This window comes from Rattus rattus, chromosome 18, assembly GCF_011064425.1.
Source record: "Rattus rattus isolate New Zealand chromosome 18, Rrattus_CSIRO_v1, whole genome shotgun sequence".
Lineage (NCBI taxonomy): Eukaryota > Metazoa > Chordata > Mammalia > Rodentia > Muridae > Rattus > Rattus rattus.
Genome location: NC_046171.1, coordinates 10,374,064 through 10,518,242, shown reverse-complemented (window position 1 = coordinate 10,518,242; position 144,179 = coordinate 10,374,064). Strand labels below are relative to the sequence as shown.

The 144,179-nt window shown below is 39.2% G+C and overlaps 9 protein-coding genes and 3 pseudogenes across 10 annotated transcripts; 5 read left to right on the top strand and 7 right to left on the bottom strand.

Annotated features, from left to right (window-relative positions):
• Nucleotides 1–15,882: 15,882 nt before the first annotated feature.
• Nucleotides 15,883–16,836, bottom strand: LOC116886885 (olfactory receptor 5V1-like). Its single transcript, XM_032888343.1, has one exon. The coding sequence runs from the start codon at nt 16,834–16,836 to the stop codon at nt 15,883–15,885; it is 954 nt and encodes a 317-aa protein (XP_032744234.1).
• A 14,534-nt stretch (nt 16,837–31,370) lies between these two features.
• LOC116886998 (class I histocompatibility antigen, Gogo-B*0201 alpha chain-like) lies at nt 31,371–33,827 on the top strand. 2 transcript variants are annotated; one of them, XM_032888480.1, is made up of 5 exons: nt 31,371–31,445; nt 31,629–31,898; nt 32,120–32,395; nt 33,135–33,410; nt 33,532–33,827. In XM_032888480.1, exons 1-5 carry the CDS (start codon nt 31,373–31,375, stop codon nt 33,669–33,671), a joined length of 1,035 nt encoding a protein of 344 aa, XP_032744371.1. In that variant the 5' UTR covers nt 31,371–31,372; the 3' UTR covers nt 33,672–33,827. The 2 variants fall into 2 exon arrangements, with proteins under 2 accessions (XP_032744371.1, XP_032744372.1); XM_032888481.1 differs by having other exon boundaries at nt 33,135–33,414; nt 33,536–33,827.
• A 1,022-nt stretch (nt 33,828–34,849) lies between these two features.
• Nucleotides 34,850–36,411, top strand: LOC116886997 (annotated as a pseudogene).
• Nucleotides 36,412–45,173: 8,762 nt separating this feature from the next.
• Nucleotides 45,174–46,139, bottom strand: LOC116887400 (olfactory receptor 12D3-like). Its single transcript, XM_032888993.1, has one exon. The coding sequence runs from the start codon at nt 46,137–46,139 to the stop codon at nt 45,174–45,176; it is 966 nt and encodes a 321-aa protein (XP_032744884.1).
• Nucleotides 46,140–50,180: 4,041 nt separating this feature from the next.
• On the top strand, nt 50,181–66,556 carry LOC116887629 (annotated as a pseudogene).
• Nucleotides 66,557–68,025: 1,469 nt separating this feature from the next.
• Nucleotides 68,026–68,955, bottom strand: LOC116887348 (olfactory receptor 1361-like). Its single transcript, XM_032888941.1, has one exon. It carries the CDS (start codon nt 68,953–68,955, stop codon nt 68,026–68,028), a length of 930 nt encoding a protein of 309 aa, XP_032744832.1.
• A 14,543-nt stretch (nt 68,956–83,498) lies between these two features.
• Nucleotides 83,499–84,428, bottom strand: LOC116887390 (olfactory receptor 1361-like). The gene has a single exon (XM_032888984.1). It carries the CDS (start codon nt 84,426–84,428, stop codon nt 83,499–83,501), a length of 930 nt encoding a protein of 309 aa, XP_032744875.1.
• Nucleotides 84,429–96,441: 12,013 nt separating this feature from the next.
• On the bottom strand, nt 96,442–97,371 carry LOC116887325 (olfactory receptor 1361-like). The gene has a single exon (XM_032888918.1). The coding sequence runs from the start codon at nt 97,369–97,371 to the stop codon at nt 96,442–96,444; it is 930 nt and encodes a 309-aa protein (XP_032744809.1).
• Nucleotides 97,372–108,618: 11,247 nt separating this feature from the next.
• On the top strand, nt 108,619–109,186 carry LOC116887628 (annotated as a pseudogene).
• Nucleotides 109,187–110,616: 1,430 nt separating this feature from the next.
• LOC116887326 (olfactory receptor 1361-like) lies at nt 110,617–111,549 on the bottom strand. Its single transcript, XM_032888919.1, has one exon. The coding sequence runs from the start codon at nt 111,547–111,549 to the stop codon at nt 110,617–110,619; it is 933 nt and encodes a 310-aa protein (XP_032744810.1).
• A 9,208-nt stretch (nt 111,550–120,757) lies between these two features.
• LOC116887627 (olfactory receptor 11A1-like) lies at nt 120,758–126,393 on the top strand. The gene is given in 3 exon segments (XM_032889229.1): nt 120,758–121,101; nt 125,771–126,221; nt 126,223–126,393. Coding segments are annotated over 3 exon segments (966 nt in total).
• A 1,357-nt stretch (nt 126,394–127,750) lies between these two features.
• LOC116887328 (olfactory receptor 1361-like) lies at nt 127,751–128,680 on the bottom strand. The gene has a single exon (XM_032888921.1). The coding sequence runs from the start codon at nt 128,678–128,680 to the stop codon at nt 127,751–127,753; it is 930 nt and encodes a 309-aa protein (XP_032744812.1).
• Nucleotides 128,681–144,179: the final 15,499 nt, after the last annotated feature.

The following is a 144,179-nucleotide window of genomic DNA, read 5'->3' as shown; positions in this document are numbered from 1 at the left end:
GTCCTCAGGCAGTTCAATGTCCAATTTTCTGAGGAACCTCCAGACTGATTTCCAGAATGGTTGTACCAGTCTGCAATACCACCAACAGTGGAGGAGTGTTCCTCTTTCTCCACATCCTCGCCAGCATTTGCTGTCACCTGAGTTTTTGATCTTAGCCATTCTCACTGATGTGAGGTGAAATCTCAGGGTTGTTTTAAATGTTATCCCTTTTCCTGGCTTTCCCCTCCAGAAACCCCCTATCCTATCTCCCCTCCCCTTGCTTCTATAAGGGGGCACCGTCACCCACCCACCCACGCACTCCATCCCATCTCCCTGTCCTGACATTCTCCTATACTGGGGCATCAAGCCCTGACAGAACCAAGGGCCTCTCCTCCCATTGATGCCTGACAAAGCCATCTTCTGCTACATATGTGGCTGGAGCCATAGTTCCATCCCAGTATACTTTTTGGATAATGGTTTAGTCTGTGGAAGCTCTAGGGGGTCTGGTTGGTTGGTATTGTGATCTTATGGTGTTGCAAACCCCTTCAGCTCCTTCAGTCCTTTAACTTCTCCACTGGGGACCCCATTCTCAGTTCAACAATTGGTTGTGAACATCTGCCTCTGTATTTGTCAGGCTTTGGCAGAGCCTCTCAGGAGAGAGCTATATCAGGCTCCTGACAGCATGAACTTCTTGGCATCCACAAGATTGTCTGGGTTTGATATCTGTATATGGGATGAATTCCCAGGTGGGGCAGTCTCTAAATGTCCTTTCTTTCAGTCTTTGTTCCATACTTTGTCTCCATATTTCCTCCTTTGAGTACTTTGGTCTTCCTTCTTCTTTAGCTTCATGTGGTCTGTGAATTGTATCTTGGGTATTCCAAGCTTTTGGGCTAATATCCACATGTCAGTGAGTGCATACCATGGGTGTATTTTTGTGACTGGGTTACCTCACTCAAGATGATATTTTCTAGTTCCATCCGTTTGCATAAGAATTTCATGAAGTCATTGTTTTTAATAGCTGAGTAGTACTCCATTGTGTAGTTGTACACATTTTCTGTATCCATACCTCTGTTGAAGGACATCTGGGCTCTCTGCAGCTTCTGGCTATTATAAATATTTCTCCAAAAGAACATTGTTACTAGTTTCTAGATGCAGAGAAAGTAGGGGACAGAGTAATGGGGATGAATTTGGCTTTTTCAAATGCAACTACAGAAGAATTTCTATAGTGGAGTAACTGAAATCTGAGTTTACAACTAAATGTTTCTGTGGAGGAGAAAATCATTATCACTGTCTTTTTTTCAACTTCTATATCCTGGACTAGAATATCACACTTTTGTAGGTTATTCAGAGAAATGATTCATTTTTGGGGGGCAAGATTAATCTAATAAGGTGCAACAATTTCACAATTCTGTTGCATATGTTTATGTGTGTTTTTAAATATATACAACATAATAGGTACATCTAAAAGTATAAATAAGTTTACAGCATGAATCTATATTTTTAAAGTAGTACGGAAAGTAATTATGGATGATTAAATAACAAATATTAGAAGTAAAGCTGCTCACAGACAATAAAACTATAACAACAGTAAACTGTAGGAAAGAAAACATGTCTCATTGTAGGATTGAGACATAATTTTAGTTCTTCAGTGTGATCTTGAATTATTATTGTACTTGAATTATTATTTTTATTATTTGAATTAGAACTTAAAACATGACTGTTAATACTGATTACAAACTTGATAGACTTTGCCTAAGGAGATAAGACTCTGGCACACATGTGTGAAATTATTTTGATTAATGGATATGGGAAGACCCACCCCAAAAGTGGGCAGTACCATTCCCTGGGCTTGGGTCCTGAATCCTCAGAAATGAGGAAGTGCTTACAATGTGCCCAGATGCTCCAAAGGCCCACCACCACGATTTCATGAGCAAGATAAAGTTTAGCCTGCAACTGTGGCCAAACATACTTTTCTGTGATGATTAATCCTGGTTGATAACTTAAAGTATATCTAGAATTAAGTTGAGTTACTCTGTTTTCAAGTTTATCTAACCTGCGTCTCCTGTTGTGATCTTTTACTGACACTGAAACCCAGCCTCCTTGCCCTTCCAACATGAACTGAAGATATTTGAATCTCCAAGAGTCCCCAGTGCCATACTGAGACTACTAAAATGTCCATCCCACAGCCTCCTGAACTGAGCATCTTCCAGGCTCAGCCTTTCTAGCGTGAAGAGAGCCATTGTTAGCCTACTCTCATCACACCATGTAAGCCAATCCAATAACCTTTTTCAGTTGATATTCTTCTAAAACCCCTGACTAACATACCTTCCTTAAGTAGCTCTTTTCGGGGTATCTTATTACAGCAATAGGAAATAAAATTATGATATAATTATTATAACAATTCTTTAGTATATCTAAGTAACATGCTAAGTACAATAAATAAGAAATAAATAAGTGCATGTACACATTTGCATATATATTGTTCATTTGTTACAGTGATACATACACACACACATACACACACACACACACACACACACACACACACATCTATATACATGTATTGGAACCAATAAGGTTCCAATTTGCATTCATTCTGAGATAGTGACCTCTATGAAAAAGTAAGCGCCTTTGTGGTTTCTGTAATTTTCTTCCTTTTTCAACAGAAATGACTCTTGTGTACAGTAGACTGGAGATTTGTGCACATTCCCCAATTTCCTTTTCTCTAAGGAGAACTTGAACTTTCCCAGAGTTAATCTCCTATTGTTATTAAGTGGCTCACCCCCAAAGGCCTCTGCTGGGAGTAATTGCTGGAACTATAAAGCAAGATTGAGACAGAGGCATCAGGGCTACTTAATAAGGAAGCTGCACCTGGGGATAACTCTGGGATGATTAGCATGTGACCTGTTGAATCACCTTCCTCTGCAGAGGACAGTTTTCAACCTTAGCAATTATGCACTTGCTGGCCTTATTAAAACATTTGTAACACTATAATAGCATGATTGTCTAAGCGCTTCCTAATGAGACCCCAAGGGACCCACTGGTAGAATAAAACTTTTTCAACAAGAGCAAATTTCCAGGAGACCATTTCTAATTGCAGGGAAAGTAAAAACTGAAGGCTCTGATCATCTGTGGTTTGCTCTGTGTATAGTGAGTGCATTATTTTCCCAGTACAGAACACAAACTCTCAGTGAAGATTATCAGTGTCTTAGAAAGACTGTATTGGTGACCTCCACTTTAAACTAGAACAAAGGATTCAAATTCCAAATCGTTTAGTTCTTTGTTTTGTGCTTAAATAGGTTAAATAATATTAATATAATAAAATAATATAATAAAATATTTCTAATAGATTTACTCAGTCTCTTAATTTTTTAATATTTCATTAAGCAATGATCAGTCAGATGGTGGTGATGTATGTCCTTAATCCCAGCATTCAGATGGCAGAGGCAGGCAGATATCTGAGTTTTAAGATCAACCTGGTCTACAGAGAGTTCCAGGACAACCAGGGCTACACAGAGAAACCCTGCTTCAAAACCAAAGCAAAACAACAAGCCAATAATCTGTTTACAACTTTCAATATAAAGTAGTATAAATGCCAGATTAGAGATTTTCAATAAAATATCTATGCATTTGTCATACGTACAGTCTTTATTGCTTTGATATGTTCCAGCTATCCCTATTTTCTTCGAGAAATTTTATCATGAAGCTACTGTACATTGATGAATGCCTTTTCTACATCTCATGTTAATTATGTGAAATGTTTTGCCAGTAAGTCTATTCATACTGTATATTAGGTATTTCATTTGCACACGGACACTTGTTGATTTTAAAGGCCAACTTGCCACAACTTTGAATCATCTCAGTAGGGATCCTCAATTGTGAAATTGTCTTGATTGTCTTAATTGGTATGGGAAGGTCCACTCCAAATGTGAGTGACACCTTATGGTGACAATCTAGACATAAATGGAGGCACAGAAGAAGGAATATGGTTTGCCCTCTGTGATGGTTTCCATATGCTTGGCCCAGGGAGTGGCACTACTAGAAGGTGTGACCTTGTTGGAGGAAGTGTGTCATTGTGGGGGTGAGCTTGGAGACCCTCCTCCTAGGTGCCTGAGTCTGCTCAGTCTGTTCCTGGCTTCCTTCCGGTGAAGATGTAGAACTCAGCTCCTCCTGCACCATGCCTGCCGGGATGCCACCAAGCTGCCATGCTCCCGCCTTGATGATAATGGACTAAACCTCTGAACCTGTAAACTAGCCCCAGTTAAATGTTGTCCTTTATAAAACTTACATTGGTCATGGTGTCTGTTCACAGCAATAAGACCCTAACTAAGACACCCTCTGTCCACTTGGCTTTCCATTTCACTGCTGCTGATTTCTTTGCTGATGTTAGGACAAGTTTTCCAGACTTCCAACACGGACAGAGGGCTAGTGGATCTCTAGGACCCTCCAAATTTCAACTCCAGGATTGTTGGGATACCCATCCTTAAGAACTTGCCCACTCAGTGTGAGACAGCCATTATTTGACTACTCCAACTACTGAGGCATCTAGGCTTATAGACTGAGCAACTACTGAATGCTGAGACATTTAGGCATGAGACTGATATTATTGAATAATTTAGCCATATTGTACTGAATTAGTGTGTGTGTGTGTGTTTGCTTCTTGTTTTGATCTTTTATCTTACTGTTTTTTTGTTTGTTTGTTTGTTTGCTTGCTTGCTTGCTTTGATGTTGTTTCTGTGGGCTTTTATTTTAAAAGAGAAAACATAAAATTGGGTCAGTGAGAGGTGGAAAGATTCTGTGAGGAGTTGAGAGAAGTGAAAAACATGATCAAAATATATTGCATGGAAAAATCAATCTAAAAAGGAGGAAAAGGTAAGCATTAAATGTTGAATGTCTTTGTCATTCATTTTACCTGATATGGTGTGGTAAACTACATAAATTAGTACGTTCTTATTTGATAAAATAAAATATCTACAATTTCTTCTATATGTTAAGGTATCTTTATTTTTAAGAAGGAAATAAAGAGTGAAAGTATTACTTACAAAGAAAAAAATAAAAACAAAATATGGCAAGTAGGCTGTCTATGACTGCATTGCAGGCTTTTGGATGCCTTTGGATCCCTTTCCCCTAACTGGTCTGCCTTGAATAGCCTCAGTAGAAGGTGGCCTAGTCTCACTACAACTTGATATGCCAAGTCTGGCTGTTATCCATGGGAGGCCTCCCTTCTTCTGAGAAGGGGAAGGTAAATGGGAAGTACTAGAAAGAGAGAAAACAAGAGAAGCTACAATCCAGATGTAAAATAAACAAATAATTTTAAAAATATGACAAGGAGTGCTGTACATATTTTTAAAAATATTTTTAGTGTGTGTGTGTGTGTGTGTGTGTGTGTGTGTGTGTGTGTGTGTGAGTTCACATACATACCACATTGTGTGAATGAAGGCCAGAGAACAAATTGCAGGTTGCCATGTGGGACCCTTGGATCAAACTCAGGTCATCAGGCTTTACACCAAATGCCATTCCCTGCTGGGTCATCTCACAGATCTCTTATTTCTTTTACACATAGGAAACATAGTCCTATTGCTAAAATTCCTTGCCAGGGGAGATGTAAGCAATGTCTCCACCTTCCTCTAATATCCCAAGGGTTAGTTAGCAAACAGGTCTTCTAAAGTTCACTATGGGAATTAGCTCATTGAGCTTACAGAGCATAGGTAAAAACTAACTTACAGGAGTTTGGATGTTCCTTCTCCAATAGGCTGCATCTGAAAAGCATTACCCAACAGGAATGAGGTACCCTCTGATAGCTATTCCTGGTTGTCAACTTGACTACAGCTGGAATGAACTACAATCCAGAAATGGAGGGCAAACCTGTGATCCAGATCATGAGGCTGGAAGATACAGGCTTCTGACACAGATCTTGACATGGAGATCTTGAACAATAGTGGTCAGGACTTGCCATTGTAGGATAAGCTAATAACTAGCAGGTTATTTTCCTAAGATGACCACCTTAGACACCTTAGAATAAAATCTATGAAACTCTGGTGGGTGGGGCCCATGAGATAATTATGTTAGGAAAGATTACTGGTATTAATATGCTATTCAAGGTATTATTAAACATAATGACAGTTGCTAGATATTAGCCCACACTTTTCAGCAGATCTATAAAGATATTCTCTCTTGTAGTGATGCTATATAGACAAATAGATGATTTCATAATTCTTAATGTTCCAATAAGAATTCCTAAAATTATATCAGTATTATTTATTAAGTTCTTTTATAGTAGGATTGCTATTAGGTCCATTCTTATGGTCAAAACTGCAATGAGAACTCTGCCAATCTTTAGTGTAAAGAAGTTAATTGCTTCTGATAGTAGCAGACATTCTACTACTCAGAGCAGATTCCAAGAGGTTTTAAAACCAAAGGTCATAAAAGGGGACTGACATTTATTATAGGTCTTAGGACAAAAGACAAAATATTGACTGGGTTTATCTCTACAAAACTAATGACTTGAACACATCCCATGGCTCAATGCTCCCAAATCCCATGGGGGAGAGAGCTTAACACCCAGAAATGTGGACAATCCTGAGACCGCAGGACAGATTGCCACTTCTGCCCATGTTTGCCCACATCCCTGGCCCAAGAGGAAACTGCATAGTGCCTCTGGACACAGAAATATAGGAGCCGTCAGTGGCAAGAAGCCACAGTCCAGGTCTGCTCTCAGAACTGAACTGAACCAGTCAAAAACTCCCTGCACCCTATTCCCATGGGGGAGAGAGCTGAACCCTCAGAAGTGTGGACAATTCTGAGAAATCAGAGGAGACTACTCTCTGCCCACATCCTGACCCAAGAGGAAATCACCTAGAGCCATCTGTGCCCTCTGGGCACAGGGACCTAGGAGCACTCAGAGACAGGACCCTTCTGGTTCCTGCCTGCTCCTAGAGCTGAAGGCCAGCCACCAGGAATGCCTACACACCTGAGAGCAGTTTTTTGCTCCAAGTGACCTGCATGGTGGACTCAGGACACAGAAAGGCAGAAGTCCTCTGGTACTGGGCACTTCTCATTTCTGGCTGTGAACAAAATGGAACTGACCCCATCCCATAGCTCCCTGCTCCAAAATCCTGTAGGGGAGAGAGTGGAACACCCAGAAATGTGGACAATCCTGAGACCGCAGGACAGACTGCCACTTCTGCCTACCTTTGCCCACATCCCTGATCCAACAGGAAACTGCATAGTGCCTCTGGACACAGGAATATAGGAGCAGTCAGCGGCAGGAACCCACAGTCCAAGTCTGCACCAGGAACTGAACTAAGCTGGTCAAAAAGCGCCCTGCACCCAAATCCCGAAGGGGAGAGTGCTGAACACTCAGAAGTGTGGACAATCCTGAGACATCAGAGGAGACTACTCTCTGCCCACATTCCCAACCCAAGAGGAAATCACCTAGTGCCATATGTGCCCCCTGGGCACAGGTACTATCTTAGGGTTTCTATTCCTGCACAAACAGCATGACCAAGCAGCAAGTTGGGGAGGAAAGGGTTTATTCAACTTACTTCCATGTTGCTCTTCATCACCAAAGGAAGTCAGGACTGGAACTCAAGCAGGTCAGGAAGCAGGAGTTGATGCAGAGGTCATGGAGGGATGTTTCTTACTGACTTGTTTCCCCTGACTTGCTCTGCTTGCTTTCTTATAGAACCCAAGACCACCAACCCAGGGGCAGCAGCACCCACAATGGGCTGTGTCCTCCCACCTTGACCACTAGGTTGAGAAAATGCCTTACAGCTGGGTCTCATGAAGGCATTTCTACAACTGAGACTCCTTTTCTGTGTCAAGTTGACCCACAAAACTAGCCAGTACAAATGACCCCTTGTCAACTTGACACACAAATATCACTATTAAGCCTCAACCCTTACTTTCTTATTCATCCCCAATATCTAAATAAATTTGAGAGTCCCACAATCTTTACATATTAAAAGTTCAATCCATTTTAAATATCCAATATCTTTTAAAATTCAAAGTCTTTTATAAAATTCAGTCTGTTAATGTGGACTCCAATAAAATACTTATTTCAAGAGGGAAAAATATCAGGGCACAATCACAATCAAAAGCAAAATCAAACTAACTCTCCAATGTCTGGGATCCACTCGTTATCTTCTAGGCTCCTCCAATGTCTTAGGTGACTTCTCCAGCTCTGCCCTTTGTAGCACACACTTGTCTCCTAGGCTCCAGATGCCTGTGCTCCACTGCTGCTGCTGTTCTTGGTGGTCATCTCATGGTACTGGCATCTCCAAAATGCTGCTATACTCCATTGCAGTTAGGCTTCACCAATAGCCTCTCATAGGCTCTCTTCATGGTGCCAGGCCTCAATTCCTTTGCATGACCCCTTCAGCCCTGGGCCATCAATTGCAACTGAGAGTGCATCTTTACCACTGGCCTTCCATGGCCTCTCACAGTGCCCAGACTCAGCTGCTCTTCATGACCACTTCATGCCTTCAAAACCAGTACCACCTGGGTGACTCTTAGACATTACCAAGTCCAGCCACAGCATGAGGTACAACCTTGGCTATCTCTGGAACACAGCCTCTTTGTGCTCTCAAACACTACCCAGAAGATTTCACCTCAATGATGCTGGTCTCTTCTTAATCACCACTAATTTCATAGCTCCAGCTGACCAGCATCAATAGACCCAGCAATCCAAACTTTGCTTTAATAGTTCTGGTATCTTGTTAATCACAGCTGATTCTTCAGTCCCAGCTAACCAAAACCACAGAATCTTCATAATCAAAACAACATGGCCCTGACAAGAGTCTTTAATCTTCCCTCTCAAATTTCACAAGCCAGGCCTCCATCTTTTGCACTGTTCTCAACATTATTATTAGCTCCTTCGGAGGCTCTTAACATCCCAACAGCTCTTCTAGCTCACAGTTCCAAAGTCCTTCCACAGTCCTCACCAAAACATGGTCGAGTTGTCACAGAAATACTCCACTATGCTGGTACCAATTTGTCTTAGTCAGGGTTTCTATTCCTGCACAAACATCATGACCAAGAAGCAAGTTGGGGAAGGAAAGGGTTTATTTAGCTCACTTCCAAATTGCTGTTCATCACTAAAGGAAGTCAGGTCTGGAACTCAAGCAGGTCAGGAAGCAGGAGCTGATGCAGAGGCCATGGAGAGATGTTTCCTACTGGCTTGCTTCCCCTAGCTTGCTCTGCTTGCCTTGTTTTCTTATAGAACCCAAGACCACCAGCTCAGGGATGGCACAACCCACAATGGGCTAGGTCCTCCCACCTTGACCACTAGTTGATAAAATGCCTTACAGCTGGGTCTCATGAAGGCATTGCCACAACTGAGTCTCCTTTTCTCTGATAACTCCAGCTTGTGTCAAGTTGACACACAAAACTAGCCAGTACAGGGACCTAGGAGCAGTCAGGGGCAGGACTCTTCCAGTTTCTGCCTGTGCCTAGAGCAGAAAGCCAGCCGCCAAGAGCAACTACACACCTGAAAACAGAACACTCTGTTCCCAGAACTGGATGAAAGAAAACAGGAAAACAGGTCTACAGGAGTGCTGACACACAGGCCTATAGGAGGGTCAAGCCATTATCAGAGACAGCAAGACAAGCTAACACCAGAGACAAGGAAGGAATAAAGAAAGTAATTAAAGACATTTTAGAATTTAATGAAAAGGAAAGTACAACATGCCCAAACTTATGGGACACAATGAAAGCAGTGCTAAGAGGAAAACGTATATCTCTGAGTGCCTGGAAAAAGAAACATGAGAGAGCATACATCAGCAGCTTAGCAGCACACCTAAAAGCTCTAGAACAAAAAGAGGCAAATACTCCCAAGAGGAGTAGAAGACAGAAAATAATCAAACTCAGGACTGAACTCAGCAAGTAGAAACAAAAACTACACAAAGAATCAACAAAACCAGGAGCTGGTTCTTTGATAAAATCAACAAGATTGATAACTCCTTAGCCAGACTAATCAGAGGGCACAGAGAGTGTGTCCAAATTAACAAACCAGAAATGAAAAGGGAGACATAACAACAGAATCAGAGGAAATTCCAAAAATCATCAGATCCTACTACAAAAGCCTGTATTCAACAAAACTTGAAAATCTGGAGGAAATGGACAATTTTCTAGACAAATACCAGATACCAAAGGTAAATCAGGAACAGATAAACCATCTAAACAACCCCATAACTCCTAAAGAAATAGAAGCAGTTATTAAAAGTCTCCCAACCAAAAACAGCTCAGGACAAGATGAGTTTAGTGCAGAATTCTATTACACCTTCAAGGAAGACCTCATAATAATACTCTCCAACTATTTCACAAAATAGAAACAAATTCCTTCTATGAAGCCGCAATTACTCTTATACCTAAACCACATAAAGACTGAACAAAGGAAGAGAATTTGAGACCAATTTCCCTTGTGAATATTGACGCAAAAATATTCAATAAAATTCTTGCAAACTGAATACAAGAACACATCAGAACAATCATCCATTATGATCAAGTATGCTTCATCCCAGGAATGCAGGGATGGTTCAATATATAGAAATCCATCAACGTAATCCACTATATAAACAAACTCAAAGAAAAAACCACATGATCACTTCACTAAGTGCTGAGAAAGCATTTGACAAAATTTAACAGTCCTTCACGATAAAAGTCCTGGAAAGGTCAGGAATTCAAGACCCATACCTAAACATAGTAAAAGCAATATATAGCAAACCAGTAGCAAACATCAAACTAAATAGACAGAAACTTGAAGCAATCCCACTAAAATCATGGACTAGACAAGGCTGTCCACTTTCTCCTTACTTATTCAATATAGTACTAGAAATCCTAGCCAGAGCAATTAGTCAATGAAAGGAACTCAAATGATGCAAATTGGAAAGGAAGAATTCAAAGTATCACTATTTGCAGATGATATGATAGTATATTTAAGTGACCCCAAAAGTCCCACCAGAGAACTACTAAAGCTGATAACTTCAGCAAAGTGGCTGGGAATACTCAAACAAATCAGTAGTCTTCCTCTACTCAAAGGATAAACAGGCTGAGAAAGAAATTAGAGAATGACACCATTCAGAATATTCCCAAATAATATAAAATACCTTGGTGTGACTTTAGCCAAGCAAGTAAAAGTTCTGTATGACAAGAAATTCAAGTTTCTGAAGAAAGAAATTGAAGATCTCAGAAGATGGAAAGACCTCCCATGCTCGTGGATTGGTATGATTAATATAGTAAAGATGTCTATTTTGCCAAAAGCAATCTACAGATTCAATGCAATCCTCAACAAAATTTCAACTCAATTCTTCATAGAGATAAAAAGAGAAATTTGCAAACTCATTTGGAATAACAGAAAACCTGTAATATGGAAAACTATACTCAACAATGAAAGAGTTTCTGGGGGAATAACCATCCATGACCCCAAGTAGTATTACAGAGCAATAGTGATAAAAACTGTATAGTATTGGTACAAAGACAGACAGGTAGATCAGTGGAATAGAATTGAAGATTCAGAAATGGACCTATCCACCTATGGTCACTTGATATTTGACAAAGGAGCTAAAAACCACCCAATGGGGAAAAGATAGCATTTTTAACAAATGCTGCTGGTCCAACTGGACCAGCATGTAGAAGAATGTAAATTGAACCATTCTTATCACCCTATACAAGCTTAAGTCCAAGTGGATCAAGTACCTCCACTAAAACCACATACACTCAAACTAATAGAAGAAAAAGTGGGAAAGAGCCTTGAACACATGGGCACTGGAGAAAATTTTCTGAACAAAACACCAATGGCTTATGCTCTAAGATCAAGAATCAACAAATGGGACCTCACAATACTGCAAAGCTTCTGTAAGGCAAAGGACACTGTCATTAGGACAAAACAGCAACCAACAGATTGGGAAAAGATCTTTTCCAATCCTACATCTGATAAAGGGCTAATATCCAAAATATACAAAGAACTCAAGAAGCTAGACTCCAGAGAGCCAAATAACCCTATTTTAAATGGGATACAGCGCTAAACAACGAATTCTCAGCTGAGGAATATCAAAGGGCTGAGAAGCACCTAAAGAAATATTCAACATTCTTAGTCATCAGGGAAGTGCAAATCAAAACAGCCTTGAGATTCCACCTCACACCAGTCAGAATGGCTAAGATCAAATATTCAGGTGACAGCAGATGCTGGTGAGGATATGGAGAAAGAGGAACTCTCCTCCATTGTTGGTGGGATTGCAAACTGGCACAGCCACTCTGGAAATCAGTCTGGAGGTTCCTCAGAAATTTGGAAATTCTACTAACTGAGGACCAAACTATACTTCTCCTGGGCATATACCCAAAAGATGCTCCAACATACAACAAAGAAACATGCTCCACTATGCTCATACCTACTTTATTATAACAGGCAGAAGCTGGAAAGAATGCAGATGCCCTGCAACAGAGGAATGGATACAGAAAAGTGGTACATCTATACAATGGAGTACAACTCAGCTATCAAAAACAATGACTTCATGAAATTTATAGGCAAATGGATGGAACTAGAAATATCATCCTGAGTGAGGTATCCCAATCACAGAGAAACACACATGGTATGCAATCATTGATAAGTGGATATTAGCCCAAAACCTCAAATTACCCAAGATGCAATCCATGGACCACATGAAGCTCAAGAATAAGGATGACCAAAGTGAGGATGTTTCACTCCTTCTTAACAGGGGGAACGAAAATATCCATAGGAGGGGATATGGAGGTAAGGTTTACAACAGAGACTGAAGAAACAGCCATTCAGTGTTGAGTGTGTGATATATATATATATACCCTCGTGGTGTGGCCCATATATATATATATACAGCCACCAAAACTGTATAAGATTGATAAAGTTAAGAAGTTCATCCTCACAGGAACCTGATATAGATCTCTTGCTTACTATTTGAGAAAACTGGTCTTTTCTTCATAACAAGGCAGGCTTAGTCTGATTAGAGAAACAAAGCTTTCTTCCTACAAACTTGAGTTTAATTCATTTAGCATTAAAAAGGTAGAAGCTTTTTCTTTCTCTATTCAAAAAGGATTGGAGCTAATTTTTCATCCAGAATGAGTGAGTTCTTTTTGCACTGGTGCTTGGTCTTTGGCTCCAAATGCATAGGTAAGTATGAATGTGTGTGTTTAAGTATGTAATTGTGAGAATGTACACAAATCAGACACAACTGATTGAAATGTAAATGTATAAACATACAGGAATTAATCTATATGAATTTATGTAAGTTTATGCATATTTGCTTATGTAAAAGTTTTTCCTTCTACACATGTTATTCTCTTCTCCTTGTTCAATAGAAGTATATTGCTCCAAACTTCCCACTAGCCTGACAAGCAAGAGGCATCTGGACAAAAGCAAAAAGGTTCTAGCAATTAATCCTTTACTTAATCTCCTGCTGTTTTAGGATGAAGTGCTAAGTGCCAGAGATAGCAGTTTCTGGCCTCAGAGGAACACAAAAGGCAGACCAGCTACAGCAGCAAGGTAACTTAGACTTAGACAACTAAACATTTTGTTATTATGTAGCATCCGTAAATACCTTGTAAGACAAAGTCTTACTCCCATGTCTTGTAAGACAACGTCTTACCTTCCACTGACACTCTTCTCCCTCCATTGCCTCACAAAGACTCCGCTGGGGCTGCCCCTCAAGCAATAGTGGACATGAAAAACTTAGGCCCAGGAGATTGAGGCAAGCAGATCTTTAAGTTTAATGTCAGCTTGGGACAAATCACATTCCAGATCCAGGTGTTGTGGTACACATCTATAATCTAGGCTACACCTTCTTCTGGAGGTCTACATAAGGGCCTTGAAAACAATGAAGATTCACTCTTCCTTGCCTGCTTTCACTTACTTGCCAGCACATCTGTTGGATCTTATCTCTTCTAGATTCCAGCTTATCCAGCATACCAGGTGAAACAGCTAGCCTTGTGGACTGAGCAACTACTAGGTTTTTGGACTTACCATTCACAGCTATCCATTGTTGGGCTAGTTTGACTACAGGCTGCAAGTCATTACAATAAATTCCCTTAATAATAATCCATAAATTCTGTGATTATAGAGAGGCTAATACATATCCATAGCCCAATGGATGGAGACCCTTTCCCTAGTCTTTTCTGGCCTATGTGCTCTAATTCCTCCCTGAGTCCATGTGGCAGGGAGCACCTGGGTATTCGGGTAGGATCTTGTGGCCCTTGCATTCCTCTATAAGAAGGTGTAAATAGTAAACAATCCCAGATGTGGAGATATTTTGCAAGAGGATGCAGCTGAATGACACAGGATGGCAGTTTCTTGGCTCAGAGGGCAATCTTTCATGGCAAGTAATAAACCATGAAGCCTATCAAGCAAATACAGCATGAGAGAGCAACCATCTTTAGATGAGCAATCCAAAATGGAGAAGACAAATGAAAAGGACAAAAACTAAAATAAGTAACTCCATTAGAGACTAACTGCTGGGACCCTCCCAGCCTGGAGAGAATAGTGGTAGGGTGCACAGAGTAGGACTCTGGCTGGCTTTAAAATCTCAGGGTCTTAGGATTTTCTAGGTCTCTAATTGTACTGAAATGCTGATAACTTCTAAAAGGTCCTAAAATTTTCTTGCTCTTTCTGAGGGTAAAAGGCTGCTGTGGCTTAGGTGATTTACACCTGTAGCCTAACAACAGAAGATTAAGTAATGTGGTCTTTGTTCTGTCACAGCAGAAACTGCTAAGCTCTAACTTTTCAGCCTGCTTAGTCAGCAGTCTCATGAAGAAAAAGGGACACTTAGAAAAGTTATTACATCGTTGATTACTACGTCATAAAAAGTTTCCTATGACAGCTATCTAATGGGAAAAGCAGAAATATTCTAAATGGGGAGAGGGAAATTTCTTTTAAGTGGTGAAAGGGAAAAAATTAGTATCTAAGTAGGGAAAGGGAAACATTCTCTTCTTTTTTATCTCTTCGTTCTCAGTACTTATACATCTTTCAGAATACATTATCACATCTTACAAAGTTCATCACCAGTTCACATACAAAAATCAAATCATAAATTGAAATAGAAGTTTACAATAGAGAATGTTTGCAGGCATATCCATTAAGAGTAATTATCTGGCTAAACAACCATCATCTGTTACAGCTTCACAGGTTCACAGAAGGTTTAAAACCACAACTAAGTTATTAGTTAAGTGTTGTATAGATAAACCCAGTCAATATTTTACCTTCTGTCCTAGCACTTATAATGATTCATTAGTTCCGTTTTTATGACCTTTGGTTAAGTGTTTTACAACCACTTGGAATGTGCTCTGAGTAGGAGAAAATCTGGTTACTATCTATGAGCAATTAACTGGTGACACTTGGGAGACTGGTAGAGTTCTCATTGTAGTTTTGATTATCTAAAAGGAGCTAATAGCAGTCCAACTATACAAGAGCTTAATAATCATAGATATCATTTTAGAAAGTCTTATAGGATTATAGAAGTCATCTATTTGTCTATATAGCATCACTACAAGAAGTGAATCTTCATGGACCGCCAGAGATTTGCTCCAAAGAGGTGTCCTGTTACTTAGTGATTGTTATATATGTTTAATAAGAATGGGAAAAGCATATTAAGAGCAGGAATTTTTCCTACAATTAATTCCCTTGTGGCCTTGCCATATAAGGGTGAACCTGTCACAGATTATATGATAATCTGAAGCAGGCCATCTCAGGAAGATCACCTGCTAGTTATTAGCTTGTCCCATTATGGCTCCTGACAACTAACAAAAGATCAGATATTTACACCTAAGGTTCAGTATGCCAACTCTTCATTCTGTATCCAAATATCGCAAGCAGATTTTAAGTCAAATATTACTAGCAATAACTGAGTGGGGAAAAGATTTTTTGATTACAGGTAAGCGAGGTTACATATCAGAAGAGAAAACTGACAGCTGCCAATTTTTCCCTATGGCCTTCACAGCCTGTTTGATGTCCTTATTCCTCAGTGTATAAATTACAGGATTCAGCATGGGTGTGACAACACTATACATTACTGGGATTAATCTGTCTTTCTCAAGTGAGTAAGAAGATATGGGCCTCACATATGTGAAGATGGCACTGCCATAATAGAGAATAACAATGACCAGGTGGGAGGCACAGGTGGAAAAGGCTTTGTGCCTCCCCTGAGAGGAGCGGATTTTCAGGATGGTGGAGATGATGTAAAGGTAGGAAAGGATGATGCACAGGAAAGGAGTCCAACCTATGAGGATCCCAATGGACAGCAAAGCCAGTTCATTAAGGGCAGTATCACCACAAGACAAGATCAGCAAAGGAGGTATGTCACAGAAGAAATAATTGATCTGATTGTTACCACAGAAGGGCAGGTGGAAGGTCATTACTGTGTGCAGCACGGAGTTGAGAAACGCACCTGTCCAGCATGAAGCTGCTAACCAGCTGCACAGGGCCTTGTTCATAATAAATGAGTACCTTAAGGGCTTGCAGATGGCAATGTACCTGTCATATGCCATTGCTGCCAGGAGGAGGCACTCTGAGCCAACGAAGAAAATGAAAGCAAAGAGCTGGGTCACACAACCTCCATAGGAGATGGTTTTCTTCTCTGACAGAAGATGCACCATCATCTGGGGGACATTAGTGGTAGTGTAACAGATGTCAATAAAGGCGAGATTTCGTAGAAAATAATACATGGGTGTATGTAGGTGGGTATCAGCCATGGTCACCACAATGATAAAAACATTGCCTCCTAAAGTACATATGTAGGTCAGAAAGAAGATGGTGAAAAGTAAAAACTGCAATTCATTCAGGTGGGAGAACCCCAAGATGATGAATTCAGATGGAGCTGTTTGATTCTTTCCTTCCATGATGTCATCTGGTTTCTCTTTGTGGATTTGACAAACAGGTGCATTGATAACAGTCTGAAAAACAAGAAAATAAGTTCTAGTATCAATAATGTCACCACCAACTATGTTGGCTACTAAACCACAATAGAAGCACTTCTTTACAAACACACCCCATACCTGCCACTGAAGATATATGTGCATAAAAAGTGCAGGCTGACTGGAACCGGATGTAGATCTCTCCTGAGAGACACACCCAGAATACAGCAAATACATAGGCGAATGCCAGCAGCAATCCACTGAACTGAGATCGGGACCCCCGTTGAAGGAATCATAGAAAGGTCTGGAAGAGCTTGAAGGGGCTCAAGACCTCATATGAACAACAATGCCAACCAACCAGAGCTTCCAGGGACTAAGCCACGACCCAAAGACTATACATGGACTGACCCTGGGCTCCAACCTCATAGGTAGCAATGAATAGCCTAGTAAGAGCACCAGTGGAAGGGGAAGCCCTTGGTCCTGTCAAGACTGAAGCCCCAGTGAACGTGATTGTTGGGGGGAGGGCAATAATGGTGGGAGGATTGGGAGGGGAACTCCACATAAAAGGGTAGGGGAAAAGTTAGGGGATGTTGGCCCAGAAACTGGGAAGGGAATAATAATCGAAAATGTAAATAAGAAATACTCAAGTTAATAAAGATTAAAAAACTTTCCTCCAATAAAAAAAAGATATATGTGCATGCTCCCAATGTTTCTCTCAGGAATCAAGTCCCTGTGGAATACACAATACTACCATGTTTAACCGAGAAAAATCAAATGAGGACTCTTATCTTCTAAGGCTGCTCTTTTGATAATGGCTAGGTCAAGCTCTTTTCTTGGTGACATGTAGACATGTTGCACTGTAGACAGAATAGTTGATTGTGGCTGATAGAATGCCAGGGCTTCAGATCCTTCTGTACAGCCATCTCTGCTCCTCTTCTCCATCATCGGAGACAAACATTAAATACACATCTTTCTTTTCTTGTTAAAATTAATGTGTTTTCAGAAAGACTCAAGGTCACATACCACATAGATATTTGTGCATCCATATTGGTTTCTGTACTTGCTACAAAATCATCAAATGTAACCAACCTAGATATCTATCAATAGATGATTGGAATTTTTTAAAAATGTAGTGCATATCTTCAGTGAAATTTTATGATAAGGAATCAGTTAATGGTATTCCATGTACATTCATTAGTCCTGATTTAGACATAAATCAAGAATGCTGGTCTGACAGTAGATAGAATAAATAGCTTCAGTCATTTAAAGTTTTATAAAGTAATTACGGGGCTAGAGAGATGGCTCAGCAAATATAGGACCTTGCAGAAAAGGCTGACGACTTGAGTTCAGTCCCTAGAACCCTCCAGGTAGGAGTTAACTCTTTCAAGGTGTCCTCTGACCCCCACATGTGCATGCCACAAGCATACATATTAATAAACAAATAATTGAATAAAAAGTAAAACATATAGGTTATTTTTATCCCATTGTTATCCATATTTCTGATTGTACTGAACATCATGGTTTGCTGTAAGAAGTTACTTAAAAATTTAGCAAACTTTTCCTGTTTCCCATTCTAATTAATGATAGCATTGTTTCGTTTACTTGGGGCCTAGTACATTTCAATAGTGAGCATGCTAAATTAGACTCCATGAGTTTCGGATCTTGTCACTTGTACTTTTGTAGACTTTTCAAGGATTGATGCCTGTTCTAGTTAGGTTTTTGTTGCTGTGATAAACACCATAACAAAACAACTTAATGAGGAAAGAGCTTATTTTATAGTTCGTCACTGAGGGCAATCCAGAACACTAGGCATGAATCTGGAGATAAGAAATGAAGTAGAAGCCATGAAGAATTATTAGTTACTGGCTTCCTCCCCAGGATTTGTTCACCTTGCTTTCTTCCCAGAGTTGGCACCACCTACACTGAGGTGGGCCTTACCACAACAGTCAGTGAGCAAACAAAATATTCTATGGACTTTCCCACAATTTGGTGGTAATATTTTCCAAATTAAGGTTTCCTCTTTACCTCTTCCCAAATGATTCTAACTTGTGTCAAGCTGGCTATTTTGGTCAGTTTTTAAGCAAGACGATACCAATCAGAGATATACAAGAGTGATTCAAGATTCCCTTGGATTTTTCTGACAATTTTGAAGAGTTTTTGACATTATATCTCTGCTACTGTTACTTTTTGTTTTTGTTTGTTTTGTTTTGTTTTTGAGACAAGGTCTCACCATGAAGCCCTGGCTGGCCTCACTACTCACTCTGGAGATCAGGCTGGTTTGCATTCACAGAGATTTGCTTATCTATGGCTCCCAAGCTCTGGAATTAAAGGCATGTACCACACCTGGCTTCAGCTATGCATTATACAAATCCAGTGGGATGCACAGCATGATCTCTCCTGTATTCTATAGTGAGTCACAGTCTCAGCAAGATCAATCTGTCAGAAGTTGTCACAGGATAAAAAGATAACTTCCCTCTCCCAAGATAATGTACATACAATTGATGGCTGAAGTTGTAATTTGTTTTACCTAGTAAGAGCAGAATGCTATTTAAAAAACATTTTTCTTGTTTCTAAGGCAATTAAAGAGCATACAATTGGATACTTTATCCATACCATCACAAACATTTATAGTTTGTTCCTGTAACCATTAATGTGCTCTGCGCACCCTCACAGAATCAATAATTAAACCTAATTATTACCAAAGATTTAATCTTCTACTTGAACACTTATTTTTAAAAATTTAAATGATAGTGTGTTTTTTCATTTCTTAATATAGTTGAACATTATTTCAAAATTTTATGTTTGTGCTACTAAAAGATACTATTCCAAAGCCTTGGCTAAGTCAATTAGTTAAAATATTTTAATTGCAAGGAGAATTATTACGTAGCAATTTAATTACCAAATTACACCTTATTTGTGTGTGATATTTATTACACAAATTCTTTAAAAAGTTGAGATAAATAAAATGAATTCATTTTTAATGTCATTTTAAATTAAAATATTGTATGTTTACTCAAACTATGTATTTTATTGATTTCCCTGACATATACAGTTTTCTACATTTTAATCACAAGTTTGAAAAGCCATTTGTCTGTATTTTTAATTGCTTCCTTCACTTGTAGTAGACTAATGTGAAGATTTTCAGTGGTGGGAAAGGCAAATTGGATAAAGATTTGCATTTTCATAATATGTTTCTTTACCAGAATAAATGAATTGTGTAGTACAGCATTCACATGTTCATTCCACAACCTAAGAATCTCCAAGCTCTACTCCCTGATCCACATCTTATCCAACTTCTCATCTCTGCTTCTGCTTTCCAAGTTACTTTATTTTTAATTTTTACTTCTGCAGAAGTATTAAGCCAACTCTGTAAGTTCATGTTTTCTGTTCATTTTATTTAGCAAGCAAACTTTCATAACTCTCAGCCTGCCACATATGGGCTAGTTTACTGAAGCTAAAAACACAGAATTTGACCACGCACCAGAATGATTCATTGAAGGTTATCTTGCATAAAATAATTTATAATATCTAATAATCCTAATTATTGCCCTAAAGGAAAAAAAGTAAGGAAGATGGCCTGGTTTGGAGACTAGTTAACAAAAACTTCCCAGAAAAGAAAATTTATTTGAGCCTCATGAATGAGCATCAGTTGAGTAGATCAAGCAAGCTAGATGTAAAAAATATCTTCATGTGAAAAATAGGACACACAAAAAGGCTCCAGGTGTAGGGGAATCATGAGACGTTACTGTAGGCAAAGATGTTGTACTTAAGGGAGCAAGGGAAAGAGACTTCTTTGGGAGAGATGAAATCAAGATATCAGAGCAATAAGAAAAAGTTCAAGTGCATGAGATATCTGTTCTGACAAAGAAAAGTGTTCCCAAAATAAAAACCTTGCCTATTTGTCAAAATAAGACAAGCATGCAGACAGTGAAACCAATGGGAAAGAAGGAGATGAAATGAGCCCATTGGATTTGCTCTTTGGTCATCCAGGAAAGGTCTTGGAACTTCACACTAGAGAGCTGGATTGGAAAGACATGGAGGAGCTGGGTGACATCAGGGAATGCTATCTTTAAAATTCAAAATGAGCAAGGAATAAAAGTTTAGGATAATAACTGACATAAATTATATACCTTTTAAATGAGCCATGTGATAAGTCTTATGGCATCTCATTCTGACAAATGCATAGTACATATATATATATATTAGATATGCCATGTTAGAAAACTTACAGGGTTAAATGATTTTCTTAAAATGATACTGATTAAAAAATAGCAATATTGAGAGGCACATTTCAGTTCATCTGAAGGCACAATGACTGTCCTGTGCTCCTAGTTTAACAAATGGTCTGTGGAGTTTCTCACTGAAACAAGGACAGCAGGAAACAGTCTACAGCTAGGGTGGATCATGGTTCAGTTGTGGCCATATGCGACTGGACGCATCTTTGAGATAACCAGGTAAATATTAAGAGAATTAGTACTTGAACTTTAGAAGAAACGTATCTCTAGGGAGATTAAATTATGATATATCAATATGCATGTAAATGGAAGCAGATGAAGAAAGAAAGGGAGAAACATGGGATGGACATTTTTAAGGACTCGATTAATTTGCCACACTGGTTAACTAAACAGAAAGACTGACAGGGAAAAAATAACAAACTAAAGAAACCTAGGGAAGCTCTAAATCACGGTTGAAGTATAAAGCATGGTGAAAAAAAATTGAAATACAAGAAGAGCCCTAGTTATCCACTCAGATGCTTCTCATAGAGAACTTTCCCTGCTGTCCCTTCATGGACAGGTCCTATGGTATCAGTTATCACAGCTCTTCCTCCCTCTTCAGTGTCTGTTTCACACTCAGAGAGCAAACTGAGGCCATGAGGCACCTAGGTTTTGACACCTAAGCTCACACTCAAGTCTCCTGTGCCCCTTTATCTTCTCTTTTCTTCTTCTTTGTTCTAGTCCATCAGCAAGCTCCCACATAGTAACGCAGATAGAATAACTGAAACCATGAATGTTTCGAATGTTTCTCCACTAGGGTTACTTGCCTTGATAGTTTTCCCAGAACAGACTTCATAAGTCTAGACACACAACCTGTATGTGTCTTCTTAACCTTATTTCTCTCTGTCAATCTTTATTTGTTCAAATCTCAATTTAAATGCCACCTTTAGCTTCACTTATAAAAAGATGTTTCTGGAAACTCTGGGGGCCTTTTTTCCCCCAATATTAGCTATGAAACTTAAGTCATTCTGTTTGCTTTTCTGACTTTCATCACCTATTCTGGTGATAAATCTTTTCAGAATAGATACCCTGTCTTACGTACTTTTTAGTAAAGTAATGAACATATGTGTTAAAACATTCAGCAACAACCCAAACCTTTTGGAACAACAGACAGTAGTAAAATTACCAAGAAAAGAAAGAAAGGAAGAAAGGAAAGAAAGGAAGGAAGGAAGGAAGGAAGGAAGGAAGGAAGGAAGGAAGAAAGGAAGAAAGAAAGGAAAGAAAGAAAAAAAGATTCTCTTTTATATAGTCAGAAGGTTGAAAAACTTGGGGGGCAAGTTCCTAAAAAGGATGTCACTATTCTCATAGAAACCAAAGGATTAAAAAAATTACTATTATAATGAATTACTAATGTCACACAGTTAACAAATCCACACTAAAACCAGAAATACAATAATTCCGTTTCCAAATCTGGAACAAATTTTGTTATTTCCTAAATGAAGTAGGCTAACTCCACACCAAACTGTCGAAGCACAATAAATCACCAATAAACAAATGCTCACTCAGAGGTAGAGGGAAAGTGACCTTTTATCTCTTCTTGCAAAACTAGACAATTTAACACAAGAAAGGAAACAGACTTTTTATTTTTGTTTTCAGGAATATTGCATGGTAAGAACTCAAGAATCGTTTTTAGCACCTACAGGGAAAGTTTTTCAAAACATTTAAGAGAAAGAATTCCTGTCTGTTGGGGACTTTCATGTCTAAGAAAACTCATGTCCCTCTTTAAAGAAGGTACTCAAGAGAACAGCCCTAGAAATGCAGAATTTTTATATAGCCCAGATCATCTGAACTATATCTTCAGCAGAACACTGGGAAAAAGTGTATTGGCCATTACCTGCCACTGAAAGCACATGAAAAACTGTAAAACTGTCACACAAGGGTCCAATAATAAATAAGAGATAGATATAACAATATCAGCAATTCTTGTGAGAAACACAAAGTATCATCCTCACTGTTCTCTGCAATCCAGCAAGTAGTTCCTTTATTGAATAAAGAATCAGCAGGTTAACAAAGACCCATTACATAGAAATTAACCAAAATTAAAGACCCTCCCCCCAGTTTGCACAGTCACCCCAATCCTGCCCCTCACATCCTAGACAGAAAGTTTGAATTCTGCACCTTGGCATCCCTCTGGTCCTTATGCCTTCCTTTCCCAGCACCAAAAGATGGAGATGGAAAAGTCTATCTCTAAGAGTAATGGAGTTATAACTGTGCAAATATTAACTACTTACTCAGCTGTGAACAAAAATACTCAAGAGAGATCACCATACAGACTCTAAGAGCTGCTTTTAAGAGGTACGGGATAGTATCCCTGGAGAGTCTAAGAGTGCCAAGAGCAACCTCAGACTCTGCTGGCAAGTTCATGAGACAATACCCTCCAGACATAACAAGTTCCACATCTTAGTTTGGTTTGGTTTTTCCTATTTCATCCACAAGATAAGACCACGGCTTTATGCGGAACTGAGCTGCCCAGAATCCATCTTCCCCAGGGTGACTTCAAGGTCTCCTGACTTTTCTTTCTGAAACTGGTTTTGTGACTGTGCCCCAGTGTCTGTCTCTTCTCAGTACAGTGTGAGAAAGTGAGAAAACCAGGCCAGCACTGAGTGCTGAACCACCTCCCCACACTTCCCCTTTTTCCTTCCCCAGCTGCTTTTCTGATGAAAACTTAACATTCTCTGAGCTGCAAATTCCTTCTTGAAAATAAAGCTGTGGATTTGTCTACATTTAAATTGTGATTAGGATATTCATTTACAAAGAAGAAAATATACAAAAGTTTACCATAGTGCCTAGAGCTTTTATGTCTCCATTTCCAGTGATGAACTCAGTATTCCAATTTTATCCCCCTGAAATAGGTAGATAAAATATCTCCTATTTTATCCAACCTTGCTTTGGACATTTGATCCCACTGGGGATGTAAATTGGGGGACCCTGTAGCATGTGAAAATTCATCTAGCCCATGAGCTGCAAAGCTCAGTGATACCAAGCAGTAGTTCCTGGTCTGCAAAATGAGAGAAATTTCTAAAGAAAATGCAGCCCTGACACTAACATGCTCATGACCATCTGGTCTCAAACAGCATTCACTGCACAGTGAGAATGAAGGAAGCACAGTAGAGGCCACAGGTGACCCTTTCCTATTTAAGCTCATGAGGAGATACCAATGCCAAAGACCTGGAAAGATGTGTCTATTTTCTCAGTTTTTCTTTACTAACATTTTATTTTCTTTTGGTGTCTCTATTGGGCCGAGGTTTTGTTCATTTTTTATTAATGTTTTAGCATAGCAAGGGAATGATTTATTCATTCTTATATTTTGAGACTTATGTATCGTATTTGTTCTACTTTATCATCCCTCCTACACGCCCATCCCTCATACCCAAAGCCACGAGCTGCTGACCAACTTCCTCTCCAGCTTGTATACTTAGGTCGTGTTACCAACTCTCCCTCCTTTCCCCATCCTTTAAGAAAATGTTCTCTCTCATCGTCTCCTTTCTAGTTTCATGTCTATGCAGTATGTGTGTGTGTGTGTGTGTGTGTGTGTGTGTGTGTGTGTGTGTGTGTGTGTGAGAGAGAGAGAGAGAGACAGAGAGGAGAGAGAGAGAGAGACAGAGAGATCAGAGACAGAGAGACAAAGACAGAAAAAGAGACAGAGAGAGAGGCAATATTATGCATAGGGAGACAAAACAAAATTTGTGTCTGATATCACTTAGCATGAATATTCCTGGTTCTAACCCCGTTTCTACATTGCTGCAATTTTATTTCAAGTAAAATTATCTACTGTATGTATGTATCACACTAACACTGCTTGTTCATCTGTTGGTGGAATCTAAGCTGGTTCTATTTCATAGCTATTTTAAAAAGTGTAGCAAAAGACAAACTAACAAATTGTCTAAGTATCCGGCATGATACCTAAAATTCTTCTATCATATGCCTAAGAGATGTATGCTTGGGTCATGAAGTAGTTCTAGTTTCAGTTTTTGAGAATGTTCCATGACAACGTCCGTAGTGTCTGTGCTAGTTTACAATAGCACCACAGCATTGGTGGTCATGTTTTATGATAGCCATTCTGACTGGGGCAAAATGGAATCACGAAACAATTTCTAACCGGTCATTCCCCAGCACACAGATGTGAAACACTGTTTCAACTATCATTGCCCATTTTTTTTGACTAAAGAAAAAAGCTTTAATAAAACTGTAAGACTGAGGGTATTTTAAAATCGTTTGGTGACAAGTAGAGAATCTTTTGTCATGTGGACGCATTTACTTGACAAAGATGATTACCGATGGCTACCTGTCCATATTTTTTATTTTAGTTTAAATTATTTTATTTTATTACATCCCAGTTGTTTCCCCCTTTCTGCCCCCCCCATATTTCCTCATCCCATTCCTCCTCCCCATGCCTAGGAGTGGGTGCCCCCCACCAGACCTACCCTCCCCTTGGACTTCAAGTCTTCTCTCACTGAGGCCAGACCGGGAAGACCTCATCTGCACATGTGTCAGGGGCCTCTGACTTGCTGTGTGTGCTCCTGGTTGATGGCTCAGTCTCTGGGAGCTTCCTGGAATCTGGGTTGGTAGAGACTGCTGGTCTTCCTGTGAGGTTGCTCTCCCTTTCAGTTTCTTCAACCATAGGGGTCCCTGAAGTCAGGCCAATGCTTGGGTGTAAGAATTTTATGTCTTCTTTTAAGAACTTCCTCTTTGGGTCCCTAACTTGATTCTTGATTGCACAATTAGAAGGTTAGTGTTTAACATTGGAGTTCCTTATATATGCTATATACCATTCTTTGTGTGATAACGAGGCTTTAGGCTTGGAGCTCATTAACTCTTCCTGAGTCAGAGAGAAAGAAAATGGATAAAGGGAAAGCCATGCATGCACGCAACTACACCCCCCCCCTCCGAAGCATACACACACACCACACACTCAGTCAGGCCTGACCATTGGTTTAATCAATTTCACAAGTGCACAGGCAACTTATATACATACACATATATTATGTATGTATATACATACATATATCAGACATATATGCATATAAACACGTATGAAAATGAACATTTGGTGGACAGAGCAGCACTCCAACAGTCACATTTTTTAGCTTCTTAGACAAAAAGATTTTTATAAAATTATGTCACAGATAAAATTACACAAAAGGGAGTTACAGGAGAATGTCCACAGTAAGCTTAAAGCAGTGTTCCATTCTATAAGCTCATTATAAGTTCAAAGACTAGCTGAGTACTCCATTGAGTAGATGTACCACATTTTCTGTGTCCATTCCTCTGTTGAAGGGCATCTGGGATCTTTCCAGTTTCCGGCTATTATAAATAAGGCTGCTATGAACATAGTGGTGCATGTGTCTTTGTTGTATGTTGGAGCATCTTTTGGGATATGCCCAGGAGAAGTATAGCTGGGTCCTCAGGTAGTGGAATATCCAATTTCTGAGGAACCTCCAGATTGATTTCTAGAGTGGTTGTACCAGTTTGCAATCCCACAAAGGAGGAGAGTTCCTCTTTCTCCACATACTTGACAGCATCTGTACTCACCTGAGTTTTTTATTTTAGCCATTCTGACTGGTGTGAGGTGAAATCTCAGGGTTGTTTTGATTTGCATTTCCCTGATGACTAAGGATGTTGAACATTTCTTTAGGTACATCTCAGCCATCCAATATTCCCCAATTGAGAATTCTTTGTTTAGCTCTATACCCCATTTTTAATAGGCTTATTTGTGTCTCTGGAGACTAACATCTTGAGTTCTTTGTATATTTTGAATATTAGCCCTCTATCAAATGTAGGATTGGTAAAGATCTTTTCTCAATCTGCTGGTGGCCGTTTTGCTCTAATGAGAGTGTCCTTTGCCTTACAGAAGTTTTGCAGTTTGATGAGATCCCATTTGTTGATTCTTGACTTAGAGCATAAGCCATTGGTGTTTTGTTTAGGAAATCTTCTCCAGTGCCCATGTGATCGAGACTCTTCCTCACTTTTTCTTCTATTAATGTGGGTGTATCTGGTTTGATGTGGAGGTCATTGATCCACTTGGATGGAGCTGTGCATTGGGAGATAAGAATGCATCAATTTGAATTCTTCTACATGCTGATCTCCAGTTGAACTAGCACCATTTGTTGAAAAAGCTATCTTTTTCCCATTGGATATTTTAGCTCCTTTGTCAAAGATCAAGTGACCATAGGTGTGTCAGTTCATTTCTGGTCTTCAATTCTATTCCACTGATCTACCTGCCTGTCTCCGTACAAATACCATACAGTTTTTATCACTATTGCTCCATTATACTGCTTCAGTTCAGGGATGGTGATTCCCCCAGAAGTTATTTTATTGTTGAGTATAGTTTTCTCTATCCTGGGTTTTTTGCTATTCCAAATGAATTTGCAAATTGCTCTTTCTATCTCTATGAAGAATTGGGTTGGGATTTTGTTGGGGATTGCATTGAATCTGTAGATTGCTGTTGGCAAAATGGCCATTTTTACTATATTAATTCTGCCAATCCATGAGCATGGGAGGTTTTTCCCTCTTCTGAGATCTTCTTCAATTTCTTTCTTCAGAGACTTGAAGCTCTTGTCATACAAAACTTTCACTTGCTTGGTTAGAGTCACACTGAGATAGTTTATATTATTTGGGACCATTGTGAAAGGTGTCAGTTCCCTAATTTCTTTTTTTGAGTAGCCTTCATGAAATTCATAGGCAAATGGATTGAACTAGAAAATATCATCCTGAGTGAGGTAACCCAATCAGAGAAAAACACACATGGTATGTATTCACTGATAAGTGGATATTAGCCCAAAAGCTCAAATTACCTAAGATACAATCCACAGACCACATGAAGCTCCAGAAGAAGGATGACTAAAGTGTGGGTGCTTCACTTCTTCTTAAAAGGGGGAACAAAAATATTCATAGAAGGGGATATGGAGACAAAATTTGGAGCAGAAATTGAAGGGATGGCCATTCAGAGCCTGACCTACCTGGGGATCCAGCCCATATATATACAGCCACCAAAACTGTATAAAGTTGATGAAACTAAGTGCATGCTGACAGGAACTGGATATAGATTTTTCCTGAGAGACACAGCCAGAGCATGTCAAATACAGAGGCAAATGCTAGCACCAAACCACTGAACTGAGAACAGGACCCCTGTTTGAAGAATAAGAGAAAGGATTGAAAGAACTGAAGGGGCTTGCAATCCCATAAGAACAACAATGCCAACCAACCAGAGCTCCCAGGGACTAAACTACTACCCAAAAACTATACATGGACTGACTGACCAATGGCTCCAACTGCATATGTAGCAGAGGCTGGCCTTGTCAGGCACCAATGGAAGGAGAAGCCCTTGGTCCTGCCAGAGTTGAACCCCCAGTATAAGAGAATGTTGTGGGGGTGGTAAGGAGGTGTGGATGCAGAGGGGAACACCATTATAGAACCACAGTGGGAGAGGTTAGAGGGCTTATGAACAGGAAACCAGGAAAGGCAATTACACTTGAAATGTAAATGAAAAAATATCTAACAAAAATGTCAAAACAAACAAACAAACAAACAAACCCAAAACAACGAACAAAGAGTAAATGTTAAAAATAAAATTTTACTGGGACCTCCTCATTCTTTGGAAATATTCACTTATTTGGGAAAAGAGTTCTGAAAAATGTACAGAAAATAAAAATGGATAAAGCTCAAGAAGAAGAATGACCAAGATGCGGATGCTCCCACTCCTTCTTAAAAGGGGAAAAAATATCCATAGGAGGGGATATGGAAGCAGAGTTTAGAGCAGCGACTCAAGGAACAGCCATTCAGAGCTTGCCCCACATGTGGCCCTTATATATACAGTCATCAAAACTAGATAAGATTGATGAAGCTAAACATTGCATGCTGAAAGGGACCGGATACAGATCTCTCCTGAGAGACACATCCAGAGCATGTCCAATACAGAGGTCAATGCTAGCTGCAAACCACCGAACTGAGAACAGGACCCCCTTGGGGGGAATTAGAGGAAAGATTGAAAGAATTGAAGGAGCTTGCAACCCCATAAAAAGAACAATTCCAACCAACCAGAGCTTCCAGGGACTAAACCACTGCCGAAAGACTATACATGAACTGACCCAGGGCTCCAACTGCATATGTAGCAGAGAATAGCCTTGCTGAGGCACCAGTGGAAGGGGTAGTCCTTGGTCCTGCCAAGGTTGGACTCCCAGTGCAGGGGAATATGGGTCAGGCAGTAAGGGGATGTGTGGTGGTAATACCCATATGGGAGAGGAGGAGGAGAGGGGATGGGGACTTATGAACAGGAAACTGGGAAGGGGAATAACATTTGAAAAGTAAATATATCTAATAAAAAATTTAAAAATGAATAAAATATCAAAAATTGGAAAAAAATAAGTTCAAAGAAACAGTTTCACATAACCTTGCTCTATCACAGTGCACACCTGTGACCTCATCCTTGGACCTGACATATGAGGAATGTTTTTCCCTTGATCACAAATCTGTTCCAAGCATTTTTTCTTCTTAGTAAAGTTTATGGAAGCTCAGAAAGGGCTTTGGAGAGATTCCCCTCGCTTTCCTGCCAGGGTGTATTGTCTGATGCAGGTGACAGGTTATTACTCTGTTGAATTCCTTCAGCAATGCTATAACTTCATAAGATACCTTCCACCTTCCCTCATGAATCGCCCACTCTCCACCTCCACACACAAATAGGAACATTTTATTAAGTGTATGGGCATGGAAATTTCCCCAGTAGTGGTGAGTTGCGACTAAATATTTTCTAGGACTGTGAGAGAACAGAAAACAGTGTAATCAAGGTAGCCTCTCCTGGTTCACAAGGGAGAGTCACTGAACTTACTTGTCTGATGCTGCCACCATCACTCTTTAAATACAGCTAAGAGTTCTTTTTCTCAAGGATATAACAGCCTTTACCGTATGGCACCATCCTTAGCTTCTCTTGCATCACTGCCTACCCCCCCTCCTACCACATGTGTCTGTGAATTTGTGTCCACATTAGTTAGGACACAGTGATTCTTAGGGGCTGCTCACTTGCTTATTGACTGAAGAGGGGAGCCATTTATAGTTTCAAGACTTAAAAACTGCATGAGCTTCTGCTTTTGATGGCCAAGCAGTTGCCTTTATAGTCTTCTTTGAGGAGGATTCCCACCCAACTTGCTGTGTACTCTCTAGGAGGTGCACAGGGTCCCTTACCCTTGTCTGTTTGCTGCCCATATCTTAAACTATATTTTTGCAGAGTCCCAGATATTGTACCTATGGCACTTAGAGACATTTCCCTTTTCTATTTGATCCAAATCCCTTCCAAGGTGAACCCTTCTCCTCTGGTGCTTTTGCTTAGCAACTACTGTCATGGTATATTGTTTTCTATTACAGATCTAAGGGTCAGTGTGCATGGATTTCACATTCTCTCTGTCTGCTTTTCACTGCCTCCCTTGTATGCATTTCCACACAGTTCATTCATGCGTCACCTTCTGTTTCAGACTCTAAATGTCTGTGAGCCACCATCTTTCCTGGATGGATCCACATGGTTGTACTTAAGATTCTCCATTGCAATGATCCCTGAAGAAGCTAAGAGTGGTATGCTTTCCTTGTCACAACAAGGATGGACATCCACATTATTGAAAACAATTCCCCATGCATACTATTTTCACTGATTTGTCTCATATACTTCAACCTGTAAGATAACAGGTTAAAGGCAGAAATATATATAAAAATCCATCAGTGAAAGACAAGCAAAATTGGAACATGTAATAGAAAAAATCCACTCTTCTAAGTGTATTTTTAAAAATAATTATTTTTCCTAAAACAGTATTCCTGTAATAGGTTACTAAATTCTCTTAAGTGAATTATTTTGTAAGGGTCTATTTCTAATAAAAAAAAATCTAATAAATCCTGATAGAGACAAACCATCATTAGGAATTTACCCTAATTCTTAAAGTCATATGAAGACTAAAACCTTAGCAAGACTTGGGGGGAAATGTAAGAATGAGCTCTGGGTACAGATCAGGGGTCTGGCCAAAGGCCCAGGTACACAAGAGGAAGCTTCTGGAGTCTCCTTAGGGGGATTCCAGCAAGGGAATTCCTCACAACCCTGGAGTTTCCCTTCTTTTGTAAGCCAAATGAAGATCTTCTGCATGGACACTGGTGACTACACTCCAATTCTCATTCCCATTGGGTATCAGGTTCCTAGAGAAGTGCTGTTGAGGTTCCTCATTATATAATCACCAAGGACCCATGTGACCGACTCTCTTCAACTCCAGAGAATGGAGACTTCAGCAATCCTCACTCTCCACCTGCTGCTGAGTGCTTCTTTGGCCCTGACCCAGTCCTTTAAAGGTGAGTGCAAGTCTTGAGGAAAGGTCCTTTACAAGAAGAGCATCCGGGAAGTCCACCCAGCCAGACATTTTCAGTTGGGCTACCCACATCCCCCCACTCCACCTCCTGCTTTCCTTCTATCACCTGCCCTGGATCCCCATGGGAGGATGTTCAAGCCAGACATCAGCCTTCTGCTTTCTCGAGGCTCCCACTCCTTGCGGTACTTTGACATCGCAGTGTCAAGGCCTGGCCTAGAGGAGACCCACTACATGACTGTTGGCTACGTGGATGACACAGAGTTTGTGCATTTCAACAATGAAGCAGTGAATCCGAGGTTTGAGCCCCGGGTGCCCTGGATGGAACAGATGGGACAGAAGTACTGGGATGACCAGACACGCATTGCCAAAGTCGCGGAACAGCAGATTAGAGTGTACTTTCAGAAACTGCGAGGCTACTACAACCAGAGCCAGAACAGTGAGTGTCTCTGAGCCCAGGTTCTGTCCCACAAGTCTCTCCCATATTCCCACATCACCAGGGTCAGCCTAAGTCTATGAGGACCACAGAGAGTATTGATCCAGAAGGGCTGAGGGAACTAGGAGCAGTTTATGGTTCTCAGCTGAGGTGCAAATCTGGTTGGGTGGGTAGGGAGGATGAAAGGGCCAAGCAGGTGGAGCTAACTTGTGGGACAAAACCAGGTTCTCACACCATCCAAAGGATGACTGGCTGCTACATTGGACCAGACGGACACCTACTTCATGCATACCGTCAGTTTGGATATGATGGACAAGATTACCTCACTTTGAATGAAGATCTGAGCACCTGGACTGCGGCAGATTCGGCAGCTGAGATCACCCATAGAGAGTGGAAGGCAACTAATGAGGCTGAGTTCTGGAGGGTCTACTTGGAGGGCCCTTGCATGGTGTGGCTCTTTAAATACCTGACAGTGGGAAATGAGACTCTACTGCGCGCAGGTACAAGGGGTAAAAAAGTAACTCCTCCTGATGAACTGGAGCTCATCAGGAATTTCAGATGGTCTCATCAGAAGGGAGAAAAAATGATACCATCTGGAATTCTCTGTATGTCTGTCCTTTGTCTCTGTGTCTCTGTCTACCACTCACACTCTCTGTGTCTATCCTCTCTCTCTCTCTCTCTCTCTCTCTCTCTCTCTCTCTCTCTCTCACACACACACACACACACACACACACACACACACACACACACACACACACACACACACACCAGCAGAGGGAAGAATGATCCTGGGATTTTTGGTCCAATATCGGAGGATGACTCTCCCGAGGGCTCACTCTTCTCTCAAATCTCAGTTCAGAATTTATCTCAAAATAGGAGAAAAGATCCCTAAAGTTGCCATTCCCTTCACAGCTGCAGCCCATGGCCTCTCTCAGGTTATTTTCTCTGGCCACACTCAATGGTATGGCACAGTTGCAGTGATGTAGAGTTTCTCGGCCTCACTCAGGACAAGATTTTTATTTTTCCTGGTAACCCAGCATCTCCTACCCTAGGCCAGTTCGCCTTGATTCTACAACTTTTCAAGCAATCTATTATTGCAGATGCCTGAGTACAGTTGCTGTGTAGGTCTGGGCATATCCCTACCTTATTCCCCTGACTATTCCCAAAATGATTACAAGAATAACACCGAGTCCCAAGAAAAAATGTAAATGTGCAAAATTTCCAACTCTTCTTCCTCAGATCCCCCCAAAGTATATGTGACCCATCACCCCAGACCTGAAGGTGACATCACCCTGAGGTGCTGGGCCCTGGGCTTCTACCCTTCTGACATCACCCTGATCTGGCAAAGAGATGGAGAGGACCTGACCCAGGACATGGACGTAATTGAGACCAGACCTGCAGGGGATGGAACCTTCCAGAAGTGGGCAGCTGTGGTGGTGCCTTCGGGGAAGGAGCAGAATTACACATGCTATGTAGAACATGAGGGGCTGTCTGAACCCCTCACCCTGAGATGGAGTAAGTAGGAAGTGGGCACATATTCTGTGGTTAGAGAAAGCAGAAGCCCTTCTGGAGACCTTGAGCAGGGTCAAGGCTGAGATCTGGGGTCAGGGTCCTACATATTTTTGTTTCTTTCCAGGTAGACCTCCTCAGTCTTTCATTCCCACAATAGTAGTTGCTGTTGGCCTGGTTCTCCTGGGAGCTTCTGTGGCTACACTTGTCATTTGGAAGAAGAGCTCAGGTGGTGAAAGGGGTAGCCTGAGTTTTCTTTCCAACTGAGGAACTCCAATCCCCAGGTAAGTTTTCTCTGCCTCCTTGTTGGGAAGGGATATGGCCTGTTATTCCCAAAGGCACAATTCAGAATGTCATAACCGCAAATATTTCAATCTTAAAAGATCAAAATACAAATTTTTAAATGTATCCAAAACCATAAGCTAAATTTAAAGGTATATTTACATACACACACACACACACACACACACACATACACACACTAAACAAAGATAGGAAGGAAGGAGGGAGGGAGGGAGGGAGGGAGGGAGGGAGGGAAGGAAAGAAGGAAGGAAGAAAAGAACGGAAAGCATGATAGAAAAGGGGCCTCTGTATGAACCCAGATACACTAACAAAAATCACACTGATGTAGCACTGTGAGGAGTAAACCATATTCACAAAGGCCTAGGTGGACAAACAAAATGTGTATATGTATATCCCCATGGTTGTCAGTTATGTGTGGGGAGCACTGCACTTGCAGTTGTCTGAAACACTGGGGCAGACAATATAAGTTTTCTGGGAATGTTAATAAATATCAACAGTGGAGTGCCATCAATATCCAGTCATCAAAAACCCAAGATCTTGATAAATGTTATCTACACACATGGAAACACACAAAAAGGACATCCCCAGTTACTAAGGACGTTTCAGTCTTTTCATATTGTACCATGCTCACAAAGTCCACACTGTAACACATCTTCACAGACTCAATTTTGCCAAATATGTAAACCTAATTAGAGCCCTCAGAAAAACCTTCCCACAGTTTGAACCTCCGTTGTTAGAAATGGTCTAAGAATGAAATAAACAATACTTCTTATATAATGCTGAGGATTGTTTTGTTTATTCTTGTTTTCTTTTTATTATTTATTTGCTTTACAGGCCAGTTGCATCCCCCTAGTTCCTCTTCTCCCAGTCTGACCCTTGCAAATCTCTCTCCCATTAACCCCTCCCCTTCTCCCCAGAGAAAGGGAAACTGTCCTTGGGTAAACCCCACCCTGGGACATCCAGTCACAATAGCTGTGGGCAGTAGGGGGACCGAATGAGAACCAAGGATTACTCAGCTAAAAGGCTCTGCCAGGAGCTGAAAGTCTCCACAGAGTCCAGGCCTAGTGGGAGGGACAGGAAGAAGAAATCAGGGCTGCATCCCAGAGGTTCCGGTACCACCAGCGCAGCTGCCCACCCATGGAATGGAGCTGCTGCATTAACTGCAAGCTCCCGCTGCTGCCCTGCTCTGGAGCTGCCTCGTCGAACTGACAGCTGCTCAGGAAGCCATCCTTCTGCATCTGCAAATGGTGTATCTTTACTTTCCAAGGACTGCTGCATATATTTTAACAACCGGACGCGGCTTCCAAGTTCCCTAAAAAATGCAACTTCTCTTAGCTTGATGAATCTGATTGGCTCACCACTGTGCCATCGTTCTGATATTACTCTTGATAGCATAAAGAACAAGTCAGTGGTAATACACTGGGGACCCTGCCATTTACTTGAAAAAGCCAAAATTGCACAAGAAGGTGGTGCTGCAGCGTTGCTGGTTGCCAACAACAGTGTCCTAATTCCTTCCTCAAGGAACAAATATGCATTACACAATGTAACTATACTAATGGCAGTTATAACCCAGAAAGACTTTAAAGACATGAAAGAGGCTCTTGGAGATGATATTACAGTGACAATGTATTCTCTATCCTGACCTAACTTTGAATATACCCTGGTGGTCATTTTTGTAATTGCTGTGTTCACTGTGGCATTAGGAGGCTATTGGAGTGGACTTATTGAATTGGAAAACATGAAGGGAGTGGAAGATGCTAAAGATAGAGAGACAAAGAGAAAGAAGGAAGATTACTTAACATTCAGTCTTCTCATGGTTGTCATGTTCATGGTCATGTGCTGTGTAATGATTGTCTTACTGTATTTCTTCTATGGGTGGCTCGTTTTATGTTACGATAACAGTTTTCTGCATAACATCAGCAGTGAGCCTGTACAACTGTCTTGCTGCATTGATTCATAGGGTGCCATGTGGACAGTGCACAGTGTTGTGTTGTGGCAAATGCATTGAAGGGAGCCTGATTTTCCTTTCTGGACTGTGCATCTCAGTTGCTGTTGTGTGGGCTGTGCTTCGAAATGAGGATAGGTGGGCTTGGATTTTACAGGATGTCTTCGGAACTGCTTTCTGTCTCTACTTAATTAAAACAATGAAGTTACCCAATTTCATGTCATGTGCAATAACGCTAGGCCTTCTCCTCATCTATGATGTGTTCTTTGTCTTCATAACACCCTTCATCACAAAGAAGGGAGAGAACATCATGGTGGAACTTGCTGCTGGGCCTTCCGAGAATGCTGAGAAGTTGCCAGTAGTCATCAGGGTGCCAAAACTGATGGGTTATTCACTCATGGGTGTTTGCTCAGTGCCTGTTTCAGTATTGGGTTTCAGAGATATCATTGTACCAGGTCTGTTGATTGCATATTGTAAAAGATTTGATGTTCAATCTGGTTCTTCTCTATACTGTATTTCATCCACAATTGCCTATGCTGCTGGCATGGTAATTACCTTTGTTCTCCTAATGCTGAGGAAGACAGACAGCCTGCTCTCCTCTATTTAGACACTTATTGCTGTCTCAGTAATTGCTTGGAATCATAAGAAAATGAAAAAGTTCTGGAAAGGAAGCAGCTATCAGGTGATGGACTACTCTGGCTAATCAACAATGAAAAAAAAACCCCAGTGGCTCATGATGTGCAGATTGTACAACAGTAATTACATGGAATTACAATGGTGTGTTTTTGATTTTTTTACAAATAGATTTTGTCCTTTTCCCCTTTTTTCTTTTGCCTTTTTGCTCTTGGAGACAGAGTCAGGACTGGAGTTCAGTCCTTTGCTTCTGCCTCCCAAAAGATTGGGACTGTAGCTGGGTAACACCATGCCCAGTGAGATTTAAATCAAACTTGGGATTGAAAACTGGATTTACAGTGATGTTTGCAAACCTGAATGTTTTTATGAGCTGGTAAAATCCCATCCTACATAGTGAAAATGCAGTTTCTTTTAATTATGATAAAGTTGTGCCCTCACAATCAGATAAAAGCATAGGGTTTATATAGTATCCAAAGTGTATTATTGCATTATATTTTCTAAAAAAGAAAAAAAGCTACCTTGATCTTCCTTTGTACTTGTCTTACTGAAGTATTTCTCCAAATTCTAAGGATAGGTCACATATAATTATCATAACAAGTTCCTGTTTTTGTTAAAGATTTATGCAACTCTTAACCAGAAATAAATACTTAAGGCTACAAAAAGGTAATTCGGCACTGAAAAAAATTAAGATCCTGGCAATAGGGGACAGCACTGTTCCATATGTCCATAGTCTTTGTCTTAATTAATGTTTTTTTTATATTTGTATATTTACATTTCAAATGTTATTCCCTTTCCTGGTTTCCCTTCCATAAGCACCTTACCCCATTCCCCTGCCCATTTCTTCTATGAGGGTGTTTCCCCGTCCCCAACCACCCTCCCTTTCCACCCTTACAATCCCCTATACCGAGAAGACCAGCCTTGGTAGGACCAAGAGCTTCTCCTTCCATTGGTGCCCAACAAGGACATACTCTGCTACATATGCACTTGGAGCCATGGGTCTGTCTTGTGTACTCTTAGATGCTGAGAAAGCATTTGACAAAATTAAACACCCTTTCAGGTTTAAAGTCTTAGAAAGATCAGGAATTCAAGGCCCATATCTAAACATAGTAAAAGCAATATACAGCAAACCAGTAGAGAACATCAAACTAAATGGACAGAAACTTGAAGCAATCCCACTAAAATCAGGGAGTAAACAAGGCTGCCCACTCACTCTCTACTTATTCAATATATAGTACCCAAAGTTCTAGCCAGAGCAATCAGACAACAAATGGAAGTCAATGGGAAAGGAAGAAGTCAAAATATCACTATTTGCAGATGATAGAATAGTGCACTTCAGTGACCCCAAAAGTTCCACCTGAGAACTACTAAGCCTAATAAACAACTTCAGCAAAGTGGCTGGGTATAAAATTAACACAAACAAATCAGTAGCCTTCTTCTACTCAAAGGATAAACAGGCTGAGAAAGAAAATAGAGAAATGCCACCCATCACAATAGTCACAAATAATACAAAATATATTAGTGTGACTCTAACCAAGAAAGTGAAAGTTCTATATGACAAGAACTTCAAGTCTCTGAAGAAAGAATTTGAAGAAGATCTCAGAAGAAGGAAAGATCTCCCATGCTTATGGATTGGCAGGAGTAATATAGTAAAAATGGCCATTTTTCCAAAAGCAATCTACAGATTCAATGCAATCCCCATCAAAATTCCAACACAATTCTTCATAGAGTTAGAAAGAGCAATTTGCAAATTCATCTGGAATAACAACAACAAAAGCAACAAAAACCAGGATAGGGAAAACTATACTCAACAATAAAAGAACTTTTAGGGAAATCACCATCCCTGACTTCAAGCTGTATTTCATAGCAATAGTGATAAAAAACAACAACAACAGCAACAACAACAACTGTATGGCATTGGTATAGAGACAGGCAGGTAGATCAATGGAATACAGTTGAAGACCCAGAAATGAACCCACATACCTATGGTGACTTGATTTTTCACAAAGGAGCTAAAGCCATCCAGTAGAAAAAAAGATAGCATTTTCACAAATGGTGCTGTTTCAACTGACAGTTGCATGTAGAAGAATGCAAATTGATGCATTTTTATATCCAAATACACAACTCAAGTACAAGTGGATCAAGGACCTCCACATGAAAACCTCCACATGAAACCAGATACACTAAATCTAATAAAAGAAAAAGTGGGGAATATCCTCAAACACATTAGCACTGGGGTAAATTTCCTGAACAAAACACCAATGGCTTATGCTCTAATAACAAGAATTGACAAATGGGACCTCATAAAACTGCAAAGCTTCTGTAAGGTAAAAAAAAAAAAACCACTGTCATTAGGACAAAATGTTAATCAACAGATTAGAAAAAGATCTTTACCAATCCTACATCTGATAGAGGTGTAATATCAATTCATAGAAAGAGCTCAAGAAGTTAAACTTCAGAGAGTCAAATAACCCTATTAAAAATGGGTACAGACCTAATTATAGAATTCTCAACTGAGGAATATCAAACAGCTGAGAAGTACCTAAAGAAATGTTCAATATCCTTAGTCATTAGGGAAATAGAAATGAAAACAACCCTGAGATTCCACTTCACATCAGTTAGAATGGCTAAGATCAAAAATTCAGGTAACAAAAGTTTCTGATTCTTACCACTCTTCCATTGTCAGTGGGATTGCAAGCTGGAACAGCCACTCTGGAAGTCAGTCTGGAGTTCTAAGAAAACTGGATATAGTACTACTTGAGGACCCAGCTACACCACTAATGGGCATATACTCAAATGATGCTCTAACATATAACAAGGACACATGCTCCACTTATTTATAATAGCCAGAAGCTGGAAAGAACTCACATGCCCTTCACCAGAGGAATGGATACAGAAAATGTGGTACATCTATACAATGGAGTACTACTCAGGTATCAAAAACAATGACTTCATGAAATTCATAGGCAATTGGATGGAACTAGATAATGTCATCCTGAGTGAGGTAATCCAATCACAAAAAATGCACACATGGTATGCATTCAGCGTTAAGTGGATATTAGCCCAAAAGCTCGAATTACCCAGACCATATGGCTCAAGAAGAAGGACAACCAAAGTGCAAATGGTTCAGTCCTTCTTAAAAGGGGGAATGAAAATATTCGTAGGAGGAGATATGGATGCAAAGTTTGGAGCAGAGATGGAGGGAATGCCCATTCAGAACCTGCCCCACCTGGGGATCCAGCCCATAAAAATTCATCCACCAAACCTAGACAATATTGATGAAGTCAAGAAGTGCATGCTAGCAGCAGCCTGATATAACTGTTTCCTGAGAGGCTCAATCAGAGCATGACAAATAAAGAGGTGAATGCTAGCAGCAAACCATTGAACTGAGAATGTGAGGGGGTACCCATTAGATGAGTTAGAGAAAGGTTTGAAGGAGCTGAAGGGGCTTGCAACCCCATGAGAACAACAATACCAACCAACTAGAACTCCCAGGGAAAAAGGCACCATCCGAAGAGTATACATGGGACAGACTCATTGCTCTAGCTGCATATGTAACAGAGGATGTCCTTGTTGGACACCAATGGGAGGAGAAGTCCTTGGTCCTGCCAAGGCTGGACCTCACCAGTGTAGGGGAATGTCAGGGTGGAAAGAGATGGTGGTTGGGGAGGGGGAACCCCCTCAGAGAAGAAGGGGGAGGGGCATGTTATAGGGGCCTCATGGACAGGGAACTGGGAAAGGAAATAACATTTGAAATGTAAATTTAAAAAATGCAATAGAAATGGTAAAACAAAACACAACAAAAGACCATGACCAGAAGCAACTTGAGAAGGAAATGGTTGATTTCACTCACAGTTCCATATAAGAGTTCATCATTGAAAGCAGTTAGGGCAGAATCTCAAACAGGGAAGGTCATAGGTCTATGGAGCACCTGTGCTTATTGACTTCCTCATGATAATTTGCTCAGTCAACTTTCTCATGGCACCTAAGACTGGGCCCTCTTTTATCAATCACTAATTGAGAATATGCCCTTCAGTCTTGCCTACAGCTAGACCTTATGGAGGCATGTTTTCAACTGAAGTTCTCTCCTCTCAGATGACTCTAGCTTGTGGCAAGTTGACAGGAAAACAGCCAGTATTTTCTTTCTGCACTAATTTGTTTGCCAACTAGACACAGACTTCACCAGTTCTTTCAGACACATGAGGCTCTAAATCCTTAAGAAATGTTCACTATTGGGTCTGGAGAGCTGGCTCTGTGGTTAAAAGTGCTTACTGCCCTTGCAGGGGGAGGTCTGTAGTTTGTTTCTCAGCACACATATCAGGAGATTCACAACTTCCTATAACTTCAGCACACATGCACACATGCACACACGTGCACAATCGTGTCCACACGCAAGCGCACTCTCTTTCATACACAGTAAAGTAAATAAATGTTCCTCGAGTTTGTTGTTTTCAGTGTTGTCTTTCAGAATTGTGATCAGCACAGACTGGGATATAATGTTTGCATCATATGCATGTGCAAACTTCGACTTGTGTACACACAGGTACAAACTTGGACCTGCATGCAAACTCTATCATAAATAACATAGAAAATGCAGTACAGATTTATTGCCATGTATATTCTGAGCCTGATTCCCAGCATCCAGAGGTCAGAGGAGAAGGTTCTTCTGAGGGAAGGCTCCAGGAGGGCAGTTGCACATCTCTCCTCTTGCTTCTCTATTCTTTGGATCTGCAGACAGAATACTGACATTCCCTAGTGTCAGGACTAAGATTTTTTTTTTTTTACATCCTAAAGGCCCTGCTGCTTCTCTATCCTTCCATAGTTTTTACCCTTCCCACAGGTGGAAGAAGCCACAAATATGCTTAGAATGTTAGTAAGTATGGTGTGTGGGGGGGGTGAAGTGTATGAAGGAGCTAAGCTAGCTGGAAATTCCCCCCATTAGGCACATGTCCTGTGGATTCTGTCTTATTATTCTGTTCTGCCTCACGTAAGTCACTTCTCAAAGTTCTGATACATTTTTCATGGTTTAAAAATTTGACACCATAGAGGCTATGGAATTCAAGGAGGGTAGAGTGGAAAACAGACTCCTGGTTTAATGGTGTGGGGACTCAAGTGACACAGAGTATGTAGTAGGTTATTGAAAGTATCACCAATCACAGTGACTAATCTTAATTCCTTTCTGATTATTTTCTTCCATAATATAAGACCATGCCATATGCTATTCATATCCACACAGGATTTGTTGACATTTCTTCTCCTCCATATGCTGACTTCTCTTTCTGTAAGTGGCATTTGACTGTGTCCAAGTGTCTGTCCATTGTCAGTACCATGTGAGAAAGTAAGAATCTCAGCCCTGCTCAATTCTAAAGTAAGTGTGTGTGTGTGTGTGTGTGTGTGTGTATGAGTGTGTGTGTATGTGTGAATTTTAAAATTTTTATGTGGATGGAAATCCAACCCCATAAGTCAACTATTCTCTTTTATTTTCACCACTGCACATGGTACACAGTTATTTTGAATCAGAGTCTTACAACATGCCTTGGGCTGGCCTTGAGCTCCCAACATCCTGCCTCAATCTCATAAATACTTAACATAAGCTATACATTTGTATTAGGATGAGCTGTGATATGTAAAGATTGCCTGAAAAAGAACAGGGAGAAGAAAACGAAAGAGAGCAACATATGTCTCTGAGCTCAGGGTGAGGATCTTATGCTTCAGGGGTCACAGAGAAGCACTGGTCTAAGTCCCAGTCAGAAGAGATCCTGTATCCAGGAGTGGGAAGGTATCTATACTGATCCAGATGGCATTTATTGAACATTGTCTACAGAACACAAAATTTTGGCATATAGGATAAAAAAACTGAAAACAGGTTTGTGTACCAGCCATGTGGGGGATATATTCTACTGGGAAGTGGCCCCTGGTACACACTACAGAGTAATACATGAGGTTGGTGACCCATTATAAGGAGATAAATGTTACAGAGAAAAATATCCAGAGTGCAAGGAAGATGACTGTTACTAGATTGCTCAGTGTACACCTCAGTGACTTCTTGGGAAGGCCAGTTGTAAGGACATATATACAGGAAATGAAGGAATTGGTCATAAGAGTGTCTGCAGAACATTCTTTCAGATCAATGGGATCATTCATGTCCTCAGGGTAGGATCTTAGCTGTGTTCTAGAATCTAGGATTGGTGAGCAGTCATTGAGAGATAAAAGGCACAGTCAGTCTTGTAGGCCTAAAGCACAGCAGAAGAATGATTCGTGTGAGTGTGGCAGTTATAAATCAACAGATTCTATGTGGCTATTTTCGAAGGATCACTCAGCTTTACAGATGAGAACAGGACTAAAACAGAAAGGTTTGGAGAGTTGGCTCAGTGGTGAAGAGCACTGATTGGCTCTTCCAAAAGACCCGGATTCAATTCTCATCACCCACATGGCAGCTCACAACTGTCTATATCTCCAGTTCGAGGGGACCCCACACCATCAAACTGACCTACATGCAGGCAAAACACCAATGCACATAGATAAAAGTAAATAAATTATTAAAAACAAAACAAATAAACAAAATAAACCAGAAAAGCTGGCAACATGTTGGGAACAGGATAGGAAATTATTTAGTCTTCCTGATAAGAATTGTCTATGTTGATTCCTGGAGCTCTGTATGAAAAGTTGAGATAATGAAATAATGAAAATGATTGTATGCACAGTCTATGCATTTTGAAGATGAATAGACCAAATCTAGAAAGGAGAAGAGTATTTTTTAGCATTATATTTATGATTAGCTGGAAGAAAAATGTAAATATGTTTAATGCAATAAAACTGTGTGACTAAGGCATAAAAGATTAATTTTTTAAGAAGAGTATTTTTAAAGCACTGAAATTATGACAATATGATTATAAAAGGAGTTACCCTCACTTGATACAGTTAGGATCTTTATGGAATGTCTTCAATAAGGTCATCCACTATGCTGAGGGATGAAAAGCCTATCCAACCATGCCCACATTATGCAATGAGTAGAAAAGAAGACATGGCAAAGGCCTAGTCAGGAAAGAGGCAACATTGGAGAGATGTTGGTAAGAAGAATTTTTATGAGGTGAGAGACTTGGAGATATTTTGTATAACAGAGTAACTCTAGTTTTACAACAATTAATTGTATACTTGAAAGTTGCTAAAAGAATAGATATTAAATGTACTCAAAAATTATTTGTAACTTGGTGGTATGGCTAATGCTTAAAGTCATGTACATATTGATTAGCTTTATTCAGTCATTCCACTGTGCACTTACACAAAACACCATGCTATACACAATAAACATATATAAATTTTATCTGTTAATTAAATTATGGTAAGATGCTTTAAACTAATTTATGCTAATACAGAAACTCCTCTCAAACTCATCTCTTTTTTTCATCTTTATTAACTTGGGTATTTCTTATTTACATTTCGATTGTTATTCCCTTTCCCGGTTTCTGGGCCAACATCCCACTAACCCTTCCCCCTCCACTTCTATATGGGTGTTCCCCTCCCCATCCTCCCCCCATTACCACCCTCCCCCCAACAATCTCATTCACTAGGGGTTCAGTCTTGGCAGAACCAATGGCTTCCCCTTCCACTGGTGTTCTTACTAGGCTATTCATTGCTACCTATGAGGTTGGAGTCTAGGGTCAGTCCATATATAGTCTTTGTGTAGTGGCTTAGTCCCTGGGAGCTCTGGTTGGTTGGCATTGTTGTTCATATGGGGTCTCAAGCCCCTTCAAGCTCTTTCAGTCCTTTCTCTGATTCCTTCAACGGGGGTCCCGTTCTCAGTTCAGTGATCAAACTCATCTTTGCATGCTGCATTAACTTTCTGGTAAGACGAGGAAAACAAATATTTGTTCCCCTCATATAGGACACTAATAACAGGCCAAAGAATTGCTACCACAAAATATAACTTGATAAGCCAAGAAATTTAGTGTTGCTTATAAGAGTTAATATGGAGCCTGCCTACAAGAGTGTGAATAACATGTGCATCACTGAAGAAGCACCTTCCTCAACCTCAACAACCATTATCAGTTTATGTGTCCTTGGGGAAGGATGAGTCCTCTTATATCTAGTATACAGACTTGTATGCTACCTTGATAGACACCTCCCGTATCTCTTGTGACTTGTAACTTGTAGCATTTGTTTTGCCTGGCCCTGTGTCCCACCTCTAAGACCTCAAGCAAAACAAATAATAACACCAATAACAAAAACTGCCTGAAGGCAGATGCCTGCTCTTTGCCTCAATTTTGAGTACAGAGGGAAGCTGTGAGGCTAGGTGTCCACTGGGTAGCTGATGTTAGTTTTATCTGGAGGTAAAACATGTTGGGGGGCAGTTCAGATCCTCAAGTGCTTAGGAACTCCTTTTCACCAGGATTGGATCTTATCGCTGAAATTAATCTCTATTCCCCCTCACTAAAGAATCAAGCTACTATCAAGAGTCACAAATTTTTATATCTAATCATATAACCCTTCTGTTGTAACCAACCTCCCAATTGAGGTTTGCTTGGAGCCTACTATAAAGCCTGTTGTTAATATAGACTCAGGTGTGAGTCAAATGGCCAATGAGTTACTTAAGGCAAAGGCCAAACATGTTGTCTAATATATATCAAGAACTTGATCACATCTCTCTCTGCCCCTCCTGGCTTTTTGAAAATTTCTACAGCATTGAATTTCCCTGGTATATGTACTGTGAATAATCCTTGACACATTAAATTTTATATTTTAAAATATTGTAGAATTGGTTTGTTAACTTCCATGTGATTTGAACTTTCCCTCTTGCCTGAAATGTTCGTAAATACCATGAGAGGGAAAAAAATCAGGCCAACTTATCACTTAATAGCGTAAAGTACCTTCATGTACTTAAGATATGAGTGTCATTGATCTCTTGCATGTAGCTGGTTGTCTTTAAACAACTTCTTCCCAAAGTTCCTTTTCAGAGCCAACATCACCTCGTTGTTCCTAAGTGTATATATCAATGGGTTCAGCACTGGGGTGACTGCACTATAGATGATGGCCACCATCCGATCCTCACTCATGGAGGAGGCTGATGCTGTGGCAGGACGGATGTAAGTGAAACCAACAGGTCCATAGAAAAGACAAACCACCATAAAGTGAGAGGTGCAAGTGGACAGAGCCTTCCTAAGCATTCTGCAGGACCAGTTCTTGAACAGAAGAAAAGCAATGATGTAGAAATAGGAGAGGAGTATGAGGAGGAAGGCCCCCATGGATATACTGCCTGTGACAACAGAAAGAAGCCACTGGTTGAGTACTGTGCTGCCACAGGCCACTTCTAAGAGGGGTTTGACATCACAAAAGAAGTGACTGAGTTTGTGAGAGTGGCAGAAATTCAAGTGAGCAGTCATGACAGAATGCAGTAGAGCATAGAAAAAGCTGGTGAGCCAGGCTGTAGCCGCCAACAGGATGCACAACTGAGGATTCATGATAGCAGTGTAGCGGAGTGGGCTGCAGATGGCTACAAAACGGTCAAAGGCCATCACAGCCAGCAAGATGGCCTCTGTACTTCCCAGAAAGTGGAAGAAGTATAGCTGAGTGATACAGCCTAGGAAAGATATGGTCCTATGCCTTGAGAGAAGGTTGATGAGAACCTTGGGAAGAGTCACCGAAGAGTAACAAATATCCAGGCAGGAAAGGTTTCCTAGAAAGAAGTACATCGGGGAGTGGAGTCTTCTCTCCAGAGTAACGATCATTAATATTACTCCATTTCCAACCAAATTCAGCAAGTAAATGGTTAAAAACATCACAAAAAAGATGGGCTGCAGTTTCTGAACAGTGGTCAGGCCAAGCAAGAGGAACTCATCCACTGAAGTGGAGTTCTCCATCACTAGGGGAAAATATAAGGAAAGCAATGTGTTCTGTTTTTCTGAATTGAAGACATTACTCTGAAGGGACTAAGTGAAACACAAGCTGACTCTAGGAGGAACTCAGGGTGAGTTTCTGTGTAAACAACATCCAGGACTCATGGACTCATCCACTTACAACAGAGTTAGAGATGGGTATACCTGATAAGTTCTGAACCTGTAAAATGGTGTTTGACCAATAATTGAAGCATGTTAGAACTAAGCCAAATATATAAGGGCACTTTTAACAGGACCTGCAAATCAAGAATTGAACCTGTTGAAAGCACACAGAAAATTATTTACCTTCTGTTTTAGGTACTGAGAATTATACAGATATCTTTCAAGAAATAAAAAGAACATTATGAGTTTGAGGTCAGCCTAGGCTACAAAGTGAGACCATGTTTCAATAGGAGAGAAAAAAATAGAAAAAGAGAAGGTGACAGAAATGAGAGGGGGCAGGGGAGGAAGGGAGAGCCCACAAATTTCAAATACCATGTAAGTAAATGAAATGTAGAGTAATTTGCATTACAGAGTTGCAGTATAGCTGTGGGGCACTGAGTATAGTTGGGAAATATTAAATACTGAGAGGTTGTAGAAATATGGCAACACCCCATTTTCAGCCCAAAAAAGTACCCCACAGTGCGATTTTCTTGAAAGGAGGGAATTAGCAGGAAGAAGACAAGGCACAACATAAGGGTGAAGGGAAGAAAGACCTAGTAAATTAACAAGTAAAACTGCCATTTGAAAAAGAAAGCAACCACACAAATTTAACAAAAAGAGGAGCCCTCAGGCTGTGTGCCATGTTGAAGCATTGTTAAAGAATGTGGGTTATTTTCCACTAACACCCACAGAAGAGTCTCTGCTAGTTAGTGATCCAAAATATCAGAATCCAATATAAACTCCCAGTAAATAGCTTTAAAAGTTAAAAGAATGAAGAATTGTATACTTTGTACACCCAAAAAGTAAGTAAGAATATGAACATCTGAACAACATAACTTCACAATTTGGTTAATTCGTGTAAAGCATTGAACATAAAAATAAAAGAATTCATGATATTGCTGGGGCACATTGAACATTTACTAAGTCAAGCATAGACTGATTCATTTAAAAAGCTTGGGGTCTTTTTGTTATGTTTTGGTTGGTTGGGTTTGGTTGGGTTTATTTCAGAAAGCAGAACTACTCATGTTCTTTGAAACATGAGGAAAATAAGATGGGAAAGGGAGAAATAATGGGAATTTTACAATAAAAAACATACACAATGACGAAAATTCAGCAAAGATAATCAGAAAATTATAAGAAAGCGGTCTAAAAATCTTGCTAAGTGCTTCAAACCAAGTAACATCATTTAAATAACCTATTTATAGATAAAAATGGAAACCCAAATAGAAACTAGAAAATATGTTAGATGATTAGGGAAATAAGACATATCAAATTTTGTTATGTAGTGAAAACAATAGGTAGGAATACCATTGGCCCCCAGTGAATGTGATTGTTGAGGGGAGGGTGGTAATCGGGGGAGGATGGGGAGGGGAAGCCCATATAGAAGGGGAGGAGGAGAGGTTAGAGGGATGTTGGCCTGGAAACCAGGAAGGGGAATAACAATCGAAATGTAAATAAGAAATACTCAAGTTAATAAAGATTAAAATATTCATATATAAGAAAAGGATAAACATTGAAAACCTGCATAGAAATAATAAATATTTGTAGTAATGAGCATGTAAACTAACATGTCTTGATCATTATAAAATTGCATACATATCAAAACGTCCCATCGGGGCTAGACAATAGTGATGCATGAATGACTTTAATTCCAGCATTTAGGAGGCAGAGGCAGGTGGATCTGTGAAACCCAGCCTCCTCTACATAGCAAGTTCCAGAACACCTAGATCAACACAGTAAGGCTTACCTAAAAAAGAAAACTCACATCACACTCATGAATATGTACAATTATATGCTAATAGAAACAAAATAAAATAAATGGAAGTATTTAAATTTTCACTTCCTAAAGCTAGTTAAATATGTGAATAGATGCTAGAAACTTAAAACCAAAGAAAAATAAAATGGAAATAATAAAAAAAAAAATCACAGGAATTTTACAACGAAAATCAAATGTACATAGAGAAAATTCAACAAAGTTAAAACTCTTATTTAAAAAGATTATGAAGATGATAAACTACACCAGATGCATGCTACCAACTCAAAAGATAGTCACATTGAAGATATGATCAATGTTAAAAATGTAGAAAACAAATTGATCAAATGTTAACAAACACAATATTATGTATCTGTTAATTAGAATTTACAGCTGCGGTTGCACTGTAGTCCTTTCAAAACTTCAGCCATCTCCTCAGTAAGCTGAAAATGTATAATATATTCACATTATATGTAAATATGTGTGTATTATATATCCACAAAATATTACACACTAATGTTTGTAGAATACTCATTTATAAAAACCAAAAACTCAAGATAAAGCAGAAGCTCTTCAATGAATAAATAGCAAAACAAACTGTATTATATGCCAGAGAAAACAATCATGCAATATGGGAAGGACAAACTGGATGTGGTGACTAATATTTGCAATCCCAGCACTTGAGAGGCTGAGGGAGAAAAGGGATGGGGGGGCTGCCCCTCATAGGTTCCATGAGTTCCAGGCCAGTCTGAGCTATATAGTGAAACTGTCTTTTAAAGGCAAAAACAGAACAAAACAAAACAAAACCATTACAAGGAAGGAATGAACAATTCAACTAAATACCTCTGTAATCTGTTTAATTTTAGCCTCTCCCAAGAGGTTTTATTCGAGTTTTGACAACCACTCTGGAAATCAATTTGGAGGTTCCTCAGAAAATTGGAAATAGATCTACCTGAAGACCCAGCAATACCATTCTTGGGAATATACCCAAAAGATGCCCCACCATGCCACAGGGGCATGTGTTCCACTATGTTCATAGTGGCCTTATTTGTGATAGCCAGAAGCTGTAAACAATGCAATGTCCCATGACAGAAGAATGGATACAGAAAATATGATCCATTTACATGATGGAATACTACTCAGCTATTAAGAATGAGGACATCCTGAGTTTTGCAGGCAAATGGATGGAACTAGAAAATATAATCCTGAATGAGGTAGCTAGTGTAGCATGTTTTTAAGTGGATAATGTTTAGAAACTGAGAAAAGATAAGTAGTATCCAACGTTGTGGAATGAGGTGTAAGAAGGGGCCGATATAAGGCTGTGGACATGAAAGGATAATGATTGATCCCCACGAAGACACTATTCTGTATTTCCAGTGGAGTCGTAGCTGTAAGGACACATGATGAAATTATGAAGATGTAAACACAAACATAGAATGGATGAGTGCAGGGGCAGCTGGGTAATCATTAGAGTGAAGAATCACAGCAGTTTATTAACCTCCCTGTGTCTTCTGTTATAATTTGTTACCTTTGGAAGAACAGACTACAGGAACACACCATGTCTGCATTGTTTACGGTCATACTGCATGTTGCAAAGACTATAGTTAGGATTGTGGCTCATATGTTTGACAACAACAAAATGTTTAAAAAAATAACCTGGTTTTTTTTTTGAGATATTAAAATAGGAATTTGTTAGGACAGGATTTTGTACTATTTATATGAAGATAAAATTTCGACTCTGTGAGCACTGTAAGTTTTCAATCATGTGTATTACAATTACAGCTTACCTGTACAAGTCCCTGAACATGTGGAAAATTACATATTATGACATTATGTTCATTTGACCATTTTAAACACAAGTGAACGAAAATAATCTAATCACTGAAAACTATGACTAAATTATTACATTTATAAAAGGAAATATACGCAGAATTTAAGCATATATGTGCATATAAATGTGCTCAAAATAAAACTTAACTACTATATAAACTCAGAAAAATGCAAAAAGCATACATGCTTTTAGGTATATATAATACAGATGCACACATAGGGCATACATTCAGAATGCCAGGATGATATGTTGAATGATGAAAATCAAGGTTCAGTACAAGATGGTCAATGGGCTGAGAGTTCTCATTGAATCTTCTTTTTCGGGTAGAAAAACCCTCTCAACTCACAAGAAGAAACAACTAATGATCAGAATCTCTGGGAAAAGGGTTTCGATGGCAGATGGAGTAAGGTACAAGGAATGCACACCTTTCACAACGTTATTGATTTTGCAAATTATTAGCATATAATATATTCAACATATATAATATATATATATAATCATGTGTTTACAAATAGGAAGGAGAAATTGTACAAGACTAGAGTGTTAAAATAGAAAAATGTGCAAGGTATACACAACTTTTAGTCCACTTATCATATTCAAGAACATTGAGGTTTGGGGTGTCTCATGGTCTAGACTTTGCAATCTAGGAAAGAGAAATTATTTCTACACACCCTTTCACTCAAGAGCAATACAGCAAAAGGCACAAAGTAGAAATTTCAATAATTCTATAGTCAGCTATTCTAAGTATAGGTTCACATTTGTCTTCTTTGCCACAGCATACAATCATTGGAGATTTTCTTAATTACAGCATAGTCTTTCAAATCTTTGCAGTTCCAATACCATGCAAAAGTTGAGTGGAATTCAAATTGTGAATATCTTTAGCCATTCATTGCTATCATAAGTGACGTGTAGAATGAATAATGCCCCTGATGCATTCACTGATAAGTATAAAATACATCTGGAGTCTCCAAATGATATTATTTCCATTCATGTCCAAGTAATACTTCTTTTAAACCCCATCTTGGATCACTGTTACCTATGTCTAATGATCTGAGGTTTCCAGTGCCTCTCATGTTGTTTGAAGGTTTAACACGCTGTGGTGAACTAGAAAACCATGCACCACCTTCCCCCTTTACTTACACATGTCTCTATGCTCTTCAACTTCCTTCCTCAACCACACTGAACTCAACCAAGTCAGCACCAGTTGTCCTAAACTCAGTGTTTTTCTGATTATCTCATATAAACACACACACACACACACACACACACACACACACACACACACACACACGCATGCACGCAATTGTTGTCCTTCCCTGATCAGTTGTTATCAATAGACTGTATCTTAATTTGGTGTATTGAGTTTCATTACATATTTTCAACAGGAATTCAAGTTCTAGGAAGAAACAAAAATGCTTTCTAGTTTTTTTCTAAGACTGTAACCTCAGAATCCCAAACAATAACTCTCATTTTTACCTGCCCTCTGTGACTTACTGGGTTCATAAAGAGCCTAATGTTACCTATTCAGTGCTGGATAACAAACCTCATGAGATCACATTTACCTATTACCATAGTTTGCATCTATACTTTATCCACAAGATTATCCTGATTGTAATGCTAAATTTAATGATCATCAGAGCACATAGAGACAACACATCAGAACTAAAGTGATCTGTGTCCTGGACTATGTAAATGACTTTAGCAAAAGAGGGATAATTGTTTGGGCATTTTGTTGTCCTACATGACATATTCAGATTAGTTAGCATCAAAATCAGTATGGAAATTTCATTACATTATCAGTGATTCAACACAGAAAACAAGGAGATGCCTACCATGAACACATATATAGGACAAATGTTCTAAATGTAACCGTTGATGATGGGCATTCCAAGAATCATGAATCATACTAAACAGGCACACATGGCCAACAATTTGGGGTTATATAAAAGAAATGTTGTAAGAAGTATATCCTACCAAGGATATACTTCACAAATTATTTTCATGTTTCCGATAAAAGAATCCTCCCTCTTCCACTAAAACCACTAGTATAGAGTCATGTGTTTATTTAACACAAACACAACCTAACTTGTTACTAGCACTGGAGCAGAACCTGCTTCTCTGATGATCATTGACTTTAACAGATACTAAGAGATGAATACTCTAATTCTTTGCTCTCTCTCTCTCTCTCTCTCTCTCTCTCTCTCTCTCTCTCTCTCTCTCTCCCTTCTTCTTATCTCCTCTCATTCTTACATGAATACAAGTGTCCAGACAAAATACTAGATCCACTAAAGTCACACACCAACATCCTACCACATATTTACTACATATCATATGCTTGATCACACAGCCTATTCTGAGATCTGAAAATCCCAAACACACCAAGAGTGCATGGAAAAAATTATGAACAAATTAGGAAAATAAAAGATTTCCAGATAGTGACTTGTACAGTGAACCTACTCTGTCTATGATATAGTTTTTACTAACTGCAGTCAAAAATGGCCCCCAGTTCCCCTCACTCACCCATTGCTGTGGTATGAACTTCCTTTCATCAGAGAGGGGAAAGACCCTAAAATGGATGTGAAGACACATTCCACATAAGCCAAGCTCTCAGGAGGTGGATGAATTAGGTCCTCTGCTCATATGTAACAGTTGCTCAGCTTGGTCTTCCTGTGGGATTCATAACTGTGGGGACAGTAGCTGTCTGTGACTCTGTTACCTGCCTTTGGATCCCTTTCCCCTCACTCTGCTGCCTTGTCTAGCTTCAGTAGATGTGCAACTTGAAATGCCTAGGCAGTTTGATATTCATTGGAGGCTTCCCCTTTTCTGAAGAGAAAGGGAGGGGGAGAGGGGCAGACTGGGAGAAACAAATAACTGAATTAATATTTTTTAGTAGAGAGTTCTAAGAGTTAGTTAGAGATATCCACACTAGTTTGGGCTATTGAACACCTTGTCTAAGGAAGGAAGGAATTGTGGATGGGAGAAGGAGGAAGGGGGAAAAGGAAGAGAGAGAGAGAGAGAGAGAGAGAGAGAGAGAGAGAGAGAGAGAGAGAGAGAAATTTTTCTCCCAATATTACATTTGCCTTAAGTCTAAGCTGCTGTGCATACTTTAGAATGGACATAAGAACCTACTTATAATTATAATACCCAATCTCAGCAGATCTCACTTTGTGTTCTGACAGAGGGAAGACCAGAATGAGCCCTCTCATACTTCCCCAGCAGCATCTTAGAGCATTAACATCTTGGGGTTTTCTCTCCAAGGAATCATTCTGTCCAAATTTCTTTTCCCATAAGAATCAAGTCATTTATTTTTCTTTGTATTCTAGTAATTTCATTGATGTTAAAAAAAATAAAATTTTGGTAAGACCTTTTGCCAATTACAAGGGTGAAAATGGTAATAATATCAAAGATGGGGCAGCACCAGAGCAGTCCTAGTCCTAAGAACTTAAACATATAGTGAATGCAAAAGGTCATGAAACATAGAGTAAGATACTGCAAATTCAAATAATGAGTTTTCTGCTACTTTCTACAGATCCTGTGAATCATTTATGATCAAACATGGAGACTGAGCCTGACACAGGTGGTGCACACCTTTGATTCCAGTACTCAAGAGGCAGAAGCAAGAGGATCTCTGTGAGTTCAAGGCCAACCTTATCTACAAATCAAGTCCAGGTAAGTGAGGGCTGTGAAACCCTGTCTCAAAAAATAAAACAAGACAAAACAGCATGGATATTGAGCAATGGGGGTGAGTGTTTGGTTAACTTACCTGTGGAAACTGGTGTTTATATAGAAACTTGGCATTAGTGGAAAGTGTGCCTATTTAAACAGTGCAATTATTATTAATTAATTTTATTTTAAACAATATTTCTATATATCCATGTAATTTACATATAATACTAATAATATTTATAATATTTATATAATTAAAACATGATTTTATATATTTTTAATAATTATATATTATTCACATTATATATAATATAATATGTTTATATAATGTGTACTCTTCATATAATACATTATAATATAATATATTGTTCATATAATATTCATATGATATTAATTTTATTTTATTAACATTTCTGAGTGTGAGTTGGGTAATAATATATTTATGTCAATTCACTAAACCATTGAAATCAACGTTAGATTCATTAGACTTCATCTCAATATTTTTGTTTTAATACTGTCCTTATTTTCTACCTTCCAGCACTGTTCACCCTACATTGCAACCAAATTGCTAATTATGTTCATAAATCTGTATTCAAGTCAGTTTCCTGTGCCTACACTGACTCTCAAGAATTCTTGCTTGGATCCCCAGCGGGATGGGAGGACTTTAGAGCTTGCAGATATAAAAAATTCAGGGGCTTCCACTTTTAATATCCAAAAGGTCTGACTGTAAGACCTCTTGGCAGATTTTTCACCAGAGCTCCAGTGAATTTGTTAGGAGGAACCAAGGATCCCTTTTCTAGTGTGTTTACTGACCAGATTGCAGACCTCCCATCTTAAAACTATGTTTTGCAGAGTAGAAGACTGCCCTGCCTGTAGAATCAACAAGGTTTCCATTTATGTTAGTCAAAGCCATACACAGGACTTTTCCCCTTCCATACTTTTCTCTCCCCCTTCCTCTCCATTTCCTTCCCCTACCCCCTCCTTCCTCTCTCCCTTCCTGTCTCTCTCTCTCTTTTCCTCCCCTTTGTCCTACCCTTCCTTTGTTCCTCCCCCTTCCTCCCTCCCTCTTTCCTTCCCTTCCTGTTTCTTTCTTCCTTCCCTCTTTCTCAGTACTGAACTCCCTAGCTGAAAAACCTTGTTGAATTCTTTCCAAATTCCATTATGGCTACTCCTCTCTGAGACTGGGTTTACAAGTGTGCATCCCCAAACAGGACCTTGACACTTCTAACTTCCAAATGTGATAATTACTGTCAGACAGAACCAATAAAAGTTATCCATGGAGTCTGCCAGAGGACCTAGGTTTTATTTCCAGCACTCACATAGAGATAAATAGGGTTTCTAACTTCAGTTCTGGTGGATCAGATGCCCTCTTCTATTCTCTGCTGGCACCAGGTGCTCACTTGGAGTACAAACAAACATATAAGCAAAACATCAGTACACATAAAACAAATGAACAAAAATGTTTGTTTGTTTGTCTGTTTGTTTCTTTTGGAGAACATACAGAGATAGTGAAATGTTTGAAGGGCTCTAGGAAATGTGACATTAAGTACTCAATGTAGGAGAACAGGCATCAAGGCAAAGCCCAGGTTCTACATTTGACTCTTCTTGGTGCGAGTCAAAGGAGTAGGAAAATAGCATTGGAGAATCCTCCATTTCCTTGGAAATTTCACTTCTTTGTAACTTAAAGTTTGCCTGATATTTTTGCATGGATATTGGTGACACTTGCCCAATTCTTATTACAGTTGGATGAATCCAATCAGCACTACCACTGGAAGGATAGGGAACTCAAAAGATTGCACTCTCCTGCTGGTGGTAGTGGTTCTTCTGGCTATTATTGGGGTCAAATTGGCCCCAGTGAGTTGAGGGGTCCAGTGGCAAACAGCCACAGAGAAGATGAGCAAGGGCTTAGGAACAGACCCTTCCCCACCCTGTCCTGAGCTCCTTGTCCTGCCAAACCCTCTCCACCACCACCCCCAGAAACACTCCTGCACTTGCCTGCATTCTTAGAAAAGTGTCCTGATCTCACCTTATACCTCTCTTACACTCACATTCACTGTGCTTTTTCACAACTGCCCTGTCACCCCTGGGTCCTGGGGAGGCACAGTACATCTCTGTAGGTTACAGAGATGACAGGCAGTTTATGCTCTGTGATAGCAATGAAGAGTTTCCAAAGATGGAGACAAGTAGACCCTGGATGGAGTAGGAAGGTCGAGAGTATTGAGAGGATCTGAAATTCAGAGTCAAGAACATTATTCAAAGAATCAGAGCTTACCTTTAGACACTGTTCAGCTAGTACAACTGACTATAGGCAAATGAGTTAACCTGGGTGGGCTGGACTCCTACATGCCTCCACTACAGACCTCTAGTAACCCCAGGTACCACATTCCAGGTATGGGGGTAGGCTTCAGAGCCCTCAGAAATGCTGAAACAGTTTCACTTTCTGTTTTAGGTCAAATCATGGGGATGGGAAGAGAAGGGCTGGGGAGTGACACTGGCTGACAGCCCTGTTGTGGCCAGGCTCTGACATCCTGCAGTGGATGATTAGCTGCTAAGTAGGGTGACATGCGCTCCTTCTTGAAACACACTATCAGGAAGCATATGATGGCTTTGAATACATCACCCTGAATGAGGACCTGAGCTCCTGGACTGCAGCAGACATGGTGGCTCAGATCACAAAGAGTAAGTTAGAGTCAGATGGTACAGCAGAATACTTCAGAGCCTACGTGGATGGAGAGTGCCTGGAGCTGCTCCATAGATTCCTGCAGAATGGAAAGGAGACTCTGCAATGTGCAGGTATGAGGAACAACTAGGAACCATTTTTAGTAAGCAAAGATATCTCCTCAACTATACAAATGAGGTCCTTATTGTCTGGGAAGGGAGGAAATACTGGATCAGCTGGAATACTGCATAGGAGGAGAAAGAATGCTACTGGCTTTCCTGATCCAACATCAAACAATGACTGCCTCCAGGGCTGACCCTACTTTCAGAACAATTGAATCTGCCCTAGATGGAAGGAGAAAACACCCTGAAATAAACAACCAAACACTTCCATTCAGTCATTGTGAACCCTGACCTCTTTCGGGCTTGGTTCTCTGCCCACCCCCAATATCTTTGGGAGTCACACTCCACTGATGCTGCCTCTCTCAGGACTGATACTCTCTCTCTCTCTCTCTCTCTCTCTCTCTCTCTCTCTCTCTCTCTCTCCCCAATCAAGAATAGAGATGAGAAATCTGAAGACTCCTACTTGATGCTGTCTTAGTGTTTCTACTGTTACAAAGAAACATCATGCCCAAAAGCAAGTTGGGGAAGAAATTGTTTATTTGGCTTACCCTTGCAGAATTGTTCATCACTGAAGGAAGTCAAGATAGAAAGTCAAACCACTGATCTATAGGGCATGAAGAAGTGCTCCTTCCTGGCTTGCACCCTATGGCCTGTTCAGCTTGCATGTTTATAGAATCCAGGACCTGCAGCCCATCAACTGTACCACCTACAATGAGTTGGGCCCTCCAGTACCCATCACCATTTAAGAAAATGACCTATAGACTTGCCTACAGTCTCATCTTTTGGAGGCATTTTATTAACAGAGTTTCTCTCCTCTAATATGATTTTAGCTATGCCAAGTTGACATAAAACTATCCACCTTGATTTTTAGAACATTCCAAGGAATAGAACATGCTAGATCCCTGAATCTGGGCTCCTGAAAGGTGTTTGCATTCCTCCTTTCCCTAATCCTGTCCATTCCAAGGAAGCTGACATGAGCAGCAATGACTCCCCAAAAAGAATGCAAAATGCTTAAAATTTCCAATACTTCCTCCTCAACCCCCCAAAAGGCACATGTGGTTTATCACCCTAGATCTGAAGATATCATTCTGAAGTGCTGGGCCTTGGGCTTCTACCCTGCTGACATCACACTGACCTGGCAGAGAGATGGGAAGGACCTGACCCAGGACATGGAGCTTTTGGAAACAAGGCCTTCGGGGGGATGGAACCTTCAAGAAATGGGCAGCTGTGGTGGTGCCTTCTGGAGAGAAGCAGAGATACATATGTTATGTGCATCATGAGGGGCTAACCCATTCTTCTGCCCTGAAATTGAGTAAGGATGGGTAAGGGTAACAGAGTCAAGGAAAGAAGCCTAGATCAAGATCAGGGATGAGAACTGGGGATCAGGATCCTCACTTTCCACTCCTTTCCCAGGAGGATCTTCTCAATCCTCTGTCATCATCATGGTAGTCATTGCTGGTCTGGTTCCCCTGGGAGGTGTGCTTACTACTGTTGTGGTGTGCAAGAGGAGAGGCGCAAGTAAGCAAAAACGTAGCCTGAATCATCTTCCTCACCTGTAGACTCTAGGTCTTAGGTGGAATTGTCCTTGCCTCTTCTCTGGGAAAACCTTTGACCAACCACCTTAAATGACACTATGATTTATTTTATTTTATCATTGTATTTTATTGTCTGTCTATGAGTGTATGATGTATGAGTGAATGAGTGCTTGTGTGTATAATGTAGCTATGTGCTCATTACATGTGTTCATGTGTGTATGTATAGGTGTGTGTATGTGTGCATGTTTGTTTACATGTGTGCATGTTTGTGCGTGTGTGCGTGTGTAGCGTGTGTGTGTGTGTGTGTGTGTGTGTGTGTGTGTGTGTGTAAGACAGAGGTCAGTTCTATGTGTCTTCCTCTATTCTTTCTCTCTCTTTTTGAGATGGGATCTTAATGATGTGGTTAGAACAGCTATCACCAGGGATTCTCCTATTTCTGCCTCCCTAGTACTGGATTACAGATATGAACCAACTGTGTACAGACTCAAAATATGCAATTTAAACAATTTGCATCTGAATACCAAATAATTAAATTTTATAAAATCAAAATTACAATATTTTTGGAATATTTTTAGTCATCTAAAGACATTTACTTTCATTTTAAAAAGGTGTTTACTAAGGTACATAAAAGTATCACAGAGGCCACTTTATCTTACAAAATAGGTAATAGCATACATGTTTGCATGCACAAGCATACAGATACACCAATGAAAGTCACACTAATGTAGCATCATAAGCAACACATGCTAGGAAGCAGTATCTCAAACAAATGCTGACCTTACCTGAGTCTCTGTGATGACAAACTACTGTACATGGGAACATGGGAAATAAAAGCCATATTCTTCATCCAGAGTCAAAAGTAGGAGTGGAAGGTCCCTGCTGAGGAAAGACCCTACAGAAAGTTTATTACACTTCCTTCATATCTTGCTGTGTTTTCCCTGAGTCTGCAGTCCTAGTTCTAGTAAATTCCCTTGTGCTAGGTTTAAGGTGTTTCACTAGACTATCTTAACCATGCTATCTTCCTGGCCTCTTATCCATGTTTTTTCTTTACACAGGGGAAAGGAGCAGCAGTTATACTCAGACTGCCATTAAGAATGGTGCCTGTTGGTTCAACTGGAGGTCAACATGTAGAAGAATGCAGATCGATCCATACTTATCACCCTGTACAAAGCTTAAGTCCAAGTGGATCAAGGACCTCCACATCAAACCAGACACACTCAAACTAATAGAAGAAAAACTAGGGAAGCATCTGGAACACATGGGCACTGGAAAAAATTTCCTGAACAAAACACCAATGGCTTATGCTCTAAGATCAAGAATCGACAAATGGGATCTCATAAAACTACAAAAGCTTCTGTAAGGCAAAGGACACTGTGGTCAGGACAAACGGCAACCAACAGATTGGGAAAAGATCTTTACCAATCCTACAACAGAATAGAGGCCTTATATCAAAATATACAAGAACTCAAAAAGTTAGACGCAGGGAGACAAATAACCCTATTAAAAAATGGGTTCAGAGCTAAACAAAGAATTCACAGCTGAGGAATGCCGAATGGCTGAAACACCTAAAGAAATGTTCAACATCTTTAGTCATCAGGAAATGCAAATCAAAACAACCCTGAGATTTCACCTCACACCAGTGAGAATGGCTAAATCCAAAACTCAGGTGACAGCAAATGCTGGCGAGGATGCGGAGAAGAGAACACTCCTCCATTGTTGGTGGGGTTGCAGACTGGTACAACCATTCTGGAAATCAGTCTGGAGGTTTCTCAGAAAATTGGACATTGAACTGCCTGAGGATCCAGCTATACCTCTCTTGGGCATATACCCAAAAGATGCCCCAACATATAAAAAAGACACGTGCTCCACTATGTTCATCGCAGCCTTATTTATAATAGCCAGAAGCTGGAAAGAACCCAGATGCCCTTCAACAGAGGAATGGATACAGAAAATGTGGTACATCTACACAATGGAATATTACTCAGCTATCAAAAACAACGACTTTATGAAATTCGTAGGCAAATGGTTGGAACTGGAAAATATCATCCTGAGTGAGCTAACCCAATCACAGAAAGACATACATGGTATGCACTCACTGATAAGTGGCTATTAGCCCAAATGCTTGAATTACCCTAGTGGCCTAGAACAAATGAAACTCAAGACGGATGATCAAAATGTGAAGGCTTCACTCCTTCTTTAAAAGGGGAACAAGAATACCCTTGGCAGGGAAAAGAGAGGCAAAGATTAAAACAGAGACTGAAGGAACACCCATTCAGAGCCTGCCCCACATGTGGCCCATACATATACAGCCACCCAATTAGACAAGATGGATGAAGCAAAGAAGTGCAGACCGACAGGAGCAGGATGTAGATCGAACCTGAGAGACACAGCCAGAATACAGCAAATACAGAGGCGAATGCCAGCAGCAAACCACTGAACTGAGAATGGGACCCCCGTTGAAGGAATCAGAGAATGAACTGGAAGAGCTTGAAGGGGCTTGAGACTCCATATGTACAACAATGCCAAGCAACCAGAGCTTCCAGGGACCAAGCCACTACCTAAAAAGACTATACATGGACTGACCCTGGACTCTGACCTCATAGGTAGCAATGAATATCCTAGTAAGAGCACCAGTGGAAGGAGAGCCCTGGGTCCTGCTAAGACTGAACCCCCAGTGAACTAGACTGTCGGGGAGGGGCGGCAATGGGGGGAGGTGGGGAGGGAACACCCATAAGGAAGGGGGGGGAAGGGAATGTTTGCCAAATGTACATAAGAAATACTCAAGTTAATAAAAAAAAATACAAAAAAAAAAAAAAAAAAAAAAAAGAAAAAAAAAAAAAAGATGGTGCCTGTTATGGGATAAATAGACAGGAGTTATGGAACAACACTGGCAGCTCATCTTGTGGTGTCTGATAGAGTCTCATTTGTTTTGTTACAGGTAGGAACAGTGATTAAGGCTCTGATGATTCTTTCACCATCTAGAAGAATAAGAACTTGCAGGGCCTAACCTGTGGCATGCAGTGGGACAGAAAATAGACTCACGGATTATGGGGACGCTAAGCACTGGGACATTTTGAGTTGAGTTCTTTAGAGTATCTCCACTCCCAGAGAATAGTCTGAATTTCCTCTATTTTCTTCCACAGTATACTGGCTAGTTTTGTGTGTCACCTTGATACACACTGGAGTTATCACAGAAAAAGGAGCCTCAGTTGTGGAAATGCCTTCATGAGACCCAGCTGTAAGGCATTTTCTCAATTAGTGATCAAGCAGGGGAGGACCCAGCCCATTATGGGTGGTGCTGTCCCTGGGCTGGTGGCCTTGGGTTCTATTAGAAAGAAAGCTGAGCAAGCCAGGGAAAGCAAGACAGTAAGTAATATCCCTCCATGGCCTTTGCATCAGCTCCTATTTCCTGACCTGCTTGAGTTCCAGTCCTGACTTCCTTTGATGATGAACAGAAATGTGGAAGTAAGCAGAATAAACCCTTTCCTCCCCAACTTGCTTCTTGGTCATGATGTTTGTGTAGGAATAGAACCCCTGACTAAGACACACAGTATAAAAGAACTGCCTTGTGTGGGACTGAGTGTTACAGGATGTATTCAGATCTCTTCTTCTCTATTATGAATCTAAGTCCACCTGTTTCTCTTTCTGCAGTTGGCATCTCATGCTGTCTCATGTCAACACAGACAAAGTGAGCAGCCCAGACCAACACTGAGGACTGAGTCTGTTCCTCATACCTGTGTCTCCTCCCTGTCTCACCTGTACCACACAGGGATCTGGGACTTCTTCATCACTTGTAGAACTTTAGGTTTCTATGAGCAGCTCCTTACTTCCCTGTTGAAAATAAGGATGTAGATATAGCTTTATTTTTTTAACTTTTGGATATATGGTGTGGTTTGTGTCATTAAAAGAGGAAGATTTGCAAATTTGAAAGGAACTAAAACATGAAAACTCACAAACCACATGTGTTTAATGCACTCAGTCTTTTGTGGGTGATTCAGGAGAAAGCTGGAGGACAGACTGTGGTTGGGATTTGACAGTGCTGTATCTTCCATGGTTTGGGATGTAGTCATCTATTCTGCACTTGATCTTCAGTAGAATGAAATAGATTTGGAATGTGATGCCATGTGAGTTATATGTATGTAATATCCTGAACATTGATTAAACCTCCTAGGGAATGACTAAGATGAGGAAGGGAACAAGGACTGAGCCCTGATGCTCTAGTAATTTTGTATTGGCAGTTATCTGAAATAGAGTGATGGATTAAACTATTTTGTTTGGAGATTTTACTTTAGTAATTTTAAGGCTTCACCGTTTCTCTATGCCCTCTTTCCTCCCTTAGAATGGTAATGTAAATTCTGTGCCATTGTATGTTGGAAGTCTGTAGTTTGATTTGAGCTTTTGATTTTACAGGTGGTTACAGATAAGAGATTGCCTCAAGTCTCAGAAGAGACTTTATACATGGGAATTTTAAACTGTATCAAGACTGTGATAGACTAAAGAGACTTATGAAATTAGACCAACTGCATTTTACAATATGATATGGCCACAAAGCTACAGGCTCCGTTAAATGGAATGTGGACATTTCTTTTTTTTTTCTTTTCTTTTCTTTTTTCTTTTTTTTTTTTTCGGAGCTGGGGACAGAACCCAGGGCCTTGCACTTGCTAGGCAAGCGCTCTACCACTGAGCTAAATCCCCAACCCAGAATGTGGACATTTCAATATGGCCCTCAAATGGTGAACTATCTGAATATTCATCCCCAGATGTTAGAACTTCATAGGTTTCTTCTACTAAGTAATAAATTGAAGGTGAGTCAAATTAAAGTATAAAGGAAGGTTTACTGAGAGCAGCTCTCAGGTGGGTTCATTAGATCCACAGGAGGAGGTCAGATGGGTTCAATGGGTTCACAGGAGGATTTCGGTGAAGTCTCATAGCTTGGCTAGGTGGTGGCATTGCATGCCTTTAATCCAGCACTCTCTCATGATAGAGAAGGGAGGCAGAGGTAGGCAGATCTCCAAGTTCAAAGCCAAACTGATCTATGATCAAAGCAAGTTCCATGATAGCCAGGGATAAACAAAGAAACCCTGTCTTGAATAACAGAAGGAGCAAGAGCAGGAGCAGGAGAACAAAAAGCAAAAGCAGAAGAAGCATAAGAAGGAGGAGGAGGAGGAGGAGGAGGGGAGGAGGAGGAGGAGAGAAGAGGGAGAAAGAAGCACAAGAAGATGAAGCACAAGAGAAAAGAAGCAGAAGCACAAGAAGAAGCACAAAAAGAAGCAGAAGCACAAGAAGAAGCACAAAAAGAAGTAGCAGAAGAACAAGGAGGAGAAGGAGGGGGAGGAGGGGGAGGAGGAGGAGGAGGAGGAGAAAAACTACTGCTGCTGCTGTGCTACTGTGGGTTTTTTATGAATGGATGCTACTCGGGGTTTAATAATTACGACATGGAGACATCTGTATAATATAAGGTCTTAGTCTTTTTTCTGGGGCAGTCTCCTGAACTAATAATCCCAACTTGACCCTACCTCTCCAGCCACCTCCTCTCAACCATGTAGCCCTCAGATGGCCTCTCTGCTCTGCTCTGCCCTGAGTTCCAGCCTCCAACTCTTTGTATTGTTGCATAGCAATGGGCAGCATGGAAAGATATACACACAGGTTCAATAAATGGTACTCATATGTTGGTGGCAACCAAATACTGTCTAATTGGACATAAAGTCCACTAATCAGCAGAAAAGTCATACCTTGTAATGAAAACCTAGCCAGCTTCCCTGGCCTAGTGAATGTCATATTATTTAGTAATGAATCAACTGTGGCCACTTTGCTAAACCAACATAACTCCTTACTAAATTCTAAATCTTATCCCTATACCCACAGATAAATTTAGCTATGACCCGTCATCAAAGAAGCCTCTTTGTACAGCAAATGAAAACTGTCTCAGAGTATTCCTTGCTCTGAAGAGATACCATGACCAAGGCAACTTTTATAAAGGACAACATTTAATTGGGATTGACTTACAAGTTCAGAGGTTCAGCCCATTATCATCATGGTGGGAAGCATGGCAACATCCAGACAGACATAGGGTTAGAAGAGCTGAGAGTTCTACATCTTGTTCTAAAGGGAAACCAGAGTTGTCTCATGGGCAGGTTGAAGGAGGGTCTCAAAGCTCTGACCCACAGTGACATAGTTCCTCTAGAAAGGCCACATATACTCCAAGAAGGCCACACCTACTCTAGCAAGGCCACACCTCCTAATAGTGCCACTCCCTGGGCCAAGCATATTCAAACCGTCACAGAGATCATCACAAAAATAGAACAGAAATCAGTTGACCACAGGGATCCCAGGTCCAATGCATACATCTATATCCCAGCTCCTGTCTAATGACAAGTTTAACGAACATCTCAGGAGGTGAAAAAAATTGAAAAAGCCAGAATACCTGGTGTTCTGTTGTAAAAAAGTGTTGCCTAGAAATGGCTCCATAAGCAAGACATGAACAATGGCAATATCAACATGCAAGCTGGAAATTTGTGTGTGGTCCCATACCTAGACAAAGATCAATAACTTCTGGAGGAAGAATTAGAGTCTCCCAGGAATAAATAATCCACCCATTGTTTTGCCAATGCAGGATGGTCAGTCCTGAAATCATATACATGTACAACAAAAATGGACTCAATTTATAATATATATATATATATATGGGAATTTATGATACTTTAGTGACTATAACATAGAGTTCAGAGACTATTGAGATAAAGGAGACTAGGGGACAGTGATTATGAGATTCCAGCAAATTTTCAGTTCACGTGTAGCAGTTGGCAGTTTTTGGAAAGGAACTCTTTGTGATTGAGGGTTACATCTAGCAGACATCTGAAGAATGTTGCAAGTGACATGTGAAGGAATGTATTAGTGACTATACAAACTGTGGAGCTAGAATTACACGACACAATTACTGGATAGAATTGTACGTAAAAGGTTTTGAAATATCAGAATTATAAATAAGAAGTTTATACAAGGAAAAAGTTTAAGGAAGGATAAGAGCTGAAGAAGCAGAGATTTTCTCTTTTAAGAAAGTGTAGCTGATAAGGAATATCGGATGGCTGAGAAGCACCTAAAGAAATGTTTCAACATCCTCAGTCAACAACCTGAGATTCTACCTCACACCAGTTAGAATGGCTAAGATCATAAACTCAGATGACAACAGATGCTGGCGAGGATGTGGAGAAAGAGGAACACTCCTCCATTGTTGGTGAGATTGCAGACTGGCACAACCACTCTGGAGATCAGTCTGGGAGGCTCCTTAGAAAATTGGACATAGTATTACCTGAGGATACAGCTATACTACTCCAGGGCATATACCCAAAACATGCTCCAACGTATAACAAGGGGACATGCTCCACTATGTTCATAGCAGCCTCATTTATAATAGCCAGAAGCTAGAAAGAACCCAAATTCCCTTCAACAGAGGAATGGATTCAGAAAATGTCCTACATCTACACAATGGAGTGCTACTCAGCTATTAAAAACAATGACTTCATGAAATTCATAGGCAAGCAAATGGATGGAACTAGGAAGTATCCTGAGTGAGATAACCCAATCACACACACAAAAAAAACACATGGTAGGCACTGACTGATAAATGGATATTAGCCCAAAAGCTGGAATTATCCAAGATACAATCCACAGACCACATGAAGTTCAAGAAGAACAACCAAAGTGCAGATGCTTCAGTCCTTCTTAGAAGGGGAACAAAAATATTCATAGGAGGAGATATGCAGACAAAATTTGGAGCAGAGACTGAAGGAATGTCCATTCAGAGCTTGCCCCACCTGAATGGGGTCTCCATTGGAGGAGTTAGAGAAAGGATTGAAAGGATTAAAAGGGATGTGAGTGGAGAAGAGAGTAAGTAGTAAAAGGAATCCATAAAAGAGTCAAAAGTCCATCTACAGTGACTGGTTGCTTGCTCCAGTTCTTCATATTTGGCTCTTGGATACAGATGAGTATTTACTGCTGGCTGCGATGACATATGATTGCTACCTTGCAACCTGTCACACCCTATAATATCCATCCTGATGGGGCCACAACAATGCCTGGAGTTGGTGCCCACAGTCTGGATGTCTGGCTCTATATTAGATAGACTAGTTGTTGCTCTGATGGCCCAGCTGAGATTCTATGGCCCCAACCAAATTGATCACTTTTGCTGTGATTTCTCTCACCTTTGATGGCTTGCTCAAATATCAGAGTAGCTCAGGTGACTACATTTATTCTCTCCATTGCCTTCCTGAATATCCTCTTTGAGCTGGTTCTGATCTTCTATGCTGAGATTGTGGTGACTGTGCTGAGAGATGCCTCAGGGACTAGAAGGACCAAAGACTTTCCCACATGCTCCTGTCACTTGACTGTGGTGTCCATATTCTATGGAACACTCATGGTCTTGTGCACTGTGCCCTCTGCTGTCCATTCCCAGCCCCCCACTCCATGGTCACTGCCCTGATCTACAACTAAAGTGGTCATCCCCATCTTCAACTGTGGCATCTATACCTTGAAGAACTAGGAGTTACAGCAAGTACTAAGAAGGCTTCTCTACTGTAAACAATTTAAATGTGACCTAAGGAGGAGGACAGTGAAGATTTTCTACTGGATTTTCAATGTCTTGATTGAAAAGTATTCCATAATCAGCTGGAGATGAGTAACTATATTCTTTCTCAGATTCCCCTTTAGGTCTCCTGAACTATGCTCAGAGGGAAAGTAATAGACCATTTTCAGATATTAGTTTAAAAGATTATGTAAATTACTGTGAGTTATTTACTGCATACAACATAAACAGGGCTCTTATTTGATCATCACACAGTGAATATATGTACTGGGCTATCACTCTGTAGTCTGTTGATCATACAATGAACACATGTACTGGATTGCCATTCTGCAGCTTGTTGCTGTCTGTAGCACTGCAGTGAATGATTAATGAAATAAAACCATAGAAACAAGACAGCAATACATACACAAATCTAGAACAATGTTCATTTATGTTATTGCAGTGTGACATTTTAAGATTTCTTTCCCATTGTGTGTATTTGGTTTGAGCATGCAAATTTAATGGTGGTACCTCCAATGTGATTTCCCAGAAGTGATATGTCATAAATAATTTTACAAATATATACACACAAAATAACAATAATAAATTATTTTATTTTTATTTTTTATTTTAATAAATTATTTTATTTTTATTTGCTTTTATTGTGATCTTTATTTAGAATAATAAATTATTGTAAAAGGAATCCTGTAATATGTTCTCCATTAGAAGATAGAATAAAACTACATTCTTTCTCGTCATGCTCATATTGACCTAGGTTATTGTCAGACTCACCAGCTTGTTGACTTTTCACTTGTGATATAAGTTCTGTGAACACTAAAGCTCCCTTTAACATGATTTGTCAGTAGTATTCTGGATCAGCTAGAGGAAGGATATTATAAAAAGGCATAAAAACTTTGATGCATTAGATCTCCAGCATAGGAGAGGCAGTAAAACCTATAAGAATATCAGGGGGCTGTTTTTACTAAACCACTGGTAAAAATTCTTAAAATTATCCCATGGTTGTAGTGATTGCAATGGATAGTCATGCATCAGGAATATGAGTATAAGAAGACAAACTAAAGAATATCAGACCCAATATAGTAATCTTTCCAATAGATCACTTTATTTGTTACTTGTTTTGGTGCTGTTACAAAACACCGGACAAGCAATTTAAGAATGGAAGTTTCATTTTACTCATGGTTTGAAGAATACAATAGGTCAGGATGAGAAAAGCAAGTCAGAAGGGTGGAGTATGGGGTAGCATTGCATCTGTGGTCAAGAAGCAAAAACAGATGAATAATTATAGTAAGTTAGGTTTTTAATTTTTCTATTTAATTCATCTAGGATAATTTTATGGAACAAGTGGTGTCATGTGCATTCAAATGAATCTTTCCTTCTTGGTGAAATCTCTCCAGAGATAGTTTCACAGAAATGCCCAAAGTTGTGTGATTCCGAATTCAGTCAAGAAAACACTGAAGATTAGCCATAAGAATCATTTTTTTTTCCCTGAGTCATGGTGTTAACTGACTCACTCTGCATGTGTGGTAGTGATATGAGGTATGATCCTTCCTGATGGATGATCCTTATTTGTGAGACTTCTCCATGTTCAGGGTCCTTCTCAATGAACTCTTAACATCCTTATTTCTCAGACTATAAATGAAGGGGTTCAGAGTGGGAGTTACCAGAGTATACATGACAGCAGCTACCACCTCCCCAGAGGAGGGAGAACTAGATGGGGGCTTCAGGTAGGTGGCAAAGACTGTGCTGTAGAATAGGAGGACTACAGAGAGGTGAGAACTGCATGTGGCTAGAGCTTTTCTTTTCCCCTGCGCTGATGGAACTTTAGCCACAGCATAAAAAATACAACCATAAGAACTTACAATGCAGAGAACTGCACTGATTCCTAAAACCCCAGCCAAAGCCATCATCAGGAACTCATTGAGGTGAGTATCAGAGCAGGAAAGCCATAAGAGAGGCCGACAATCACAGAAAAAATGAGGAATCTCTTGATTGGTGTGAAAATATAACTGAGAGAGCAATAAGGCATAGACAAAAGACACACAATGAGCAACTCCCCATGACCCACTGACCAGAATCTCACATCTACAAGGAGTCATGACAAGTGGATAGAGCAGTGGGTGGCAGATAGCAGCATAGCGGTCAATAGCCATGACTGCCAGAAGCAGGTTATCCATATCTGCAAAAACACCAAAGAAATACAACTGAGTCAGGCATCCAGAGAATGAGATTGATCCATCTCCAGTCCACAGAGTCTCCAGCGTTTTAGGAGCTGTGGTGGTGATGAAGCAAAGATCCACGAGTGAGAGCTGACTGAGGAAGAAATACATGGGGGTGTGGAGGTGGACATCAGCACCAATAGCTAACAGAAGGAGCAGGTTCCCTAAAAGGCCCAACAAGTAGAGAGCAAGGAAGATGCTAAAGAAAAGCTGCCATTTTTCTGGTTCCCCAGATAGTCCCAAGAGGATAAAGTCAGGAGCCTGACTACAGTTCATCCTGGGTCTTGTTATTCAAGTAGGAATTGGTATGAAGACAGTTCTCTGACTGTAGGCAAGAGTTGGCATGAACCCAGACCTGGTCCCTTGGCAATGGGTCTCCCTCACAGAATCTATTGAGCAATGGAAACTAGACTATTAATGGGAAGGACAAGATTTGGAGTTCATTAAAAAATGGCTCCCTAAGGAGACATAAAGACAATTTGTTGAGTGGCTTCTGGGAATTCTCTTGGAGAAAGATATGCTATTTAACCATTGTGTTACTTGGTTGAATAACCACATTCCTGTGAATCTATTTGTCTGTGATTCCTTTGAAGGCAGAGGCTTTATCTTAGTACATAGCTTAGTGCTTTGCTCACAGTGGGATTTCAATAAATGTTCCTGTCCATCCATAGAGTCACCGCTCTGGTTGCAGCTTCAGCAGACAGAGTAAAATACTGCTGTTTTGCTGAGTGACTTACTGTGACCACTTTTGCCTCAAATAATGTATTGTTCACAATGATGCCAAGGGAGTTCCTTCAAAAAAATAAAATCGTGTTACTTATTTGTTTAAAAGACGTTACCAGGATAAACATATTTTTTATGAAACTGTATATGTCCTGTGTGTCTTCTAAGGCTCTAAGTATTTTTTTTTGGTTCTTTTTTTCGGAGCTGGGGACCAAACCCAGGGCCTTGAGCTTCCTAGGCAAGCGCTCTACCACTGAGCTAAATCCCCAACCCCGGCTCTAAGTATTTTGAACTGGGAATGTCTCATAAACTCTATCATGCTTCACTGTCCACATTGAATGGGCTACCAGCAAGATTCACACTTCTCAGTATCATTTTATATCATGGTCAATTTCTGTTGTTAACATAATATTATAAAATAATTAATAAAAATATTCATTTTGAATCAAAATCAAGTAAAAGATGTAAGAACCCCTCTGATGAACTCTGAGATAGCAGAGAGCAATGCACAGGACGATGTGGAAAGTGTGATTCTATGACTTCTGGTAACTCTTTTTAAAAAACTCTCAATGGTGTCTAATCATGGTGTATCTACCTAATCCAAAAAACAACCAAAGTTTCCACCACAATCATCCTCAGTTTCCCTAATCTCCTTACCTCATTAAGCTGTGCTATGACTGAGAGATAATACATGGTTTTGAACCATGGGATTACCCTTGCCTTCTTGGTTTCTCTCCAAGGAAGTCATGGTTCTTTGATTGGCAGATTTACTTTGCACCATCATAGATTACCATCTTGTGATATGGAGGATATAACCAAATGTATTTTTAAAAAAATATTTAGTAAGGTATTGTTAGTATTTGCCTCCTTTCAAAAGCAAATGAGACACCATATTATGACAGAACAAAGAAGAACCTAAATTTACTCTTCAAAGTATGCCTAGTAGTTACCATAAAAAATTAGCAAATAGTTATGAATTTTCCCATTCATTTAGTATTTCAGGAAGGAAACACTTTTTCTCCAGGTGTTATTCTGCTGGTATGACTTGAACACATGTTGCATCCATGTCTTTCATTCCCACATATGTAAACAGTGTTTTTATCCACAAACTCTTGTACATTTCAGCCCCTTGATCACCGTTTCTTACCTAACGTGGACATTTCTCATCAATTCAATCAAAACTTACTACATCAACAGTGTAACTGGCTACACTTAATTTATTCTAATTACTATTATTCAGGCTGCAAACATTTCAGTTTTGCCTTGACTCTATTGGTCAAATACCTCTAGTGTCTCTTTTTTCCTAGTAATTAAATATATTGTACTGTGCTCACTGCAAACTTATTGGTGTGCCTCTGACAACCCCTAGCTAGGCAGTCTTGTCTTTCTGTTTGGTCACCCATAGTTTTTCTAATTCTCACTCTATATATTGTGCATTCTTGTTAACATTAATCACCGTAGTTCCTCTCACCTGATAATTCTTCATCTTTCATCAAATTTGACCAGGATTTCAAAACTATTTTATAATTTTATCTTCTTGTCCACTTTTAAACTGTTATTGAATACTTTACCATTTATTATCTTACTTCTTTTAAAATATATAGACAGGATGACCTGGTGCTCAGTTTTATATTGTCTAAATGAGGTTTCTAGTTTCTGTGACATATAATTTTTTTCTTCTATGTGAATTTCCTGAGAGTAGAGGCCATCATTTCTTTTAAAAATGTAAAAAACAGCATGGCTTTGTAAAAATTATTACTAGTCCTCAGGATAAGATGCTACTCTGAATGTTACCTTCCCATGACCTGGTTGAGGACGGATGGAATAAGAAAAACATGACTCTGTTCCAAAGACAAAAGTGGCTTTTAAAACCCACCAAGGAACTGAAAGAATATCTTAAAAGTGTGGAGGAAAATATTTTATGTACTAGTAAAACATAGGCTGACAGAGAGGGTGCTCCAAACCTTTGTTCAATCTTCCTTCCTGCTTCCTTCCTTCCTCCCTTCCTTCCTTCCTTCCTTCCTTCCTTCCTTCCTTCCTTCCTTCCTTCCCCCCTCTCTCCCCTTCTTTTTCTCTTTATTTCGTTATTTCTTTCCTCATTTCTTTTCTCCTTTTTATTATGATTCCCCATCTTTTCACAGCTTACCTGTATTTTTCTTCACTGTACTTTCTGTATAATTATGTTTTTACTCTTCCCTTTATGAGAAGAATAGGTTAACAATGGAGATCTAGGAAAAACTCAATTCTGTTACTGCAATAGAGAGGGCTCTACTCTAACAGAAGACAAAGACACATAATCTTGTTCATAAACAGCTTGCAGTTGTGTTATCTGTATATGTAACATGAAATAATTAACAAAACTTTATAGTTGGATGGTATACCTTAGAGATTTGTATTTGGGGCTAGAAAGATGGGACAATAGTTAAGAGTGTTGCTCCTTTTCCTGAAGACCTGATTTTGGCTCCCCACATCCAAATCAAGTGACACACAAGAACCTGCAACTCTAGTTCCAAGCTCTTTAATCCCTTTTCTGGCCTCTGTGGGCACTGACACACATGCCCACATACAAACACAAATATACATACATGTACTTTACAATAAAATATTATTTTAAAGGAAGACAAAAAGCACTGTCTCCTTGTACACAAGAAAATTGAAATAACTTCCTGCATCTGATCAGCACACTGTGGAGTGAACCTGGATATCAACAACAAAAACAAAAGAGAGCCTATAAGTTCATAGAAACCAAACAACTCACTACTGAGTGAAAAAATGGGTCAAGACAGAAATAAAGAAATTAAAGTCTTTCTAGAATTCAATGAAAACAAATACACAGCATATCTAACATTATGGGACACAATGAAAGTGGTGTGAAGAGGAAAGCTGACATCAATCATTAAGTGCCTGCATAAAATAATTGGAGTGATCTCATATGGCAACTTGAAAGCTCACCTAAAAGCTCTAAAACAAGACAGCTCTAGTCATTCCCTAGAGAAGGCAACAATGGAAGATGGGAACGAAAGATTTTCAGAGTGAGATCAGGAGAACATGGCCTCTTTTAAAATGATATGGGGAGCCAAAATAACTCTCATAAATGTTAGCTTTAAATTTCAGTCATCAAAATATTACTTTATTTCTCAAAAACACAGCTGAATTGAAAACCCTTTGTTTTCACTTCAAGTCTTTGGTTGTTTGACTTTCAAGAGACCTACAATACTACCCTGGTTTCTAATGATCTCTAATTCATCTTCAGTCTCTTAACCTGGTTCATCCTCCTGTTTTAAATTACTTATAACTCATCTTTTGTACCTCTCTTCTAGCTATAGTTCCAGGCTTCATATATCTGTAAACAAATCACTCTGTTCAAGTTTTCAATTCAGCTTTTTTTCAAATGTGTGTGTGTGTGTGTGTGTGTGTGTGTGTCTATGTGTCTGTATGAGTGCATCATATATAAATTATATATAATATCATTTCATTAGGAAGCATTTTACTGTGAAACATTCTTTCTTTTAGGTGGGGCTATTTACAAGCAGCTTTAGTAACTAACATACAGATGGAATGGTAACCTATACTACATCTACTATGATCTTCTCTGAAATATGAGCTCATACTCCATAAAGTACCACATTTCACACTTACCTTCTGACCTCTCTAATGTACACTAATGAGTGATGAACCTAGAAACATCCACTTTGCCCAATGGTCTAAGACCTACAAGCATCCTGCCCTTTGCACTCATTGCTGAGACGTATATGAGAGTGGAGAAGATGGAGTCTGGAAGTCTAGACTTTATTAGCTCTCTTGGGATCAGAAAAGGTTTGCCTACAGAAAAAATCTTTCTTGACCTTAGAGACTCAGTTCCCAAAGTTACTCATTAGTGGAAAGTATGTAATAACTTTCCATTGAGAATTTTCTTGAAGACATATTTTAAGAATAAAATCACTAAACAGCCATAAATTTTGGCCAAAATTCATATGTGAAAGCAGAAAGGGATTTACAATTCATAGTCTATTTCTAGTCATTAGTCTACCTTCTAAACTAAGGAAAACCTGAACAGTGCACGTGGGGCCATAATATTTCCTGGTCTCTAGTTAGATCCATCCTAACTGATGTATGAGTTTTAATTGCACTTTATAAATAAATATAGATTCAAACATGCCCTATTCATTTATCATCTACCATAACATTCTTACAGAACTGCCAGCCTTATTCTATCTAAATAGGAATTCCTGTTCCATTCTCCTAATTGTTTCTCATTCAGTTTTTACCATATTCGATGAAGATTTTCACAATTCATAAATAGTTCTACAGTGTGCCATTCATTGAAGTCAGCTAGGAAACATTTAACTATTTGGGACCACTGAGACAATATGTGAAATTAGAAACAGTCCAATTTTCTCTCTCATAAAGATGCCCAAAGGTTGGTAATATGGAGAAGAGTTGGTCCATTCCAAGGATCATGAAAGAATGTTTCTGTGTCTTTGGGTACATATACCATCTAGAACTTTGAAGTTCCAGTAATTATCTTATTTCTTCCTTCCTTTTAGGAACATGACAATATACAAGAATCAAATTGGTCTGATCAGTTTAACAAGAAGAAAATGTGTAAATATTTCCTAATGCATGGCACAGGAGGCATCCTACAGAAAACAATGAACCATAGAAGGTCATGAAGTAGAAAATTCACCAATTCTACAGTCAGTTATTCTAAGTATAGGTTCATATTTGTCTCCTTCACCAAAACATATGATCATTGGAGATTTTTTAAAATTACACTATACATTTATTTTCTAAGCTTTGCAATTTCTACACCATACAAAAGTTGGGTGGAATTAAAATAGTAAAAATTTTTAGCCACTAATTGCTATAAGTGACTACTTAAAAAAATCAATGTTCCTAATGCATATACTAGTAACTATAGAATACATCTGGAGTCTTAAAATGCTATTTTTCCATTCACATCCAAGTAATACTGCTCTTAAAACCCATCTGGGATTACTGTTACCCGTGTCTAATGGTTTAAGCCCTCCAATGCCTCCCTATTGTTTGAAAGTCAAACAACTCCATCTAGACCAGATACCTGGCCCTCTGCCATACCCCACTGTTTTTCTTCCAAGAGGTCTGCCATAAGCAGGGACATAGGTGAAACCCCTGCACCAATACCTGACCCCACTAGGATCTCCACGGAGCTCAGAGAATGCAGGACCTGTCTGCTATGCTGGAGCCCCATCTTTCTTATAGCCTGCAACTCTGTCCAGAACAGTTGGGGCAAGCTTGCCCCTCTCCCATACTCCACAGCCTGTCTCCCATGAAGTCTGCTGTGATCAGGTACACAGCCTCCCTGTCTCTCAGGAGGTCTTCCTCAGAAGACAGAAAGATCTCCCATGTTCATGGACCAATAGGATTAACATAGTAAAAAAATATGGTCATCTTCCCAAAAGCAATTTATAGATTCAATCCAATCCCCATAAAAAGTCCATTTTAATTCTTCACAGACATAGAAAGAGCAATTCACTTCTTCATTTGAAATAACAAGAAACCCAGGATAGCAATAATTCTCAACAATAAAAGAACTTCTGGGGAAAATCACCATCCCTGACCTCAAACTGTACTACAGAGCAACAGTGATAAAAATTACACAGTATGGTACAGAAACAGATCGATTAGTGGAATAAAGCTGAAGACCCAGAAATAAACCCACACACACACTTGATCTGTGACAAAAAAGCCAAACACATCTAGAAAAAAGAAAACATCTTCAATAAATTATGCTGGTCTAACTGGCAGTATGCATGTAGAAAAATGTAAAGTGATCCATATTTATCACTTTGTACAAAGATCAAGTCCATGTGGATCAAGGACCTCAACATAAAACCAGATACACTAAATCTAATAGAAGGAAAAGTGGGAAATAGCCTTGAACATATTTCCACAGGGGGAAATTTCCTGAACAGAGCACCAGTCTCATGATCTAAGATCAACAGTTGACAAATGGGACCTCATGAAACTGCAAAGCTTCTGTTAAGCAAAGGACACTGTCAATAGGACAAAATGGCAACCTACAGATTGGGAAAAGATATTCACTAACCCTTCATCTGATAAAGGGCTAATATCCAAAATTTATAAATAAGTTAGACTACAAAAAAAGTCAAATAACCCACTTAAATAATGGGGTACAGAGATAAACTGAGATCTCTCAACAGAGGAATCTTGAATGCTCAAGAGGCACTTAAAGAAATGTTTAACATCCTTGATCATCAGGGAAATTCAAATCAAAAGGACTTTGAGATTCTACCTTACACTAATTAGAATGGCTAAGTTAAAAAAAAAAAAAACTCAAACAACAGCACATGCTTCCGAGTCTGTGGAGAAAGAGAAACACTCTTCCATTTCTAGTGGGAGTACAAAGTGATGAGAGTACAACCACTCTATAAATCAATCTGGAGGTTTCTCAGAAAATTGGAAATAGTTCTACCTTACAACCCAGCTATAGTACTCCTGGACATAAACCTTAAAGATGCTCCACCATGGCATAAGGACATGTGTTCCTCTATGTCCATAGCAGCCTTATCTGTAATAGCCAGAAGCTAAAAACAACCCAGATGTCCCTTAGCCAAAGAACGGATACCAAAAATATGGTTTATTAATACAATGGAATAGTACTCAGCTATTAAAAAGTAAGACATCGTGAATTTTGCAGGCAAATGACTGTAACTAGAAAATATCATCCTGAGTGAGGTAGCCCTGACCCAAAACAAAAGGACATACATGGTATGTACTCACTGGTAAGTGGATATTAGTGATATAGTTCAGAATACCCATGATACGACTCACAGACCATATGAAACTTAACAGGAAAGAAGGCGCAAATGTGGATATCTCAATCTCACTTAGAAGATGGAAAAAAATAATCATGGGAGGGGCAGTGGGAGTGTGGGGCTAGGTGGCAGAGGAGATGGGAAGGAGAAGGGAGGCAGGATCAGGTATGGGGTGAGACAGGAAAGAAGTCCAGTGGGTCAGTGGAATAAGTAGAAGTATGCACCAATGTAGGATGGGGCCAGGAGGAACCTCTGAAAATTCCCAGACAACAGGGATGAGAGGCTCCCATGATCCAATGGGGATAATCTTAGCCAAAATGTCCAACAATGGGGAGATGAAATCAAGAGACCATCTCAAGTAGATAGACATGGCCCCTATTTGAAGGATGGGGCCATCTTCACATCTTCAAAGTTTTTGACCCAGAATTATTCCTGTCTAAAGGAAATGCAGGGACAAAAGCAGAGCAGAGACTGAAGGAAAGTCCATCCAGTGATGGGCCCAACTTGGGATCTATCCCATGGGTAGGCACCAAACCCTCACACTATTACTGATGCCTTGTTGTCCTTATAGTCAGGAGCCTAGCAGCCAACCATTGGAATGAGGTATAGGATCCCTATGGAACAGTTAGGGGAAGGACTGAAAGAGCTGAAGGGAATTTCAACCCCATAGGAAAAACAACAATATCAAGTAACCCAGACTCCTTAGAGCTCCCAAAGACCGAGTTACCAAGCAATGAGCATACATAGGATGCTCCATGGCTCCAGCTACATATATAGCAGAGGTCTGTCTTGTCTGGCCTCAGTGGGAGAGGAGTCACCAAGTCTTGTTGAGACTTGATACCCCAGGGAAGAGGCAAGCTAGTGTAGTGAGGTGAGAGTGTAGGCAGGTGGGTTTGTGGGTTGAGGATCACCTTCTCAGAGGCAAAGTGGAGGGTGGTGGGGGTGAAGAACACGTGGAGGGCTGACCACATTTGGAATATAAATAAACAAAATAATTAATATAAAAAATAGAAAGTCAAATGTTGAAATATTAAAAACAAAATATACCAACCCATGCTAGTGCTGGCTCCATGGGGCCACATGGCATCTGCAGGGTATTTTCATCTCAGTCAGTAAGTATTTCAACTGCTAAGCTCCCAATCTCCATCCAACTCTGCTGTAGGCTATTCTCTGGGACCTGTAGTGGTCTCACTGCCAAGGCTAGCCCAACATTGCTTCCAGCTACTCTCTGAGCCTTTGCAGCAGCTGCCTTCTTATGACTCTCCTGCTGGGGACTCTGCTCACATTTCCCAGTAACCCATTAAAATCAAAATACAGAAAGCTTGTAATTTATTAATCAGATTTACATCTTAAGTTCTCACTCCACAAAGCATCCACATAATAAACTCAAAACCAATTAATCCTGATGTAAAGTTTCCACCTAGATGAGACAAATTGTTCTGTAAAATTCTGTCCCTTATGAAATACTCATAATTACCTGTGGCCCATTAAGGCCACACAATCAGGGTCGTCATTCTCTGCTTCCATCTTGAGTCTTCTTTTTCTCCTCTCCCTCCCTTCTCTCTAAAACTCTGTGCCCACCTTACTTTGTCACTGCCCAATCACAAACCTTGCCTTATCTTATGCCTGCCTTTACCTGCATATAGACAACGATCCACAGTAAAACCCACTGTTGTGATCTGGAAGACTCTGCACCTCCTTCCCCCTCTTGTGCATTTCTCTCTGCTTTTCAACTTTCTGCCTCAACCACGCTGACCACCAAGTCAGCAACACTTCTATACTGGGGTGAATATTCTTATACTTAATAAACCTACATAGAGAATTCCATCATTTTCATCTTATTTAAGGACACACACACACACACACACACACACACACACACACATTGTTACCCTTATCTACTCTGTTGTGATCAACAGACTTTATGTTAATTTGATGCATTGAATCTTATTGCCTACCTTCAACTTGAATACAAGTTCCAGGAAGTAACAAAAATGCTTTCTACTTTTTTTCAATACTTTAACCCCATCATCCAAAACAATACCTATCGTTCTTACCTGTCCTCTGTGCATTTACAGTGCACATTAAGAGCCTAATACTACCTGTTGAGTGTTTTCTTAGAAACCTCATGAGATCATATTTAACTTTTATCTCAATTTGCCTCTATACTTTACCCACAAGATTCTTGACTGTGACTTTAGCAACAGAGGGATAGATGTTTTGTCATTTTGTTGTCTGCATGAAGTACTCAGATTAGTTAGCATCAGAAGCAGTATGGAAATTTCAATACATTATCAGTGAGTCAACACAGACAGCAAGGAAATGACTGCCATGAATACATCCATAGGGGAATGTTGGGGCATTTCAAGAATCATGAATCATATTAACTGACAAACATAGCCAAGGACTTGGAGTTATATGCATTAACTGCTGTAAGAAATATATTCCACTATAGTTAACAAATTATTTTCATTTTTCTAATAATAAAACCTTCCCTCTTCCAATAAAAACACTCCTACAGAGTCATGTATTTATATAACACCAAATATAACCTAACAAGTAATAAACCTATATAATAAATTGAACTGAGCCAAATTAAAGTATAAAGTCAGGTGTATTGTGAGCAGCTTTTAGGTGGGTTCCCTGCATTCTCAGGAGGAGGTCAGTGAAGTCTCACAGCTGGGCTAGTTAGTTTTTTTGTTTTGTTTTGTTCTGTTTTTTGTAGGGGAGGGGAGGGAGGTAGTAACATGATGGTGAGATACTGTGGTTTTGCCTTATTATGTGAATTTTTAGGGCCCTATAGAGTGATCTAAGTCCAGTTGAGCACTTTAGAATCCGGAACTAGGAACTGGCTTTGTACAGTATTCTGTGAGGGCTTTTGCAAGCATGGGCTCCTGGTCAGAAGAGAAGGGAGAGGTCCTCTTGGCCTATGCCATCTTAGCTTTGTTCCCAAATCCCCATCTTATCAGAACTACTTAAGAATGGTTGATAGTAGGTCTTATCCAAGTGGTGACATTACATACCTTTAATCCCAGCACTCAGGAGGCAGAGGCATGCAGAACTCTCAGTTCAAGGCCAGTTTTATCTATAAAACTATTTCCAAGATAGCCAAGGCTACACAGAGAAACTCTGTCTTGAAAAGAAGAAGGCGAAAAAAAGAGTAGAGGGAAGAGGAATAGGAGTAAGGGTAAGAGGAATAAGATGATGAAGAGGAGAAAGAGAAGGAAGGGGAGGGGAGGGGAGGTGGGAAAAGAGGGGAGGGAGGAGAGGAGGAGAAGGGGAAGGGAAGAGGAAGAAGAGAAGGAAGAGGAGGAGGAGGAGGAGAACCTTGTTGGAGCAGGTGTGTCACTGGGGGTAAATTTTGAAATGCTTGACAATCCATTCTACCACTGGCATTAGAGCCGAATTTTTCAGGATTCTAGCATACACTTAAGACCAGATAAGAAGTTCAGCCTTCAGCTTCCAGCATCTTGCTTTGTAGGTGGTTTACAGAAGGAACTGCTTGGGGTTTAATAACAAAGATATGGAGACATGTATAGTATAAGGTGGTAGCCTACTTTTTTCCTGAAGGCAGACTCATGAGCTAGTCATCCCATTTCAATTCTACTCCCTGGTCACCTCCTGTTAACCATGTAGCTCTGAGATGGCCTCCATGTTCTGCTTCTACACCAGTTCCATCTCCAGTTCTTTTTAATTGTTGTACAGATATGGCCAGCATGAAAATATATACCCAAAGGTGCAGTAGTGGTACTCACATATTGGTGGCAGCAAACTGCTGTCTAATTGGACTTAAAGTTCACTCAAGGCAGGAAAAGCATACCTTGTACTGGAAACCTAGCCATCTTCCCTAGGCTAGTGAGGTCATAGACCTTAGTAAAGAATCTACTGTGGCCACTTTGCTAAACCAACATAATTCTCTATTACATTCTAAATTTTATCCCTATACTCTCATATAAATGTAGGTGCTATCCTTCATCAAAGAAGCCTCTCTTTACAATGAATTAAGACTGTCTTAATTAGGTTTTCTATTGCTATAAAGAAACACTGTGACCAAGGCAACTTTTATACAGGACATTTAATTGGGACTGGCTTACAGGTTCAGAGGTTCAGTCTATTATCATCATGTTGAGAGGCATTACAGCATCCAGACAGGCACGGAGCTGGAGGACCTGAGAGTTCTACATCTTATTTTGAAGAAAACCAAAGCTGTCTCACAGACAGGTAGAAGGAGGGTCTCAAAGCCCACCCCCACAGTGACAGAGTCCTCCACCAAGGCCACACCTCCTAATAGTGGCATTCCCTGGGCCAAGCATATTCAAATTACCACAGAGAACATCACAAAAACCCACAACTGAACATAGAACAAAAATCAATTAATCACAGGGATTCCAGATCCAATGGATACATCCTAGCTCCTGTCTTTATGGTTCAGTGAACATCTGAAAAAGAGGTAAAAAGATTTTAAGAGTCAGAATACCAGGTGGTCTGTTCTAAAATAGTGTCTGCTAGAAATGGCTCCATAAACAAGACAGGAACATTGGCAATATCAACTTGCAAGGGGGACATTTGTGTGGTGTTCTACCCCTAGACAAAGAACTATGGACAGCTGATAACTACTGGGGGAAGAAAAATTAGAGTCTCCCATGAATAAATCCACTCACTGGTTTTCCAAAGCATGGTGGTCAGGATAGATATATATATATATTGGACTCAGCAGATTTTATATATGTCTGTGTATAAGCATACATTCATATTTACACACATAAATACATACATATGTATGTATGTATTTATGTATGTAACAATAATATTCAAAAAAAATGGTTATCAAGTTGATCTATACCTTGAAATCTAACACTCCCTATGGTATCCACTCCCAGTTGGGCTTCAATGATGTCTGGGGTTGGTGCTCACAGTCTGACTGTCTGACATCATAGTAGATGGAATAGTTGTTCCGATGGCCCAACTGATGTTCTGTGGCTCCAACCTAATTGATTATTTTGATTGATTTTTCACCCTTGATGGTCCTGGCTTGCTCAGATACTGGACTGGTCCAGGTGACTACTTTTCTTCTTTTTGTTGTGTTCGTAACTGTCTCCTTTGGGCTGATTCTGATGTCCTGTGCTCAGATTGGGGTGACCATGCTGAGAGTTCTATCAGGGGCGGACAGACCAAGGCCTTCTCCATATGCTCCTCTCACCTGACTGTGGTGTCCACACTCTATGGAACACTCATGGTCTTGTACACTGCGCCCTCTGCTGTCCATTTCTAGCTCCTCTCCAAGGTCATTGAACTGTAGTCATTACACAGTAGTCAGCTCCATCTTCAACCCTGTCATCTATACCTTGAGGAACCACGAGGTGCAGCGGGCACTAAGAAATAAATCTGCTGCAAACCAAATGAGAAATGATCTAAGATGGAGGGCAGTGAAGATTTTCTATTTGACTGTCAGTGCCTTGATTGAAAAGTCACCCAACAATAGACTAGATATAGAGCAATTATGGTTTTTTTTTCTCAGAATTCCACTTTAGGTCCCCAATGGAGGAGTTAGAGAGAGTTCTGAAAGAGCTGAAGGGCTTGCAACCCTATAAGAAGAATAAAAATATCAGCAAACCAGAGCTCCCAGAGACTAAACCACTACCCAAAGAATACACAGGGATGGACCTATGGCTCCAACTGGATATGTAGCAGAGAATGGCTTTATCAGGTTCAATGTGGGGAGAGGCCCTTGGTCCTCTCAAGGCTCATTCCCAGTAAAGGGGAATGTCAGGACAGGAAGCTGGAAGGGAGTGAGTGGGTGGGTTGGGGAGAACATTCATAGAAGCAGGGGGAGGAGGGACGGGTTGGCAGGTTTCCAGAGAAGAAACATGGAAAGAGATAACATTTGAAATGTAAATTTAAAAAATCCAATAAAAGAAAAAAAAGCTATGCCCAGGAGAAGATTATAGATAACCAGTGTTCAGATGTTAGTTTAAAAGATTATGTAAATTGCTGCGAGTTGTTTACTGCATACAACAAAACAGTGCTCTGGTTTGATCATCACACACTGAATACATGTACTGGGTTATACTCTGTGGCCTGTTGATCATCACAGAGTGAAGACATGTACTCGATTGCCACTCTGTAACCCATTGCTACACGTAGCACTGCTGTGAATGCTTAATGAAAGAAAAATTATAGAAACAAGACACCATAAAACACAATTCTAGAGAAATGTTCATGTATGTTATTGTAGCATGACATTTGAAGAGTTCTTTTCTACTGTGTGTATTTGGTTTGAGCATGCAAATTTGATGGTGGAACTTGCAGTTTGATTTCCCACAAAATGGTATGTCATAAGTAATTTTATAAACACAAACAATATCAACAATAATAAATTATTTTAAAGGGAATATTTTAATATACTATCCATTAAAATATAGAATAAAATTATATTCTTTCTCATCATGCTCCTATTGACCTGGGTTATTGTCAGACTCACCACTTCTTGACTTATTACTTGTGATTGAAGTTCTGTGAACACTAAATATCTCTTTAACATGATTGTTCAGTGGTATCCAGGTTCAAATGGAGGAAAGATATTAGAAAAAGACAGGAATAGTTTAAATCACTAGATCTCCAGAACAGGAGAGGCAGTAAAAACTATAAGGTTATCAGGGAGATGTTGTTACTAAACCACTAGTAAAAATTCTTAAAATTATCCCATGGTTTTAGTGATTGCAATGGATAGTAATGCATCAAGAATATGAGTATAAAAGACAAATTAAAGAATATCAAACCCAACATCGTATCCTTTCCAATAGATCACTTTATTTGGTACTTGTTTTGGTGCTGTTGCAAAACGCCTGACAAATAATTTAAGAATGAAAGTTTCATTTTTTTCAGGGTTTGAAGAATACAATAGGTAAGGAGGAGAAAAGGAAGACAAGAGGATTGGGTAGAGGATAGCATTGTATCTGTGGTCAAGAAGCAAAAGCAGATGAATAATGATAGTAAGCTAGGTTTTTTAATTTTTCCATTAACAGTCCAGTATGATTCTATGGAACAGAAGGTGTCACACACATTCAAATGGATCTTCCCTTCTTGGGGAAATCTGTCCAGAGATACCTTCACAGAAATGCCCAGAGTAGCAAGTTCATGGTGGTTCCAAATCCAGTCAATTTAACACTAAAGATTACACGTAAGAATTACGTTACTCTCTCATGAGACATGGTGTTAATTGACTCAATTGCACGTGTGGTAGTGATAGGGGGTGTAATCGTTCCTGAGAGATGATCCTTAGTCCTGAGACTTCTCCATGTTGAGGATCCTTCTCAATGAAATTTTAACATCCTTATTTCTCAGACTATAAATAAAGGGGTTCAGAGTGGGAGTTACCAAGGTATACATGACAGCAGCTACCATCTCCCCAGAGGAACGTGAACTAGACGGGGGCTTCAAGTAGGCAGCAAAGATTGTGCTGTAGAAAAGGAGGACTACAGAAAGGTGGGAACTGCATGTGGCCAAGGCTTTCCTTTTCCCCTGTGCTGATGGAACTCTAGCCACAGCATGAAAAATACAACCATAAGAAATTACAATGCAGAGAACTGCACCAATTCCAAAAACTCCAACCAGAGCTGTCATCAGGATTTCATTAAGGTGAGTGTCTGAGCAGGAAAGTGTTAAGAGAGGCCCAAATTCACAGAAAAAGTGAGGAATCCCTTGATTGCTATGGAAAGATAACTGAGAGAGCATCAAGGTTTGGGTCAAAGACACACAATGAGCTACTCCCCATGACCCACTGACCAGAACCTCACATCTACAAGGAGTCATGAGAAGTGGGTAGAGCAGTGGGTGGCAGATAGCAGCATAGCGGTCAATAGCCATGACTGCCAGAAGCAGGTTATCCATGTCAGCAAAAACACCAAAGAAATACAACTGAGACAGGCATCCAGAGAATGAGACTGATCCATCTCCAGTCCCCAGAGTCTCCAGCGTTTTAGGAGCTGTGGTGGTGATGAAGCAAAGATCCACGAGTGAGAGTTGACTGAGGAAGAAATACATGGGTGTGTGGAGGTGGACATCAGCACCAATAGCTAACAGAAGAAGCAGGTTCCCTAAAAATCCGAGCAAGTAAAGAGCAAAGAAGACGCAAAAGAGGAGCTGCCAATTCTCTGGATTGCCAGATAATCCCAAGAGGATAAGGCCAGGAGCCTGAGTGCAGTTCATCCTGTCTTGTCAATAAAGAAGAAATGGTGTGAAGACAATTCTCTCACTGCAGGCAAGAATTGGCATCATCCCAGACTTTGATTATGCAATGGAAACTAGAATAGCAAAAGGAGGGAAAAGACTTGAGAGTTCATTAAAAAGAGCTCCCTAGGAAGAAATAAAGTCAAGTCATTAAATGTCTTCTGGGAATTCTCTAGGTGAAAACTATTGTATTTATCAGGTTTTTTTTTTTCACAGAATAGAATAAACATTTTGCTGTAATCATTTTTAGTTAGATTCCTTTGAAGACAGATGATGCATCTTAGTACTTAACTTAGTGTAACTTACTTAACTTAACTTACAGTGGGATTTCTGTAAATGTTCCTGGTCATCCAGAGAGTCTCCACTGTGTTTGCAGCTCTAGGAGACTGAGTACTGCTGTTTCCTGGATGACTTACTGTGACTACTGTTGCTTCAGTGAATGCCTTGTTCACAGTGCTGCCAAGGGAGTTCCTTCAAAATCTATAATTGCATTAGTTATTTGTTTAAAGGAAGTTACATGGATAAACATAATTTTTATAAAATGGAATAAGTCCTCATGTTTTCTAAAGCTTTTATTATTTTGATCTGAGAATGCCTCATCACTCCATTGTGCCCCACTGCCCACATTCATGAGTTATCAACAAGATTCACGATTCTCAGTACTAATTTTTGTGTCTTGTTCAGTTTCTGGTGCTAGCATAATATTGCAAACTAAGTAATGAAAAAAAGATTTATTTTGGATCTAAGATCAAGTATAAGACAGAAGTCTAAGACTCCCTTTTTGATGGAGTCTGAGACAACAGAGAACAACAGGCAGTACAATGTGGGAAGTGTGCAGTTGTTTCATTTGGTAACTCTTCTTAACCCACTAGTGTCTGATCATTGTGTATTCATTTAATTTAAAAGACAACCAAAGGTTTCACCATAGACTCAGTTTCCCTAATCTCAGGATTTCACTGAGCTGTGCTACGACTGAGAAATAATACATGGTTTCAAATCATAGAGTTTATCCTTGCTAACTCAGTTTCTCTACTAGGAAGTCATATATCTATATCCATATACATGCCATCTATCTATCTATCTATCTATCTATCTATCTATCTACATATATGTTTTAAGTTAGTATTTGCTTCCTTCACTAGGAAATGAGACATCATATTATGATAGAGCAAAGCAGAATCTGATTTTCCTCTTCAAGGAAAGCCTAGTGCTTGGCATTACAAAAAAAATAACAGAAATGGGTACGGCAATATGTCCCCTTCTGTAGTTCATTACAATATTTCAGGAAAGAAACACCTTTCCTGCAGGCATTGTCTGCTGATGTGACTTGAACACATGGTGCATCCATGTCCTTCATTCCCTCATATTTAAAGAGTCTTATAACATTGATCTCCACAAAATCTTCCTCATTTCAGCCCCTTGCTCACGTTTTTTTCTTAGCTGGACATTTTTCATCAAGGCAATCAATGCTTATTCACTTTACAGTATAGCTGGCTACATTTATTGAACCCAAATTTCTATAATTCACAGCAAACAGTTTGCTTTTGCCTTTGCTCTATTGCTCAAATACTCCTAGTGTGTCTTCTTTCCTATTAATTACACATACTGCACTTTACATTGTTATTGGAGACGTTTAGGTATGTGCCTTGCCCACTTGCTCCACTTCTAGCTAGGCAGTCTTTTTTTCTGGCTGGTCACCTATAGTTTTTCTAATTTTCACTCCTGACATTGTATAATTGGTAAATATTTTGACAGTCGAGCACTCATTGAAGTCTGCTAGGAATCCCATTTAACTACTAGTGACCACCAAGATAACATGGGAAATTAGTAAAAGTGCATTTTTCTCTCTAATAATGATGTCTAGAGGTTGGTAATATAGAGAAGAGCTGGTGCATTCCTAAGATCATGAGAATATAATATTTCTGTGTCTCCAGGAACACACAGGCAACTGCTAGAACTGTGATGTTCTAGTAATTATCTTCTTTCTACCATTCTCTTAGGAATATGATCGAGTTCAAGAGTCAAATAGGTCCGATCAGATTAACAAGAAGAAAATGTGTAAATCTTTTCTAATGTATGGAATAGGAGGCATCCTACAGAAGCAATGAAACATTGCATTGAATTATAGAAATTTGGGTACAATAAGTGTAGCCAGCTATACTGGAAAGCCAATGAAAGTCATGAAGCAGAGATTTCACCAATCACACAGTTATTCTAAGTATAGAGCAACATTTCTCTACTTAGCCAATGCAAAAGATTATTGGAGGTATTTTTGAACTACAGTAATTTTTCAATTCTGTGCAATTCTTATACTATACAAAGGTTGGGTGGAATTAAATGGTCCATCATTTTAGCCACCCAGTGCTAAATAGGGGACTAGTACAAAAAAACTGTGTTCCTTATGCATTTACTAATAAGTATAAAGTGCATATGGAGTCTTAGAATGATTTCATTTCCATTCATGTCCAAGTAAAATCTATCTTAAAACCCACCTAGGATTACAGTTAGCTGTGTCTAAATCTCTGAGCTCTCCAGTGCCTCCCATATTATTTGAAGATCTAACACACTATGGTGAACTAGAAGATGCTGAACTGTCTTCCCCCTATTTACTTGTGCATGTCTTTCTGCTCTTCAACTTCCTGTCTCAATCACACTGCACTGTGGTAAATATTCTGACACTTGATAAATCTACATGGATAATTCCCTCCTTTTTGTCCTAAACTCTGGGTTTTTCTGACTATCTCATGTAAAAACACAAACACACGCACACACACACACACACACACACACACACACACACACAAAGTAATTACTGCTTTTCCCCTTTTCCCTGCTTTGTTGTTATCAATAGACTGTATCTTAATTTTGTGTATTAAATCTTATTACTTATCTTCACCTTAAATGCAAGTTCTAAGAAGAAACAAAAAATGCTTTCTAATTTTTTTCAATACTATAACCACAGCATCCAAAACAATACCAATCATTTTTACCTGCCCTCTGTGCATTTACTGGGCTCACTATCAACTTAATATAATCTATTCAGTGTTTGTTAACAAACTTTATGAGATCATATTTACTTTTTATTACAGTTTGCATCTCCATTTTATCCACAAGATTCCCCTGACTATGGTGCTAAATTTAATGATCACCAGAACACACAAAAACAACACACCAGAACAAAAATTATCTGTGTCCTAGACTGAGTAAATGCTTTGAGCAATAGTGGGACAGTGGTTTTGGCATTCTGTTTCTTATATGACATATTCAGATTACTTGGCATCAGTATGAAAATTTCATTACATTATCAGTGAGTCAACATAGACAGCAAGGAGATGCCTGCCATGAACACATGTGTAAGAGAAATGGGAAATGTAACTGTTGATGGTAGGGTATTTCAAGAATAATAAATCATACTAAAAAGCACATGGCCCAGGATCTGGAATTATGTACAAGAAATGATGCCGGAAGTATATCCTACTACATTTCATAAACTATTTTCATTTTTCTGATTACAAAGTCATCCCTCTTCCTTTAAAAAGACTCTCACAGAGTTATGTCTTTATTTAACATGAAATACAACCAAACTTGACATCAACACTGGAACACAACCTGCTTCTCTGATGGACAAGACTTTAACAGATAATACAGATAAGAGGTGAATCCTCTGATTCTTTGCTCTCTCTTCCTTCTCTTTGTATTTTCTCTCATTCTTACATAACACATGTGCCCATCTTTATCACCAGATTCACTAAAGTCTCTCTCTCTCTCTCTCTCTCTCTTTCTCTCTCTCTCTCTCTCTCTCTCTCTCTCTCTCTCTCTCTCTCTCTCACACACACACACACACACACACACACAGCCATATATTTACAACATATATGCTTGATCACAAGCTTATCCTGAGTTCTGAAAATCCCAAACACACCATGAGTGCCTGTCAAAAAAGTCTATTAACAAATTAGGGAAATAAAAGATTTCTAGAGAGTGAACCTTCTTGGCTATGGTGTAATTTTCACAAACTGCAGTGAAAGATGTTCCCCAGTTTCCCTCACTCACCCATTGATGTTGTCTGAACTTCCTTTCATCAGAGTTGGGGAAAAGACCCTAAAAGTCCATGTGAAGGCACATTCTACATAAGCCAAGCTCTCAGGAGGTGGGTGAACTAGGCTCTCTGCACATATGTAACAGTTGCTCAGCTTGGTCTTCCTGTGGGATTCCTAACAATGGGAACAGGAGCTGTCTGTGACTCGGTTACCTGCCTTTGGATCCCTTTCCCCTCACTGGGCTGCCTTGCCTATCTTCAGTAGGGGAGATGTTCTTAGTCTTCACTGCAACTTGAAATACCTAGGCAGGTTGATATCCATTGGAGACCTCCCCTTTTCTGAGGAGAAAGGCAGGGGAGGGGAGAGGGAGGTATTAGGAAGAAAGGAGGGAGGGGAACTTGTGATAGGGATGTAAAGCAAACAAGTAACTGAAACAATACTTTAAAAAAAATAGTTCAAAATGTTCACCTGGACTACATCGAGGTTTTCACACAGGTTTGGGCTATAGGATACCTTGATTTAGGAAGAAAAGGAGTAAGGGATGGGAGAAGGGAGGAATGGAGGGAAAGAGAGAGGTAGAAATAGAAGGAAATGAGAGAAATTTTCTGCCAAAATATTGCCCATTATTCTAAGCTGCTGGATATAAAAACCTACTTATAATAATAATACTTAATCTCAGTAGATCTCATTTTGTGTTCTGACAGACGGATGACCAGAATGAATCCTCTCATACTTCCCCAGAAGCATCTTGGGCATTAACATCTTGGGCACTAACCTCATGGGGTTTTCTCTCCAAGGAATCATTCTGTCCAAAATTCTTTTCCCACATGAATCAATTTATTTGTTTTCTTTTTCTTCTAGTCATCTTATCCATATTAAAGATAATAAAGTTTTGGTTAAAACCCTTTGCCAATTACAAGGAAGAAAAGGGTTGTAACAATATCAAAGATAGGGCAGCACCACAGTAGTCCTTGAGAAATCTAATATATAGTGAATGCAAAACACCATGAAAGTTAGAGCAATAAACTGAAAATTAAACTGAGCTTTACAGAAACCGTTGATCAATTATGATCAAACATGGAGACTAAGCCAGGCATGGTGGCTCACATCTTTGATCCCAGCCATCCAGAGGCAGAGGTAAACAGGTCTCTGTGAGGTCAAGTCCAACCTCATCTACAAAGTGAGTGCAAGACAGTTAGGGCTGTGAAACCCTGTCTCAAAAAACAAAACAAGACAAAACCACATGGAGACTGAGCAATGCAGGTGAGAGTTTGGCTAACTTACCTGTGGGGACTGCTGCTTAGATACACATAGGATAGAAGTGGCAAGTGAGACTATCGAAGTACTGGAAACTATAAAGAATTTATTTGTGACATTGTGATTAATATTATTTCTGAGAGCAATATTGTGTATTAATATATTTTACGTCTATTCATCAAACCGCTGTCAATAGATTCATTGGCCTTCATCTCAATATTTTTGTTTTAATACTGTCCTTGTTTTCTACTTGCCAGAGCTGGTTTTCCATACAGCACAGCCAAAGAGCCAACTGTGTTAATGAATCTGCATCCAAGTCAGTTTCCTCTCCCTACACAGACTCCAAGAAATCTTGCTTGGATCCTCAGTGGAATGGGTGGACTTTAGAGCTTGCAAATACAAAAACCTCAGGGGCTTCCATTCTTAATATCTAAAAGGTTTGACTGTAAGACCTCTTGGAAGATTTCTCACCAGAGCTCCAGTGAATGTGTTAAGAGGAACAGAGGATCATTTTTCTAGTGTGTTTACTGACCAGATTGCAGACCTCCAGTCCTTTTTGTTTTTTATTTTATTTACTTACATTTCAAAAGTTATCCCCCTTCCCAATTTCCCTTCCACAACCCCCCTATCCTCTTCTCTTTCCTCCTGTTTCTATTAGGGTGCTCCCTTACCCAATCACCCACTCCTGCCTCAGTGCCCTAGAATTCCCCTACTTTGGGGGATCGAGCCTCCAAAGGACCAAGGGTCTCCTCTCCCATTGATGCCAGATAAAGCAATCCTCTGCTACATACGTATCTGGAGCCAAGGACCCCTTCAGATGTACTTTTTGGTTGGTAGTTTAGTATCTGAAAGCTTTGGGAGTTCTGGTTGATTGATATTGTTTTTAGGGGTTCTATGGGGTTTAAGGGGTTGCAAACCCCTTCAGGTCCATCAGTCCTTCCCCTAACTCCTTTGTTGTGGTCCCCACATTCAGTCTGATGGTTGGATGTGTACATCCCCATCTGTATTGGTTAGGGTCTGGCACAGCCTCTGTTGAGACAGCTATACTAGACTCCTGTCAGCTAGTGCTTCTTGACATCAGCAATAGTGTCTGGATTTGGTGCCTGCAAATGGGATGGATCCTTAGGTGGGGCAGTCTCTAGATGGCCTTTCCTTCAGTCTCTGTTCCATTCTTTGTCCCTGCATATCCTTTTGACAGGGGTAATACTGGATTAATATTTTTGAGATGGGTGGGTGGTCCCATACTTCAACCTGGGGTCATGGCTATCCAATGGATATGGTCTCTAGAGGTTGTATCCCCCCTTTGTTGAGTATTTCAGCTACTGTCATCACTGTTGGGACATAGGAAACTCTTGAGTCCCTAGCATCTGGAACGTTCTAGTGGCTACCCCCAGTTCCCCATCCCCTATTGCTACACACCTCCATCATCCAAATTTCTGACCCTCTGTACTTCTTGTCCAACTCCTCTGATACCTGATCCTGCCCCCCCATTACATTCCCCTCCTCTCTCCCTCCCAAATCTGTACCTCCCTCTCCCTCCCATGATTCTGTTTCCCCCTTCTGAGTAGGACTAAAGCATCCACACTTTGATTTTCTTTCTTCTTTGTTTCACTTGATCTATGAGTTATCTCATGGGTATTCCGAATTTATTTTTTTGGCTAATAACCACTTATCAGTGAGTACAAACTATGTGTGTCCTTTTGTGACTAGGTTACCTCAGGATGATATTTTCTAGTTCCATCCATTTGCCTATGAATTTCATGAAGTCATTGTTTTGATAGCTGAGTAGTACTCCATTGTGTATATGTACCACAGTTTCTGTATCCATTTCTGGGTTCTATCCAGCTTCTGGCTATTCTAAATAAAGCTGCTCTGAACATAGTGGAGCATGTATTCTTGTTATATGGTGGAGAATCTTTTGGGTATATGCCCAGGAGTAGTATAGCTAGGTTCTAAGGTAGTACTATTTCCAGTTTTCTGAGAAATTGTCAGACTCATTTCGAGTGGTCGTACCAGCTTGCCATGCCACCAGCAATGGAGGAGTGTTCTTGCTCTCGCCACATCCTCACCAGCATCTGCTATCACTTCAATTCTTAATCTTAGTCATTCTGAATGGTGTGAGGTGGAATCTCAGGGTCATTTTGATTTATATTTCCCTGACGACAAAGGATGCTGAACGTTTCCTTAAGTGCTTCTCCATGAGAATTCTTTGTTTAGCTCTGTATCTTTTTTTTTCCAGTTGGTTGATTTTTAAAATACATTTAATGTGTTGGAGATTGAACACAGTTAAATCTTTTTTTCCTGCTGTTTTTTAATTTTTTTAATTTAAATTTTTTATCAGTTATTTTGTTTATTTATATTTTAAATTTTATCCCCCTTCCTGGTTTTCTCTCTGAAATCCCCTCATCACAGCCCTACTCCCCCCTGCCTCCATGAGTGTGCTCCCCAACCCACCCGCCCACCCATTCCTGCCTAGGGAAAGGACTGAAGGAGCTGAAAGGATTTGCAACCCTATAGGAAGAACAATAGCTGTTCCCCATTTTTAAATTGTGTTATTGGCTTATCTGGAGTCCAACTTCTTGAACACTTTGTATATTTTGGACTAGCCCTCTACCAGATTTAGGGTTGGTAAAGATCTTTTCCCCATCTGTGGGTTGGCATTTTGTCCTATTGACAGTGTCCTTTGCCTTTCAAAAGCTGTTCAATTTTATGAGATTCCATTTGTCAATGATTGATCTTAGAGCATGAGCCATTGGTGTTCTATTCCACCCTGTGTCAATGTGCTTGAGGTTCTTTCCTACTTTCTCTCCTGTTAGATTCAGTGTATCTGTTTTTATGTGGAGGTCCTTGACCCACTTGTACTGAGCTTTTTACAAGGAGATAAGAATGGATCGATTTGCATTCTTCTACATGTCAACTGTCAGTTGAAGGAGCACCATTTTTTGAAAATGCTATCTTTTTTTCCACTGGATAGTTTGAGCTTCTTTGTCAAAAACCAAGTGACCATAGGTATGTGGGTTCGTTTCTGGGTCTTCAATTCTATTCTATTGATCTACCAGCCTGTCTCTGTATGAATACCATGCAGAAATATCACTATTTCTCTGTAGTACAGATTGAGTTCAGGGATGGTGAATCCCCCAGAAGTACCTTTACTGTTCAGAATGTTTTTCACTATCCTGGGTGTTTTGTTTTTTGTTTTTGTTTTTGTTGTTGTTGTTGTTGTTGTTTGTTATTCCAGATGAATTTGAAGAATTGTTCTTTCTATCTCTGTGAAGAATTGAGTTGGGATTTTGATGGTGATTGCATTAAATATATAGATTGTTTTAGTAAGTTGGCCATTTTGACTATATTACTCCTGCTGATCCATGAGCGTGGGAGATCTTTCCATCTTCTGAGGTCTTCTTCAATTTCTTTTCTCAGAGACTTGTCATACAGATCTTTCAGTTGCTTGGCTAGAGTCATACAAAGATATTTTATAATATTTTTGACTGTTATAAGGGTGCCATTTCCCTAATTTCTTTCTCAGCCTGTTTGTCCTTTGATTAGATGAAAGCTACTGATTTGTTTGAGTTAATTTTGTATCCAGCCCCTTTGCAGTTCATCAGATGTAGGAGCTCTCTCATGGATTTTTTTGGGTCACTTATGTATACTATATCATCCTCAAATAGTGATATCTTGATTTCCTCCTTTCTAATTTGTATTCTGTTTCCAATTTATATTCCTTTGATCTCTTTTTGTTGCCTAATTGCTCTGGGTAGAACTTGAGTACTATGTTGAATAGATGGGGGAAAGTGGGCAGCCTTGTTTTGTCCTTGATTTTAGTGGGATTGCTTGTAGATTCTCTCCATTTATTTTGATGTTGGTTATTGGTTTGGTGTATATTGCTTTCATTATGTTTAGCTATGGACCTTGAATTCCTGATTTCACCAATACTTTTAACATGGGGTATTGCATTTCTACCAATCTGGCCATGTAGAGGATAATAGAAGGAAAACTCCAACACAAGAAGGGAAACTACACCCAAGAAAAGACAAAAACTAATCTTCTCACAACAAACCCAAAAGAAGAGAACCACACAGACATAATTCTACCTCTAACAACAAAAATAACAGGAATAGTTTTTAATATCTCTCATCATCAATGGACTCAGTCCTCCATTTAAAGATATAGATTAACAGACTGGATACATAAACAAGATCCAGCATTTTGCTGCATACAGGAAACACACCCCAGTTACAAAGATAGAGTCTACCATAAAGTAAAAGGCTGGGAAAAAGTTTCCAAGCTAATGGTCTCAAGGAACAAGCTGGAGTACCCATTCTAATATCTAATAAAATAGACTTTCAACCAAAAGTTATTAAAGAAGATGGGGGAAGACACTACATACTCATCAAATGAAAAATCCACCAAGATGAACTCTCAATTCTGAATATCTATGCCCCAAATACATCAGCACCCACATTTGTAAGAGAAACATTACAGAAGCTCGAAGCAGACATTGAACCTCACACAATAATAGTAGGAAAGTTCAACACCCCACCCTTACCAATGGAAACACAAACTAAACAGAGACACAGTAAAACTAACAGAGGGTATGAAACAAATGGATTTAACATATATCTACAGAACATTTCACCCTAAAACAAAAGATTATACCTTCTTCTCAGCACCTCAGGCTACCTTCTTCAAAATTAACCATATAATCAGACATGAAACAAGCCTCAACAGATACAAGATGATCGAAATAATCCCAGGCATACTATCAGATCACCAAAGACTAAGGCTGGTCTTCAATAATAACAAAAACAGCAGAAAACCCACATACATATGGAAACTGAACAATTCTATATTCAACGATAACTTGGTCAGGGAAGAAATTAAAGACTGTTTCAAATTTATTGAAAATGAAGACACAACATATCCAAACTTATGGGTGGTGACAGTGCTGAGAGATGTCCCTGTGGGACCAGAAGGACCAAGGCCTTCTCCACATGCTATTCTCACCTGGCTGTGGAGTCCACGTTCCATAGAAAACTCATGGTCTTGTACATGTGCCCTCTGCTCTTCATTTCCAGCTGCTATCCAAAATTATTGTCATGGTCCACATAGTTGTCAACCCCATCTTCAACGTTGTATCTATTCCTTGAAGAAATAGAATGTACAGCAGGCACTGTGGAGTCTTCACTACTACAAACCAACTGAAATGTGACTTAAGAAGGACAGCAGTGAAGATTTTCTATTGGCCTATATCGCTGTCTTGATTGAAAAGTCTCTCACAAAGGGTTAGTAACTGTGGTCTTTCTCAGATTCCTTTTTAGGTTTTAGGAACTATGCCCATGGGGAAGATAATAAATAATTTTCTCATGCTAGTTTAAGAGATGATATAAATTACTGTGAGTTGTTTACTGAATACAGCATAAATACTGCTCTGAATAATTATCACACGGTGAAGAATGTACTGGATTGTCATTCTGTAGCCTGTTCCGGTATATAGCACTGCTGTTAATAACTAATGTAAATGAAATTATAGAAACAATATACCAATACAAACACATATCTGGAACAATGTTCATTTATTTTATTTTAGTATGCAGTATTATAGTTCTTTCTTATTGAATGTATTTGGTTAGAACATGGAAACTTGATGATGCAAATTGTAATTTGTTATCCCACAAAATGACATGTCACATATAAGTTTCCACATATATACCCACACAATAACAACAATAATATTTATTAATAAATTATTTCAAAAGGCATTCTGTATTATACTTTCCATTAAGATATAGAATAAAATTATTCTATCATTTTATCATTCTATCTATTATTTTATTATTCTGTCTATTATTCCATTAAGAGAAAGAGTAAAGTTATTCTATTTGTTCCTATTTACTTCAGTTATTGTCAGACTCACCATCCTCCTAACCTCTTACATATGATTTAATGTCTTGAAAAATAAACTGTATTTGGTATGATTTATCATTAGTTCAGCAAGATTAGGGATATTAGAAAAAGTTGAGAAACACTTCAATTCACTAGATCTCCATAACAAGAGAGATAGTAAAACCTATACAATATCAAAGGGCTGTTCTTACCAAACAATTGGTAGGAAATCCAAGAATTATCCAATGATTGTACAGATTTCAATGGATATTCATCGACCCAGAACATGAGTATAAGAAGAAAAAAAATCAAAGAACACCAAACCCAATATAGTATGATTTCCAACAGATCATTGTATTTTTTTACCTGTCCTATTGCTTTGGCAAAATTTCTGAGAAGCAATTTAAGAAAGAAAGTTCCATTTTATTCATGGTTTGAAGAATACAATACATGTGGATGAGAAAAGCACAGGCAATTGGGGTCAAAAGTCACATAACATGTCTGTTCAACAAGCAAAAAAAGATGAATACATGATAGTAAGTTTGGTTTTTCCTTTTTCCATTTATCAGACCAGGATGATGATATGAAATGGATGATGCCACCCAAATTCAAAATGGATCTTTCCTCCTCAATGACATGCCTGCAGAGACACACTCACAGATATGCCAAAGTAGGGTGATTCCAAATCCAGCCCAGTTGACACTGAAGGTTAGATAAAGCAGTCATGTAACTCTCCTGAGCCATGGTGTTAACTGGCTCATTTGTCTTGTGTGGTAATGATGTGGGTTGTGAACCTTGCTGAATGATGATCCTTAGTCCAGCGGTTTCTCCATGTTCAGGAGCTTTCTCAATGAATTCTTAACATCCTTATTTCTCAGACTATAAATGAACGGGTTCAGAGTGGGAGTTACCAATGTATACAAAACAGCAGCTACCACCTCCCCAGAGGAGTGAGAAGTAGATGGGGGCTTCAGGTAGGTGGCAAAGACTGTGCTGTAGAAAAGGAGGACTACAGAGAAGTGGGAACTACATGTGGCCAAGGCTTTCCTTTTCCCCTGTGCTGATGGAACTCTAGCCACAGCATGAAAAATACAACCATAAGAACTTAAAATGCAGAAAAGTGCACTGATTCCCATTACTGCAGACAAAGCCATCATCAGGCCCTCGTTGAGGTGAGTGTCAGAGCAGGAAAGCCATAAGAGAGGCCTAGAATCACAGAAAAAATGGGGGATCTCTTGATTGGAATGAAAAGATAGCTGAGAGAGCAGTAAGGTGTAGACCAGAGATGCACAATGAGCTATTCCCCATGACCCACAGGCCAGAACCCCACATCTACAAGGAGTCATAAGAAGTGGGTAGAGCAGTGGCTGGCAGATAGCAGCATAGCGGTCAATAGCCATGACTGCCAGAAGCAGGTTATCCATGTCTGCAAAAACACCAAACAAGCACATCTGAGTCAGGCATCCAGAGAATGAGATTGATCCATCTCCAGTCCACAGAGCCTCTAGCATTTTAGGGGCTGTGGTGGTGATGAAGCAAAGATCCACGAGAGAGAGCTGACTGAGGAAGAAATACATGGGTGTGTGGAGGTGGACATCAGCACCAATAGCTAACAGAAGGAGCAGGTTCCCTAAAAAGCCCAGCAAGTAGAGAGCAAGGAAGATACTAAAGAAGAGCTGCCATTTCTCTGGGTCACTGGACAGTCCCAAGAGGATGAAGCCAGGAGCCTGAGTGCAGTTCATCCTGGGTCTTGTTTTAAAAGAAGTAATTGGTGTGAAGACAATTCACTAGCTGCAGGCAAGAACTGGCATCAACCCAGACCTGGTCCCTTGGCAATGGGTCTCCCTCATGGCATAAATTGAGCAATGGAAACTAGAATAACAAAGGGAGGTACAAGACTTGAAGTTTATTAAAAATGGCTCACTAGGGAGTCAAAAGACAATTTGTTGAGTGTTTTTCTGGAATTCTCTAAGTGGAACCTATGCTATTTAATCACTGTGTTACTTGATTGAATAACCACTTTTCCTGTTAGTCTGTTTTACTGTGAGTCCTTTGAAGGCAGAGGCTGTATGTTAATATGTAGCTTCCTGCTTTGCTTACCATTGGATTTCAGTAAATATTCCAGTCTTTTCATAGAGTCACCTCTCTGTTTGCAAATCCTGCAAAGTACAGTACTGCTGTTTTACTGGGTGACCTACTGTAACCACAGTTGACTCAAATAATGTATTGTTCACAGTGTGTCCATGGGAGTTCCTTCAAAAAAATCATGTTACTTCTTTGTTTACAAGAAATTACTTAGAAATCAGAATTTTATGAAACCTTATAAGTCCTTGAGTATACAAGGCTCTAGTGTTTTGACTTGGGGATGCCTCATCAACTCAGTCATGGCTCACTCTCCACATTCAATGAGGTTTTGATAGCCAACATTCACATTTCTCAGTACCAATTTTCTGTCTTAGTCAGCTTCTGTTGCCAGCATAATATTACAAAACTCATTAATGCTAAAAGATTCATTTTGGATCAAGGTTCAAGTAAAAGATAAAGAACCCCATCAGATGGACTCTGAGACAGGAGAGACCAACACACAGGGCAATGTGTGAAGTGTGTGTCTGTGACTTCTAGAAACTCTTCTAAAGTCACTAGTGTTGAAATCATTGTGTGTTTACCTAATCCAAAGACAATCAAAAGTTCCACCACAATCAATCTCAGTTTCCTAACTATCAGTACCTCACTGGGCTGTGCTATGACTGAGAGCTCATACATGGTTTCAAACTATAGGGTTTAACCTTGCCATCTCAGTTCCTCTCCTAGTAAGTCTTATGCTTCTTTGATTGGCAGAACTACTTGAGGCACCGTAGATTACCACACTAGTGCTATAGAGGATGTTATCATGAACTCTTAAAAAATATTTAGTGAGATTTTGTTAGTATTTGCCTCCATTATAAGGAAGTGAGATATAATAGAATGAGAGAGCAAAGCAGAATCTAATTTTCTTCTTCAAGGAATGCCTGGTACATGGCATTACAAAAAAAGAAAGAAAAAAAAAACAATAAATAAGGAATTGGCACTGCATTGTCCCCTTCTGTGGTTTACTTTATTATTTTAGGAAAGAAACAACTTTTTCCCCAGCCATTGTCCTGCTGGTGTGACTTGAACACATGGTGCATCCATGTCTTTCATTCTCACATATGTAAATGGTGTTATAACATTTTTCTCCACAAACTCCTCTACATTTCAGCCCCTTGATCACCTTTTCTTTCCTTACCTAGACTGTACCTTTTCTCATCAATTCAATCAAAGTTCATTGCATCAAGAAAATAACTGGTTAGATTCATTGTACTCTAATTTCTATAATTTAAGCTGCAAACATTTCAGTTTTACCTTGATCCTATTGGTCAAAGACCTCTAGTGTTTCTTCTTTTCCATTAATTACATATACTGTACTGTGCCTTGTTACTGGGAACTCCTTTGTGTACCTCTGTCCAACAGTTCCACCTCCAGCTAGCCAGCCTTGTCTTTCTGGTTATTCACCCATAGTTTTTGTAATTCTCACTCTTGATATTGTGTACTCTTGTTAACATTAATCACCATACTTCCTCTCATCTGATAATTCTTCATCTTTCATCAAATTTGACTGGGATTTCAAAACTATGTTATAATTTTATCTTCTTTTCCACTTTTAAACTGTTATCAAATACTTTACCTTTTATTATTTTATCTCTTCTTAAATATATAGACAGGATGATCTGGTGCTTAGGTTGATATTGTGTAAAAGAGATTTCTAGTTTCTGTGATGTATAATTTTTTCTTCTTGGTTAAATCTGAATTTCCTGAGAGTAGAGGCCATAATTTCTGTAAAACAGAGGTCAAAGAAAACATGACTTTTGTAACAATTATTACTAGTCTTCATGATAATATCCTACTCTGGATGTTGCCTCCCTGTGACCTGGTCAAAGACAGTCAGAATATGATAAATGAACTCTGTCCCAAAGACAATAACAGCTTTGAAAACCCACCAAGGAAATGAAAGAATATCTTAAAAGTGTGGAGAATAATATATTATGTACTAGTAAAATGTGGACTGACAGAGAGTATGCCTCAAATACTTGTCCAATCTTTCTTTCTTTTTTCTTTCTTCCTTTCTTCCTTTCTTCCTTTCTTTCTTTCTTTCTTTCCTTCCTTCCTTCCTTCCTTTGTCCCTTTCTTCTTTTCATTATGATTCCTCTTCTTTTCACACCTTAGTAGTATTTTTATTCATTATACTTTCTGTTTTATTATGTTTTCATTCTTTCTTTTATGAGAAGAATGGATTAACAATGGATATCTAGAAAGGAGTCCACTGTGTTACTATAATAGACTGGACCCTACTACTAAGAGAAGACAAAGACACATACTTTCGTTCATAAACTGCTTTCCAATAGTTATGTTATCTGTAAATATAACATGAAGAAATTAACAAAAGTCTATTTTTGGGTGGTATAACTTAGAGATTTGTGTTTGAGGATAGAGAGATGGCACAGTACTTAAGTGTGTTGCTGCTTTTCCATAAGACCTGAGTTTGTCTCCCCACATCCATGTCAGGTGACACACAAGCACCTGAAACTCTAGTCCCAAGCTCTCAAATCCCTTTTCTGTTCACTGTGGGCACTGACAAACATGTACACAAAGAACACACACATACCTACATGTACTTTACAATAAAATATTTAAAAAGAGGACAAAAAGCAAGTCTCCCTGTATACAAGAAAATTGAAATAACTTCCTGCATCTGATCAGCACACCATGTGTTTGAAGCTGGATATCAACAACAAAAAAACAAGAGAGAGCCTACAAGATCATGGAAACTTAGCAACTCTCTGCTGAATGAAAAAAGTGTCAAGACAGAAATGAAGAACTTAAAGTCTTTCTAGAATTCACTGAAAATGAATACACAGCATATCCAAACATATTGGACACAATAAGAGTGGAGCGAAGAGGAAAGCTGACATCAATCATTAAGTGCCTGCATAAAATAACTGGAGTGATCTCATACGAGCAACTTGACAGCCCACCTGAAAGCTCTAAAACTAGAAATCTCTAACCATGCCCAAGAGAAGTAGACAGTGGAAGAGGGGGAGGAAAGGTTTTAGCAGTGAGAGGGAATGAGGACACCAGGAGAAAATGGCTCACTAACTCAAATAATAAAAGTTTATATGGGCTCACTGAGACTGAAGCAGCAAGCACAGGATCTGCATGAGTCTGTACCATGGTGGTTGGTGGGAATCTTAACAGTAAGAGCAAATGTGTTTTGCCTGTTTGGTACTCTTTTCCTCCATTAATCCACTAATGGCCTTGCTCTACCTTGATATGAGAGGATTTACCTTATCTATTTGAATCTGTTTGGTTGTGTGTGGTTGTTGTATCCTGTAGGTCTGCCTCTTTCTGAAGGGAAACTGAGAAGGAATGGATCTGGTGGAGGAAGAGTGTGGTGTGTGTGGAGGGGGAGATGGAAAAGCTGAAGGGAGGAGAAACTGAGGTCAGTATGTGTTGTATGAGAGAAGAATCTGTTTTCAATGAAAACAAATAAGGTCCACTTACATAATAAGATTTTAATCACTGATTATGAATACTGAGATAACATTTTTCAAGTAAGTGAATGATCCTAAAAATAATTGTATTAAATTGAGTAATACAAACCCATAACAGCAGAACACTTATATTTTCTCTGAAATGCAGATTCTAGATTGTAACATACATGCATATGTGTTTGAATTGGTGTAAATGTATATAAAGCCTTAAATATTATAAAGGGAACCAAAGGGTAATAAGAGAGAGAGAGAGAGAGAGAGAGAGAGAGAGAGAGAGAGAGAGAGAGAGAGAGAGAGAGAGAGAGTCTCTGTCTTTGTGGTTCATTCTTTCCACAAACTATGTGGAGAGTTAAATCCTCACACATGGGGAGATTTTATAATTTTAGTTGTTTCTAGTTGTCTCTTCCTTATGTACAGTAAAGAGAATATAAAAGGCTCAGAAGTAAACTTACAAAAATATGCTGGATCATGTTACACTAACTGTAAACGATGTAAGTAATATTTGAAAGATAGAAGATCTATATAGAATGACTACAATATCCTTTAATTTTTTATGTTATCTTCTGGATGCTCACGTGTGTAGTTGTGCCAATGGATATATGTTTTAGAACACAGACATGTGAGTTTTTAGGACTATGTTTCTAAATGAAAATGAGAACTTCAAAGTTTCACAAATTTGACACCTGGAGATGTGGCTGACTCTCAGATGTCACACTGCACACTCACCTGGAGATGCTGTTAAGTCATACATGTCACAATACATGCTCAGCTGGACATGCGGCTAGTCACAGGTGTCACACTGCATACTTACATGGAGATATGTTAAATAAGACTCCAGCCCAGAAAGTTGGAATTAAGAGACTGGGGTGAGATATGAAAATCTGTGTTTCCAACCACTGACGCTGCAATTAGAGGCCCTGAATTTTAAAAACGCAGCGTTCTGTCAATCATATCTTCAATGTCACTCTTCCATCTTTGGAATTGGGAAGTTATTTTCATACTAGTTTACATCTACTCTTAACACTCTTTCTTAGAGACAATTCTTCCCACCATCAGTCAATGACATTCCTCTTATGTTGTCAGGCCCACGTTAAATATTGTAACTGAAATCGTAATCATCTGAAACCAATCACTGCATTGTATTCATCTCAATCCTATTTATCTATAAAATATATAGATCCCATTGAATCTCAGAGAAAATGAGACATGGTACTGACATTATCTGAAAATTACTTCAGCATCTGTGGTTGCATCTAAAGACTTAACTTCAGATGGCTTACATAGTAAAACATGGCAAATCCATTGGGTTGTAGAGCTGTTGCCTCATTATTCTATTTCTTATGGTATATTTATCCAAAAGCTCCTGTCTCAATCCCTAGTTTATTTCTAATCCAATAGTTTTAATTTCATGCTTTCTTGAATCGTCTTAAAGCAAGCACTTATGCTTGTATTTCTCATAATAATCATCAATGTCATTTTAAATTAATTCATTAACTTATTATTTGAGTTCCCAAAAATACAGCTCAATTGAAAAACCGATTGCTTTTACTTCAAATCTTTGGTTGTCTGACTTTCAAGGTACCTACGCTACTCTCCTGTTTTCTACTACTATCTCTGATTCATCCTCAGTATCATAATCTGGTTTAACCTCCTGTTATAAATTACTTTTAAACTCATCTTTTGTACATTGCTTCTAGTTATAGTTTTGGGCTTCATATATCTGTTCACTCTGTTCAAGTTTTCAATTTGAGATTTTTTTTCCTCAAATTGTATGTCAGTGTGTGTGTGTGTGTGCCTATCACACACACACACACACACACACACACACACACACACATATGTATATAACACATCATTGCTTCATAGAAGTATTTTTACTATAAAACATGCTTTCTTTCTTTTATGTGGGATTATTTACATACAATTTTGGAATGATGTCCTATACTACATCTTCTCTGTTCCGATATGAAATATGAGCTCATACTCCATAAAATACCACATTTCACACTTACCTTCTGACTTCTCTAATGTCCACTAATCAGTGATGAACCTAGAAACATCCACTTTGCTCAATGTTCTTACAGCCTTTGTATTCATGATTGACACCATATATGAGGGTAGAGATGATGGAGTCTGGAAGTCTAGACTGAATTACCACTCTCGGGATCAGAAAAGGTTTGCCTACAGAAAAAATCTTTCTTGACCTTGGAGATTCAGTTCCCAAAATTACTCATTAGTGACAAATAGTAACGTTTCCATTGGGAATTTTCCTGATGAGTGAAGAATAAAATTACTAAACAGCCATCAATTTTGGCCAAAAATCAGACAGGAAAGCAGAGCGACCATATTTGCAACTCATCATCTATTTCTAATCATTGATCAACCTTCCTAACTAATAAGCCTAACTAAGTAACTAAGTAAATAAACTAGGTGTACATGAGCCCATAATATTTCCTGGCCTCTAATTCGACCCACTCTAACTGATGTATGAGCTTTAAATTGCACTTTTATAAGTAAGTATAGATCCTAACATATGTTCATTAATCATCTACCATAAGTTTCTGACAATACTGCAAAACTAACTAGATCTAAATAAGAATTCTTGTCTAAATAAAAATATATTCTCCTATTTCTCACTCAATTTTCACCATATTTGAAGATGATTTTCACAATTCACAAATATCTCTTCAAGGACCATTCATTGAAGTCAGCTAAAAAAAATTAACTATTTAGAAACACCAAGACAACATGTGAAATTACTAAAAGTCCATTTTTTCACTCTAATAAAGATGTACAGGTGTTCGTAGTATGGAGAAGACTAGTCCATTCCCCAAATCATAAGGGAATAATGTTTCTGTGTCTTTGGGTACATACACTTGCTAGAACTGTGAAGTTGCAGTAATTATCTTATTTCTTCCTTCCTCTTAGGAACATGACTGAATTCAAAATCAAATTGATCTGATCAGAATAATGAAAAGAAAATGTGTAAATCTTTTTCTAATGTATATCATAGGAGGCTTTCTAGGGAAACAATGAACCATAGAAGGTCATGAAGTAGAAAATTCACCAATTCTACACTCAGTTATTCCAAGTATAGACTCATATTTGTCACCTTCGCAAAAACATACAGTCATGGGAGACATATTTTTTAATTATAGTATATATTTATTTTCTAATCTTTGCAATTCCTACACCATACAAAAGTTAGGTGGAATTAAAATGTTCAATCATTTAACCATTTATTGCTATCATAAGTGGCTGATAGAAAAAAGAACAGTATTTCTAATGAATTTACTTGTAAGTACAAAATACACATGGAGACTTAGAATGATATCATTTCCATTCATGTCCAAGGAATACTGTTCATCTGGGATTACTATTACCCGTGTCTAATGCTTTAAGCCCTCCAATGCCTCCCATGTTATTTGAAAGTCAAATAACTCCATCCAGTACAGATCGGGCATGCCTACCCTTCTCCCATTCTCCACAATCTTTCTGTCTCCCAGAAAGTCTGCCTTAATCCATGAAACAGACTACCTGTCTTCCAGGAAGTCTACAACAACTAGGGACACAGGTGAAAACCTACCCCAATAACTGCCCCAGCTGGGACCCCCACAGATCCCAGCATATGCAGGACCTATCAGCTCTGCTGCAGCCCTGTCTTCCTTCTGATCTGCAACTCTACTTGGGCACACCTGCTCCTCTCCCATTTCCCACAGTCTGCCTGTCCCCCAAGAGGTCTGCCATAACCAGGAACACAGATGAAACCCCTTCTGCAACACTTGCCCCAGCTGGGACCTCCACAGAGCTCAGCCAATGTGGGACCTGGGTGCCCTGCCTGAGCCCAATTTTCCTCCTAGTCTGCAACGTTGCTTGGGGCAGATCGGTCAGAGTCCCATTGTCTTTCTAGTCTGCAACTCTGTACCCTACCCCAACCCATCCACACTCCTACCCAGCCCTAGTACACTTGTTGGGAGTTCTCAGAGAAAGGTCCTGATGTTACCCTGCACACCCCAGGCTCACATTCACTGCACTATTTCCACATTGCTCTGTCATGGCCATGCCCTGATGAGGCCCAGTACATCTCTATGGACTATGTGGACAACGCAGTTTCAGCATTTTGATAGAAATGAGAAGATTCTGAAGATGGAGCCATGTGAGCCACGGAGAGAGAAGGAAGGACCAGAGTATTGGGAAGAGCTGCTGATATGCTCTCTCAGCTGCTCACTTCTCCTCCCGCTCCAGTCTCCTCCTCCTCCTCTCCAAAACTTTTCTCCCACCCACCCATCCTTCTTTCTTGTCTAATGACAGGCCTCGTTCTACCCTGTATCTGCCTCCATCTGCATAATCAACCCACATTTCACCCTTTCTGTCTAATTTTAAAAAAACTTTTCTCTTAAATATAAGCTGAGCACAATTATTATTTTGTAATTTAAAAGCATAAAACATACCTAACACCCAGTCCAACATTTTAACAGTTAAACAGAATATTTAATTATTCATTCCAGCTTAAGAAAGACTTAAAATCTATACTATATCCTGGTTAGCATGTATACTCTAATAATCATCTAATTAAATATGTGTTTTCAAAGTTAGCCTGAGTAGGCTAGGAGACTATAATCGGTCTTCAACCCTGTCAGAAATCTGAAAGTGACCAAATATCTATAAACATAGGAAGCCTAATATGGCTTCTAGAACTGAGAAGTTGTAGAGACAAATCTCCACCAGCACAACCATCTGTTAGTAACATGTGAACGCATCCTTCAGCCTTCTTGCCCAAAATCAACTGACAGACTCTTGAAATGCAAAAATCTTGAAAGGCTGATAATTCTGGGTCAGCAAAGATTATCAGTCAATTCTTCTGCATAAGGTGTCCCTTTTTGTGCAGTATTAGTCTGTAGGTGAAGTAGGCTGTTTCTGCCCATTGGCTGCCTAGCCACAAAGTATTACCTGAACTGTAGGTAGAGACACTCAATTTCTTCGTTAGATCCACCAAATGGGAAATGTTAGGAGCAGATATGTCTCAACAAAAGATAAATAACTTTAAATGTTACATTTTGTGGTTTTCTGATGTTTTTGAAAACCATCTGGTGCCCGGAACTGAACACAAATCCTGAGGGAAGGAGCTGAACACTCAGAAGTTCAGATACTCTGAGACCGCAGGACAGACTGCGACTTCTGCACACCTCGGCCCACATCCCTGGTCCAAGGGGAAACTGCACAGAGCCTCTGGACACAGGAATATAGGAACGTTCAGTCAGCCACTGGTACCTGAGGTTCTGGTCTGTGCCCAGGACTGAACTGAACCGGTCAAACAGCTCCCTGCAACTAAATCCTGTGGGGGAGAGAGCTAGACCCTCAGAAATGTGGACACTCCTGAGAAATCAGAGGAGACTACCCTCTGCCCACCTTCCCTACCCAAGAAGGAATCACCTAGTGCCAACTGTGCCCCCGGGGTGCAGGGACCTAAGAACAGTCAGGGGCAGGACCCTTCTGAGTCCTGCCCTAGAATAGGCTGAAAGACAGTCACAAGGAGTGCCTACACACCTGAGATCAGAGCACTTATTCCCAGAAAAGGCTTAAAGAAAACAGAATAACAGTTCTACAAGAGTGCTGACACAGAGGCCTACAGGATGGTCAAGCCGCTCTCAGAAACAGCAAGACAAGCAAACACCAGAGACAACCAGATGTTGAGAGACAAGTGCAGGAACCTAAGCAATAGAAACCAAGACTACTTGGTATCATCAGAGCCCAGTTCTCCCACCGAAGAAAATACTGGATATCCAAACACAGGAGAAAAGCAAGATTTAGATTTCAAATTACATTTTATCATAATGATGGAGGACTTTAAGAAGGACATAAATAACTCACTTAAAGAAGTGCAGGACAACACAAGTAAACAAGTAGAAGCCCTTAAAGAGTAAACACAAAAATCCCTGAAAGAATTACAGGAAAACACAACCAAACAGGTGAAGGAATTGAACAAAATTGTCCAGGATTTAAAAACGGATATAGAAACAATAAAGAAAGCACAAAAGGAGACAATCCTGTAGATAGAAAACCTAAGGAAGAGACCAGGAGTCATAGATACAAGCATCACCAACAGAATACAAGAGATAGAAGAGAGAATCTCAGGGGCAGAAGATACCATAGTAAACATTGACACAACTGTCAAAGATAATGTAAAATGCAAAAAGCTCCTAGCCCAAAACATCCAGGAAATCCGGGACACAATGAGAAGGTCAAACCTAAGGATAATAGGTATAAAAGAGAGTGAAGACTCCCAAGTTAAAGGACCAGTAAATATATTCAACAAAATGACAGAAGAAAACTACCCTAACCTAAAGAAACAGATGCCCATAAACATACAAGAAGCCTACAGAACTCAAAATAGATTGGACCAGAAGAGAAATTCCTCCTGTCTCATAATAGTTAAATCACCAAGTGCACAAACAAAGAAAGAATATTAAAAGCAGTAAGGGAAAAAATTCAAGTGACATATAAAGGCAGAACTATCAGAATCACACCAGACTTCTCACCAGAGACTATAAAAGCCAGAAGATCCTGGACAGATGTCGTACAGACCCTAAGAGAACACAAATGCCAGCCCAGGTTACTGTATCCTGCAAAACTCTCAATTAACATAGATGGAGAAACCAAGATATTCCATGATAAAACCAAATTTATACAATATCTTTCTACAAATCCAGCCCTACAAAGGATAGTAGATGGAAAACCCCAACACAAGGAGAGAAACTATGCCATACAGAAAGCAAGAATGAAACCAAAAGAGAGACCCAAAATGTAATTCCACCTCTCAACATCAATGGACTCAATTCCCCAATAAAAAGACATAGACTAACAGACTGGATACATAAAGAGGACCCAGCATTTTACTGCATACAGGAAACACACCTCATAGACAAAGACAGACAATACCTTTAATAGATATACCTATATCATAGCTCCTGTCTCTAAGTGAACCTCTCGGAAGGAGATGAAAAGATTGTAAGAGCCAGAATACCAGGTAGTCTGCTGTGAAAAGGTGTCTGCTAGAAATGGCTCCACAAACAAGACAAGAACAGCAGCAATATCAATATGCAAGGGGGAAATTTGTGTGGGGTTCCACCTCTAGACAGATAACTATGGACAGCTGACAACTTCTGGAGAAAGAAGAATTCAACTCCCCCAGGAATAAATCTACTCATTGGTTTTCCAATGCAGGGTGGTCAGTCTTAAAACTATATATAAACTATATATAAACTATATATAAACTATATATAAACAACTATACATAAACAACAAAAAAGAACTCAGCAGATTTTATGTGTGTGTGTGTGCAAACATACATACCTACACAGACACATTCATATGTATGTATCTAACAATAATATTCAAATAATAGATGGTTATTAAATTGATTGCTACCTTGAAATCTGTCACGCAATATGATACCCCCTCCTGATCAGGCCTCAATGGTGCCTGGGGGTGGTGCTCACCATCTGGATGTCTAGCTTCATGGTAGATGGACTAGTTGTTCTGATGGCCCAGCTGAGGTTCTGTGACCACCAACCTAATATATCACTTTCACTGTGATTTCTCACCTTTGATGGTCCTGGCTTGCTCAGATACCCAAGTGTTCCAGGTGACTATATTTTTTCTCTCCTTTGTCTTCCTGACTATCCCCTTTGAGCTGGTTCAGATATCGTGTGCTCAGATTGTGGTGATTATACTGAGAGATCCCTCTGGAACCAGAAGAACCAAGGCCTTCTCCACATGCTCCTCTCACATGGCTGTGGTATCCATATTCTATGGAATCTTCATGTACACTGTGGCCTCTGCTGCCCATTTTCAGCTCCTCTCCAAGGTCATTGCCCTGCTCTATACGGTAGTCACCCCCATCTTTAACCCTGGCATCTATACCTTGAAAAAACAGGATTTGAAGCAGACACTAAGAAGGCTTCTCTACTGAAAACCAATTGAAATATGACCTAAGAAGTAGGACAGTGAAAATTTTTCTATTTGACTATCAGTGTCTTGATTGAAAAGTCTCCAATAATGGGCTGAAGATGGAGTAGTTATGTTCTTTCTCGGAATACCAATTTAGGTCTGCTGAATTATTCTATGGAGGGGGAATAATACTTAAACAGTTTTCTCATGTTAATTAAAAGATTATGTAAATCACTGTGAGGTGTTAATTCCATACAGCATAAACACTGCTCTGGTTTGAACATCACAAAGTGAAGGCATGTACTGAATGGTCACTCTGTACCCTGTATATCGCACTGCTGTGAATGATGAATGAAAAGAAAACTAGAGAAACAAGACACCAATACAAACACAAATGTAAAACAATGTTCATCTTTATTATTCTAGTATGACATTTGAAGATCTCTTCCCTATTGTGTGTATTTGGTTTCAGCAAACTTGATGATACAACTTTCAGTTTCCTCTCTGACAAAATGATATGTCGTAAGTAAGTTTACACATAAATACCCATAAAATAACAACAATAGTAAATTATTTTAAAAGGAATCAAGTAATATGCTCTCCATTAAAAGATAGAATAAAATTATATTCTTTCTCGTCCTGTTCCTATTGACCTGGGTTATTTATTGTCAGTCGCCTCAGGTTACTGACTTCTTACTTGTGATTTGATTTCTGTGAACACTAAAGCTTCCTTTAACATGAATTGTCAGTGATATCCTAGGTCAGCCAAAGCAAGGAAGTTAGTAAAAGAAAGAAATACTTAAATTCACCAGATCTCCAGAACAGGAGATGCAGTAAAACCTATTAGAATATCAGGGGGCTGTTGTTACTAAACCACTGGTAGGAATTCATAAAATTATCCCATGACTGTAATAATTAAAATGGATTTTCATGTTTCAGGAATATGAGTAGAGGAAGAAATAAATAATATCAACCAACATAATATAATTCCAATAGATGACTGTATTTGTTACCTGTCCTGTTGTTGTGGCAAAATACCTGACAAGCAATTTAGGAATGAAAGTTTCATTTTATTCATGGTTTGAAGAATACAATACATCAGGATGAGAAAGGCATAGAAGAAAGATGTGCTCACAGTTCATACTGCATCTGTGGTCAACAAGCAAAAAGGTATGAATAATGGTATAAGTTAGAGTTTTCCTTTCCCTTTTAGCAGAGCAGGATAATTCTATGGAATGGATGGTGTCACCCACATTCAAATAGATCTCTAATCCTCAGTGAAATCTCTGCAGAGATACCCTCACAGAAATGTCAAAGGTATTGTGTTTAGGGTGATTCCAAATCCAGTCAAATTAACAATGAAGATTAGTCATAGCCATCATGTAATTCTCCCCTAAGTCATAATGTTAATTGACTGAATTTGCATGTGTGGTAGTGAGGTGAGGTATGATCCTTCTTGAGTGATGATCCTCAGTCCTGAGGACCCTTCTCCATGTTCAGGGTCCTTCTCAATGAACTCTTAACATCCTTATTTCTCAGACTATAAATGAAGGGGTTCAGAGTGGGAGTTATCAAGGTATACATAACAGCAGCTACCACCTCCCCAGAGGAGTGAGAACTAGATGGGGACTTCAGGTAGTTGGCAAAAACTGTGCTATAGAAAAGGAGGACTACAGAGAGGTGGGAACCACATGTGGCCAGGGCTTTCCTTTTCCCCTTTGCTGATGGAACTCTAGCCACAGCACAAAAAATACAACCATAAGAACTTACAATGCAGAGAAGTGCACTGATTCCTAAAACTGCAGACAAAGCCATCATCAGGAACTCATTGAGGTGAGTATCAGAGCAGGAAAGCCATAAGAGAGGCCTAGAATCACAGAAAAAATGGGGGATCTCTTGATTGGAATGAAAAGATAGCTGAGAAAGGCATAAAGTATAGACCAGAGATGCACAGTGAGCTACTCCCCATGACCCAGAGGCCAGAACCCCACATCTACAAGGAGTCATGAGAAGTGGATAGAGTAGTGGGTGGCAGATAGCAGCATAGCGGTCAATACCCATGACTGCCAGAAGCAGGTTATCCATGTCCGCAAAAACAGCAATGAAGTACACCTGAGTCAGGCATCCAGAGAATGAGATTGATCCATCTCCAGTCCACAGAGTCTGTAGCATTTTGGGAGCTGTGGTGGTGATGAAGCAAAGATCCACAAGTGAGAGCTGACTGAGGAAGAAATACATGGGGGTGTGGAGGTGGACATCAGCACCAATAGCTAACAGAAGGAGCAGGTTTCCTAAAAGGCCCAGCAAATAGAGACCTAGGAAGATGCTAAAGAAGAGCTGCCATTTCTCTGGGTCACTGGACAGTCCCAAGAGGATAAAGTCAGGAGCTTGACTGCAATTCATCTTGGGTCTTCTTTTTCAAGAAGTAACTGGTATGAAGACAATTCTCTCACAGCAGGCAAGAATAGGCATGAAGCCAGACCTGGTCTTCTGTCAATGGGTCTCCCTCACAGCACTGATTAAGCAATGGAAACTAGAATATCTAAGGGAGGTTCAAGACTTGGAATTCATTAAAAATGGCTCCCTATGGAAAACTAAAGACAATTTGAGTGGCTTTCTGGAAATCTCTACATTAAAGTTATGCTATTTAACCAGTGTGTTACGTAGCTGAATAACCATTTTCCCATGAATATATTTGAGTGTGATTACTTTGAATGCAGAGGCTGTATCCTAGTTCATAGCATAATGCTTTGCTCACAGTGGGATTTCAATAAATGTTCCTGCCGATCCTTTGAGTCACCACTCTAGTTGCATGTCCAGAAGACTAAGTAGACTACTTCTGTTTTCCTGTGACCCCTGTTGCCTCACTGAGTGCGTTGGTTCACAGGGCTGCCAAGTGAGTTGCTTCAAAAAATAAAACCATTTTACTTATTTTTAAAAAGAAGTTGCATAGATAAACATAATATTATGAAACTGTATAAGTCTTTGTGTGGCATTTAAGGCTCTTATTTTGATCTGGAGATACCTCATAAAGTCCATTGTTCCTCACCGCCCACATTTGAAGTATTATCAGCAAAATATACACTTCTCATTACTAATTTCCTATCTTGGTCAGTTTCATTTGCTAGCATAATAGAAGAGACTAAGAAATAAAAAATAAATAAAAATAATCTTGTGTCAAAGATCAAGTGTAAGACAGAAGAACCCCCTTTGGATGCAGTCCAAGACAACACAGAGCAACCAACTCAGGACAATATGGGAAGTGTGTGTCTGGTATGTATCTGTGACTTCTGTTAACACTTCTTATGCCACCAGTGTCTAATCACAGTGTGTTTATGTAATCCAAAAGATAACCAAAAGTTTCAGCACAGTCAGATTCAATTACCACCATCAAAGTACCTCACTGAATTGTGATATGAGTGAGAGATAATACATGGTTTCAAATCATAGGGTTTATTCATACCATAATACTTTCTCTCCTAGGAAGTCTTAAACTTGTTTGACTGGCAGAGCTACCATCCACCTTCCTAGATTACCACACTTGTGATATGGAGGAAGTTATACAATACATACACGCATACATACATACATACATACATACATACATACATACATACATACACATACATACACACATACATACATAATACTTAGTAAAGTTTTAAGCTAGTATTTGCCTCCTTCACAAGGAAATGAGATGTATTATGATAGAGCAAAACAGAATCAAATTTCCTCTTCAAAGTAATCCTAGTGCTTGGCATAAAAAACAGCCAATACTTGTTATGAAATGGATAATTGCCTAGCATGATTGGAGGCAGAAGTGGGTTCTGCATTGTCCCCTTTTGTGGTACATTTCAGTATATCAGGAAAGAAACAACTCTTCTCCAGGCATTGTCTCCTGATGTGACTTGAACACATGATGCATCCATGTCTTTCATTCCCTCATATGTAAACGGTGTTATAACATTGTTCTCCACAAAATCTTCATCTCAACCCCTTGATCACCTTTTCTTTTCGTACCTTAACTGTACATTTTCTCATCCATTCAATCAAAGCTCATTGCATTAACTGTATAACTGGCTATGCTCATTGTACACTAATTACTATAATTCACTGCCAACAGTTTAGCTTTGTCTTGACTCTTAATTAAATAGCACTAGTGTGTCTTCTTTCCTACTAATTACATAGACTTACTGTGTCTGGTTACCTGGAACTCAGAGATGTGCCTCTGCCCACTTATTCCACCCCTAGCTTGTAGTCCTTTCTTTCTGGCTTGCCATGCATACTTTTTTAAATTCTGACTCCTGACATCATGTGCTCTTGCAAACATTAATCTCCATTGCTCTTTTCACCTAATAATTCTTCATGTTTAGTCAAATTTTATCAGTTTCAAGATTTTGTTATAGTTTTTGTCTTCCTCCCCTCCATTAAACTATTATTGAATAATTTACCTTTTATTGTCTTATCTCTTCTTAAAAATATATGTGTGTGTGTGTGTGTGTGTGTGTGTGTGTGTTTGCGCATACACATACATATACAGGATGATTTGGTTGGTGCTTATGTTGATATGGTCTCAAGGAGTTGTCTAGTTTTCAGGTTTTGTGCTATATAAGTTTTTTTCATAATTAGATGTGAATTTCCTTATATTGGAGGCTATAATTTCTATTTAAAAGGCCAAAGAGTACATGTATTTTGTAAGAATAATTACTGGTCTTCAGGATAAGATGGTATTCTGGAAGTTGTCTCCCTATGACCTGTTCAAGAAAGTCAGAATAAAATAATGTGACTCTCTTCCAAAAAAAAGTATAATGACTTTGAAAACCCACCAGGGAAATGAAAAAAATATCTTAAATATGTGAACAAAAAACATATTGTACACAAGAAAGAAGTAGGATAACAGGTACCCAGATTCTGACAGGAGAGAGCTGGTTTCCCATGAGTGTTGACACATCTGATAGAACAGGGAAGACCACCACTTCTGCTTCAAGGGACCTGCCCAGAGCATTCAGGACACAGGAACTGAGGAACAGTTTGGGATGTGATCCTTCCTGTTTCTGTCTTTGTCCAGAGCTGACACTGTACCACAGGAACAACATGATCATCTCATTAGATGCTGAGAAAGCATTTGACAAAAATAAACATCCCTTCATGGTAAAAGTTTTGGAAAGATCAGGAATTCAAGGCCCATACCTAAACATAGTAAAAGCAATATACAGCAAACCAGTAGCCAACGTCAAACTAAATGGGAAGAAACTTGAAGCAATCCCACTAAAATCAGGGACTAGACAAGGCTGCCTACTCTTTCCCTACCTATTCAATATAGTACTCAAAATTCATAGAGCAATAAGACAACCAAAGGAGGTCAAAGCGATACAAATTGGAAAGGAAGAATTCAAAATATCACTATTTACAGATGATATGTTAGTATACTTAAGAGACCCCAAATTATATCAGAAATTTCCTAGAGCTGATAAACAACTTCAGCAATATGATTGACATAAAATTAACTCAAACAAATCAGTAGCCTCCCTCTACTCAAAGATAAACAGGCTAAGAAAGAAATTAGGGAAACCATTCACAATAGTCAGAAATAATATAAAGCACCTTGGTGTGACTAACCAACAATGAAAGATCTGTATGACAAGAACTTCAAGTCTCTGAAGAAAGAAATTGCAGATCTCAGAAGATAGAAAGATCTCTCATACACATGGATTGGCAGGATGAATATAGTAAAAATGTCCATCTTTTCAAAAACAATCTACAGATTCAATGCAATCCTCAACAAAATCCCAACTCAATACTTCAAAGAGCAATTTGAAGCAACAAAAAACCCAGGATATTGAAAACTATTCTCAACATTAAAAGGACTTCTGGTGAAATCACCATCCCTAAACTCCAGCTGTATTACAGAGAAATGGTGTTTAAAAACTGTATTGTATTGGTACAGAGACTGGGAGGTAGATCAGTGGAACAGAATTGAAGACCCAGAAATGAACCCACACACCAATGGTCACTTGATCTTTGACAAAGAAGCTAAAAATCATCCAGTAAAAAAAAGCATTTTCTATGAATGGTGCTGTTTCAACTGGTGGTCAGCATGTAGAAGAATGCAAATAGGTCCATTCTTATTGCCTTGAACACAGGTTAAGTCCAAGTGGATCAGGGACCTCCACATAAAACCAGATACGCACAAACTACTACAAGAAAAAGTGGACAATAGCCTTGAACACATGGACTTAGGGTGAAATTTACTGAACATAAGTCAATGGTTTATGCTCTAAGATCAAGAATCAACAAATGGGAGCTCATAAAATTGCAAGGCTGTTATAAGGTAGAAGACACTGTCATTAGGACAAAACGGCAATCAACAGATTAAGAAAAGATCTTTATCAATCCTACTTCCAATAGAAGGTTAATATCCAATATATACAAAGAACTCAAGAAGATAGACTGCAGAGAATCGAATAACCCATTTAAAATGGGTTACAAAGCAAAACAAAGAATTCTCAACTGAGGAAGATCAAATGTCCAAGAAGCACCTAAAGAAATGTTCAGCATCCTTAGTCATCAGAGAAATGCAAATGAAAATAACCCTGAGATTCCACCTCATCCCAGTCAGAATGGCTAAGATCAAATCTCAGTGACAACAGATGCTGGCAATGATGTGTAAAAATAGGAACACTCCTTCATTCTTGGTGGGATTGCAAGCTGGTACAAACACTCTAGAAATCAGTCTGTTGATTCCTCAGAAAATTAGACATAAAACCTGAGGACCCAGCTATACTACTTCTGGGCATATACCCAAATGATGCTCCTTCATGTAACAAAAATGCATGCTACACTATGTTCATAGCAGTCTTATTAATAACAGCCAGAAGCTGTAAAGAACCCAGATGTCCTTCAACAGAGGAATGGATACAGAAAAGGTGCTACATTTATACATTGGGATACTACTCAGCTATTAAAAACAGTGACTTCATGAAATTCTTAGGCAAATTGATGGAACTAGAAAATATCATCCTGAGTGAGGTAACCCAATCACAGATGAACACACCTGGTATGCAGTCACTGATAAGTGGATATTAGCCTTAAAGCTCGAATAGCCCAAGATACAATCCACAGACCACATGAAACCTCAAGAAGAAGGAAGACCAAAGTATGAATGCTTCAGTTGTTCTTAGAAGGGGGAACAAAAATACTCACAGCAGGAAATATGGAGACAAAGTGTGGAGACTGAAGGAAAGGCCATCCAGAGACTGCCCCACCTGAGAATCCTTCCCATATACATCCACCAAACCCAGACAATATTGCAGATGAGAAGAAGTCCATGCTAATAGGAGCCTGATATAGCTGTCTCCTGAGAGGTTCTGCCAGAGCCTCACAAATAAAGAGGTAAATGCTTGCAGCCAACTAAGAATGGGGTCCCCAATGGAGGAATTAGAGAAAGGACTGAAGAGCTGAAGCGGTTTGCAACCCCATAAGAACAACAATATCAACCAACCAGACATCCCAGAGCTCCCAGGGACTAAACCACCATACCAAGAATACAAAGACCTATGACTCCAGCCACATATGAAGCAGAGGATGGCTTTGTTGGGCATCAATGGGAGGATAGGTCTTTTGTCCTGTCAAGGCTCAATGCACCAGGGGAGGGGAATGCCAGAGCAGGGAAGTGGGAAGGTGTTTGTGAGTGGGTGGGGAGCACCCTTATAAAAATAGGGAGAGGGGAAATTGTATAGTGGGTTTCTGGAGAGGAAACTGAGAAAGGGGCTAACATTTGCAATGGAAAAAAGTAATATCCAATAAAAGATTGAAAAAAGAAGCTGACAGAGAGGGTGATCCAACATTGTGCAATTTTATATTCATTTTTCTTCCTTCCTTCCTTCCTTCCTCCCTTCCTTCCTTCCCTCCTTTTTTCCTTCCCTTTTCTTCCTTCTTTCTATTAGTCCCCTCTATTCAGACCTCAGATGTATTGTTCTTCATTTTATTTTATGTTTCACTCTTTCTTTCTTTTATGGGAAAATGGGTGGACAATGGAGATCATTGAAAGCGTTCATCATGTTACCATAATACACAGGACTCTACTACGACTACTACTAACAACAATATTAAAAGTATACTTGTTCGTCAACTTCATGCCAATGATCAGGTTATCTATACAAGTAACATGTACATAGTAAGGAAAGGTTATAATTGTGTAGTATAACTTAGAGATCTGTGTTTGGTGCTAGAGAGATGTCACAATACTTGAGTGTTGCTATCTTTCCAGAAGACCTGAGTTTGGCTCCACACATCTATGTCAAGTGACACACAAACACCTGTAACTCTAGTTCCAAACTCTCCAATCCCTCTTCTGGTCTCTGTAAACACTGACACACACATGTGCACATACAAATACAAACATATGTGCATGTACTTTATAATAAATATCATTTAAAAGATGGCATAAAGCAACTCTCACGATGTACAAGAAAATTGGAAAAAACTCCCTGCATCTGATCAGCCTACCGTATATTCAAGCTGGATAACAACAATAACAAAATCAAAAGAGCACCCTCATGCTTATGGAAACTTAACAACTCTCTACTAAATGAAAAAATGGGTCAAGACAGAAGTAAATAAATTAAAGACTTTCTGGAATCAGTGAAAATGAACACACAGCATATCCAAACACATAGGACACAATGCAAGTGGTACGAAAAGGAAAGTTGGCATCATTAAGCACCTGCATAAAATAATTTTTGTGATCTCATACTAGCAACTTGACAGCCCACCTGAAAGCTCTAAAAAAGAAAGCTTTAATCATGCCCAAGAGAAGTAGACAGTGAAAGAGGAGGAGGAAAGATTTCAGAAGTGAGAGGGGATGTAGGACTGTAGGAGAACATGGCCCACTGAATCAATAAAGAATGGTTTATATGGGCTCATGGAGACTGAAGCAGCAAGCACAGGACCTGCATGGGTCTGTATCACATCCTCAGTGCATATGTTATGGCTGATAGCATGGTGATTGGTGGGACTCCTAACTCTAGGAACAAGTGTGTCCCTGATGCTTTTCTCTATACTTTAGTACACTTTTCCTCCAAATAAATTGCCTTGCACTCCATCAGTATGAGGAGTTTTGCCTTGTTTATACCTTGTTTAGTTGTGTGTATATTGGAGTCCTGACCCCTTTTGAAGGGAAACTGAGAAGGAATGGATCTGGTGGGAGAGGAGTGTAGTAGGGAGAGGTAGGAAAGGTGAAGGGTGGAAAAACTGAGGTCAGGATATATTGTATGAGAGAAGAATCTATTTTCTATAAAAATAAATATGAAACATGTGCATAATGAAATTTTACTCATTGATAAAAATGAGATAAAATTTTCAAGGAAGCGAATGATCCTGAAAGTGAGACAAACTCAGAAAAGCAGAAACCTCATTATTTTCTCTGAAATGTAGACTCTAGGATATGATGTCCATATGTAAGTGTTTGAATAGGAGTAATACAAACGAATATGTAAAAACTACAAAGGGTACCAAAGATGAATTAGAGAGAGAGAGAGAGAGAGAGAGAGAGAGAGAGAGAGAGAGAGAGAGAGAACCTGTCCTTGTGGTGCAATAGCAGAACACATTCATCACTGAAATTGTGTGGAGAGTTAAAGCCTACTTGGGAGATGTTTTAATTGCAGTTGTTTCTAGCTGTCGTTTCATACTTTATAGTAAATGTCACATGATGTGCTCATAATTCAACTTTTAAACATCTGGGTCTCTGTATGCTAACTCTAAATAATGAGCTATATGTGAAAGAGAAAAGATTCAGGTAGGTATAACATAATACAATTTTTCCTTTTCATTATTTATATGTTCACTAATTTTTGGCTGCTCATAATATGTAGATGTCCTATATATGAATTATATATAATATCATTTCATCATAGAAGCATTTTTACTGTGAAACATTCTTTCTTTTAGGTGGGGTTATTTACATGCAGCTTTGGAAACTAACATACAAATAGAATGGTGTTCTACACTGTATCTACTATGATCTACTCTGAAATATGAACTCATATTCCATGAAATAGCACATTTCACACTTACCTTCTGACCTCTCTAATGTCCACTAATGAGTGATGAGCCTAGAAACATTCACTTTGCCTAATGGTCTTAGACCTAAAAGCATCCTGTCCTTTGCACTCATTGCTGAGACTGTATATGAGAGTGGAGATGATGGAGTCTGGAAGACTAGTCTGTATCAACTCTCTTGGGATCAGAAAAGGATTGCCTACAGAAAAAAAAAATAAAAACCTTTCTTGACCTTAGAGACTCAGTTCCCAAAGTTACTCATTAGTGAAAAGTATGTAATACCTTTCCACTGAGAATTTTTCCTGAAGATGTGTTTAAAAATAAAATCACTAAACAGGCAGAAATCTTGGCCATAATTGAGATGTGAAAGCAGAAAGCTATTTGCAACTCATGGTCCATTTCTAGTCATTGATGTACCTTCTTAACTAAGAAAAACCTGAATACTGCACCTGGGGCCATAATATTTCCTGGCCTTTAATGAGATCCACCCTAATTGATGTGTGAGTTTTAAGTTGAACTTGTATAAATAGATATAGAATAAAACACATTCAATTCATTGATCATCTACCATAAGATTCTTCAGCACTGCAAACTAATTCTATCTAAATGAGAATTCCTGTTACATTCTCCTAATTATTTGTCATTCAGTTTTTACCATATTTGATGAATATTTTCCCAATTCATAAAGAGTTATGCAGTGTGCCATTCATTGAAGTCATCTGGGAAACATTTAACTATTTAAGACCACCAAGACAATATGTGATATTAGTAACAGTCCATCTTTGTCTCTAACAAAGATGTCCAGAGGTCGGTAATGTGGAGAAGAGCTGGTTCAGTCTCAGGATCATGAGAAAATAATGTTTCTGTGTTTCTGGCACATACAGGCATCTGCTAGCACTGTGAAGTTCCAGTAATTATCTTATTTCTTCTTTCCTCTTAGGAACATGACTGAATTCAAAATCAAATTGGTCTGATCAGATTAACAAAAAGAGAATGTGTAAATCTTTTCTAATGTATAGCATAGGAGGCCTCCTAGGGAAACAATGAATCATAGAAGGTCATGAAGTAGAAAATTCACCAATTCTACACTCGGTTATTCATCCACACTTGTCTCCTTTGCCAAAGATACAATCATGGGAGTCAATTTTTAAATTAAGTATATATTTATTTTCTAATCTTTGCAATTTCTACACCATACAAAAGTTGGGTGAAATTAAAATGGTCAGTCTTTGTAGCTGATTAGTGCTATAAGTGACTGATAGTAAAACAATGTTCCTAATGCATATACTAGTAATTATAAAATACATCTGAAGTCTTAAAACGATAATATGTCCAATCATGTCTATGTCTAAGTAATACTACTCTTAAAACCCGTCTGGAATTACTTGTACCTGTGTCTAATAGCTTAAGTGCTCCAATGCATCCTTATTGATTGAGAGTCAACTCCATCCAGGGCAGATAAGGCACACCTCCTCCTCTCCCAGGCCCCATAGGCTGCCTGTCTCCCAGGAAGTCTGCCTTAACCAGAGACACAGACTACCTGTCTTCCAGGATGTCTGCCACAAACAGTGACACAGTTGAGAACCTTCCCCAACGCCTGACCAAGCAGAGACCCCCACATATCCCAGCTTATGCAGAACCAATTCTCTCTGCTGGAGCTCTGGGTTCCTTGCAGTCTGCAGCGCCACCTGCAGATCAGGTGTACCTGCTACTCTCCTACATCCCACTGTCTGTCTCGCAGGAGGTCTGCCATAAGCAGGACACAGGTGAAACCCCTGCACCAATACCTGTCCTAGCTGGTACCTCCACGGAGCTCAGCCAATGTGTGACCAGTGGGGCATATTGGAAAAAGCCTCATCATCCTTCCAGTTTGCAACTCTGTGCAGGGAAGATTGGGCAAGCCTGCCCCCATCCCATACCCCACAGGACATCTGTCTCCCAGGAATTCGACTGCGATCAGGTCACAGGCTCCCTGTTCCCCAAGAGATCTTCCTCAGAAGGTGCAAAGATCTCCCATGCTCATGGATCGGAGGATTAACATAGTAAAAATGGCCAATTTACCAAAAGCATTCTACAGATTCAATGCAATCCCCATCAATAGTCCAACTCAATTCTACACAAACATGGAAAGTGCAACTCTCAACTTCATCTGAAATAACAAAAAACCGGGATAGCAACACCAATTCTCAACAATTAAAGAACTTCTTGGGGGAATCACCATCTCTGACTTCAAGATGTACTATAGAGCAATAGAAAAAAAAACACTCAATATGGTACACAAAGAACAAATGGAATAGAATTGAGGACCCAGAAATAAACTCACACACTTACGGACTCTTGATCTGTGACAAAGAAGCCAAACACATATAGAAAACATCTTCAACAAATTATGCTGATCTAACTGGCAATCTTCATGCAGAAGAATGAAACTGATCCATATTTACCACCTTGTACAAAGATCAAGTCCATGTGGATCAAGGACCTCAACATAAACAAGATACACTGAATCTAATAGAAAGAAAAGTGGGAAATACACTTGAACATAATGGCACTGGGGGAAATTTCCTGACCGGAGCACCAATGTCTCATGCTCTAAGATCAACAGTTGACAAGTGGGAACTCATGAAACTGCAAAGCTTCTGTTAATCAAAGAACATTGTCAATAGGACAAAATGGCAACCTACAGATTGGGAAAAGATATTCACTAACCCTTCATCTGATAACAGGCTAGTATCCAAAATATATAAAAAAACTCAAGAAGTTAGACTAAATAAAAACCCCCAAATAACCCAATTGAATAATAGGGTACAGAGCTAAAGAGATTTATCAACAGAGCTATCTCAAATGATCAAGAAGCACTTAAAGAAATGTTCAACTTCCTCAGTCATCAGGAAAATTCAAATCAACATGACCTTGAGATTAAAAAAAACTCAAGTAACAGTACACACTGTTATGTGGAGAAAGAGGGACACTCCTCAATTGCTGATGGAAGTACAAAGTGGTAGGGGTACAACAACTCTAGAAATCAACTTGGAGGCCCCTCAGAAAATTGGAAATAGTTCTACCTGAGGACCCAGCTATGGCACTCCTGGCCATAAACCCAAAAGATGCTGAACCATATCACAAAGACATGTGCTCCTCTATGTCCATGGCAGCCTTATTTATAATAGCCAGAAGCTAAAAACAACCCAAATGTCTCTCAGCCAAAGATAGAAAAATATATGGTTTACTTACATAATGAAATACTATTCAGTTGTTAAAACATTATGAATTTTGCAGAGAAATGAATGGAACTAGAAAATATCCTGATTGACGTAGCACTGACAGAAAAATGCAGACATTGCATGTACTCACTGATAAGTGGATATTACTGATAAAGTTCAGAATGCCCATGATACAATTCACTGACCATCTGATGCTTACCAAAAATGAAGGCACAAATATGATATTTCAATCCCACTTAGAAGGTGGAACAAAATCATCATGAGGGCAGAGGCAGGGAGGTTTATGGATGGGAGAGGGATTGGGGAAGGAAAAGGTAGGGCAGGATCACTTATGGGGGGACAGGAGAGAAGCCCAGTGTGTCAGGAGAATGAATAAAAGTATGCAGCCATAAAGAAGGGGAGGGGAGGGATTAGGGGATGCAAAACAAAAGGAATAATATTAAAATGTAATCAGAAATACTCAAGAATAAAAAAAAAAAGGGAAAAGTTTTGCATTACTTTCAGCACAATTATTATAAAATTCATATAATGGTATATCCATAAAATGCACTATAAATCAATTCTCAATTATAATTAATGTTATTGTGTACATATATTTTAAGTCTGTCTTAACTGAAGAACTAAATGTATAAATATAAAAACATAACTCTGATGAAAAATGATATTTAAACTAAAAAATAAAAATAAAAAAAAGTATGCAGCAATGTGGGGTGGGGGCAGAAGGAACCTCTGGAAAGTCCCAGACCAAAAGGGCTGAGAGGCTCCCATTGACCCAATGGGGATAACCTTAGCCAAATATACAACAGTGGAGAGATGGAACCAAAAGACATTACCTATAGTAGATAGACATGGCCCCTATTTTGGGCATGGAGTCAACCATTCATCTTCAAAGCTTTGACCCAGAATTGTTCCTGTCTAAATAAAATCCAGCGACAAAAACTTGAGCAGGGACTGAAGGAAAGGACATCCAGTGATTAGCCCAACTTAGGATCCAACTCATGGGTAGGCACTAAATACTGACAGTATTACTGATGTCTTGTGCTTGTAGACACAAGACTAGCATGTCCTCTGCAAGGCTTTACCAACATCTGACTGAGACAGATGCAGATACTCACAGTCAACCATTGGACCAAGTTATCAAGGTGTGGGATTCCTATGGAAGAATTAGGGGAATGACTGAAGAAACTAAAGGGGATTTCTACCCCATAGGAAAAACAACAGTAGCAACTAACCAGGACCCCTCAGAGCTCCCAAAGTTTCAGCCACCAAGCAATGTGCATACATAGGCTGCTCTGGTTCCCAGCTACATATGTAGCAGAAGCCTTTCTTATCTGGCCTTAGTGGGAGAGGAGTTACCTGGTCTTGTAGAGATTTGATGCCCCAGGGAAGGGGCATACTATCATTGTGAGGTGGGAGTCAATAGGTGGGTTTTAAGGTTGGAGATCACCCTCTCAAAAACAACGTAGAGGTTGGTGGGAATAAAGAACACATGCAGGAGAACCAAATTTGGAACATAAATAAATAAAATAATGAATATAAAAATAGAAGAAAGTTAAACATACTGTGTTGACCTAGAAGACCCTGCATCAACTTCCCCCTCTTTACTTCTGCATTTCTCTCTGCTCTTCAATTTCCTGTCTCAACCACACTGACCTCGAAGTCAGCACCAATTCTCAACTGCAGTGAATATTCTGACACATAATAAACCTACATAGCTAATTTCCTCCTTTTTGTCCTAAACTCTGTGTTTTCCTATCTCATGTAAAGACACACACACACACACACACACACACACACACACACACACACACACACGCACGCATACAGGCATGCATGCAGGCACCCAAGCACACATGCACGCTGTCAGGCATGCACACAGGCATTCATGGACATACGCACAACATAATTGCTGCTCTTCTCTGCTCTGTTGTTATCAATAGACTGTATATCAATTTGGTGTATTTAGCTTTATTGCATATCTTCAACTTAAATGCAGGTTCTAGGAAGTAACAAAAATGCTTTGTAGATTTTTTTTCCAATACTGTAACTCCAGCATCCAAAACAACACCCATCATTTTTATCTGACCTCTGTGCATTTAAAGAGCTCAGGAAGAGCCTAATATTATCTGTTGAGTATCTGCTTAGAAATCTTATGAGATCACTTTTACCTCAGTTTGCATCTACATGTTACCCACTTTATTCCTGACTGTGATGCTAAACTTAATGATCAAGACTGCATAGAAACAATACACCAAAACAAAAGTGATCTATGTCCTAGATTAAGTAAATGACAATAGCAATTGAGGGATAGTTGTTTTGGCATTTTGTTGTCCTACATGATGTATTCAGATTAGTTAGCATCAGAAGCACTATGGAAATTTCATTACATTATCAGTGAGTCAACAGAGACACAAGGGAGATGCCTTCCATGAACACATATGTAGGAGAAATGTTAGAAATGTAACTGTTGATGGTGGTGCACTCCAATAATCATGAATCATATTAACTGACATACATAATGGCCATTCCCATTATGGCTGGGTTTACAAGTGTGCATTCCCAAACAGGACCTTAATACTTCTAACTTCCAAATGTGTCAGACCTAACCAATAAAAGTTTTCCCTGGAGTCTGTGAGAAGACCAGGGCTTTATTTCCAGCACTCACATGACAATAAATAGGGTCTCTAACTCCAGTTCCAGTGGATCAGATGCCCTCTTCTACTCTCTGCTGGCACCAGGCACTCACTTGGAGCACAAACATACAATATAAGCAAAACATCAGTACACATAAAACAAAAAATATTTATTTGTTTGTTTGTGTGGAGAACATACAATGATCCTGAAATTTTCGAAGGGCTCTAGAAAACATGGCATTAAGTACTTAGTATAGGAGAACAGGAATCAGGGCAAAGCTCAGGTTCCACATTACACCCTTCTTGGTGAGGGAGAGTCAAAAAGAGGAAAAACAGCAATGGAGAATCCCCCACTTCCTCAGAGATTTCACTTCTCTGTAACTTAACCTTTGCCTGATACTTTTCCATGGATACTAATGACATTTTCCCAGTTTTTATTACAGTTGGGTGGTGAGTATCTAGCTAATCCAATCAGTACTTACAGGAAGGATGGGGACCTCAGAAAACTGCACTCTCCTGCTGTTAGTGATCCCTCTAGTTGTTACCCATACAGGTCCCAGTGATTTCAGGGGTCCAGTAGGAAACAACCTTGGAGAGGAGGAGCAGGGCTTTGGACCAGACCCTCAGGATTCCTTCCCTAGCCTGTCCTATTCTGTTTGTCCTGCCCAATCCCTTCCACCTGCCACCAACACCCCTGCTACTCCACAGATTCCTGATCAAGCCTCAATGGTGCCTGGTGTTGGAGCTCACATTCTGGCTATCTGACTTCATGGTAGATGGATTAGTTGTTGTTCTGATGGCCCAGCTGAGGTTCTATGTCCCCAACCTAGTTGATTACTTTTACTGTGATTTCTCACCCTTGATGGTCCTGGCTTGCTCAGATACTGGACTGGTCCAGGTGACTACTTTTGTTCTCTTTGTTGTCCTTCCTGACTTTCCCCTTTGGGCTGGTTCTGACTCTTATGCTCAGATTGTGGTGACTGTGCTGAGAGTTCCCTCTGAGTCCAGAAGGTTAAAGGGTTTCTCCACATGCTCCTCTCACCTGGCTGTGGTGTCTACATTCTATGGAACACTCATGGTCTTATACCCTGTGCCCTCTGCTGTCCATTTCCAGCTCCTCTCCAAAGTCATTGCCCTGCTCTTCACAATAGTCACTGCACACCTTCAACCCTGGTATCTATGCCTTGAGGATTCAGGAGGTACAGCAGGCAATAAGAAGGCTTCTCTACTGCAACCCAACTGAAATGGGACCAAGGAAGAGGGCAGTGAAGATTTTCTATTTGATTGTCTGTGAATTTATTAATAAGTCTCCCACAATGGACTGGACATAGAGTAATTTATGTTCTTACTCAGAATTGCATGTTTGGTCTGCTGAATTTTTCTATGGAGGGGGATGATAGTTAAAGAGTTTTCTCATGGTAGCTTAAAAGATTATGTGAATTATTTTGGGTTGTTGACTCTACACAGCATAAACAGTGCGCTCCTTTGAACATCATACAGTGAAGACATATAATAAATTGATACTCTGCAACATGTTACTGTATGTAGTACTCCTGCTAATAAATAATGTAAAGAAAACTATAGAAACAATGTACAAATACAAACACATACCTAGAACAATGTTCATTTATTTTATTGTAGTCTGACATTTAAAGAGTTCTTTCCTATTGGGAGTATTTGGTTTGAGCATGCAAACTTGATGATGCAAATTGCAATTAGTTATCCAACAAAATGATATGTCACAAGTAAGTTTATACACATATATACACCCACACAGTAACAATAATAATTAAGTATTATAAAGAAATCCTGTAGCATATTCTCCATTAAAATATAGAATAAAATTACATTCTTTCTCTTCCTGTTCCTATTCACTTGGGTTATTGTCCAACTCATCAGCCTCCTAAACTCTTACTTGCATTTTAATTTCTGTGAACATTAAACTATATTTAGCATGATTTATTATCTACGTTCAGCAAGAATAAGCATATTAGAAAAGGACAGAAACACTTAAATACACTAGATCTCCAGAACAGGAGAGAGAGTAAATCCTATACAAAATAAAGAGGCTGTTGGTACCAAACAACTGGTTGGAAATCTAACAATTATCCAATGATTTTAGAGATTTCAATGGATTTTCATACATCAGGAATATGAGTATAAGAAGAAAAATCCAAGAACATCAAACCCAACATAGTACGATTTCCACAGATCATTTTTTTCTCTTTTAACCTGTCCTGTTGCTTGGAAAAATACCCGAGAAGCAGTTTAAGAATGAAAGTTTCATTGTATTCATGGTTTGAAGAATACAATACATCAGGATCGTAAGCACAGCAGGCAGATGAGGTCACAAGTCACATTACATGTCTGTTAAACAAGCAAAAACAGATGAATAATAATAGTAAGTTTGGTTTTTTTCCTCTTTCTGTTTATCAGACAAGGATGATTCTATGGAATGGACGGGGCCACCCACATTCACAATGGATCTTCCTCCTCAGCGACATCTCTGCAGAGACATACCACAGAAATGCCCAAAGTACCATGTTCAGGGTGATTCCAAATTCAGCCCAGTTAACACTGAATATTATCCAAAGCAATCATGTAATTCCCTGTGAGCCATTGTGCTAATTGACTCACTTTGCAAGTGTGGTAGTGATGTGTGTGGTGATTCTTCATGAAGGATGATCCTTAGTCCCAAGACTTCTCTCTGTTCAGGATCTTTCTCAAGGAACTCTTAACATCCCTATTTCTCAGACTGTAAATGAAGGGGTTCAGAGTGGGAGTTACCAAGGTATACATAACAGCAGCTACCACCTCCCCAGAGGAGTGAGAAGTAGATGGGGGCTTCAAGTAGGTGGCAAAGACTGTGCTGTAGAAAAGGAGAACTACAGAGAGGTGGGAACTGCATGTAGCCAAGGCTTTCCTTTTCCCCTGTGCTGAAGGAACCCTAAACACGGCATGAAAAATCGAAGCATAAGAACTTACAATGCAGAAAAGTGCACTGATCCCCAAAACTGCAGACAAACCCATCATCAGGCTCTCTGTGAGATGAGTGTCTGAGCAGGAAAGCAATAAGAGAGGCCCAAAATCACAGAAAAAATGAGGTATCCCTTCATTGGTGTGAAAATATAACTGAGAAAGTAATAAGGCATAGATCAAAGACACAAAATGAGCTACTCCCCATGACCCACAAGCAAGAACTTCACATCTACAGGGAGTCATGAGAAGTGGATAGAGCAGTGGGTGGCAGATAGCAGCATAGCGGTCAATAGCCATGACTGCCAGAAGCAGGTTATCCATGTCAGCAAAAAGAGCAAAGAAGTAAAACTGAGTCAGGCATCCAGAGAATGAGATTGATCCATCTCCAGTCCACAGAGTCTGCAGAGTTTTGGGAGCTGTGGTGGTGATGAAGCAAAAATCCACGAGTGAGAGCTGACTGAGGAAGAAATACATGGGGGTGTGGAGGTGGACATCAGCACCAATAGCTAACAGAAGGAGCAGGTTCCCTGAAAGGCCCAGCAAGTAGAGACCTAGGAAGATGCTAAAGAAGAGCTGCCACCTCTCTGGATCACTGGACAGTCCCAAGAGGATAAAGTCAGGAGCTTGACTGCAATTCATCTTGGGTCTTCTTTTTCAAGAAGTCATTGGTATGAAGACAATTCTATCACAGCAGGCAAGAATTGACATCAACCCAGAGCTGGTCCTGTAGTAATAGGTCTCGGTCAGAGCATCAATTAAGCAATGAAAACTAGAATATCAAAAGGAGGTTCAAGACTTGGAATTCATTAAAAATGGCTCCCTATGGAAAACTAAAGACAATTTGAGTGGCTTTCTGGAACTCTCTACATTAAAACTATGCTATTTAGCCAGTGTGTTAGATGACTGAATAACCACTTTCCTGTGAATCTATTTGCGTGTGATTAATTTGAATGCAGAGACTGTATCCTAGTTTGGAGCTTAGTGCTTTGCTCACAGTAGGATTTCAATAAGTCCTCCTGTCCATCCATTGAGTCACCACTCTAGTTGCATGTCCAGAAGACTAAGTAGAGTACTTCTGTTTGCCTGGATGTTTTACTGTGACCACTGTTGCCTCACTGAATGTGTTGGTTCACAGGGCTGCCAAGTGAATTGCTTCAAAAAATAAAATCATTTTACTTATTTTTTTAAAAATGTTGCATGGATAAACATAATATTATGAAACTGTATAAGTCTTTGTGTGGCATGTAAGGCTGATCTGGATATACCTCATAAAGTCTATTGTTCCTCACTGCCCACATTCAAAAAATTATCAGCAACATATACACTTCCCCTTACTAATTTCCTATCTTTGTCAGTTTCATTTGCTAGCATAATAGAAGTGACTAAGAAATAAAAAAATAAATAAAAATATTTTTGCACCAAAGATCAAGTGTAAGACAGAAGAACCCCCGTTGATGAAGTCTGAAACAGCAGAGAACAACCAACAGACAGGACAATATGGGAAGTGTGTGTCTGTGACTTCTGGTAGTTCTTAAACCACCAGTGTCTAATCTCAGTGTGTTTAGCTAATCTAAAAGATAACCAAAAGTTCCACCACAGTCAGACTCAGTTTCCACCATCAAAGTAGCTCACTAAACTGTGATATGAGTGAGAGATAATAAATGGTTTCAAATCAGAGTGTTTATTCATACAATCTCAGTTTCTCTCCTAGGAAGTCTTAAACTTGTTTGACTGGCAGATCTACCTTCCACCTTCCTAGATTACCACACTTGTGATATGGAGGATGTTATACAATACATACACACATGCATACATACATACATACACATACATACATACATACATACATAATACATTAGTAAAGTTTTAAGCTAGTTTTTGCCTCCTTCACAAGGAAATGAGATGTATTATGATAGAGCAAAACAAAATCTGATTTCCTTTTCAAAGTATGCCTAGGGCTTGGCATAAAAAAAAACAGCAAACACTTGTTATGAAATGGATAATTGCCTAGCATGACTGGAGGCAGAAGTGGGTTCTGTATTGTCCCCTTTTGTGGTACATTTCAGTATATCAGGAAAGAAACAACTTTCCTCCAGGCATTGCTTGCTGATGTGACTTGAACACATGATGAATCCATGTCTTTCATTCCCTCATATGTAAACAGCTCTATAACATTGTTCTCCACAAAATCTTCATCTCAACCCCTTGATCACCTTTTCTTTTCGTACCTTAACTGTACATTTTCTCATCCATTCAATCAAAGCTCATTGCATTAACTGTATAACTGGCTATGCTCATTGTACACTAATTACTATAATTCACTGCTAACAGTTTGGCTTTGTCTTGACTCTTAATTAAAACCACTGATGTGTCTTCTTTCCTATTAATTACATATACTTACTGTGACTAGTTACCTGGAACTCAGAGATGTGCCTCTACCCTCTTGTTCCACCCCTAGCTTTTAGTCTGGTCTTTCAGGCTTGTCATCCATAGTTTTTCAGTTTCTAACTCCTGACATCATGTGCTCTCATTAAGTTTAACCTCCATTGCTCTTCTCATCTGATAATTCTTCATCTTTATTCATATTTTATCAGTGTTTCTGGATTTTCTTATAGTTTTGTCTTCTTCCCCACCATTAAATTTTTATTGAATAATTTACCTTTTATTTTCTTATCTCTTATTAAATATATATACAGGATGATCTGATGTTTATGTTGATATTTTCTGAAGGAGTTGTCTAATTTTCAGGTTTTGTGATATAGAAGTTTTTTCATGGTTAGATGGAATTTCCTTATATTAGAGGCTATAATTTCTATTTAAAAGGCCAAGGAGTACATTCTTTTTTAAAAATAATTACTGATAAGATGGTACTCTGGAAGTTGTCTCCCTATGCCTGGTCAAGGGGAGTCAGAATAAAAAAACATGACTCTGTTCCAAAGAATACAATGGGTTTGAAAATCCGCCATGGAAATGAAAAAAGAAATATCTTAAACGTATGGACAAAAAATATATTCTAGACTAGAAAGAAGTAAGCTGACAGGTACCCAGATTCTGACAGGAGAGAGCTGGTCTCCCAGGAGTGTTGACATACCTGAGAGCACAGGGAAGACCACTTCTGCTCCGAGGGACCTACTCAGAGCATTCAGGACACAGGAACTGAGGAACAGTCTGGGATGGGATCCTTCCTGTTTCTGTCTTTGTCCAGAACTGATTCTGTGCCACAGAAACAACATGATCATCTCATTAGATGCTGAGAAAGCATTTGACAAAAATGAACATCCCTTCATGGTAAAAGTTTTGGAAAGATCAGGAATTCAAGGCCCATACCTAAACATAGTAAAAGCAATATACAGGTAACCAATAGCAAACATCAAACTAAATGGGAAGAAACTGGAAGCAATCCCACTAAAATCAAAGACTAGACAAGGCTGCCCACTCTCTACCTACCTATTTAATATAGTACTCAAAGTCATAGCCAGAGAAATTAGACAACAAAAAGAGGTCAAAGTGATACAAATTGAAGAGGAAAAAGTCAAACTATCACTAGTTACAGATGATATGATAGTATACTTTAAAGACCCCAAAATTCTACCAGAAAACTCCTACAGCTGATAAACAATTTCAGCAATGTGGTTGATATAAAATTAATTCAAACAAATCAGTAGCCTTCCTCTACTCAAAGATAAACAGGGTGAGAAAGAAATTAGGGTAACCATTCACAATATTCAAAAATGATATAAATTACCTTCATGTGACTAACCAAAAATGAAAGATCTGTATGACAAGAACGTCAAGTCTCTTAAGAAAGAAATTGAAGAAGATCTCAGAAGTTGGAAAGGTCTCCAATACACATGTATTGGCAGGATTAATATAGTAAAAATAACCATCTTTTTAAAAACAACCTATAGATTCAATTCAATCCTCAACCAAATCCCAACTCAATTCTTCACAGAGATAGAAAAAGCAATCTGAAATAACAAAAAAACCAGGATATCGAAAATTATTCTCAACAATAAAAGAACTTCTGGAGAAATCACCACTCCTAAACTCCAGCTGTATTACAGAGAAATGATGATAAAAACTGAGAAGGGGAACAAAAATACTCACAGGAAGAAATATGGAGAAAAAGTGTGGACACTGAAGGAAAGGCCATTCAGAGGCTGCCCCACCTGAGAATGCATCCCATATACATCCACCAAACCCAAACAATATTGAGGATAGGAAGAAGTCCATCCTGATAGCTGTCTCCTGAGAGGCTCTGGGAGAGCCTGACAAATACAGAGGTGAATGGTTGCAGCCAAGTGAGAATGGGATCTCAAATGAAGGAGTTAGAGAAAGGACTGAAGGAGCTGAAAGGGTTTGCAACACCATAAGAAGAACAACAATATCAACCAACCAAACACCCAGAGCTCCCAGGGACTAAACCACTATACCCAGAGTACAAAAGGATGGACCTATGGCTCCAGTCACGTATGTAGCAGATGATGGCCTTATGAGCCATCAATGGGAGGACAGGCCTTTGGTCCTGTCAAAGCTCAATGCACCAGTGGAGAGGATTGCCAGGGCAGAGAAGTGGGAGGATGTTTGTGGGTGATGGGGTGCACCCTTATAAAAGCAGGGGGAAGGAAGATGGGATAATGGGTTTCAGGAAACTGAGAAAGAGGATGACATTTGTAATGGAAAAATATGCAATAAAAGATGAAAAAAAGAAGTAAGCTGGTTATCCTTCTACTAATATCAGTCCCAATTACTCTAGCTACATAATAGTTCTGTAAGGTTCATTTATCTGTGTGTGTTTGTGTGATCACATGCCATGTGTGAAAGGATGCATGTGGAGGTCAGGAGAAGCTGCTTCATCCCTCGGGGGAAGAATTAAAGGTGGTTGTGAGCTGTCTGATGTTGGTGCTAGGAACCAAATTCTTCAAAATCAGAAAGCACTCTTAGCCACTGTCCCTCCAACTCACACAACAGTTCTTAAAATTAAATAGTCAGATTTATCTCAATTTATTTTTTTCAGAAACTTATAAAGAATTCTAAATTCTTCAAAGTATCATGCAAATCCAGTAGCATAATCCTTTGTGTATATACAGTCTCTCTCTTCCTGTGACACTGATGGATCATGACTGTGTCTTTGTAGCAGTTGTACTTTGTGCTGCAGCTTGCACTGCGTGAACATGCTTGTGTTCTCTTTTATTTTGATACCCCCCTTTTTTTTTATTAATTTGAGTATTTCTTATTTACATTTCGAATGTTATTCCCTTTCCCGCTAACATCCCCCTAATCCCTCCCTCTCCCCTTCTTTATGGATACCCCTTGTTTTATTTGAATGACACTTTATACTTTTGAATATTCGAACCTACACAGGCCTTCATAAACATATAGCTCTGTATTTCATTTTAAGCACTCAAATATTTTACTATATTTTAAAACTTGGTTTCTGTGTGCTCACCGCTAATATGTAGAAATAAAATCTTTGAATATGTGCTTAATATTCTACCACATTGTTGAAATAATATTATTTCTTGGCTACACATTCTATAGGTTTACTGTGTAGATTATGTCACCTGCAAATAACATCAGTGATTTTTTTTTCCTACTAGTCTACATGGATTTAATTATCTTTAAAAATTGAATTGCCTTCCCCTCCTTGGGTTTTCTTTGTTTTTTTGTTTTGTTTTGTTTTGTTTTGTTTGTTTTTTTTTTCTCCATCTTTATTAACTTGGGTATTTTTTATTTACATTTCAATTGTTATTCACTTTCCCGTTTCAGGGCCAACATTCCCCTAACCCCTCCCCTTTTCTATAGGTGTTCCCCTCCACATCCTCCCCCATTACTGCCCTCCCCCATTACCTCCCCCAACAATCACGTTCACTGGGGGGTTCAATTTTGCAGGACCAAGGGCTTCCCTTCCACTGGTGCTCTTACTAGGCTATTCATTGCTACCTATGAGGTTGGAGCCCAGGAGAAGGATAACCACATTGGTGGATGAGGTAGAATTCAGAACTCAGACATACACAGACATGACCAACTGATTGCTCTTAAGGATTCAGAAGCAATTCTGTGCAGGGAATGGTCTTTTCAATAGATGGAACCAAAACAAAGGAAATCATGAGGGAATAGTAAAAAGGTGAGACTCATCTTTTCCCTGTGTAACATCTCTAGTTGTCAGCTTTCAGGTTACTATGGAGACAGTGAGTGAAATCTATATTATTTATCTACATTAATATAACATTTGTATATACAATGATCTTAAACATTTTTGCTTATTGGTTTTAAAACTATTTTCATACAATGTATTTTGATTATATCCTTTTCTTTCCCCTAATTCTCCCAGATCCTCCCTACTCCCCATCCCACACAGCTTCAAACTCTTTCTGTATCTCCTTAAAAATATATAATCATGACAAAAAACACGAATCAAAACAAAAAAAGGCAAAAAGTACACACACAGGGCGACAGAGACAGAGCAGAGAGAGAGACAGAGAGAGAAAGAGAGAGAAAGAGAGAGAAGAAACACAGCATGGGGTCCATTTCATGTGGATCAGCTACTCCAGATCATTGTGTGGGTAAATCCTGGCCTAGATTAAAATAAAATTTTTATTAAACAAATCTCTTGAATGTCTTAATTGGAGAAAGTTTTTAAGGGTATGAAAATATTTATAATAAACTATATGTAAATAGTCAATCAAAAGGGGGGTAAAATTTCTTTAGAAAAATGGTATGATCATCAAGGGAATTTCCAAAAGCCTTCCTTCCAACAAGCTGGGTTTGGACTGACTCTTGAAAGACAGAAGGCATTTGCAGCTTTTTACACATCTTTACAGTGGCCCTTTGGAGGAAAAGCCAGTAGAATAGTTCTGAGTTCATAAGCCAAGGTTGCATAGTTTTCTACTGTAATATCAGTCTTGTTGTAATGTTAAATCACTTATGCTTCATCATAGATGTGAAATGCTAGGGAGGCCATAAATTATAGAAAAATACTATTTTTAGAGGGAAGTGCTTACTTACTCAGGCATTTAGTAATCATTCGTTATTTTCTGATACTGGTTATAGTAAATAGAAAATAAAAATCATAAAACACACACACAAAAAAGAAGTAAGCTGACAGAGAGGGCAATCCAACATCATTCAATTTTATATACATCTTTTCTTCCTTCCATTCTTTCTTTCAATGTTTCCCTCTCTATTCAGACCTCAGAAGTATTGTTCTTCATTGTATGTTCTACTTATGTTTTCATTCTTTCTCTTATGTGAAGATGGGTGGACAATGGAGATCATTGAAGGCATCCATCATGTTACCATAATACACAGGACTCTACTACTATTACTAGTACTACTACTACTACTACTACTACTACTACTACTACTACTACTATTATTAATACTACAACTAGCAATACTAAAATTATTCTTGTTCATCAAGTGCATGCCAACAATCATGTCATCCTTGTACATAATGAGAAAAGTTTATAATTGTGTGATATAACTTAAAGATCTGTGTTTGATGCTAGAGAGATGTCACAATACTTGAGTGTTGCTATCTTTCCAGAAGACCTGAGTTTGGCTCCACACATCTATGTCAAGTGACACACAAACACCTGAAAAATCTAGTTCCAACCTCTCCTATCCCTCTTTTGGTCTCTGTGAGCACTGACACACACATGTTCACATACAAACACAAACATATGTGCATGTAATTTACAATAAATATCATTTAAAAGATGTCATAAAGCAACTCTCACTATACACAAAAAAATTGAAAATACTCCTGGTTGGAGATGGGGATTTAGCTCAGTGGTAGAGCACTTGCCTAGCAAGTGCAAGGCCCTGGGTTTGGTCCTCAGCTCCGGAACAAAAAAAAAAAAAAAGAAGAAGAAAAAAAGAAAATACTCCTGGCAACTGATCAGTCCACCACATATTCAAGCTGAATATCAACAAAAACAAAAACAAAAGAGCACCTACATGCTTATGGAAACTGAACAACTCTCTACTAAATGAAAAATGGGCCAAGACAGAAATAAATTAAAGACTTCCTGGAATTCAATGAAAATGAATACACAACATATCCAAACTTATAGGACACAATGTAAGTGGTACGAAGAGGAAAGTTGGCATCATTAAGCACCTGCATAAAATAATTTTTGTGATCTCATACTAGCAACTTGACAGCCCACCTGAAATCTCTAAAACAAGAAAGCTTTAATCATGTCCAAGAGAAGTAGACAGTGAAAGAGGAGGAGGAAAGATTTCAGAAGTGAGAGGGGATGTAGGACTGTAGGAGAACATGGCCCACTGAATCAATAAAGAATGGTTTATATGGGCTCATGGAGACTAAAGCAGCAAGCACAGGACCTGCATGGGTCTGTATCACATCCTCAGTGCATATGTTATGGCTGTTAGCATGGTGATTGGTGGGACTCCTAACTCTAGGAATAAGTGTGTCCCTGATGCTTTTCCCTGTACTTGTTACTCTTTTCCTCCAAATAAATTGCCTTGTACTACATCAATATGAGGAGTTTTGCCTTGTTTATACCTTGTTTAGTTGTGTGTATCTTGGAGTCCTGACCCCTTTTGAAGGGATACTGAGAAGGAATGGATCTGGTGGGAGAGGAGTGTAGTAGGGGAAGGCGGGAAAAGTGAAGGGTGGAAAAACTGAGGTCAGGATATATTGTATGAGAGAAGAATCTCTTTTCTATAAAAATAAATATGACACAGGTATATAATGAAATTTTACTCACTTTTAAAAACTGAGGTATAGTTTTCAAGGAAGTGAATGATCTTGAAAGTGAGACAACTCAGAAAAGCAGAAACCTCAGTATTTTCTCTCAAATGTAGATTCTAGGATATGATGTCCATATGTAAGTGTTTGAAGAGGAGTAAATATAAATCAAATCAAGCCTTAACTATGAAGGAAACCAAAGTTGAAAAGAGAGAGAGAGAGAGAGAGAGAGAGAGAGAGAGAGAGAGAGAGAGAGAGAGAGAGAGAGAGAGAAACACTAACTTGCCCTTGTGGTGCAATAGCATCACACATTCATCACTGAAATTGTGGAGAGTTAAAGCCTACTTGGGAGATGTTATAATTGCAGTTGTTTCTGGTTGTCTTTTCACACTTTACAATAAATGTCACATGAGGTGCTCATAATTAAACTTTTAAAACATCCGGGTCTCTGTATTGCTAACTCTAAACAATGAGTATATGTGAAAGAGGAAAGGTTCAGGTAGGTATGACATAATACAATTTTTCCCTTTTCATTATTTATATGTTCACTAATTTCTGGCTGCTCACAATTTGTAGATGTCCTAATTGATAAATGTTTTAGAATAAGGAGACCTAAGTTTTATGGTAATATGTTTTAAATAAAAATGAGAACTGAAATGTTTCAGAAAGCTAACACTCATTGGAGATGCTGTTAAGTCACAGGTGTCATACTGCATCCTTAACTGGAGATGCTTTAAATCACAAGTGTTACACTCTGTCCCAGAATTCCTGACTTAGGAGACTGGGTTGAGACATAAGAATCTGTGTTTACAACAAACTGATACTAATAATTAACTACACTGAATAAAAAATTAGCAGAGTGTTCTGTCAATCATACCTGAAAAATCACTTTTCCATCTGGCCCATTTACTTTTTGTGCATGGAATTAGGAGATTCTTCCCATACAAGTTTATTTCTACTCTTACACTCTTTCTTTACACAGTCCTTCCAGATGTCAGGGAAGGACATGCTTCTCATGCTGTCAATCCCCATGTTAAATATTCCTACTGTTACTGTATTCATCTCAAATCCATTTATCTATAAAATGTGTTGATCATATTTGGATCTCAGAGCAACTGAGACTCATTACTGAGGTTATCTAAAAACTAGTTGAGCATCAATGGCTGCATCTAAAAGACATAGCTAAAGCTGGGCTACTTCATGAGGAATCCCTTGGCCTGTACAGTGATTGTTTACTTTTTCTATTTCTTATTATATATTCATGCAAAAATTCCCATCTCAATCCTTAGTTCTTTTTTAATTCAATGACTTTAATTCCATGATTTCTTGAATCTACATATAGCAAGCACATATATTTCCCACAGTAACTCTCACCAATATCAGTTTAAATTTCAGTCCTCAAATTATGACTTGATTTTTCAAAAGGACAGCTCAATTGAAAATCTTTCGTTTTCTCTTCAAATCTTTTGTCTGACTTTTAAGGTGCCTCCAATACTCTCCTGGTTTCTAGTGATCTCTCTGACACATCTTCAGTCTCCTAATCTGGTTTCTCCTCTTGTTTCAAATTACTTTTAGACTCATCTTTTGTACCTCTCTTCTAGTTAATGTTCCAGCCTTCAAATACATGTAAACGAAACAATCTGTTTGAATTTTCATTTCTGGCTTATTTTCCTCGAATGTGTGTGTGTGTCTGACTGTCTGTCTGTCTGTCTGTATGTATGTATGTATGTATGTATGTATGAGTGCATCATATATATATACATATATATACCATTATTTCATCATAGAAGCATTTTACTGTGAAACATTCTTTCTTTTGGGTGGGGTTATTTATATGCAGCTTTGGAAACTAACATACAAATGGAATGGTGTCCTATACTATATCTACTATGATCTACTCTGAAATATGAGCTCATATTCCATAAAATAGCACATGTCACACTTACCTTCTGACCTCTCTAATGTCCACTAATGAGTGTTGAATTTAGAAACATTCACTTTGCCTAATGGTCTTAGACCTAAAAGCATCCTGCCCTTTGCACTCATTGCTGAGACGTATATGAGAGTGGAGATGATGGAGTCTGGAAGTCTAATCTGTATTAACTCTCTTGGGATCAGAAAAGGATTGCCTACAGAAAAAATAAAAACCTTTCTTGACCTTAGAGACTCAGTTCCCAAAGTTATGCATTAGTGACAAGTATATAATAACTTTCCATTGAGAATTTTTCCTGAAAATATGTTTAAGAATAATATCACTAAACAGTCAGATATCTTAGCCGAAATTCAGATGTGAAAGCAGAAAGCTATTTACAACTCATGGTTTATTTCTAGTTATTGATGTACCTTCTTAACTAAGGAAAACCTGAATAGTGTACATGGGCCATAATATTTCCTGGTCTCTAATGAAATCCACTCTAATTGATGTGTGAGTTTTTAATTGCACATTTATAAATAGGTATAGATTAAAACATGTCCTATTTGTTAGTAATCATCTACCATAAGATTCTGACAGCATTGCAAACCTATTTCTATCTAAATGAGAATTCTTGTTCCATTCTCCTAATTCTTTCTCATTCAGTTTTTATCATCTTTGATTAATATTTTCACAACTCGTAAATAGTTTTGCAGTATGCCATTCATTGAAGTCATCTGGGAAATATTTAGCTATTTAAGACCAACAAGACAATATGTGAAATTAGTAACAGTCCATTTTGTCTCTAATAAAAATGGCCAGAGGTTGGTAATATGGAGAAGAGCTGGTCTATTCTAAGGAACATGAGACAATAATGTTTCTGCGTCTCTGTCACATACAGGCACCTGCCAACACTGTGAAGTTCCAGTAATTATCTTATTTCTTCTTTCCTCTTAGGAACATGACTGAACTCGAGAATAAAATTGGTCTCCTATTCAGATTAACAAAAAGAAAATGTAAATCTTTTCTAATGTATAGCATAGGAGGCCTCCTAAGGAAACAATGAACCATAGAAGGTCATGAAGTAGAAAATTCACCAATTCTACACTCAGTTATTCTAAGTATAGGTTCACATTTGTCTCCTTGGCCAGAGCATACAATCATGGGAGTCATTTTTTAAAATTATGGTATATATTTATTTCTAATCTTTGCAATTTCTACACCATACAAAAGTAGGGTGGAATTAAGACGGTCTTTCTTTTTAGCCACTTAGTGGAATAAGTGACTGATAGAAAAACAATGTTTCTAATGTATATACTAGTAATTATAACATACATCTGGAGTCTTAAGATGATATCATTTCCATTCATGTCTAAGTAATACAGCTCTTAAAACCCATCTTGAATTACTGTTACCTGTGTCTAATGGGTTAAGCCCTCCAATGCATCCTTATTGTTTGAGAGTCAAACAACTCCATCCAGGGCAGATCAGGCACACATGCTTCTCTCCCATACCTCAGAGCATGCCTGTCTCCCAGGAAGCCTGCCTTAACCAGGGAAACAGACTACCTGTCCTCCAGGATGTCTGCCAAAAAACAGGGACACAGGTGAGAACCCACCACAATACCTGGCCCAGCTGAGACTCCCACATATTCCAGCTTATGCAGGACCAATCTTCTCTTCTGCAGCCGTGTTCTTTGCAGTCTGCAGCTCCACCTCCAGATAATGTGCACCTGCCCCTCTCCTACATCTCACTAACTGTCCCAGGAGGTCTGCCATAAGCAGGGACACAGGTGAAACCCATGAACCAATACCTGTCCCAGCTAGTATCTCCATGGAGCTCAGCCAATGTGGGACCTGTGGAGCAGAGCAGCCAAAGCCTCATCTTCCTTCCAGTCTGCAACTCTGTGCAAGGCAGATTGGGCAAGCCTGCCTCAATCCCATAGCCCACAGCTCGTCTGTCTCCCAGGAATTCTGCTATGATCAGGACACAGCCTCCCTGTCTTCCAGGAGGTCTTCCTCAGAAGATGGAAAGATCTCCCATGCTCATGGAGCAGTAGGATTAACATAGTTAAAATGGACGTCTTACCAGAAGCAATCTACAGATTCAATGCAATCTCCATCAATAGTCCAACTCAATTCTACACAGACATAGAAAGTGGAACTCTCAACATCATCTGAAATAACAAAACCCAGGATAGCAGTACCAATTCTCAACAATAAAAGAACTTCTGGTGGAATCACCATCTCAGACTTCAAGCTGTACTACAGAGCAATAGTGAGAAAAACCACTCGTTATAGTACAAAAACAGACAGATCAATCAATGAAATAGGATTAAAGACCCAGAAATATATCTACACACCTATGGACAATTGATTTGTGACAAAGAAGCCAATCACATACAGTAGAAAAAAAGAAAACATCTTCAACAAATTATGCTGGTCTAACTGGCAATCTGCATGTAGAAGAATGAAACTGATCCATATTTATCACCTTGTACAAATATCAAGTCCATGTGAATCAAGGACCTCAACATAAAACTAGATACACTGAATCTAAAAGAATGGAAAGTAGGAAATAACCTCAAACATATTGACACAGGGGGACATTTCCTGAAAAGAGCACCAATGTCTCATGCTCTAAGATCAACAGTTGACAAATGGGACATCATGAAACTGCAAAGCTTCTGTTAATCAAAGGACACTGTCAATAGGACAAAATGGCAACCTTCAAATTGGGAAAGATATTTACTAATCCTTATCTGATAAAGGGCTAATATCCAAAATATATAAATAACTCAAGAAGTTAGACTCAAAAAATAAAAACAAATAATCCAATTGAATCATTGGGTACAGAGCTAAACAGATTTTTCAACAGAGGAATTTCAAATGATCAAGATGCACTTACAGAAATGTTCAGCTTCCTCAGTCATCAGAAAAATTAAAATCAAAACAACATTGAGGTAAAAAAAATCAAGTAACACTACATGCTGCTATGATGAGAAAGATGAACACTCCTCCATTGCTGATGGAAGTACAAAGTGGTAGGGGTACAACCACTCTAGAAATCAACCTGGAGGTCCCTCAGAAAATTGGAAATAGTTCTACCTGATGACCCAGCTATGGCACTCCTGAGCATAAACCCAAAAGATGCTGAACCATATCACAAGGACATGTGCTCCTCTATGTTCATGGCAGTCTTATTTATAATAGTCAGAAACTAAAAACAACGTAGATATCATTCAGTCAAAGATAGAAAAAATATGGTTTACTTGCACAATGGAATACTACTCAGCTATTAAAACATTATGAATTTTGCAAGGAAATGAATGGAACTAGAAAATACTGTCCTGATTGAGGTAGCACTAACACAAAAAAGGCAGACATGGTACGTACTCACGGATAAGTGGGTATTACTGATATAGTTCAGAATGCCCATGATAAAATTCACTGACCATTTCAAGCTTAACAAAAAGGAAGGCCCAAATATGGATATTTCAATCCCACTTATAAGCTGGAACAAAATAATCATGAGGGGCAAAGGGAGAGAGGGTTCCGGATGGGAGAGGAATTGGGGAGGAAAGAGGTAGAGCAGAATCAAGTATGGGGGGGACTGGAGAGAAGTCCAGTGGGTCAGAAGAATGAATAAAAGAATGCAGCATTGTGGGCTTGGGCAAGGAGTACCTCTGGAAAGTCCCAGACAACAGGGATGAGAGGCTCCCATGACCCAATGGGGATAACCTTAGCCAAAATACACAACAGTGGGGAGACAGAACTAAAAGAGACTGCCTGTAGTAGATAGACATAGCCCCTATTTGAGGCATGGGCCACCCATCCATCTTAAAGCTTTTGACTCAGTATTGTTCCTGTCTCAATGAAATGCAGGGACAAAAATAGAGAAGAGACTGAAGGAAAGCCCATCCAGTGATTGACCCAACCTGGGATCCATTACATGGGCAAGCACTAAACACTGACAGTATTATTAATGCCTTGTTGTACTGGTAGACAGGAGACTAGAATGGATGTCCTCTACAAGTCTCTACCAACAGCTGACTGAGACAGATGCAGACACTCATAGTCAACCACTGGACCAAATTATGAGGTGTGGAAATCCTATAGAAGAGTTAGGGGAATGACTGAAGGAGATAAAAGGGATTTCAGCCTCATAGGAAGAACAACAGTATCAATTAACCAGGACCCCTCAGAGGTCCCAAAGACTGAGTCACCAAGCAATGTGCAAACATAGGCTGCTCTGGTTCCCAGTTAATATGTAGCAGAAGCCTTTCTTATCTGGCCTCAGTGGGAGAGGAGTTACCTAGTCTTCTTGAGACTTGAAGCCCCAAGAAAGGGCATACTATCATTGTGAGGTGTGAGTCAATAGGTGGGTTTGAAGGTTGGGGATCACCCTCTCAAAGAAATGTGGAAGTTGGTGGGGGTAAAGAACACATGGAGGAGAACCATATTTGGAATGTAAATAAATAAAATAATTAATATAAAATTAGAAGAAAGTTAAACATACTGTGGTGACCTAGAAGACCCTGCACCACCTTCCCCCTCTTTCCTTGTACATTTCTGCTCTTCAACTTCTTGTCTCAACCACACTGACCTCCAAGTCAGCACCAGTTCTCCACTATGGTGACTATTCTGACACTTGATAAACCTACATAGCTAATTCCTTCCTTTTTGTCTTAAACTGTTTGTTTTTCTATTTCATGTAAGACACACACACACACACACACACACACACACACACACTAATTGTTGCTCTTCCCTGCTCTGTTGTTATCAATAGACTCTATATCAATTTGGTGTATTGATCCTTATTGCATATCTTCAACTTAAATGCAAGTTCTAGGAAGTAACAAAAATGCTTTATAGTTTTTTTCTGAATACTGTAACCCAAGCATCCCAAACAATACCCATTATTTTTACCTGACCTCTGTGCATTTACAGAGCTCACAAAGAGCCTAATATTACCTATTGAGTACCTGCTTAAAAATCTCATGAGATCACTTTTACCCCAGTTTGCTTCTACACATTATCCACTTTATTCTGTGATGCTAAACTTAAAGATCAAAAATACATAGAAACAGCATGCCAAAACACAAGTGATGTATGTTCTAGATTGAGTAAATGACAATAGCAATTGAGGGATAGTTGGTTTGGCATTTTGTTTTCCTATATGATGTATTCAGATTAGTTAGTGTCAGAAGCACTATGGAAATTTCATTACATTATCAGTGAGTCAACACAGACACAAAGGAGATGCCTGCCATGAACACATGTGTAGGAGACATGTTGGAAATGTAACTATTGATAGTGGAGCACTCCAAGAATCATGAATCATATTAACTGACACACATGGCCCAGGACTTGGGCTTGAAATGCTGTAAGAAGTATATACTACTATAGTTCACAAATTGTTTTCATTTTTTCTGATAATATGATCATCCCTCTTCCACTAACAACCCTACTACAGAGTCATGTAGTTTATTTAACCCCAAAGAC

Coding starts and splice junctions, on each gene's coding strand:
- LOC116886885 (XM_032888343.1), bottom strand. CDS start 16,836: ATGGAAGGAAAGAATCAAACAGCTCCATCTGAATTCATCATCTTGGGG.
- LOC116886998 (XM_032888480.1), top strand. CDS start 31,373: ATGGAGACTTCAGCAATCCTCACTCTCCACCTGCTGCTGAGTGCTTCT. Junction 32,396..33,134: donor TGAGACTCTACTGCGCGCAG/GTACAAGGGGTA, acceptor CTTCTTCCTCAG/ATCCCCCCAAAGTATATGTG. Junction 33,411..33,531: donor ACCCCTCACCCTGAGATGGA/GTAAGTAGGAAG, acceptor GTTTCTTTCCAG/GTAGACCTCCTCAGTCTTTC.
- LOC116887400 (XM_032888993.1), bottom strand. CDS start 46,139: ATGGAGAACTCCACTTCAGTGGATGAGTTCCTCTTGCTTGGCCTGACC.
- LOC116887348 (XM_032888941.1), bottom strand. CDS start 68,955: ATGAACTGTAGTCAGGCTCCTGACTTTATCCTCTTGGGACTATCTGGG.
- LOC116887390 (XM_032888984.1), bottom strand. CDS start 84,428: ATGAACTGCACTCAGGCTCCTGGCCTTATCCTCTTGGGATTATCTGGC.
- LOC116887325 (XM_032888918.1), bottom strand. CDS start 97,371: ATGAACTGCACTCAGGCTCCTGGCTTCATCCTCTTGGGACTGTCCAGT.
- LOC116887326 (XM_032888919.1), bottom strand. CDS start 111,549: ATGAATTGCAGTCAAGCTCCTGACTTTATCCTCTTGGGACTGTCCAGT.
- LOC116887328 (XM_032888921.1), bottom strand. CDS start 128,680: ATGAATTGCAGTCAAGCTCCTGACTTTATCCTCTTGGGACTGTCCAGT.